Source organism: Pangasianodon hypophthalmus, chromosome 23, assembly GCF_027358585.1.
Source record: "Pangasianodon hypophthalmus isolate fPanHyp1 chromosome 23, fPanHyp1.pri, whole genome shotgun sequence".
Classification (NCBI taxonomy): domain Eukaryota; kingdom Metazoa; phylum Chordata; class Actinopteri; order Siluriformes; family Pangasiidae; genus Pangasianodon; species Pangasianodon hypophthalmus.
The window spans coordinates 16687321-16823289 of record NC_069732.1 but is presented as its reverse complement, the minus strand read 5'-3'; the positions used below and the strand labels follow the sequence as shown (position 1 = coordinate 16823289).

The 135969-nt window shown below is 39.7% G+C and overlaps 6 protein-coding genes across 17 annotated transcripts; 1 reads left to right on the top strand and 5 right to left on the bottom strand.

The window, feature by feature from the left end:
* Positions 1-15587: 15587 nt before the first annotated feature.
* Positions 15588-30176, bottom strand: micall2a (mical-like 2a). Its single transcript, XM_026929476.3, has 18 exons — positions 29863-30176; positions 28903-28951; positions 25391-25532; positions 24936-25237; positions 23672-23799; positions 23127-23585; positions 22636-22808; positions 22231-22294; positions 21022-21194; positions 19661-19750; positions 19471-19584; positions 19156-19214; positions 18931-19054; positions 17792-17894; positions 17493-17566; positions 17219-17333; positions 16882-16928; positions 15588-16773 (listed from the first exon to the last, which is right to left on the bottom strand). The coding sequence occupies exons 1-18, from the start codon at positions 30003-30005 to the stop codon at positions 16685-16687; spliced, it is 2448 nt and encodes an 815-aa protein (XP_026785277.3). The 5' UTR covers positions 30006-30176; the 3' UTR covers positions 15588-16684.
* Positions 30177-32395: 2219 nt separating this feature from the next.
* On the bottom strand, positions 32396-36005 carry si:dkey-43p13.5 (paired mesoderm homeobox protein 2). Its single transcript, XM_026930128.3, has 3 exons — positions 35336-36005; positions 34657-34814; positions 32396-33835 (listed from the first exon to the last, which is right to left on the bottom strand). Exons 1-3 carry the CDS (start codon positions 35565-35567, stop codon positions 33470-33472), a joined length of 756 nt encoding a protein of 251 aa, XP_026785929.1. The 5' UTR covers positions 35568-36005; the 3' UTR covers positions 32396-33469.
* Positions 36006-44174: 8169 nt separating this feature from the next.
* ints1 (integrator complex subunit 1) lies at positions 44175-79733 on the bottom strand. Of its 2 annotated transcripts, none has more exons than XM_034298598.2 (48): positions 79621-79733; positions 78237-78320; positions 77857-78144; positions 77469-77665; positions 77245-77382; positions 76974-77133; positions 76048-76153; positions 75729-75915; positions 75463-75608; positions 75216-75357; positions 72387-72563; positions 72041-72149; positions 70501-70621; positions 69984-70061; positions 69722-69879; positions 69532-69628; positions 68505-68596; positions 68357-68417; positions 67235-67432; positions 66939-67068; positions 66136-66315; positions 65429-65578; positions 64655-64834; positions 64336-64440; positions 64042-64209; positions 63819-63930; positions 62158-62316; positions 61924-62070; positions 60226-60324; positions 59973-60097; positions 56914-57168; positions 56134-56293; positions 55791-55922; positions 54944-55124; positions 54482-54608; positions 54229-54359; positions 54061-54148; positions 52985-53232; positions 50341-50470; positions 49841-49974; positions 49456-49648; positions 48009-48130; positions 47793-47902; positions 47587-47703; positions 47375-47445; positions 47198-47289; positions 44766-44875; positions 44175-44558 (listed from the first exon to the last, which is right to left on the bottom strand). In XM_034298598.2, the coding sequence occupies exons 2-48, from the start codon at positions 78289-78291 to the stop codon at positions 44443-44445; spliced, it is 6582 nt and encodes a 2193-aa protein (XP_034154489.2). In that variant the 5' UTR covers positions 78292-78320; positions 79621-79733; the 3' UTR covers positions 44175-44442. The 2 variants fall into 2 exon arrangements, with proteins under 2 accessions (XP_034154489.2, XP_034154490.1); XM_034298599.2 differs by having other exon boundaries at positions 56134-56290.
* Positions 79734-84945: 5212 nt separating this feature from the next.
* mafk (v-maf avian musculoaponeurotic fibrosarcoma oncogene homolog K) lies at positions 84946-100472 on the top strand. 5 transcript variants are annotated; one of them, XM_053228354.1, is made up of 5 exons: positions 84947-85141; positions 86056-86191; positions 91584-94194; positions 95433-95479; positions 96487-100472. In XM_053228354.1, the coding sequence occupies exons 4-5, from the start codon at positions 95444-95446 to the stop codon at positions 96919-96921; spliced, it is 471 nt and encodes a 156-aa protein (XP_053084329.1). In that variant the 5' UTR covers positions 84947-85141; positions 86056-86191; positions 91584-94194; positions 95433-95443; the 3' UTR covers positions 96922-100472. The 5 variants fall into 5 exon arrangements, with proteins under 5 accessions (XP_026785585.1, XP_053084329.1, XP_053084330.1 ...); XM_053228355.1 differs by lacking the exon at positions 86056-86191; XM_053228353.1 differs by lacking the exon at positions 91584-94194.
* Positions 100450-121159, bottom strand: tmem184a (transmembrane protein 184a). 2 transcript variants are annotated; one of them, XM_026930108.3, is made up of 10 exons: positions 120689-121159; positions 115916-116158; positions 110243-110408; positions 109374-109464; positions 107561-107636; positions 105472-105563; positions 105158-105327; positions 104310-104507; positions 102078-102325; positions 100450-101656 (listed from the first exon to the last, which is right to left on the bottom strand). In XM_026930108.3, exons 2-9 carry the CDS (start codon positions 116156-116158, stop codon positions 102093-102095), a joined length of 1269 nt encoding a protein of 422 aa, XP_026785909.1. In that variant the 5' UTR covers positions 120689-121159; the 3' UTR covers positions 100450-101656; positions 102078-102092. The 2 variants fall into 2 exon arrangements, with proteins under 2 accessions (XP_026785909.1, XP_026785908.1); XM_026930107.3 differs by having other exon boundaries at positions 100450-102325.
* A 1180-nt stretch (positions 121160-122339) lies between these two features.
* psmg3 (proteasome (prosome, macropain) assembly chaperone 3) lies at positions 122340-124302 on the bottom strand. Of its 6 annotated transcripts, none has more exons than XM_026929976.3 (3): positions 124195-124302; positions 122729-122950; positions 122340-122643 (listed from the first exon to the last, which is right to left on the bottom strand). In XM_026929976.3, exons 2-3 carry the CDS (start codon positions 122936-122938, stop codon positions 122491-122493), a joined length of 363 nt encoding a protein of 120 aa, XP_026785777.1. In that variant the 5' UTR covers positions 122939-122950; positions 124195-124302; the 3' UTR covers positions 122340-122490. The 6 variants fall into 6 exon arrangements, with proteins under 6 accessions (XP_026785777.1, XP_034154302.1, XP_026785778.1 ...); XM_034298411.2 differs by having other exon boundaries at positions 122729-122946; positions 124195-124299; XM_026929977.3 differs by having other exon boundaries at positions 124159-124210.
* Positions 124303-135969: the final 11667 nt, after the last annotated feature.

The following is a 135969-nucleotide window of genomic DNA, read 5'->3' as shown; positions in this document are numbered from 1 at the left end:
AGCCCCGAGGTTTCATAGCCATCTGAATTGGCTTTGTCTGGGATCAGCATGGCCTAATTGCCATTTTTCTGTGTTATCACATTGTTGCTTCCCATTTGGACACGACCGAGCGTAGACCGTCAGGGTTTCCCCCACCCTCTGCATTTCAATGGTCCATTCTAGGCCCGGGTGCAGCTCTGTTTATAGCCCATTCTCTGGCCGTATGAATTCAGTCCAAGCCAACAGGAAAGTCGCTGGGTTCTTTTCCTGCCGTAGCACTACTTTTTAGCCATCGCTGTGGCCAAGCGTGCCCCTTCTGCCCACTAAGTGTATTCGGTTATTTACCAGTCCAGAGAGTTTAGGGGGGGGGAGAGTGAGGGAGGAGGCTATGATTAACACCATGTGCTCAGCAGGGCCACTAAGGGAGGCTGGTGTGAGCAGCATCCTTTCAGCAAGCCTAGGCCATTGAGCGACATATGCCGTCGGACAGCGTGCAACGCTCTGCCGAGACCGTTCTCCCCTGTGCTTCCTGGGGCTCCGATCAACTGGGAACAAGCGTCACTCACAAACACCATCTGTCGGGTACAGCCTCACCTGCTAGCAACGTTTAACCAACAGAATAAGCTCAGACACAGAGATTACAAGCATAAAGAGTTATATTTATATCAAATGTGCTTTAATCTCTGAAATGTAAACATCAGTGAAAGGAGACAAAGAAAACATAGGAGCAGGACCATTGCTCTGGGACAGCTTTTCCCTTTTTTTTTTTTTTTTTTTTTCCTGTAACGAGGAGAGGAGACACCTGAAGTGTTTAATGCTAAATTAGGTTTTCAAAGACAATAATTAGACTTCCCTCCCTAAAGGTAAATTACCTGCTACCCAATTGATCTGCATTCTAATTATAGATTTTTGCCTCGAAGCCATTTCTAGAGCTTCCCTTTCCTCAGCTGGTAAATGTAAAACAAGTTAAAATACATGCAGATGTATGAGAACCGCTGTAATCAGGCTCACATGCGTTCTGAGCCATAATTGAAGATAGTAGGAATTAATCAACAGCTCGAAAAACAAAAAATAATATGTAGATACGTACAGTGGAGATTCCACGATCGGGGTGGCTTTGCTTACAATTTTTAGCATAGAATTAGCAAATACACAAAATATGGTTAATTAGCACATTAAGGTCATTAAGGACATTCTAATGACATACTTAAAATTCATGTCTTTATTTTGATTTTTTTAATTATTAATTTACTTTCTATCTATAATAATGCAGTATACTAAGTGCTCTACATATTGGTTTTAGTAATAAGTTACTTAGCTGAAACATGCACTTAGGTTGGTACCAACAGTATGTTTAAAATGTCTTTCACTTTTTCTTTAAATACATATTTATAAAGATAATAACAGTGGGACACAAACTGAATCCCAATCATGAAACCATCTATATCTATATATATATATATATATATATATATAGAGAGAGAGAGAGAGAGAGAGAGAGAGTGTATCAGTGTCATCCTGTCCTGTGTCATCGTGACGTTTGATTTGAAGTCCAGTATTATGGTTTACTGCTAACATGCTAAAACAGAACATGCTAACACTGCCAACTGCTAAAACAGAAAATTCCAGTTAGAGTGCATTACAAGTCTGATTAATATTAACATGCCATTACATACTATGGCTGCTAGGAATCAGTCATTTGAAAGAGAAACACTAACATACAGTGAGTTAATGACAGAACAACACAGAGTACCGTTCAGCTAAGTGGCTAAAGTGGTGGGAGATTTTGAAAGTGGTTGAGAGGAAGAATGTAAGTGACTACCATGGTGCTTTAAGTTGGTATTCATGTTCTCCATTAGCATTGTTCCTAGCTCCACATGGCGGCACTGTAGCTCCTCACAGCTAAGAATGGCCCGTCATTGAAATGCAGCCCGCAGTGCCCAGCGCTAATTAATATGGAAATTTCACATTGTTTGTTAGCTCCGATGTCAAATTTTGATGTAAGCTGCAGCTTCTAAGTTAACAGAGATTTATCATAGATTGAGCCCGGCCTCCTGGCAAATCCCAGTCTTTCCATAATCTAATATTTCTTAAGTAGATAGACTAATATATGTCCCTATTGCATATAACTTGGGAGACAGGATAATGATATTTTATTAAGCCAGAGTAATTGAAGAGTCCATTTAAATATGTAATTAAACTCTTAAGCATAAGTCTTTAGTGCAGCATAAATCCAAAATAATAAAAAGTCAAAATGTTTACTTATTACTATCATTTGATCCCTACTTTTGATGATTGAAACTCTATTTCAGCTTCAGTTGTGGTCAAAATTAATTGATCAGTGTGTATTAGCTTATATGTACCTTGTTCTTTTTAGAGACATGTATAAGTTATGGTGGAATAAGATAAGATGTACGTTTATTGATCCCCCCGTAGGGGAAGTTCAAGTTGACACAGCAGTACAAGTAGGACGAGTAACATCAAAGAAAAGAAAAGAATTTCCATATTCATAATTGTACAAACGTGTGGCATGAAGATGTGTGAAATTCTAACCAATGAGAACAAGACAGACAGGGACATGGAGAGTAACAGAGAGAGAGAGAGAGAGAGAGAGAGAGAGAGAGAGGCATCTGAGCTTAATGCACATCCTGAGAGCTGCTTAATTTCTCCGAGCTGCCACTCCATGGCACGCTTTGAGAGGGGTTCACAGATAAACACAGAGACACAGGCGCATCTTTGGCCCCAGTGGAGCCATTTACCTTTTTCCAAGTAGATTCAAGATATTAATTAAGATAAATTTACCTCAATTCTGCCATCCGGTTATTTATCAGAATTATGTTAATCATTTCTGCAGGGCAGGAGAATTATTACCCACTTTCTGTCTCATTTATATTAATATTCAGACTTAAATAATTTAGCAATATGGTCCATCTGGTTTGACCACGGTGCACCGCAGCAATTCCACACAGCTAAATACTGTAATAGTGTGTCTCACTTTTACAAACAATATTGCGGCATTAACCTTTGCCCTGTCTTTTAAATAATTAAACGGTTTAATAAAGGCAGCAAAACGGGTCTCAGAATAGAACGAACCTAACAAATTAGAAAAATCAAATTCACCTAAACATTCGTCAAAACGTGCCCATCATCTGATGGCCTTCTTCACTCATTAACACACTCCGTGGCCTTGGGATTGACTTTGAGCACCTGTTTGTTAGCCAGGCACATGGCAGGGGGGAGATGGGTGTTTTTGTGTGTATGTGTGTGAGGTGGGGAGAGGGGTCTGAGGCCCGCGCATGGCAGATCACACTCCTGCTCAGGCCAGCACTAATTAGGGTGAAGTGGAGGCCAGTGGACGCGCAGTATGATTAAATTTAGATCTGGAGGGAGATCTTGACCCGAGTGTGCCCCTCATCTAAGTGACATTTACCCAGGATAACCATGCCACAGCTGAGCCTTATTAACCTTCTGTAGACCTGAACACCGCTGACTAGATTAATTGGCAGATGGATTATTAAATAGATGATTGAACATCTCATATCTACAACACACAGGTTAGTTGGCAAAGTCTCATTATCGCACATGCTCCTGGATACGGTGGCCTAAATATGTCAAAAAGATCATCGGTAGGATTGTTGTATCATTGGGTGTGAGGAGACTGACATATTCTACATGACACTAATGCATTTAGTCTAAAACTCACAAGGACAAGGTTCATATATTTCCATTTGCTCTTTTTCCATTTTAAGGAAATCCATATCACTGTGGCAAAAAGATGGAACTTTATGTTTGTGGAAATTTTATTAATTTAATGTATTAATTCTCTTTTTGTCAGTAACACCTTACCTGAAGGTACCGATGTAGGGCTTTTATTACACATTCAGACACACCGCATTCATCTTTTACAATGCAATGCAGAAGAACTGATGAAATGTGTATTTTGAAACTCATTTTGTGACAGAGATTTAATATATTTACACAATATAGAGAAGAGACAGCAGACAGTTTTCATGGTGGACTGATAGAGGGTAGGAGTGGAACGCAATGTCACTATCTGGATCTGTAACTGTATTTGTTTAGTGCTCCAAATATTTGTATCTGTGTTTGGATGCATACCAGAAGTGGGCGTGGTGTAAACACTGGAAAAAAAACCTGAAAAAAAAAACAGGGTGCTGGAAAAAGCAGACATTTGTCATTCATACATTTAATAAACAGCAATTTAAAAAAATCACAATAGCCATCTAGTACTATTTATAATATATTTCTATATAAAGCTGGGATGCAGTGCTTCTGTCAGTCAAAATGGGGTCCTTTAATGCCCATGTGATTTTCCGGTAAGACTTTCTTTTAATAATGATAGAGAATGTCCATTAAAGTACAAAAAAACTACATGCAATGAATGTACAAGTTAATTTTTTTAAACGAATTAAATTATTATTTTCAGAGACGCATTGCACACGGTCTATGTGGACCAATCAAAAATGCGTGCGCACGACTGTTAACTTGTTTCCCATGCAAAGACTAAGAAAAAGAAGAAAAACAAGTCTCTCTTATCCAAAGTCCTAAAGTTTTTTAGTTGTTGCTGTGGTGGGATTTTTACTAAAATCTGGCAACCCTCCCCATGAGCTTCATAGTGCGCATGTGTTTTTTTGGTCTCGTCCTGCAGTATCGCATTCCCGATACACCTAGCTAGTCTCAATGTGACGGATTCTGGCAAGCTTTCAAAAAAAAAAAAAAGTAAATATATATATATATATATATATATATACATGGCACCACTAATTTGTATTTGCTTTTATATTCCTTTATACTTACATTATACATTCAATCGAAATAATGTATTCATATTCGGTTACATGTCTAATAGAGAGTGATCTGTTGTCACTATACTATTTTATCTTGAAGATTATTTGTGTGGTTTTACTAGCAGCACATTCATGTCACTTTGAGAAAGTCGCTGAAGGCGTACATAGTGCTGCATAACAGTGTTATAGATGCAAATTTGGTTAGCACTTTAGTTTAAGGGCATTCGTAAATAAGTAATGCTGTACTGCAATGGTACTCTGTAATAGTTCTGAATGCAAATGGTCCACCAACACTTCAGTTGAAGATCACTCCATTCCATGATCCTATAAGAACTTAATATGACAGGTGGACACTTCATTGAAGAGTTCTCCATACTTCCTAAAAACTGAAAAAAAAAAAAAACCTTCCAAGTTTAGTTTCAGAAAAGGAGACTTTGTCTCTCTTCTCTCTTTCATCAAAAGACAAAACCATGTATTTCATAAAAAGTCATGCATTATAAAACCATTTATGCAATGCTTAAGGAAATATTGACGTGACGTGCCGGTGTCGTTCCCCTTCAAATAACGTGTTACCATTTTTAAACCATTTTTAAGTCCATCATAGCAAAAATGATGTTAGTTTCCTTTCATGACTATAGAATAATTTAATCCATGCTACCCATTATAGCCATTTTTTTTGGAAATGCTAACTCAGAATAATCTGCATTTACCAAATTTAGCCTCTAGACGGGTGGCTAGGTGGCATGTGGCATGTCTAGTAACAATCATTCCTCCAACTGCAAAACGCTGCATGCTCATTTTCCTGTGTAGCCAAAAGCGCTTCCTGACGTGTGTTTAAGTGCAATCTACTCAGCCGCGGGATGCCCATGTCAAATCAGTGCTTTCGAGGCAAGTGCGCAGCAGCCATGTTGGATTCGGTTCTGCATTGGGGAATAAGTGGATCATATTGAACGCATTACCATACTTGTGTGGCTGAGTCTCCCTTTGCCCCCTCTCACTCTCTCTCTCATATTCAAAAAGAAGATTATTACACAGCGTGTGAGAAATGCCACCTCAGAGCAATGGTCCACATTATGCATGCGCTTTTCCACAGGAGCCTGTGGCGTCCCGCTTCACCTCAGGGGCTGTGGTCAGTCCTAGCAAACTGCCTTAGACTCCGATGAAGAATTATTCTAGCTAAGTCGCTGAAAGGAGGTGGGGGGATTAGAGAGGAGGAGAGTGTAATATACAGGAGGCGGGCTGTGTTTACTTTGGGAACTGGATGTCTAGGTTTGTTCTTTTCATGAGGACAAGCGTCATGTTGTGACTCAGCGTGGACAACGAGTCGACGCTTAAAACAGCCAGGAGCAGTCAGGATGCATGAGGCGACCGGTACGCCGGCCTCTGACAGACAAGTCATGTGATGTACATACTCTAACCTGGCAAATATAATCCTCCTAAATCAACAGTTTAAAGCGTTTTGTAATTAGCGCCGTCTCTAATGTATGCCAGATTGTAATGACCTTTGCACATGAGTAGGGCCGTGTTTGGCTTTACAACTAGCTACTTTCCATACTGACGCAAGCACAATGTACACTTTTAAAAATAAAGGTTCTCTAGACCAATGGCATACGAGAACTGCTTTTAGATTCCCTAAAGCAGTGGTTCTCAAAGTGGGGCCCGGAAACCCTTAAAGCTCTGTGAAGCAATGTCAAGGGGTGGTGATTTATTTATTTTATTTATTTTCCTTACTTTGGGAGAAATCACAAACCATTATTAAAGTTATTATACAGTCCAAAAAGTCAGGAAGCAATGAGAGTAAAACTACATATACTTAATTTTGTATGTAATATTTACAACATATGCTCTACATGTTCACCCTCACGCTCTACATATTTTCTCAGCTGATGTATCATGTTTTTTGTAGATTTTGCTCAACATTTTCGGATCAACATATTTCCCACTGGCTCTGGACTTTTTCTGACACCCGGTATTGATTGAATATTTATTGTTATTAACATATTTGACGTGTTATTTGAATTGTATGGCTCTAATCAAAACCTCAATAACTCAAAAATAAGCCTATAAATAATCAACAGATGTTCTGTCTGGAATAAAATGGCTCCATTTAATACCCAAAATATTATTTCACACAATTTATTGTGTATTACTGTAAATAATTCACTTAATATTTGAATAGTTGGGTTATGTTCATAATAAATATGTACTGAGGGTGTCCATGGAATTTATTTTACATTTAAAGAGGTCCATGTCTGCAGAAAAGTTTGAGATGCCCTGCCCTAAAGAAACATTTAGGTCAATAATTATTTATCTACGTTTTTCCACAAGAAACTGAATAATCATTTTTCACTAAAGACCCTTCCACACAGAGTTAACATGTTTACTGGTTTGTTGCACCCAACAGAATGGTTAAAGATCTGGTTCTGCAATAGCATCAGTATGAAAAGAACTTTCTTCTGGCACCTTTATTTTTTTTTAAAGTGTGTATTATGAGCCAAAGTGAATGTGTGCTGTGAAATTAGTATGACCAAAAACACCAACACAAAAAGAAAGGTCCAGTGTACAATCACGCAACCAAATCTCACATTAAAAAAATAAACTTCTGCGGCAGCCTACAGTTTTTATGTGGGTTTATGGAACGGTTTTGCAGGTTAGCATACTTTTAAACAGAACCTCTGGGGATCACAAGTGGGATGTTGCCATTTGCCTCTAGAAACTAATTTTTGCTGAATGAGATTGTATTGGAGAATTTACAGCTACAGTGAGTTTTTCCCTCAGGCCACAGTAGGAGGGGGAACAAGCTGGCACACAAGTACAAATCCTTAAAAATTCCCAAATATGTGTTTTGAAAGTGCAGCCTAATTCTCTTAGCAGCCTATAGCAATAAACATCTTCAGATAGAGCAGGATGCGAAATAATTGGCAAACATGACAGACAGTGACAGTCATTAGGCTATAGGCTTGCATCATTGCCTTCTACAGGAGCTTTATAACTTGGCATGCAGGAAAGTACTTGTAATGGATCCATCAGCTGAATTTCACTGTAAAAAAAAAAAAAAAAACACATATATTTCTTTGTATTGCAGCCTGCATGATCCAGTAACGGCATCCGAAACTGAGAGTCTGTTCGAGTTTTAAACCCTTCATTCAATGCATGTGAACCACTAAGACCTCATGGCTGTTATGTTAGTCATTAAACACAGTGTGCTCTTTGAATATTTTCTGAAATCATAACATTCATTAGGTGATTATTTCTAATTAAATTTAATTTCCAATAACAAAAACAGCACAAAAGGAGGTTGTATGACATTTGAGCAAAAACCCAACTCCGCTAATTTGCTTCGCTAATACTGCAACAGGTTGAGAAGACAGAAGCATTTCGAGGGATGATGCTGTAATTAGAACATCATTAATTTGTACTGTTTTGTGTTTAACCTTAGGAAGCCAAGAGTTATCACTGAGGATGCTCAAAATGGAGCTATGGCCCCTTCTGTTTTAGATCCCAGGCGTTAAACGCTGCCAAAATGCAGACACCCCAAAAACACCAAGCAAATGTCTTAATATGTTACCCGCCCAAATAAACAAGCCCTTCGCTTCAGCTGTAGGAATCTGCATTAGGAGTGAAAGCATTAGCAGAGGAAAAAGTGTGTGCATGCTTCCTTGGAAAGGTGGAATTGAGAAAAAAAGCTTTAAAAGCCATGTCTCTTTTTTCCAAAGAGGCCAATGGGAGACATGCTGTGGCATAAGAGCCCTGCCTCTGTGTTAGCATATCAGTGAACACACAATGCCCCAGATTAGTTCAGTGGCAGCACTGAGCCGAAATAAGCTAATTGCTTAATTAGCTAACCAAATTCGATAAGCCTCTTCTACCATATTACCACCAGCTATGTAACAAATAGCTCGGATTTCCAAAAGGGGGAAAATACTATGGGTTTAATTACAATCGTGATTGTAAAATAGTAAATTAGACGGCCAATGCGTCTGTATGAACGTTATTGTAAAAGAGACTTTCACGATCCATTTATGTGTGAGCTATTAATAATAATAATGATAATAATAATAATGGCTATTCTAGTGGCTTATCTTTCTTATTTAGATCCAAAAAATACAGGACTTTTTTAACCATATCACTTTTATGTTATGTTTTATAGATATACTATATAGCATGTATATATAAAACGACAGAATTAACAGGGAATCTGGATCTCGAGTTTACAACAACAGACAGAAATGCAGCCCAACAAACACTAAACAGAAGCAAACTATTAACATTTTACACTTCTATCAGTTATATACAGTACTGTGCAAAAGTCAGAGACCCCCTTTATGTTTTCAATCAAATGGCCATTCAGCACCTTATTGTTAATTATTTGAAAACAATATGAAATCTGTAAATATTTTATTTGTAATATTGAACTTTAATATTGACCTGCATGAATAAGTAAATAAGGCTGTTTAACTGAGAACTGCACATTTTCTCATCATTATTGTTTGCCACCAAATAATTAAGAATAAGTACCTAATGGCCTTTTGGTTAAAAACAAAAGAGTGGCTTCTGGCTTTTGTGCAGTACTGTAAATATATGAGAAATGTACTGCTATAGATTTCTAACACATTTTGAAAGTGTTTTAACCATTACAAAAATTCTTAATCATATGGCTAACCTTTTTAAAGCAAGGCACAGTTTCAGCTAATGGGATATTTGTTTTCTTTCCATAAACAGCCTCTACAGAATTATTCTTATCTTGTCACCTTGGGATATGTCCAGGATGCATGGGATTGACAATCTGACCAATTAAATATCCAGAAGTACCTTTTATCAAAAGGCACAATACTTTAGGACTATTTTGTTTACTGCATATGTGAGATATTAGGGGTAAAGTAGTACTGTTTAGCTGTGGTAACATTTTGTCTACTTAATAACATAAGGCAGTGTTTTCCAAAGAGGTGGCTGATCCAAACTGCTGCATTGCCTTGGAAATATAAAGCGTTACAGAGGCAGAAGTCCTGGAAAAAAAGTGTCCTCATGTGGATTTGGTCCTCAGACAGCCAAATGTTAAATCCTGAGTCAGATGATTAGGGCAAAAAAAAAAAGATTCCCAAAAAATTAAAATGCAAGATCTGTGGTGTTTCTGTAAAGCAGATAAGATCTAGAGCTTGTACTAAACTGCTGTTATTTATTGGTGTGTTTAATTAACTGTCTAATGGCTGCCAAGTCCAGATAAAGATTCAAAGACATTGAAATATGGATAAGGATTCCACCAGGAGTGATTTATTGATTTAGTTCTTTAGTCTGTTCGGCAACTTGTTTGTTTCGGCTTTGATTTCATGAATGAACCAGTGAGACTCCAAATGGTTTTGCTTCTAGTAAAAGGTGCCCTGTACTTGGCTGAAACAATTATGCTGCATATCTGCGAAAGTGATTTCGGGGAGCTGCTGGAAATAGAAAAGTAGGGTTAAAGGTAAAACCATTTTCTCATTAGACTGAGCGATGAGTTGGACAGATTAATTTACATTTTCCTCCTGACATATTTTACACACACAATCCTTTGCTTAGCGCTGGGAGTTGTGGGCAGTAGGGCGCTATTTGTATAAGATGAAGTCATTTATATGCTAATTCATTGGGAAGTAGACCTTCCAGATTCATTTCTTGCACACAGTCATGTTTACCTATTAGCACATATGGATGCAAAGGGACATTAGAATATTGTAACTAAAAAAAAAGAGAGAGAGACAGAGAGAGAGAGAGAGAGAGAGAGAGAATAAAAAAGCAGAGCTTGAGTAACAAAGCATTAGGGTTTTATTTTCTCCTAATAATCTGACATTATGAGCCATTTCCTTTTGTTATTTAAGCAGCAGTCAAGAGTCAAGCTTCAAGTCGTACAGTACTTGACCAGCTCTTTATATTGATTTTTCAGCAATTCATTTCCATAAAATAAACAGATATGTTGTGATAGAGAGAGAAAAAAAAAAAAACAGCTAGTGCTTGATTCTGATCTCTGGCTCCCTGCTGTTAAGTGTGTATTAGGATAAGGAAATTTGAGTTTCAGATTTAAACACCATTACAGTTATGCTGTACTAGGATAGAAAAATAAATTATATACAAAAACAACACCATATTAAGATCCAGCAGGTTCCCTAACATATAGAACAAGATTTTTAAAACGTATTTTATTATATGCATTAACAATAATTTCTAGCTTTGTTAAAATACACACACACAAGAAGTGAGTTTTTGAAAATGTTTTTCAGTAAAAAAAAAAATAAATAAATAAATAAAAAAATTCTCAAACCAAACAATTGAATCATTTGTTCTGCCACTCTAATGCCATCTTTCCTGAAAATTTCAAAGTTATAAGCAGATACAATATAATGCCAAAAACATTAATAATATTTAGTTCTATTTTTATCATTCGGTGAATATAATTTCACAGCCACAGCCCTAATTTAAATAGATTGTGACTATACACCTGGAATTACTCGAACAAACACAAACTACAAGGAATAGCTTTATAAAAAGAAACACTCTGGTACAGCAGTTCTGGCTGACTCGGAGGTGTGACAGATCATATTACAAGCAGGGCTGAAATGTTAATGTAATTCCACATGAGCCAAGTTAAAAGAGATCCAATCGACCAGTCCTGATACCTACTGCCGTTGTGTCTAAGAGGATGCCACCCCTCCTCTCATTGTCTCAGTAATTCACTAAAATTGCCACTTAGAGCTGCTCCGAGTTGTGCGTTTCATCTTCGAGCTTCCTCCGGTCTCGGCTAGTCAGCCCATTTTTACTTCCTGCAAGAGTGCTAGCACTTCATTAACCTTGCCAGGATTGAGATAAGAGAGGAAGAGTATCAAAGCTGCCAGCTTACAAAAAGAAGAGTGCGCAGTCTGTGCTGTACAGTGGCCATCAAACACACAAACACACACACACACACACTTCCATGCAAAACACTTAAAGGACCTGCCAAGGCCTCCTGTGTGTCTTTTATTACTGAATCAGCCAATCAACCCATTTCCTACTGAATGGTCATGTGGTAAATTCTGACTACAAGTACATTTTGCACTGGTAAAGTCAGAGTGTCATTCCTAACAGCTTTATTGTCACACTGAAATCTTTTTTTTTTGAGTAACAAATTGATTTTTAGATTAGAATTTAGGGGGATAAAAGATCCTTTCGGTTTTGTAAAAGACATTTCACCAATACAGACACTAATGCTCATTTCTGTGTCTGAATTTCATGCAGTGAGACTGCCTGAAACCATCTTTCAAATTTACACACACACACACACACACACACACAAACACACACACAAGGCAAAGTGTCTCACAGAATCCATCTGGAGGTTGTTTTACTTTAACACAGTGTACTTAATCATTCCCAACATTTTTCTATAGAGGGCAAAATTATTTTTCCTTCAGAACGAATGTGAAATCCCAGTGTGGGTTCTGTCTAAAAGGCTTAGAATGTCACTAAATGCCAAATCAAAAACTCCTGGCGGCTTGTAGGTCTTAAAGACAGGATGTTCAAGCATCCGAGAGCTACCTGAAAACCATGAGGTTAATATACTTATCGCAAATATATGGCGCAGGAAGAGGTGAATGGTGAACAGTCTGAAGCGCATGGCTTGACATTACACAGAATCACACAGCTCACGATGAGGTGCCAGTAGCAATTACTCCTTTGATTATTTATCAGCAAAGCGTTAAAAATGCTACAATAAATCCTGAAAGAAAAAATCAAATAACTTTAGTCAAGTCACTAGAAGTGTATAAACTCATGCCAGATATATGAAAATATTGTAACTACTGTACATTTTCAATTATACACACACAGTATCTGTAAATGTTGCTTTATATAGAAAGTTTAAAATATTTCTGCATACTATTTACATAACATTATTTTATTCATTCTTCCAAAAAAAAAAATAAACCAAATTTTCAAAAAAAAAAAAAATTGGACGGCAGGAACTCCATTTGTTAAACATCTAATAGTACAAGGGAGATAAAATTACACTTCTATTCAGTGGAGAGAGAATTTTGTCTCCAGAGTGATGTTGGTGCCAGTGTGAAGGAAGTCGCCCCAGACGGTTGGTGAAAAAGACACGCTGGCATTCGGGAAGCTCGTCCTCCTGTATCCCTGCTGTTGTGGGTCCGTCACACAGATCCACAAAAACCAGGGGGCTGAATTAAAGTGAGCTCTGGCGTAGCAGTGTGGGGAGCTGCTCGCTCTGGCAGACGGGTAAAGTGAAGGAGGAAAAAGTTGCTGCACGGCTGAGCCGAGCGGAGCCGATTCCTGCGTTGGCGCTGATAACATGGCTGGATTACGGATGTTTAAGGGAAGGGAAAATTATTCATTTGAGATGGATGAAAAGCTGCACTTGTCAAGACTCCCAAGCCGTGCCACTTTATCCATTACATCCCCACTAGCCATGTGCATATTTTTCCTCAATGCAATTTTTTTTTTTTTTTTTTTACACAGTGAAATGAGCACATTATCCTCTCTCTTTAACCACACTCTCGGACACAGAGCCAAACTAAAATCTTTATGAAAGTGAGAAAAGACTGGCTAGGAAAAAAAAAAAAAAAAAAAAAAAAAAATGGATGTTACAACGTAAGAATCACACACACACTCCAAAACAACCTTAGTGTCCAAAATGTAAGCGTCTGAAGTGCAAGCGAAAGTGGATTTGCATTTTCAGCTGCCATCCAGCATTTAGACACAGATCAAACAGCATGTCTAGTAACTGTAGTCATGCCTAATTATCAGAAGCAGCCTTCTGCCAGTCTATCATTTGGAATGCAATTAATGATTAAAGCAACAAAGTCTTTCCCTCCTGCCCATGCTGGCTCTGAAACGCTTATGATGCAGAGAATATGTCAGCCTTTCTGTACAAATATTATGATCGGGCTGATGAGGGCCCAGTCTCCAGTCTGGATGGCCGATAAATTAGAGGCACGCTTCTCGTTTACTCATCAGAGCTAATGAGCCTGATAAAATTACCTCAAGGATCATAATTACAGGCTAGTGGCAGAGACACTGGCACTCTCCGTGTGCCACACACACACACACACACACACAAAGACAAACAGAACGCCACATGGCATGTGGGCCCGTTTTAAACTGTGTGGGCAGGGATAGACCGTCCCAGTACACTTCAAATAACTACAATGTCACGAATCAGAAGCAGCACAGCAATTAAAAAGCACTGTAGCACCTAGGAAAGATCCAAAATGAATCACAACCAGCATGATTAAGGACCATCTTTTTCGCATCCTTAATCATAGCCATATTATAAGTACAGGTCAATTTGCAATTCTAAATTAATTATATGTGGTTACTTGCCCTGTTGATGAACAAAAGTGATTTTCAATTGCACTCACAGCTCACAATGTGCATTTGTACACAGAAATGCAGCAACTACATTTAAGTGAGCGCATGAATTTCCAAATGGCAAGAGCCTCTCTCCAAGTGACTCGAACCACTATAGTGCTTAATTCCTTCATTAGTGGTCATCCCTGTTATCAGCTTCCCCAATATACATTAAGCACTCCAGCCCTAATGACATCGTTTGATGGGCACAGGCGGAGCGAGTTGAGAGAGCTCACCTCGGAGGATTTTCATTTCGCCAGTCATTTGAATTGTTTTACTTATGAATATTAATGCCCCTCTAATTTGAGCCTGTTGTTAATGCTTGTCGCTAGGAGCCGGGCAAATCAGGTCCCCTTCCTGTTAAAGCCATGTATTAGACACCCTGTGACACTAAGCCCCCGCCTTTGATTCTTAATTGCAGAAGCATGAGCATTTGCGGGAGATGGGGCGCAAAGCTTTAATTAACTCTAATATTGCACGTATTCAGTCTCGACTGTCACCTGCATCAGCGCCTGGTGTTCTGCACCCCAACATCATATCCCGGCTCCTCTGAACTAGAAAGACCGTGTTCCAAGTTCATGAGCACAATTTCATGCGTCTTAAAAATTGGGGCTGGGTAGCTGATAAGTAGCAGAAGCAATATTAAATGTGAGTAAATTATCGTAATGCATTTCACCATAACTCATATTAAACTATGGCTATGTGAATGCTGTGGGTTTTTTTTTTTTTTTTTTAAATGTGACCAGTGGTACAGCAGCATGGGCCATCACCCATTTAATTTTAATTTGAATTTAGGAGGAAGGAAGGTAATCCTCAGGGATGTACAGAACAGATCACGAATTCAGTCAGTGGGATCCATGTGACTATTTTACAACATATAAATATTTAGGTAAAGGGAATTTATTATAAATGGTCACCAATCTATATTTTAAAAAAAGAGATCCCATGGAGGATAAAGATGATAAATAATCTGCGTAAAGCACAAAATTAACACAAATTAATCGGAGCCCAGTTTACGAAAATTAATTTTAAAAAATACTGCGGAAAGTTACATGCCTTTGCAAATGTAAAGTATTTTTTTTACATCTAGAGAAGAAAAACTTTTGGATAAGATTGGAGCAACTTTTAAACGCATACTTTGTTGTCCAAAATTGTGAGATATTGCAGTTGGAAAATAAAGCACTGCCAGTTCCACACATCCCCCAAGAAGACTCTATGGGAATACAGGCAACTTTCATACTGGAACCGTGTGCATGCACACACACACACACTTCTACAAAGAACACGATGTCTATATCCAAATCTCTATAGACTACTACGGTAGTTGAGACCCTCCTTGAGGACTGTCAACACCTCACCATCTCACAACAGAAATCTAGACGTGAAGGTCTGGTTAGAGCATAATGAAGTAGATAAAACAGCAATAACTCACAGATAGTAAACAACTGTTATGATGTGTCTTATAGTTTTATTATACCAAGTAATTAAAAAAAAAGAAAGAAATGTACTAAAAATTAAACAACAACAACATATTTACAGTAAGCAAGCAAAACACAAAGTTAAAATATTTTTAAAAAGCAGGCTTAATCACTAAAAAATATTCTTTCATAATTTATTCTACTATTCCTCATACACTTTAACTTCAACACAAGTCTTTCTGGAACCAAAGAAAATTCATCTGAACACGTTACCACAGTCCACACATAATTAAACTTGTTTAACGCATTTAAAAAGCAAAAACACAACTAATTATTTGTCTCTCTAGAATAAAAAAAAAAAAACTTTCAGTGATGTCAGATCTTTAGCTCAATTTAATATTTCTTACAAAATATGAGTTTATAGTTTGGGCAAGGGAGGAAGTGTTTGCGTGCAGGGTGCTTTCTTTCTTTTTTTTCTGTTTTTTAAATACTCTTCTGAGGGGCACGTGAGCCTATAGTGCCACCTTTAGGGCAAGAGGGAAAGTGAGGCTTCATAGAAATGCACGAGACATTTGGCCAGTTTTTTATGTAACAATAATGTTAAAAGTGACAGGGATTTTTGTAAAAAATATTTATATATAAATAATAATAATAATAATAATAATAATAATAATAATAATAATAATTTTTGTGTAAGTGTACATAGAACTAAAAAAAAAAAACGCTTTTTTTTTTAACTTTTAAAACACAACATCTCTCAAACCAGCTCACGTTCTCATGGAGTAAAACATGCATAAAGCAAAGAGCACATTAAGTAAAGAAAACAAAATACAAAGAAAAAAAAACACACAAATAAAAAAACAATCAAATATATGTTCTAGGTTGTGGATGAGTGCAGTCTGATGTGATGTAAACCTTGGAGTACAAACAAGGCACTTTGTGTTCTGTGTTATATTATTTAAGAATTTATTTATTTTATATTAAGAAATACCATAAAAATCTGACCTGCCACACTTCTGAGAGTTCTTGCGAAGAACTCGAGCGGTTGCATGACTGCTGCAGCGAGTCACCATCATTCATCCTCATCATCATCATCATCATCATCATCATGGATCATTCTTCCTTCCTTCCTTCATTTTTACTTCTGCGTCTGAACAACTTCGAGAAGGACGACTTCCTCCTGCTTTTCACTTTCCGTAGATCTAGGCCAAGAAAGAGAGAAACTGAAAAATATCTTCGATTCCTGTACATTTCTCTGTACATACATGTTCCTGTGTATTTCTGTTTAGTTTAATAAACTGGACCCTTACCAAGCCTGTGCATCATTTCATTCAGCTGCTGATCCTCTTCTTCTTCCCTTGAAATGCAAATACACAAAACGATGTTGTTTAATCCTACTTCAATAGCTTTTCAAATAATCTGGTAAATATGTAAATGTAGACTTTCTAATTAGACTTGAATCCCTGCTATAGTGAGAATCTAAAAGCAGTTTGTAAAACATGTTGTGCAGGAAACAGTACAACTCCTAAATGCTTCTTAAGTGTGTGAACACTCTTTATTCAACCACACACCTAATTATTAAATATTAGTGTCTTAAACAATAAGAAATCTGACACACAGAAAGAGGTGTGGTTAAGAACAGCTGACCTCCGTCTGTCTTCCTCCAAACCGTCCACAATGGCATTCCTGTCGTTGACGATCTCCACCAGCTTCTTCATAAGATCAGACTCTCTCTTCCTTTCTGAAGCGCTTTTCAGATGCTCTGAGACAGAAATACATACACATGGACACGTTTGGTTTGTGCTACACTATCAAAAATATTGTAGCTTTTCGCTGTAACTGCATTATGAACTAAATATCTTCAGTAACATCAACTGATCGGAGCAATACTACTGGGGGAACAATGTTTTTTGAGTCTTGCCTGGTTTAATAATCAGTCTCCTGAGCTCTCCTTCCACTCCTGGCTGCTGCTCCTCTAAATCTTGAGTTTTTGCTCTGTTAAAGAGTTGGAAGAGAAATTTAAAGCACATTAATCATAAATCATGGAAGTGTGACTGAATTTTATTCCTATTCAAATTTAAAGATCTGCAGTCTTTATACAGCTCTATAATGCAAACAGAACACCATTCTGGAGATTAAAATGTATTTAAATTTACTCAGACGTTATCACGTGGAAGTGATATCCCTTTAATCAGGGAACAATGTAACATAATCACCTACATGTACATGAGCTCAGATTCCTTCCGTATGTAACTTTGCTTCTTCCGAATCAGGTTGAACCAGTCCACCATCAACGGATCCACCAGAATGTCCCCGCTACCCTCTGCAAAACAAGCCAAGGTCACACAGGGGGGAAGACAGTGAAAGTCTCTTATGGCTGAAGATAGAACATACATGCCACCCCAAGCAAGAATCGTGATTACATATGCTCTGGAGGAAACAACCATTTTGCGGCGAAATGCTTGGTGTGTATCTGTTGGAAATACGAGTCGGGCTTTACGCCACAAGTAATATAGCACCATAATGCAGTCCAAAATGTCTGTTGTGCCACTGACATTGCCTTGAGGTCTGATACAGCTCACACACACATAGACATTTGTGTAATTCGATCAAGCACCGGGCTCGATTTGGTCCAGAATAGGTGAGTGCGACGGCACGCAGATGATATCACTGAGCTCAGGCCGTGGTGACCTTGAAATCAGCCAATCAGGTGTCCCTGTCCCCTCTTAGCCATCAGTCTGACTACAAAATGCTGTCTCTTTCCATTTCCTTCCCAGAATCCCGCAGGAGGACAGGGAGCTTCCCTCGTGCCTCGCCTCATTTGGCTCTGGCTGCTGGATATGTGCGCCTCTTTATTGTTCACCGCCCACCGCTCAAGGCTGCGACGGAATTCCACCTCCCAGGTGGACCGGCTCCACTAACAGGTTTGGAATGAGGCTGGAACCCTCCATACACACACACACACGGCTACTCCATCCTGTCTACAGCACATCTGAGTCGCACTGATCTCATTTATGTCAACTCGGTGTCAACACGCTTATGTAGTGCTACTCAACTCGACCACAAAGAATTTGCATGAGCTAACTGTTCTCAAAACAAGATTCCTTTCTCATTATAAAATCAATTAAAGCACATAGCTATCATAACCACCAGCATGAAGCGCCAATTCCCTGCTCCCTAAAAGGCTATTTTTTTTTTTTCTTTTCATTTTCTATTACTCTGAGCAAATCAATGAGGCTGGGTCACAGTGGCCCGCAGAAAGAAAAGCTCATAGTCTGGGTCAAATGTTCTAAAAAATCTGGTGAGTCAAGAAGGCAATAATATGAACAGCAGGAGGAATCTGCTCTTTCTTTTCCTACCTTCCTCACAGATGCGGAGTCTTCTCTCCAGGTCAATTCCCGCTTTCTCCAAATCACTCAGGCTGTTCTCAATTTCCTGCAGCTCCTTAGTGATCTGCTCAATCGGGATGTGGCGAGACTTGATCTGCACAAGCAGAAATATGGCGTGTGTGGTGATGTAGTTTTAAAACAATGACCTGAAGTTAAGCTGAACAGGTGAAGGTGAACTCTCATGTGTGCGCTTACTGTGAGTGGCTTAGTTTCAGGCTGTGAACTGTTCTCGAATGGCACACTTCCATTTTCAGCTAAGGAACAAGCGAAACAAAAGTGACAGACTGTAGAACCATCGCGTACTTAGTGATCTTTAAAAGAGTGTCAGTCAAACATTGCTAATCTCAAATTAGTATCTCAAAATATAATAATGAATCAGAGCTTCCAAGACCAGGTGAGGATTATACCAAATGATTACGCCCACTTATCCATCACACCAGCTTTATTTTATTGTTAGCCAAGAATTCATGGTCAATTTGGTATTTATTTATTTCTATATGAACAATTTACCTTGTTCTGCAAAGTCAGAGGATCTTGGCTGTATAGCAGAAGGTCTCAAGGAGATACTGTCATCCACTAGAGGCTGGTGGGATGGACAGGATTTGTAATTTCCTGATATACAACCTAAAAACCAGAGCAGACATCAGTTACCTGAAGGCTTCATGTGATTTTAATCACAGGGCAAAAGGTGACGCCTTACTAGATTCAGCCAGGCCTCCATGGTGTTGATCTGTACATGGCAGTGTACGTCTGGGTGATGAGCTCACTGAGGAACTCTCGGATTTAGAGCCTGTAAGCAAAAGAAAATGACACATTCACTAGAACCTAATCCAGGTATGTAGCTAGTGAAATAGCAGAAATTCTCTGTGAGCAGGGGTTACACTGGAGGGATTTCTGGGTTTATGAGAAATTTGAGAATGTGCTGGAAATGTAAATCATGGCATAATCATGAAAATAATAATGATTATTGCTTTACAGAGGAATGTAAAATAATATTCAGTCAATATTCAGGGTACTGTTCAGGATAATATTCAGGGTATTGTTAAGTACTGTGTGTATATGCTGTAGTCTCCTCCGAAAGTACTGGAACGGCAAGGCCAATTCTTTTGTTTTTGCCGTACACGAGACATTTGAGTTTGAGATCAAAAGATGAATATGAAATATGACGATAGAATTTCAGCTTTCATTTCCAGATATTTACAGCTAGATATGTTAAACAGCTTAGAACATTTATGAAGCTGAGAAAAGAGAGAAAACCTCTACACTACACTAAAGCCCCTTTTACATGTGTGTCCTCCATTACAATGGGAAAAACAAAGAACATTCAAAACAAAATAGACAGATGGTTGTTGAGCTGCACAAATCAGGCAATGGGCATAAAAACACACAAGCAGTTAAAACATCATTAATCACAATTAGAGACATAAAAACTTTTAAATGTCTGAAACAGTTGGAAATTTGCCAGGAATTGGACCTGTGAGCAAGTCTAGTGCTATATTAGTGTAGTGGTTTAAAACTATTAAGGCTATTAAGTTTTTTATTAAGCAGTGATCCAAAGCCAGTGAGGAAATGCAAATTATTGCGAAGGAACCATTATCAATCAATATACATTTCAAAATGATTTCAGGAACATCATAGTCTATTATCAATTTTTGTCTTCAGTAGGGTTAGACGATATCTAAAAAGAAATCTAAAAATAACTATCACAATATTTTCCTATTAAAATATCGTGACAATCGATAATATCACCCCACCGCCTCACTCAGCTGTCCTATTCAGCTAATTCAACATGCGTTGGTCACAAGGAGGTCAGAATTCAGCAGCTTTTAAATGCACTGCATCATCGCCGATATTTGATTATATCGCCCCATCGCCCAGATCTAGTATTCGATTACATTTTTAGCTAGCCTATTAATGACTTTAGTCATTCTGGTGATCCCATACTGACACATCTGAGGGAAATTCTTCCAATCTTCAGTAATGATACACTGATGTGATTAAAGTAGTGTTAAAAAGTACACCAGGACTTTAAGTCAGATGGCTGTGAAGCAGGGGGCATACCTGAGACAGCAGAGTCCGTGCCTGGAGATTTATGAGTGTACAATTCAGCAAGATGAACAATGTTTGTGGTCTGGAAGCCTGGCACAGATGAAGTGTACTGGTGACTCAGCTGGTTATCACGGCAGATGATTTTGTTTTCTTCAGGAGTCACGCCATTATCTTCAGCGAATGTTCTGGATAAAGAACAGCCATTTAGTAAGCAGCTATAAGAAACTTCACCTTTTTTCTCTAAATAAAACAAAGAAGTGTACAAAACATGGATACACACATCAAAGTAAACTTAAATGTAAGAGTAGAGATGCACTAGGAACATATTCAGACCCAGCACACTGGAGGTGAACAGCAGACTAGGAACAAAATAAAGGCTCTGCGGTCAGAACTTCTGGCATCAGTGCCACTCACACTGAGTGACAGCTGGTGGGAGGTTTAAAAATCTAACATCTATCATAATATCCATCATGGCATAATAAGAATGATGTGGAACAAGCTATCACACACACACACACAAAAGACAAATAGGCAGCTGCATTCAAGAGTTTCAAGTCCGTAATCCCCATCTGGATTCATGCTGAGTTTCCTAAGAATACCTCCAATAAATGTAACTTTTCCTGTGTACTTTTTTGTGTAATTTGTACTTTGATTGGACATTGTGTGCTTGACCAATCTATTTTTAATTTCTCATCCAAAGGCATTTTTCTGGATGAAAAAAGGAGGAAAGAGTAAATACCTCATTTATGTTCATTACACTCAAAACCATATTTCACACGTGCCTTCTCAGTCACTGCTGGTGTAGTCTTACAGATACATCAGCAACATGGGATGAAAAATATCAGCCCAAATGGAGATCAAATCTAGATTGCTTTTCATTCTGACACGACTGTCGCTGCTAGGCTGCATGAATCTACAGTCTGGGCTAGAAAGAAATCAGACTTCATCGTACCATTCTACGTATTTTTCTTGTTATTGATGGAGTCGTTGCAGTTGGTTATACAAAAGTTCTACACATAATTGACCTTATGACATTTGGTAACAGCTAATAATACTCTGATGTGGATGCCAAAAATGCCTATTAATGTCTTTTTTTTATAATTTGAAAGATCTGCTAGGCCATTTATACCAGCTGTCCCTGCTCACACCGCAAATGACGTGTCCCTTCTTCTATTCCACGCTTTAGAGATAAAAGAGATAAACCAGGAATGTCAAACTTACTTTAGTCCTGGTTCATTTGAAGCCGTCTTCAGCTTTGGGTCTTCACAGCTCCCCACATCTTTGGCTATGGCCATCAGAAAAAAAAATTATACCCAACAAACAAGCATGAGTCATACATAATCAAATTATATTATTTAAAGCAGTGCGGGGATGTAGAAAGAATAAAAATACAGAACGCTACAGGTCATGTTGAAAAAAAAAAAAAAAACATCACAAGTTATTCTGACGCATTGTGGTGGACTAAATGAAATACACGCTTTTTATATTGCTCGTTCCGTGCGTCTGCACTCGTCCTCTCTGCTTATATCCAATGTTTATAATAATATTTCCTCTGCAACCTTTAAAAAGCATTTTAAAACAGACCATAGTCTATATAAGCAAAGGTCACGGGCACGCGAACAGCACCTCTGGCGATGAAGAGGGAAGAGGAGGGAGGTCTAGTGTGCTCTTTGTTTATGTCACTCAGCCACAGGGACTCCATGCTGCTGGTGTTGGTGAGAGAAATACTGAAATGTTCAGCTTTGACTTCTGTGCCTGAACCACATGTCTCCTGCTCTGAGCTGAGGACTTCAACAGATCTGAGAAAAAAAATAGTCTCCTGAATTATTTACTGTTTACACTTGCATCACACTGTCTGCTCAGCTGAAAGCTCGATAATGGAATTAGTCACAAAATCCTACTTGGCATAATCTGATAGAGAACCTGAACCTGAAATTATTACTCAAATAGACACAGTTTCTCTCTTCACATTAATAAAAACCTTAGAGTAAAATCAATTCACTGCATGACCTATTAGAATGCATATAGCTAGATATACAAATATATAACTCAGTGAGATACAAGAAAGCATGAGTCGTATGAGATGAAATAACGCCTGAGCATCCACTTTTCCTTACTTGTTGTCTGGACTGAGCCCACAGCCATAAGCTTTGTTATTATTGTTGCAGTTTCCTTCGGCCAATTTCTGAGAGATCAATGCCTGCGCCCGCTCCTTCTCTACTTCACACTTTGGTACAATGATGTTCTGGGTAGTAGAAGCCTCTGAGGCAGAAAGGAAAAACCTGTGCCTGGCAGCTTGAGTCCTTAGTGCTGAAGCAGTCCATGGCTCTGGAGCCGGAGTTGGCTGAACTGATCTGGGAACAGTTTTAACAGCGCTGGTCAGAACTGAGGAATGCTGCTGAGGTGATGGCCCACTTCCACTCTCAGGTTCGAGTCCAATCGTATCCGACCCACAATGCTTAGCTGAAGACTTAAGGCTTTTCTGAGAACAGCCGTATGAAGAGCAGCGCAGTGTGCCAGGCTGTTGGCCAGAGGTATATGCCCCGGACTGTAAAGCAGCTGAACATTCACAGCACCTAATGGACAAGAATCAACAAGATTACATGTACAGTTTACTTACAAGAATCATAATATACACTGCTAAAAAAAAATGGAGTCTTACTTGAAGCAGCTCCTGTGGTACAGTTTCCCGTCCACTAGGTGTCTCTGAACCAAGTGAACGTGACTCCTGCACACTGCACACTTACTGTTCAGGGTGCCAGTTTTATTGGAGCTCTCGACTAAAACGGTCTTCGGGGAGAATAAACAAGCTTTATTAATATAGATTAAAACGTATGATTTAGCAAAAACAGAGCGTAAAATCTTTTTCAATTAATCTTTTGTCCTAGAGTGCCAGAACATTTTGGTTATTTCCCTGCGCTAAACACATCCACTAACCCTAGACATGGGCTTTTTGGTCTTTCAAAAGTCTGTGTTTTTAAACAAACAGTTATCCCAACTGTGACTGTTTCAAACTGACCTGGATGTCCAAATTAAAAAAAAAAAATGCTTATAGCCTACATAAAAATAGCAAATAGCACACAAGCACACAGAACTGTGCATTGTGTCTATAATATACGAAGGAGCTAATGTCGCTTATCTATAACGTATGGTCCTGGTAATCTCATACGACACTGTTTAAGAATGTACAATAAGCCTGTCTACATGACAGGAAGTGTATTTGGAGACTATGAACAACTAGTCGTGCTGTAGAAAAAAACTCTCTCCACTGGGACAGAAGTATAGCTGGTATTTCCACATATAGCTCCGCGTAGAAGCCGTTATTTCGCTTGGCATGAGGTGCTTGTGTCTAAACAATCTCTGCTGTTCGGCATTACACACTCAGTTAAAAATTGATAACGCATTATATTCATGATACATGATGATAATATATTTTACAATGGCATTTCTTTTCCAAATATCAGATCAAATAAATGCTAAGATGAGACTGGAGCTTGGTTATTTGAACAACCATGTACATCCCTTGTAAATAACTGGCTCGTTACACCAGCTGTCTTTAAGCAGAGAATTTATCAAACAAGATGTCACCAATATGTTCATACCCCCAACTGTGTGTACCAATGGGCTTTATTAGTGGGCTTAGTCTTGAGCATGCACACATCTTGTATTTGTCTTCAAATATATGACTTTTGGTTTTAAACTTGGGCCAACACACATGCATTATGTTAAGAGCCTGAAATGCATTTCACACACACAGCAGCTCCAGGACTGCTTATCGCTGCCAAGCACCAATTAGTCACAGCGCAAACCAGTGAGTCCTCCCTGAATGACTTACTGCCTTGGCTTATTCTTACTTGCTTTAAAAAAAACAGTTAGAGTTTCATTAGGAAAACAAAGATGAAAGTAAAGATGAGAGGCACTTGTACCTGCTCAGCGGTCCTGCCTGGGGTTTTCACTGTGGATGGTGAATCAGTGCCTGGAGAGGCCATTTTGATGTTTTTGGACAGGGCACACTGCTGTGTCGGAGTGGCTGAGACATGTTTGTTTGAGCTACTGGTCTGAATGAAATGTGACAGTGGACGGGTTTGAGCAGCTTTGGAGGAGACAGAAGAAGACACTGGATGTGTCTTTGGGCTGTACGTTTTGGCAGTGATGGGGAGATTCTTCTTTTCTGATGGCTCCTCTTTTGAGTCTTCTGCCGGCCGTTTGACACCTCCAACTCCTCCCACTATGAAGAAACAAACTTACTTAACACCCAGTCATTGTATATATCATGTCAAGGCCACACAAATACAATAGAAGTAGTAGTAGCAGCAGTATTAGTAGTAATAATAATAATAATAATAATAATAATAATTTTCATTATCAGTGATACTCTTACCGTGTGAGCGACCGGTGAAGTAGTTGTAGTACTGCGAGACGTAAGTGAGAATGCTGAGCCGGTCTGGGACGGGAAGAGCCACCATGTCCTCTGCATCCAGGAGAGCTGGAATCCCCAGATGATCCTCAGCCACACGAAATGCCTGAAACACACACAAGCATTCAGTGAATCTGCATTTAATCTCAAAGATCACTAGGTTTATAACAATCTGTAAGCAACAGAGTACTTTAGGTAACGCTGCGTGTGAAGTGTATTCATCCAGAGACTTTATAACACAATTATAAAACAAGAGACACTGGGAAAGGTTAAGGTCACGTGACTTTACACACATGAAACAGAGAAGAGAGAATAAACCTGAATCATCATTATGGGTCTTTTTTTAAATCCTTATCTTATTTATAAGTTTGTTCTTTTGTTAGTTTGTTAATAAACAACACATTCATGACACTCTGTAGAAATTGCACAAGGTGTACATTGTGCTTCATATCAGTGTTATAAAAGAAAATCTGATTACCACTTTAGTTTGACGGCATTAAAAGTGGGTTTCTTAAGTAAGTGAAATTTACAAACTACAACTACAACTACAATTACAGCCTCAAACAGTCGAGCCATAATGAGGCTTTTTTTCCTCTCTTCTCTCTTTCATCTAAAGTCAAAGCCATATACTTCATTAAAAAAAAAGTTTAAATCATATCAAGAATTTTGACATAAGCCTTACAAAAATCGTCTAGTATTGCTTTTTCAAAGATTTATGCAATGCTTATCAGTATGTCATGAAGGAATATGTGTTATGTTTGTAATTTTAGAGCCTTTAGATACTTGTGAGGCAAATTACATTGCAGTGAACACATTGACAGGCCTTCCCTTTCCCCTTCCCCTCAACAGAACCTCTCTGTTTAAACTACGTATACCCGGTGAGCTGCTTTTTAAAGAAAATGGCAGTGCTGAGCAGCTCTGTTCTGACTGATAGGCAGAAACTATTTCTGGGCCATATAAATAAGAAACAGAATCCTGAAATAAAAAAAAATTAAAAAAAACTTACCAGATTTATTGCATTTATGTATATATTATACAGTATAATTATTTTAGGTCTTGAGATATGCATACATTACAAGCTGCACCTTTAAAACCATCTATGTCAGGAATATAATAAGTGTGATGAGGCATGCTGTTACAGGAAAATAAATAATGACTGGTAATGATGTGATGCCAGCACATCCTAAATTGTTTATTCCTCTTATATTACACCAGTTTGCCAATGATTACATTTTTAATTTATTAATGAATAACATATCATACTTTTTATAATTACATTTTGAAATTATACATAAAATGTTGAGGAACGTCTGTGAGAAACATTTATCCGGTTCTGGTTATCTTCTACATTACAGCAGGCTCTTACCAGCTGCTCTTTACTCTCCCTCTCTCTCTCTCTCTCTCTCTCTCTCTCATGAAGCTAATGAGACAAATGTCATGTTACTGAGAAACCAGAAAGCATACACTCTTCTGAAGTAATACTGAAGACTATCCTGTGACAGAAAACTTACTGACCGTGTTACGAAGCGCTGATACCCGAGACTTCTTCCATAAATGTTAAATAAATATCTCTACACGGAAAACTTACCCATATCAAAGATTAGACATTTTTGTTTGTTAAATAACAGCACATTTTTAATCCATTTATATTAGATTATGTGGCGTGTCTGCCATAGAAATACCTGTGATTGAGCTGTTACTATAGAAACGATAAAATACCAGAACAATCACATTAATATAATCATTTGAATTACAGCCGGCACTACGGTCAGAGCCGTGCTGTTCTAGAAAATTAATCAACACCTTCTAGCCAATAACATTTGAGAATTCAACAGAATTCAACTATGTATATTATTACTGTTAACTATAAACACACCCCAAATGAGAAAGACTAGGAGAGTCTCTCTAAATAGAAAAAAAAGGTCACAGAGACGCTAACTTTGGTCTCGACACTGTTCGGGCTCTGGTCAGTGAGTGCATACTGAATAACACATTTCCTGTGCACACTTCAGGACTTGGAAAAGAGGACCGGGGAGGTGTATTGTTTGGGATTGACCTGGACAAGGCTCATTAAATTATACAGGGCTCCTCCCGCATGGCAGCTGCTCCTGTAAACGTAGCGAAGGACCAAAGCAGTTTTCCTGTTTCCATCACACACATACTCTACTGTTTAACACAGTTTACGTAGATAATAACATGGATAATAGATCAAAACAAATCGCCTGCCACCATTTCCAGTGCCTTGAGAGAACAGACTCTCTTTAGGACTGAACAGATATATTGTGAGCAAAACAGAGTTACAGCACAACAAACAGCCGGGCAATGTTTAGTATTTAAAATGTACAAAGGACCTAACATTTGTCATGACAGTAGTAGAACAGAAGTAAGCTCATCCTGACGGAAAGGATCAGATGTTTGGTAGCTACACTGCTTCATAATGGATGAGCTGGAGTTATTCCTCACAGCTCAGGTTCCTCCAGGAGCAACTAGTGTTTCATAACTGATCACTGAGTGTGTCTCACTGCAGGGGCCTGTAATCCAGGCCCTTTGAGAAAGCAGGAAGGAAATAAAGCTTTTTATAATGGAAATGTCCCAGCTGTGGTGATTGTGTTCACTCCGTCTCAAACACTCAGTACACACTTGCTCAGAAGGAAGGATAAAAAAACAATTAGATCACTGAGCCAAAGCAGACATTCACTGCCATATAAATGCTATCTGCTATCTTATTTTTAGATTTTTGTTTATAAAGGAAGTACAGCCACATCCTCCCATTTTAAGGAGTCGTATGTTTCACTTTGAAACCCATTAAGCAGGTCCGAGTTCAACACCAGTTCTCAAATGGTGACTCTGTAAAGTCTAACTGAACTTTACAATGTGGTCCGGATCGTAAAACTACCCACGGCTCGTATACACTGTAATTTACACATCATGACCTCCAACCCTGCTCATAAAACTGCATCATTTAAAAAATGAAATATTTAAAGATCGTCCAGAGAGAATTCTTTTCAGAAAGTGTGCCAAACTGAACTTGAATACATTTTGTAACTACAGGGAGCCTGAGCCATTCATTTTCAGTAACTGCTTTATCCTAGTCAGGATTGCAGTGAATCCTGAGGCTTTCCCAGGAACATTAGGTGTGAGGCGATAAGGGATGGGTGCACACTCACACACTCACACACTCACACACTTACACCTTGGGGCAGCTTAGACTAGCCAATCCATCTACCGGCATAATTATTTGGGGGAGGTGGGAGGAAACCGGAGAACCTAGAGGAAATCCATACGGACGTGGGGAGCACGTGCGACAGACAGTAACCTGAGCACGGGATCAAACCAGGTACCTCGGAGCTGTGAGACAGAAACGATACACGCTGCACCTCCGTGCTGCCCTAAAACATTACATTTAAAAAAACTGTAATAAGAAAACATTGTATATATTTGGCCATTTCCTTTAGTCAGGAAACAGGAAATCTTACCAAGCAGTTGTTGTCATACACATTGTCCTTACTCAAGGACTCGAAGTTTCTGAAAGGAAACAAACAGACTTGAGTCACATTAGGGAAGACAGGACTGCTTATAAATCTGATGTTTAGGAACCCATTCTGGTATGATTTCAGAGGATCGAGAAACACACGATGCTTTCTACGCTTTACATTAAAGTATCAACGTGTTCAGGTGTGAATCAACATCTACTGATAATATCCAAGATCACACTATGAGACATAATCCTAACCATATATAACCATATATTAGCTCCCAGGCTGTATTTTTCTAACATTACAGATTGTACACTGTTTCCAAAATGAAACACTTTGATCAATTTTGTTATTCTTTTGCATTTATTACAGTAATAAACAGCCTTACAGTATGCATTAATGAGCACTCAATCATTAATGTGCAGCTCATAATCAATGGTCAAAGGGCCTTAAATTAAGTTAAACAGATCTGCAATTCCATTCTCTAAAAAAATCTGTTATTTATCATCTTTTCAAGCATTAAAAACTTTAAAAACTAAAAAAAAATCCTTATAAAAATATCCTTATTATCCTTGTTATCCCTTGTTAACATCAACCCATGCAAATGCAGCTACTGTAGCTTATTTTTATTCAAAACTCATTCACAAGTGAATGAATTGCACTGTTTACACTGTAAATAAATATGTTACTAATAATTGTTTGGGGTCAAATCTCTTAGAGACAGGTTTGAAACTGTAAATAAATGTGAGTTAGAGTTACACTTGTACCTCAGTTACCTTTACAAGGACAAACACTTAGCTTTTAGCTAATTAACATCCCTGACAACAAAGCTGGGAACGCAAACAAACTTTTTAGCATTTTTAGCATCTTGTAATATAAGTATTTCAGAATGAAGACGCTGGCAAACAGGTTGCAAATGAAAGCACAACATGTTGAACATCATTTAAAAGTCGTTCTTACATGAGGTCAGGTCTGAATTTGTGGATAAGAGCGCAGAAAGCCAGTCCGTCTCTGAATGAGGTGGTCATGTTGATTATATCCACGTCTCTGTAGCCAGTGCACTGGATTTTACACCACTGCTGCAGCGCCTTGATGGCCGCCATCCTCCTGGAAACTACTGCTTCTGCTTCTCTTTCTCTCTGTGTGTCTCTCTCTGCTCTGAGGCGATGCTTAGAGTCAGCAAAAACCCCCCAAGTACTACAGGTTAGAGCTGAAATCTGTTCCCACCAGCACCTGGCACCCGTAGAGGTCACTGTTACACCAAAAAGTACAGTCTACCAAGTGGAGAGTTGTGAGGATGGATGAAAAAAGTTGTGAAGAAGCTCAAAACTGTACAAGTTTATCTTTTACTCCACCTTGACTGCCCTCTTTACTTTTAAAATTAAACTACAATCCAGCTCTTTAAAGAAAAGCTATATCTATAGCCTGTCTGTACATCCACCTACACGTCGCACTGTATCACACCACCCTGTTGTTGATTATTTTCCCATAACCGCACGACCCGTCATGTTTAATTTTTTAGCAATGTCGCGCAAGCAAGACTGCGGTTATACTGAATATCACTACGGCTGTGATTCGGCCGCAGATAATTGTTCAGTATAACCGCAATGACTGCGAATGCGATACTGCTTTTATACAACAGTTTTATAAATAAAAAATTAATATCGAGTAACTGATGGTTCAGACACAACATGGCCAAATGATGTGTTTATTTTTTGCTCAACGAACAGAAATAGATCCCGAAAATGCCACAATCACTGAGAACCCGTCAGCTAGCTGGCTAGCTAGCTCACAATGATTAGTTATTGAACATTCCAGTTAAACGTCTTCATCTGGCGAGCTTTCATATTTTATTTCAGAAGTCATGTTCATGAAAAATGTGTCGTTTGCCATGTCCGCTCATGATGTCACTAACTACTGGTTTCAGGTAACTGTAGCGAGTGGAGTGACATACAGTGAAACGTCCCAGTGCGGTTATACTGAATATGAGCACTCTTGGAACGCCGCTCGTCCAATCAGATTAGATTAGACCAGAACTAACTTTTGCATAATCCTTACTTTTATATATATTACTTATAAAGCTGTGGAAATCTCAAATCTGATTGATTAGTTTTCTATAACACCACGACTCTGACAATAGTGCTGGTATTCTTTATTTGTCCTACCTTATCAAACTGTCCTATCATATAGAGCGCATTTGTAGATCTTCATATACAACATCCCAAACAATTAGTGCTATGTTGTCTACTTCATTAATGTGTGATATATCCGAAAATGCTTCCAGCAGAAAACTATAGGTCACATATTTTAGTAAAGTGAAACACTTGGTAGTACGTATCAATATGTAGGACAATTTGTCCAAACACCAGTTAGAAGGATTATATTAATGCACTCGTTACATTATGTTATCTTTTTTTGTAGTAACAATTTGAACGGGAACTTTTTGGATGCTCTACATAAACAGATTAAAGAAAACAACAACAACAAAAAAAAGTGTGTTACTGTTTTAGTGAAGTTTTCAATGAGGAAATGTTTGGAAGGAGTCTCCAGTGTCAGCGCTTTGTAACAGCTGTTCCTTTAGGTTTTCCAACACAGGAGAGTCTTTGTGGTTTGACAGACAGACTGCATTTTTTTTGTCTTTGTTTCTTCTGAAAAAAGAGGTGAACTATATATAGCTGTTATAATGTAAGTGATAACAGGAACTAACCTGTTTCACAGACATTTCACAATATAAACTATAAACGGATAAAAAGTATGATGTCATACCAAAAAAATTGCAGTCTTTGGCATACTGCTGTAGTGTAGGAGGAATAAATCACTTAGGGCTGTAGTGTTATTGAATGCTTAGAGGTAGTAAGAGATCATGCCATCCTGTTATTGATTATTTTCTTAAAACAGCAAGACAGCAAAATCCATTTATGCTTTCAGAAAAGTTATTTTCATCTTAGGACTATTTCATAGCTTCATGGTTTTATTTTTTAAGTTTGTATTGATGTGATATTTCCATATGTCTTTTTTTTTAATGCATTTGAACTACTGAAACTTTTCTTCACCTGCCTGCAAATTTCAAGTCTTTCTTTTAATTTTCAATATGAAAACCTGCTAGTGAGCAGTCGTATTTAAATGGCTTATAAATATTCATATCTTTTGCTTTTATCACAGTACTAAATATGAATGCATTAACGAACGTTATTGCTGTTTATAATGAATACTCAGATTAAATTAAATACTTCTGCAGTTACATTTTCTGTAAAATCTGTGATTTATCATCTTTTCAGGCATTCAAAGCAACTTATATCCTTATTACAAATCCTTGTTAACACCAAAGCAAGCAAATAGAGCTATTGTAGTTTAAATCCATTCAAACGTTTGTCATAAGGAATATATATTATGATACTGTGAAACAAGCATGCCTTTTACCAATAAAAAAAAAAAAGAAAGAAAGAAAGAAAGCCTTTGCAGATGCATCCAAGACCCAGAAGAGGGTGTTCTCACATCACAGTGAGCAATACAGGATAAAAGCCTGATCTCTCAGTGGTGCACTTCCTAACCGTCACTCAAGCTGCACTGAGAAGTGGAAATGGTTGTTTAAATGATTTCTGTGGGTCCAGGGTTCTTATCCTCAAACAAGGCTGGGGCACTGTTAAAGTAATCCTCTTGATCTACTCATATTCATATGAATGACAAATACAAACAAACTAGGCTGCTGGATATATATCTGTACCAAGAAAGGCTTTTCTTAATCTACGAAATGTCTTGAGGATCAACTAAACTAAATAAGTGCCTGTAATTATTTTTAGAAGACGTTAAATAGTTTTGTAGTCAACACCTACACACGGCATGAAAGGGGAAGGAGGAAAGAAGCACGACAAGCACGTTTACAAATGTAATCTTCACAGAGCACCTCTGTCAGAGACGGCAGTCATTTTTCAACCGTCCCCATTGTGTTTGCAGCGAGCTTGTGGCAGCTTGCAGACATCCTGTGTCTCTCTCCAGCTAGTGAAACAGGATAGCTGACTGAAGGTGCGGTCATTGATGAGATCATCATTCGTTTTCTCATCGGTAAAACACTTGACATTTGTCTTTTATTTGCTCTAAATGTTTTGCCCAAAACAAATCGTATTTTTCCACCTATCCAGCCAGGAGAGACACAATTAGGATCATGATCCTGATTAATATTACAATGTTTAATAATACAATTACAGCATAAATGCTCACCATTAGTATGCTTTGCTCTTATGTCCATTTTAATTTGGTTTTAAAATAATAATGCTAGGAAAAATATAATGATAACTCTCGGGAAAGTAATCTGAAATGAATATTATTACAACAACAGAAACAGTTTAGTATTAATACTTTAGTGATCATAGAGAATGACAAGAGCTGTGGAAAATATTCACATACTGCATATTAATACAAACCACAGAAATATCAGGGTAAAATGAAGAAATATATAAAGTATCATCCCCAACTTGTGTAATAATAAGGTGAAAATAAATAAACTAGCATCATAGGAATTCAGATATTTCCATAGCACAGTGGTGTTTGGGAACTCAGATCACTTTCATCAGTCACGTTTGGACACGTGTGCTTTTAAGCACCACTTCCTATCGCCCTTGGCTGCAGTGCTGTGGATCTCGGCTTCGTAATCCCTGGCCTTGGCCCTCAGTTTGGCAATGCTGCAGAAGCGGAACTCCTCTGGACTGGTCTCTCCTGATCCTGCCTGCTGTCTGGCCCCCTGGTGCAGTCTGTGTCCAGCGCTCTTCTCCTGTTTGCTGTCCCAGCATGGCACCTGGTCGCTGTCTGACTCCGTGCTCCTCCTGGATGGTGCTGGCTTTCTGGCCTCACTGTCTTTCCCAGCACACAATTCTCCACTCTGGCCTTGAAGTTTCATCTGTCTGCGCATCTTCGCCCTGCGGTTCTGGAACCACACCTGTACCGTACAGACACATAGCGTGAGGCGCAGGAATCATCAGTTAATATCACTGATTAATATTTACCCCACATGTATAAACTAGAGACGGCACGATACCACTTTTTCTTTTTCTTTTCTGATGAAATCTTGAGTATCAGCGGATATCAATACTCATCCCATATGGTTTTCTTTTAAAATAATAAGCTTTAAAAGCTTTAACTGAAGAACTTCACAGTTCACATAAAGCACTCTTTCATACAAAAATTAAATAAAAATAAATAAATAAATAAATAGATAGATTTACAATATAAAGTGTACAATATACATATATAAGTATATAGGATATAAAACCAATCCTAACAAAAGAAAAAACAGTAAAGTCTCTTGATATGTAAATATTTTTCCAGTTCCATAAATAAATTTCTTTTCCAAATCTAATTTCAATCTTTGCCATTTCTTACAGGAGCTGATATCTGATATGTTTTCTCTGATGTCCGCCACCATTTTTTTTTTTTTCTGGTATTGTGCCATCTCTAGTATAAACAGATATGGATTCTCAGCTCCAGTCTTGAGGAGCCACTGGGCTGCACAGTTTAAAGTTTTTCCTAAAAAGCTATCAAACTGATCAGCTAATTACCAAGCCCTTGATTTGCTGGACAAGATATTATAAGAATAGAAGAAAGAAACTGTGCAGTAGTATCATATCAGTCATGGAGTAGCTCTCCATGACTGAAATGGAGAATATACACGAACATACACAATGCAGTTTGAAATGCCTGACACAAATCTTAAGGGTCAGTGATCATCAATAACATAAAGCCATTCTGAAGAGGTTGTACCTGAACTCTAGCCTCGATTAAGTCCAGTCGGAGTGCCAGGGCCTCGCGCATGAACACGTCAGGGTAGTGCGTGCTCTTGAAGGCCTTCTCCAGCTCCTCCAGCTGCCAGCTGCTGTAGTTGGCACGAGCTCGCCGCTGCTTGGCGGGCCGTGGCTCATCTGGAAGCATGTGGCCAATTAGGTGGATGCCAGCGGCTGACGGGGGGAACTAACAGCTCTGGATTGGCTAATTAGCGCAGCATTCATTAAGCTCTCTCTGGCGGAGCCGCGTAATTGATTGTTAGTTACAAGCTGTTAGCTGATCCTTTGTAAACATTCAAGTCCCATTAAATGCCAAGGATGGCTATTATCAGAGAATAGGCCATCATCCTCAAATTACCTCTCATACTGTGAATTACATGTACATTATTAAAAATATATTGCCTAAATAAGCAACACAAGACAATCTATTTTGCTGCTTCACTGGCCAAAAGACAACATATTGTACTTTAACATACATTTTCTTATAGAAGGATGTGTTTGTTTTGTTGTGACAGGCAATAATTAAAAGACATATCATCCCAGTAGTATGTGGGAATGTAGTACATTAATGCAGTCTTAATAAACATAACTGTAATTAAACTACAAATTGAGATTCCTGACATAACAGCGTGAGACCCAGCAAATTCGATGACTCTTACCAGTGTCACTGGAAAGTCGGACCATGGACGACGCCTGTGAGGCCAGCAGCAGGGCTTGTTTACAAGGCTCAGGCTGTAGGTAGGTGCGCAGCAACTCGTAGCTGAGCAGTGGAGCAGGGATCAGGAGCTGAGGATGGCCCAGTCTGCTGGGAAAGGCAGGGAAGAACTGAGTTGCTGGAGAGTGCAGAACGCCAGAGTTCAGAGAAGAGAGGAGCTGTCCAGAGCTGAACATGATGACCCACTAGGGAAGATCCACACTTTGAGTATACAGTCGTGAATCACAGTCCAGAACAGGCAGAAGAGCCAGCGCTGTAGATGTCTTGAGGTCAGGCGAGATAGGTGTAGGATGTGATGATGAGTTTATGGAATGCAGGTCTTCCTGGAGTACAAATAGCAAATTAAAATAAAAAATGAAGCTGTTGTATATTTCAAATGTTCAATTCAGTCTCGCGAAAAAAAAAAAGAAAAAAAAAAACATCATGAGAGCTGAGGAGGCTTCCAGTTGGATGGACGAAGAGAAGATCTGTGCTCTTCTCCAGGCTAAAGAAAAGTCACCCAAGTCACATGTTAACTACTTTCATAGGTGCCCCACCTTCTCGCCTGGTCACATGACTCACCTGTGACCACTAATGCATCTTGAACAGGGCTTGGTTTGAAGGAAAATATCCAGTCATGGAGACAGGAGTTCACCCTATGCTTCATTTAAGACCAGACTCTGAGAACATCACTCTTCATCAGTGGTTCATCATGACACCTAATTCCTTCATGTGTAATAGAGAGGCCCAGCAATATTCCATTTGCAGAGGTCTTGTTTTTATTATGCAGTCTTCTACAGACAAGTTCAGGCACTAGTCAGCTTCTGTGTTGTCTATTAACGTGACAAACCAGACACAAGGCACTGGAGTGTAACGAGAAAAGAAGGTAAAAAAGAAAAAGCACAGTTCCCGCTATGTGAACTCTTAGATAGGCATGTATGACGGTGAGTCAAATGAAAACTTTAAAAATGCGACATGAATTATTTTCTAGAGGAATTCGGACACTTGTTAAGCACTGGAACGCTGAACAAAATGGAGATTATGTAGAAAAAAAGGGGAAAAAGGAAACACTTTTGCGACACCTATTTGCAATAAACAATGAAAAAACAATACACCTTTTCAACTGACTCACCCTCATGTAGCCAATCAGTAGGCTTTTTGTCTGGTTCTGCATTTTGCACTTTCTCCCATATGAGTCTTAAAATGCACACTGCTAAAGCAAAGATTTTAAATCAGAAAAAAGGGATCTGGGGTTGGCAGCTGAGAAGCTTTCAGTAAGGACCCAGAGCTTTAGATAAAATCTTCTGCAGAAGCACAAACAGCTTCTGTTTACACAGTAAACACATCATCCTAATTGGCCCGCATAATTGACATTCATTTACTAGCCCATTTACGGCATATGGCTGTTTGCATCGCGCTCATTTACTCCTCTACACAACTGGAAAAAAGGGAGACTGCCCTCAGGGAAGGTGCTGATGAGTTTCTGTAATCGAATGTGACTCAAAAATGAAATTTACAAAGCGACACTGTCTGAAATGCAAGATTTGTCTGAGTGGCTGGGAATTCTGTCACTAAATGGAAATGATTTAAACCGACTGCTTTGATTCAGGAACTGTCTGAGTGGGCGATCTTAATCAAAGCAGAGTCTATAGGGAAAGAAAGATCACCTGTCCAAATGAGAGGAACTGTTCAGGGCTGGGCTGAGGATGCAAACGATACGTGTTTCACAGAAGAAAACGATCATTTTCACAGCCATGGCTAGATCAGCCATGCAAAGGAATTTCATTCACTGTCAAACAGGTGAGTAATTTGACTCAAAAGCTGCAAATTCTTCACTTACTTGATTATAATTCCACATTCTTCTATTACTGTATTTAAATTAAACGAATTGGGGATGGCAGGGTGGGGGGGGCACGGTGGCTTAGTGGTTAGCACTGTTGCCTCACACCTCCAAGATTGGGGGCTGAAATCCCACCTCCACCCCGTGTGCACAGAGCTTGCATGCTCTCCCCGTGCCTCCTCCAGGTACTCCAGCCTCCCCCTCCAGTCCAAAGATTGGCTGATTGGCATTTCCAAATTGTCCGTAGTGTGTGAATGTGTGTGCAGTTGTGCCCTGAGATGGGTTGGCACCCTGCCCAGGGTGTTCCCCGCCCTGTGCCCCGAGCCTCCTGGGATAGGCGCCAGGCTCCCCTACAACCCTGTGTAGGATAAGTGGTACAGAAAATGGATGGATGGATGATTTGGGGGGAAATGGTGCAAAATTCAGTCAGAAAACCTAATTTCTCAAATACAAGCGTACAAGATTCTTCAAGACTTTTCAATTTAAATGAAAATGTGGGCTTATTTGTTTATTATGCCATTAGCTTTATTAGCTGTTAGCTCTTGATAGGCAATCAGATTTCCAGCTGAATTAATAACTAATAGTTAAGAACTACTATTAATAATCCAGTTGTGCCTATTAGCTAGCTAATCAGGTAACATTCTGCATGCTTAGGTCGTCTTTTAAACACTTTAAACTTACTTTAATGCTAATAACTAGCAGCCGTATTGAGTAGATCAACACTACCATATACACTGCAAAAAAGACACCTTAGCAAACTGAACATATCTTGAATCTAATTAAATTCATTTAGCATTTCCTATTATAAGATTACAATAAATCAGATATAAGATTAACCTTATTTCTAGACATTTCAAGCTTGAAACGTTCTTTGCTAATTTTAGTTTTGTTACTTTTAGTATTTATTTTTAGAAAGAAGCAAAACTGTCTGCCAGTAAGGTTCAGGCTTAGGTTTAATGATCTTATATTTGATTTATTGTAAACTTATAATAGGAAATACTCTATAAATTTGACTATATTCAAGATATTTTCACTTGATGTTATTTTTTGCGGTGTCTATCATGCTGTATATGGATCTACTCACTATGTGTGCTAGTTATTGTCATTTCATTTTTTGCAGAGTAGACACATCAACTGCCTTAAAAAGTAAGTATTTTTCCATAGTCGAGCTATCAACCCCATATCTGGCTAGCACTAAGCTAAGCTCAACGCTAGCACAGATAAAAGTTTTAGTTTAGCATTTTTAGGTTAACTTAATGCCATCAAAAAGTGGTTAAAAATAATGGAGTATCCTGTAAAAAACAGGAAGCCTGCGCAGATATCTGAGTGTACATCTAGCTGTTATTCAAAGAGGAATTGCAATCCATTCGACACAGCTGCATGGCAGGCGTTGATGGACAGGCGATGAGTGCACTGTGATTGCTTGTTGGGGAACCAAACACAGGTGTGTCAATTAATCCACTGAAAATATATTACCTCACAGACACCTCTGCACAGCATGCTGGCTGATCAGATCAGAGCTCGGAGAATACGCAGAGCTGTCAACGGCCTCTGTGCTAACTGCTTTGGGCTTTGATCAGAGCACAGCTGGTCAGAACAACAAAAGTCACTGGGCCACAAACAGCAACGAGGGTGAGACATCTCTCCACACCTGGCCGGATTCTCTCCACACTGTCCGCACTGGCGTTAACAGCTGGAATTTAATAACGCTGCTGAGATGAAAATTTCAGTACTGTAGAATGTCATGACAATTCTTTGATCAGATGATTAAAGTGTACGTGTATAATGCAAACACAAACTCTCCAGCAGTATTTAGTAATATCAGGAACTACTAAATGTGGCTAATGGCATGGCCAGTCAGGTTATAGAAGCTGTAAGGGAGGTTAAATAAACAGTGTCTGTGTGTGTGTGTGTGTGTGTGTGTGTGTGTGTGAGAGAGAGAGAGACAGAAGGATCAGTTGTGTGTTAGTTCTCTGGTCACAGGTAAATGGTGGGATTTCAAGACTCCTTACATCTAATGTTTGTTCTTCAGCTCTCACCCTAAACACCCATTGAAGTGGGAGTGAAACCCATTTCCCAACAATGGAAGGCAAACAATACCAGAAGTCCAAGAAAGACTCTGAAGGTCTTCCTTCAGCACACACAATAATTCTGGCACAATTAGAATCCAGAGTGGAGCTTAAGAACAATTTGCGTATCAAAGTCACATTAAAACACACTGAGTAGCGCCTTGATGTTCTACAAGAATTTGAAGCTATGGGATAACTTCACCTCCTGAGCCCTGCTGTGATACCTGTGTGCAAACTGCTTTGAAACTGAGAACAAGCAAACATGTTTTGGTCTATATAAATTCTGCTCAGCTTCACAGGCTAATCTCACTTGTTTTAATACAAAATCACAATTAAAGCAAATCATCAAACTATAAGATGGTAAATAGCCCTGCTAAATGGTTCAGCAACAGCAAACCATGGCACGCTATTTGTTATGCTCTTCCATTCATGGCACCATTAACCGAACTCGAATGAGCTCGCGGCTGCATCGTAGTGTGGCACGGATTCTCTTGATTGATCTATTTGTGAAGCCGGATCGTAATTTAGGAGGGCTAATTGCTTTCTGCAGCGCTAGGAAATGATTCATGCATTATCGCCTGACTGTTTCGTGCAGGCTTACACAGCAGGGCTAAGATGCAATATGGAAGGAACGAATCCTCTCTGAAAGACAGAAGAGCCGAGGAAATCAGCTCTCCTCTGCTACTATAAAACAAACAGAACACTGCAGCTTTTATTTTCATTTATTACAAACTGTTCTGCTGAATCTGATCCAATTAAGTGCTTCATTATGATCGCCGTGTTCTTCCACTTGTGCTCTTGTACAGGCTATGGAGCTATCAGATTCCAGGCTAGATGTGCCAGCACAGGATAGAGATGACACAGGGTCTTAGCAATGCATAATACCATTAATACTCATCTACATGAGTGACATTTAAGCAAACAGTACGCCTGTACAGGCAGAAGATGACATGACCCCTACTTTGAGTCATGGGAAAGCGTGTTTTAAATTGTTGCAGGCAAAAGTGAAAGCTCAGATTAAATCAAAGTTTAAGGGACGTGAGAAAGTATGATTTATCATTTCTGTCCCTGATGAGAATTATAAATATTACCACAGGTCACATGACCATTTTGGATTTAGCTAAACTCTCTAGACTTGTTTGTCTTGGTTTACACCAAAATGAACATTACTGATGTCCACGTTAGTCTGAGGACATTGTAATGAAGCTGTTTAATGGATCACCCAACTGATTTTCAGTTACCACTGAGATAAAAACAGACTTCAAGCGAAAGAAGTAACACAATGTTGGCATTGTGATGGTGTTTAGCGGATTCTCTGCGTCTTCACTCTCTCCCTGTGGTAATTGTATCTCCTTATAGTCAGCAGGGCTGATTGCTTTAGTCCCGGATCATTGGCGCTGGGCTAAAGCAGAGAGCCCGGGCTGCTTTTTCATGTCAAAACCTTCAAGGAAAGCATTTGCGATCCAACGGCAATCACACTTTATACTTCAAAGCACCAGAGGAAAAGGGAAGAGGCAGTCGGCATTCTCCTTTTTCTATGCTATAGCCAGGCACCAGTCATGCATAAAGGAAGAGGAGATGATCTAAGGTGAAGGTGCCATTGAAGAGAAGACAGAGCCGACAGGTGTGCACCGGGCAGGTAGCAGCACATCACGGACTGTCCCAAACAAGGTGAAGAAGATACAAGCAGTCCAAACCTTTCATCCATTAAAATGAATGGTTCTGGGGGGAAAAAAAAAACTTGTTTACACAGATTTTCGACTTTCCACAAATGTGGAATTTTTTAGTTGTTGAGTTGTTTTTTTGACTTGTTTCAAATTTCATTACTTTGCAATTTCGGAAGGTTGATAACAGACACGTTAAGTGGTTTACTGACTCAAAAGGGGAAGGAAAAGGAGTCATTCCTTTTCATCCTCCTCAAATTGAGCCCAAGTTTTAAGATTGAAATACTGTTATTGTAGCTACACTAGTCATGTAACTACAGTGCAAAACCAAAAAAAACAAAGAAATTGCAGAATTTGGCCATCAGGTCCTGGCTGATTAACTACATAAAAAATACAAAAGAAGCAAAATGTTCCCCATTTTTCCCAAAACTCTGCTTTAATTATGGGGCTAGCTGTTAACTGTAATGACACACATTACTAATCCCACCAAATCAGTGATACTCTGCATATTACGAACACTAAATCTGAATATAAAGATGACATTCTGAACAAAATTAAGGCTCAGTTATCATTATGCCCTAAGACTCTTCGTGGCACACCGATGCCTGAGCAGCTGCTTTTACTGAGTAACCACAGATCTGTCAGGGGAAAAGCAGTGTGTCAGTGAATCATCACAAGACCTCAGTAACACCTCCCCGCCCCAGCAGAACTGTCACTCAGCTCCGTTCCGCCCCAGTGCCAGCCAGCCTGTGGAGAAAATGGCCCGGGCAAGAAAAGCCATCTGGGCCAAGCTGCTGAAACCCAGCTACTAAAAGCTGTTGAAAAAAAAACCAGACTTGCCACAAAACAACTTACAGGTGCAATTAATGCAGATCAAGCACTTCATCTGCTAGAGGAATGATTTAGAAGAACTAAAGCCATTATCTCTGAAGGAATTAGAAATAGGAATAATTGCAAAGAACCACTCAGATGGTCTGGTACAAATTATAATTAAAATTTCAGTGTAAGCTAACCTGGTGCAAATAAAGAAGCAAGAAATCTATTCTCACATCAGAATTATTCTATTCTCACATGTCACACAGTGCAAAGGTATGTTCAGTGGAATGCAACTAACTTTGGCAAAAAGAAGCAAGGAGCAGTATTGAAAAGCTGCGTACTGCTCCTGTTTCTGACAGCAGTGCTTTGCTTCCTCACAGCACCAGGGTCCGCAGTTCTATCCTGAGCTCGGGTTACTGTTTTTGTGGAGTTTTGCATGTTCTCCTTGTGTCTGTGTGGGTTTCCTCAACGTTCTACAGTTTCATCCCACCTCCAAAAAACATGCCAGTAGATGGACTGGACTATTCCAAATTGCCCCTAGATGTGAATGAGTGTGTGTGTGTGTGAGTGTGTGTTACACAAGCAATGACACATACACTCTATGGCTACAAGTATGTGGACACCTGACCATCACACCCATATGTGGTTCTTCTCCAAACTGTTACCACAAAGTTAGAAACACACAATTGTATAGAGTGTCTTTGTGTGCTGTAGCATTACAGTCTCCCTTCACTGGAACTAAGAGGCTCAAACCTGTTCCAGCATGACAATGGTGTGTGAAGGTTGGAGTGGAAGAACTCGAGTGTCCTGCACAGAGCCCTGACCTCAACCCCACTGAACACCTTTGGGATGAACTGGAACACCGACTGAACCCCAGACCTCCTCACCTAACATCAGCGCCTGATCTCACTAATGCTCTTGTAGCTGAATGAACACAAATCCCCACAGCCACACTCCAACATCTAGTGGAACGCCTTCCCAGAAGAGTGGAGCTTATTATAACAGTAAAGAGGGGGAATAAATCTGGAATGAGATGTTCAACAAGCACTTGTGGGTGTGATGGTCAGTTTTCCACAAACTTTTGGTAGTATGGTGTAGCGAAAAAAAAGAGCACACTACCACTAAAGGGTTTGCTTGCTAGGTAGATTGCTAGCTGAGTAGCAAATACAGACAGCGTAAAATCCTATTTAAAGAGTATTAGGCTTATCGACTACATCTCTACCATATGGGTGATTACCACTGACTTGAATTTGAGGGAATGTTGTTGTGATTCATGGTAATCATTATAGATGCGGCAGACAGAGATTTTGATTTGAAAAATATTCCTCCAGAAGTCAGCTAGTACCTAAATGCAATTTTACTGTCTATCTAAAGATCTAGCTAAAGATCTGATCCAATAGCTGTGCCTGAAATCATACACTTTTTATAATAAGAAAAAAATAATGAGTCCATAACATAGTACTCATCAAATAGTAGATTAAAAAGCATTTAAATGTTACACGTCTGATCAGAATCTAATGTGTGAACATTGGACACTACTGAACAGCATAACTCCACTGTTAGAGATGGACTTCTGGGAAATTATTCTGCATACTGCAGTGTACAGCATTCTGGTGTGCAGTAATAAAATAAGCGAAAGTGATACGATTAATTATGTTTTGTTTTGTTTGCCATTAAACTCTCAAAGATCAAAGGGGCAACTAGTGTACGCTCTACTGCTGGGAATGTGTGTGATTCATTTCTGACAAGGTTTTTATCAATTTCCTTAGTCACTTATGACAAGCTAAAAGGAAAGCTGAGAATATGCGCAAGATGGTGGAGGCGTGCGGAGCTCAGGGAGGGAGAGGGTTCAGCTTTCATCGGTATCCGCAGTCGCTGGTATGGTACGGGCCTGTCGCACTCTTCCATCCCGTTCGTGCTGCATTGCACATTAGAGTGCCCCATTATAAACAAACACCACCCTCAGCCACTCAGGCTTCCTGCTAAAAAGCCCCTATAAGTTCCTCTCATTTGCTGACGGGAGCATATATAGAGTGTATAATCAATTACAGACATGGTTCATAGAGCTGCGTATAACCTGAGCTCACCAGCATGATCTTCATCCAGTTCCCTTCAAACACACAAAGAGGTGTTTCAGATGAAGTGACACCAGTCGAAAACAACTCACACTTTCATGGCAAATTGGCTTCCATTAGAGCAGTGTAGCATAGCAGAAATTTCGTCAGGGACGCAAATATGGGGGAGAGCCAAGAAAACTTAGCGTGACTCATTTGTAAGCGTTCAGTAGGAGTTCATTGCCCTTCTCTTCTGTTCCACAAACAACAGACTGAAATAAACTGTGGTCCCATAAATGAGATGCTGAAAACATGAGCTCTGAAAACAATGGCGTGTCTGCAAACAAGCAGAACGACTCGGAACTTTTTCAGACATCTTTTTTTTCTTTATTATTCAAAGTACTCTACAAAGAAATGATGACAGATGACAGCAAAAAACATGAAAATAACACACTTCATAATCATTTATAATATATAAGAAAATGAAATTTTCGAATGCACTGATGTTAATTTGGTTTGAAAAAAAAAAAAGATTTAGCATGACCTTCAGGTTTAAGGCAGCTAAAATCACACAAATCTCCCACCAGAATGCGTTTAGAATAAAAAAAAAAAGAGGCTAAACTGAAGGCCTATGTTGTAGCCTCCATGTGCAGGACCTTCATGGACTCTGCGATCACAGAGCTGGTGTCTATCTGGCCATAGATCCCCACGAGGAAGGCTTTATGGAGAAGAATGTCAGCGTGCTCTACAGAAAAAAAAATACATGAGAATACCAAAGGTTTAGTTATCACGTTACTGAAGGAACATGGAGAATTTTTCATATGAACTCTGGCTAAGAAAGCAAGGAGCCTAAATATATATATTTTTTAAAAAACAGAACTCTTATAGACAACCACATAAAGCTGTTCATTTCTCACAGGTTTTTTGAGAAAAAAGGTTTAGAGTATATTACCTTGGCAGAGGAGCACATATTCTGGAAGGTTCCTCAGGGCTGTTTGGATAACGTCAAAGTTCCCACTGCCCATGCAGTACATGAAGGTGGGCAGGAAATCTGACGCCAGGCTACATGAAACCAAGGAACAAAACGCAGATGAATATTTTTAGAGATTAGTTTTTGAGTTGTAACAGAGTCTCGGATAGTCACGGTGTATGGTTGGGTTTTTAAAAAAAAATACTGATTAAAATGCATTTCTATATTTTATTTCTCAGCGTGCCTCTTTTCCTCGCAGCCTCTTTCTCTTTCAGCTTACAATGACAATGTGATAAATAATGACAATGGGCCTCATTTATAAAGCTGGATACGAATGGATTTATGCGTAAATCATTTGTGAGCACTTGCACAAGAAATTTGGTATTCATGAAAATCCAGTAAAAACGTTCATCTCTATTCCTGCTTCTGAGCGTGTGGAAATTTACGCATCAGAAGACTAACTACTGTAAACCTCGACTTCAAATCATATCATTTGCACAGATTACTGCACTTTTATTTATATAAGGTATATACTGTCGAGTTTAAATTGCTTATTTTTATTACATTTACAGCATTTAGCAGATGCCCTTATCCAGAGCAACTTATAGAAGTATTTTGGAATTTCTATAAAAAGCATCATCAAGAGCATTTTGTGAAAACTAGTCAATTGAAAACTAACCAATTTTACTGGCATTAATTGAAGAATATAAAAAATAAAGAAAGTGAGCTGACATAAACCCATAAATGAAGACAAATAAAACTAATCATTCAACAGTACCAAAAGAAATGGCGGTGTATAAACGGAGGACGGGTCGGTCTGTCTGCGCAGAGCCATAAGCCGTAAACAAACACCTCAGCTGACGGAGGATTTAGCGCTTGCTTATTATTATTATTATTATTATTATATATTATTAAATATTTTTATTGGCATAGAAGTGTATAAAACTTCCACTTCTGTCTTTCAGCCTTTACCCTCATTGTTCATTTCGTGCTCCCAGCTGTCTGTGCACTTGACCTTTTATGGTTTTGTGGGCGTCACTACATGCAAATGAGATGTGTCAGGAACGTATTTGCACTTTACGACTGATCAACATACACACTTGAGTACGAAGGAAATCAGCCTTTCCGAAACTTTTGTAAATCCGGTCGAAAATTTCAGTTCACTTTGCTTACACACATTTACACATAACTTAAAAGACTGATGAATGAGGCCCAGTGTAAGAGAATTTATGGAAAAGTCACACTTAATATTATCTTTCTAAAGTTCTATTCAGATTGAACTAATTTTACATGGGGATAATGTAATTATAACAGATATATATTTGGGATTTTAGTCCCGCCCAAATCAGTCATCATGTCAGTATTTGTTTTACAGACTGCGGGTGTACAACAGGTAACATATATATCCTGTCTGAACTGACACGTTGTTAAAGATTCCATTATATCCTGTGGGAAAAGAGGTTTCCTTCAGTATAAAGACATTCCACGAAGCGCTTGTTTCTGTCGTCTCGTGCCAAAAGTATTGGCCGAGTTTAAAAAGCAGAACAATAAGATACAGACAATGTTTAAAAAGACTTGCCAAATGAGCAAAGCTTCTCTGGGTTTTATGTAAAAATTTATCTCATAGAACAAACAACAATTCGGGGGTTCGATCTTTTTGCTTCGTTTTGGTTTTTGTTATAGATGCGAGGATGAGCGTAAACTATGTAATAAACATTTCGTTTAAGTTTCACCACCAGCTTGTGTGTGTTGTTTAAATGGTCAATTAATACTCATACCATGGAAAATTTAACCCATAACACCACAGGCAGAACATGGGTCCCTGGGTGGTGAATTAAAGTGACAGTTCAGAAAAAAGATATAAATAATATTTATTACTTCTAGGACATAACAAGTTTGTGTGTGAATTTTGCTTCTTTAGATTTGCACTGCAGCTTCTAGGCTAATGTAGCTAACAGGTAGAAGGAAGCGAGGTTAGCATTGTGTACACGCATGTCTAAATCATCCTACACTTACAAGTGTGTTGAGTTGTTAGATAATCTCAGATAGACTTGTTTCGTACTACACAAACAGACAAGTATAGATAGATAGACATGCAGTACACAAGTACGCTGCATAACTGAAAGCAGTAGAAGTAGCATTTTGAAGCCAGAATCTCTGTCTTCCATCTTGATTTGTTTATTTACATCTTATTCAGCTACTTTATGGAATATTTTAAGTATATATTTTATTACCGAGCCAAATAATGTCTTGAGGCAAACGTGTAACGGTTTAGACGTGTAGTTTGCATGACGCTAGACTGGTAGCTACAAGCTTCCCTTCACCTGTGCAAACCACGAACCCCTGACTGCATTTGAGGTAAGAGGAAATTAGTGTAAATTTCATTTTGCGTTACTTTAAGACTGCTGGCTCACCTGGGAGTGTTCTGAATGCAGCGCAGCGCGAGACTAAAGGCCATGTTGCGACACAGTTCCTCTGGCGAGCTCATCAATCTCTGTAGATCATTCTGAAAGAACACACGGTACATTAAGCGGCATTAAATTTAGCATAACACACGTCCTTTAGCGACGGACTTCGTTAAGCAGGCTTACCACAAAATACTGGATTATTTCTGGATTCCTCTTCGACTTCTCATCCAGCTCAGTCAAGACGTCCAACACATCTTAAAAAAAGCGAAAATCATTAATTTTCATATTATTTTATTATATTTTCGTCACTAATGAGTGTGGAGTTGAAGTAATGAGTGTGGAGTTGAAGTAATAAACGGAAGTTTAAATATGATGTGTTTTTTTTAGGGTCTCACCTTCAATGGCTTCCCCTCCGGAGATCTTCTTCAGGTACTTGGTCATATCCGCTGAGCTGAGTGCTGTGGAGGCGGAGATACTGACCAGAGGCAAGGAGCCCGAGGAGGAGTCCTCAGCTAGAAGGAAGAGGGGGATTTTTTTTTAAAACGGAAGCTAGAAACGGTAATTTGGTTTTCTTTATGCTTTGAAATGTCAGATAAGTTACCATCTCTGTCCTCGGCAGTGATGTCTGAGGAGCCGGTCTTTACAGGCAGAGTGAGACCAGCTAGCAGGGATTTCAGCTGCACCAGGTCGGGATTCTCCGAGGCAAGAGCCCTATAATAGAGAGAGAGAGAGAGAGAAATTTTGGCTCATATCTTTCTAAACATATATTTTAAAAAAAGCAATAATTAAAAAATAAATAAATAAATGCATATCTTACTGTAGAATATCAGAGTGCTTCTGAAGAAAAGGCACGGCAGCTGCTGCGTCATGAGTAATGTATTTCTGAATGAACTGCACAAACTTGTTAATGACCGGCATACGGGATAATCTTCTGAAGTTCTGGAAAGAATTTGTATTTTTGTCATTTGTAAGATTTATAAGCTCATTTGCAAAAGAATTACATTTCAGTAAGTGAAAAGATCTTGAATAGATTGTAATTCATCTAGTATTTCCTGTTATAATATTATACTAAACCAAATATGAGAGCATTAATCCTATTTCTAGCCGTTTTTTATTTCAGGCTTTATATTTTCTTATTCTATTGGCAGATAATTTTACTTCTTTCTAAAACTAAATGCTTCAAATGAGCAAAATCACCGTAAAGACTAATTCCAAGCTTGAAATAACTAATTTTAAAAAAAAGTCAGTAATTTTAATAATCTTATGTTTGGTTTATTGTAACCCTATAATAGGACATACTAGAGAAATATGACTATATTCAAGATATTTTGACTTACTGTCAGTTTCTGAGGTGCACATTAACTTAATAAATACCTCCATGTTGTTTAAAAAAGACTCTTTCAAAGGAATACTCCAGCTTTTGTGGCATCCAATCCCAATCAGACCGAAACTGAAGCACTTCAGTGTTTTACATGTCTACATTAGTAATGAATGAATACATATATTTTTCTTTGATTAACAATAAACCTCTTAAGAAAACGAATATTAGAGATTTGGGGCTTAATTTTACTAAAACTTTAAAACAACAACACCACCACTACGCATCTGTAGTGTGAGTTTCACCATAGACAAACATTTTGACTCTGTAATGAGAAAAGGAAGAGGAAACTTCATATTCCTGTGAATCCTGTGAATAAGTAGTCCCATCTCTTAAAAGACAAATATTACAGGTCTGGAGCTGAATTTCTAAAACGTCTTGACTGAAAAATTAATGAAAATTAATTTGACTGAAATATACATTCTACAAAAGGTCTTTTGCATAAATGCAATCATTTTTAACATTTAACATTTTTTGTTAATATTGTTTTTTTCTCAGTAAGAGGAACGTGTCAAAATCTGCGGTAAATTTCACCCACGCTGCAGATGCAGTAGATTAAGATTAGGTTGAAAAAAAGCACTCATATATTTACCTAAAACCTTTATTAATAAAAGCTTTATTAATAGAATGGCTTAAATCTAAGAACCAGCTACAGTGTTAACTATAAACTCAGGTTAATTATTAGGTCCTGGGGTTTACCGTAATACACAGTACTGTCATTTCCAGTTACTTCACTGATAAATTATTTTTCCGAACACTGAGGTCTATAACCACACAACTCTCAGTGATCTCTCAAAGATCTCAGAATAACTGATTCTGTTGACTCTTCCCTTGTGATCACACAGACACGAATTGTGAATAGTTTAACGAAATCCCCGCACAGTACCTGTAGGACTTTAATGAAGGACAGCAAGCAGTCCTGCAGCGCCCTCTGGTGGTCTGGGTGAAAGACTCGCGGCTGCAGTAACTCCAGTATAGCCAGTACATCACTGAAGAAGGTCAGATGGTGCTGCTGCCTGAACTCCTGCAGGTTCAGATGGATCCGGCCATGCAAGAGAGCAGCGACCATAGTCAGGTGTCTGGAGGGAGAGAGACAGGGAGAGAGACAGAGAGAGAGAGAGAGAGAGAGAGAGAGAGTTGTGGTTGACCCAGACTCCATTAATACAAATAACTACATACTTTTATTAAAACTAATCACTTGTATGGGTTGAAAAGAAGAAAAAAAGCTAATCCTGTTATGAATCTATGGCATGTGGAACAGTATAGCACACCTGAGCAGAAGTACAGGGTGGGACACAGCCAGCCTCCTGCAGGCCAGCGTAGCATCGGACACCCGACTCTCTGCCGATTTGGACTCTCCAGTGTCTGCCATAAGTGTGATGAGACGATGCACCAAGATGTCCAGCTGTGTAAGAAAACAAACGTGAAGTGTGCATTTATCTACACTTTACTTCTCATATGTGGTTCACTACTAAAATCAGTGGATGTCAATTGCGCTCCTTTGAATTGATAGCAATAGAACTGCAAAATTTGTTTCGAATTATCTAGCTGTGAGTGTGAGTAAGAGATGGAGGTCATGTGATGCAGACCAAAATCACAATTTTGTTTAATTTTTAAACACTTTAACTCGTCCGGTTACTCTTTAGTAAAAGAACATTATCTCTAACAGAAAAGTGCTTCAACACTGTTATCAAATTAAGTAACTTCGACTTCGGATTACAAAGCAATTCCATCTACGTGTCTAGCACCGTCTCAGCAGATGTGCCAGTACCTTGCAGGTGCTTCCGTCGGCGGCGGCCTCTCCGCTCAGTGTCGCCTCGGGCAGACGCACGTGCTGAATGACCTCGGGGAACTGGAGGTATATCTGCAGCAGCAGGTTCTCACACCTCCTGCTCATCACACTGCAGAAAGATGTTAAGATGTTTCACTTTCTAACAATCACTTCGAAAGCGCTGTGGCTTCCAGTCCCAGTCACACGACTTGTGAAAAGGAATGTAGCTTCTTCTGCATAATTTTATTATTTGGAAATCAGTTTGAGTTCATGAACAGATATTTGGTTAACCACTAGGAGAGAGGGGAAGCGTTTTTGTTTTTTTGTTTTTTTTTTAAATATGGTGTAATCAAGTATCATTTTCCACTGTAATTAAATTTTCCTCATGCTGGTGGCTGGCGTTGGTTAAAATTCAAACTTCAGAGACATAAAGAGACATAAAGGGCTACAGGCATTCTGATATTTGTGGGCAGAATGTTTGAAAATCTCATATTATATCATAATGTAAACAGCAATACATGTTTCTATGTATAAAAGCCAATGCTTATGTTTACAATAATCTAAAAGTCACTACAGTCCATGTTATAAAAACATGCCTCAGCAGTCAATCTGCTGTTTCTTATTATGTGGAGAAAAATCTTAAACAGTATTGATGTGATAGAATAAAATCTAAAATCATCATAACATTATTTAATCCCGCTATTCCTTTATTACAATGCTAAAATTGCATTCAAAAATATTATCTACTCTGCCATGAAGGCAATCCAGAATCAGGAGACTGGATCTAATCTAATTTACATGTAATGTTAGATCGCTCACAGAAAGTCTGAATATAAAGTACATCTGTGTTTACATGATTTTGGACTACTGCAGTAATGTTAAGCTATGCATGCTTATCTACTGAGCTGTCTATCTATATATTTTTGCATTTTTTCTCTGTAAATAAGTAATCTACATAATTTGCAAACCCTAACCCTTGACCCGTTTTGTATATCGTGGGCTATTTTGTGTAGATTTATGATTTTCTAGGTTGTAATGCTGCAAAATGTAGAAAGGTTGCATACGACAATAGCACTGCTCTCTACATCACAATATTGACAGATATTTTCTTTTTCATATTTCTCACTAACTTCATGTTGGTGAAACGAATACATGAATAGTGATTTCAGGATCTGAATAATTGTGCTTCAACAGTTAACCAGGTATTCAAATAGTCGTGCACACCACTAGTTGTGAATCAGGTCTCAACTGTGTACACAGTATAGAGTTATCAAGCCTTAAGCCGATAGAAAGCTGCTCTCTGTATAAGACGAAAGGCAGGAAAAACTACAACCTTGTTGCCTATGATAATAAACAATAATGGCAATAATTTGAACACACATTGCTGAGATAACCCCTGCACTAAAAAAAAAAAAAAAAAAGACAGAAGCAATAAATACTGACTAGACACTGTCCACCCAACAAAGCCTGTGTGTTATGACTTGACAAAAAAGAGCAGAGAATAATAACTGGTCACAGGTCTGACCGCTGGTTCTCTTCTATTCTTCGGAGAGTAATTGAGGCCTACACCAGGGCAATAATCGTGCTCTCAGGCAGCGAAACGCAGAGAGATTGCCAAACCAAGAAAATTGGTAATCCTACACAAAGCTAAAGATGGCAAACATGGTTTTTCTGTCCTCCCTCATTCTTACAGCGAGCTCCGTGACCAACACGGTGATGATTCCCAATTTGTAAGCACTCACAAGAATTCATTACTCATATGAAAACGCTTAGGGTTAGCAGTTTTAGCTGTTCTTATAACTTCACTTTATGTGGTCCAACACGAATTGCTTTGATTCTAATTGCTACTTTTATGTCAGATCAATGTGGTTAAAAAAAAAAAAAAAAAAAAATTGAGATTCTCGTTGTTAACTTCCCAAGCCTGACCTTGACCAAACCCTCACCCTCGTTATGGAGCTTTAATAACTAAAGACAGGATGATAAGAGGTGCTGGCCTTTGGCAAAAGGAAGTGCCCTGCAATCTCTGACAGTCACAGCATAAGGAAGAGGCAGGAGAATTAATCCTCTCTGCCTTCATCAGTCTGTGGCAAGCGAACTCCTTCATATCAAAGCACAAGGCAATTCCCATTCTTACTTCACTACGAGAACTAATTACGCTGTGAGCTCTGCTTCCAAACTACAGTTCATGACAGACAGGGTATTCGTGGCACATAGGGCAATAACATAAGCTCCGTGCATGAATAAACATGAATCGCTGTAAAAGTACGGAATGCAAAAGTTGGGGAATAATGAAGTCTGCATATCTCTGGGGACCTTTTTGTTTGAATCTATTTCAAATATTTTAGTGGTGTCTATAATGTTGACGTTATTTAAAATAATGTTAATAATGTTCGGTTTCCTTTATACAGTCGTTTGGGTTTTTTTTTTTTCCGGAAGGCACCAATATTTCTGGAGTTGACGCTACATTTTAAAACACTAAAAGACAGAACTTGAAACGTCACTGCAGGAGTGAAGTCTCCAATTCCTGCAGCGCTGAATAGCTAAGGAACGTCCCTGGTCATGTTCTGGTGGTTATGTTGGCAGAGGAAATGGCAGAGATACAAGCTAATCTCTGTGCTCGAGGAGGGGAATGTAGAAGCCGTACCTGTCCCCCCACTTCTTGATGCAGTTGAGGAGGTACTCGCAGACGGTGTGGACATTCTGGGGCTCGCTGTGGCAGCAGCTGTGCAGCAGGGGCAGGCGGGACTGGATGAGAGAACAGGAGGCCTGGTCCAGTGTTTCATCAGCTTTGCCTGTGTCTCGCCAGCTCAGCTCCGACTCCCACAGGATCAGATCTACCAGACTGATCAACTCTTCACTGGTCAGCTTCAAGACAAACTTCTCTGTGTGTTTCTGGAGGAGGAGAAGTGTTTATTATTGTTAATTTAAATAAAAATTCATTTGTCTTTAACCCACTAGGGCCATGTTGGATCCAGAGCCACAAGGCTCACCAGTTCAATAGGAGCAATTAAAAATAAAACAAAGGCAAAAACTGATATTGAAGATAAACTGTTCATGTTTTCATGAATCCAAATGCATACTGGAACGAAAACAAAACAAAAAGTAATCACTACCATCTCAAAGTGCTGAAGCGGGTGTTCTACTGGTGATGATTAGATTAGATTAGATGTGTGCGAACACTATCCAATTCGTGCCAAACCTTTCTGACAGAATGGGGAACAAAATAAACAGATTCCAAAATAAACAGAGAACGCATATGAAGTTAAAAAAAAAGCGCTAACGTTAGCTGCGTCTATCTGCCCCAGAGAGACACAGAACTTTGGGGAAACCCGTGTTCTGGTCCAAAGCAGCTTGGTGTGAGACTGCAGTGGGGTAACCCTTCCCTGCCACCCTCAGAGGGAGGAGGTAAGATACAAGAGAGGGAAGTAAGCAAAGGAGAACAGGAAGCGCAATTAAAACCGTTAGAAGCACACATAAAAACATTTTTATTGAACTTGCAATTTGCCATACAGTCAGCAGAGGGCTCCAGAACTGCTCCTTTAAATACATAATACATAATAACAGTAATACTTGTGTGTCCCTTCTGACATGGCTTTCATGCACTTACACTTCCATTGCTTATTCACCACATCTGTATTTTATAAACTAGCTTACTCTTAGCTGCTGATTTATGTGTTGCTGATAAGAATATTGTTTTCATTTTTGTGGCCTGAGTCTTACCTGTGGAGTTTTCTGGTCTCTGCCTTGCCAGATACGAGGGATGTGACTGCAGGCCCACAGGAAGTCCAGAGCCGAGGAGGGGTCCACACTGGAGGACATAAACCCGTCAAATGAGTCACTGGCTCTTATGAAGTATGTTTGTGCAGCTGGTAAAGTGTATGTTCTCACTTGTGCTCTTTAGGCTTGTTGAGAAGTGTGGTGATGCACTGGTGCAAAGTGCTCCAGTTAGACTGGTGAGTGAGCAGAGCCAGCAGGTAGGGCCTGTAGGAAGGGACTGTAGACACTCCAGAGCCTTTACCCTGTTTAAACACACACACACACACACACACACACACAGTGACTAAAATATTCAGATGAGTAAATGCAGTCAGATTTGCCCACACAGGCTGAATTATATATACAGATAGACAGATACGGGTACCTTGTTCACTGAGAAGAGTAATTTCTGCTGGAGGTCTGAGCACACAGAGGTCACCTCCGGGTCAAGCAACTCCAGCCAATCAATCAACAGCCCTGAGCTGGAGCTGGTTCTCTTCCCCTCAGATATCCTGGACCATACAGACACACACACACACACACAGACGTTATTAAAAGTCTTTATTAAAACCGACCACGCTGGCTCTTGTGAGTTCTGTCTTTCCAGTGGAGTAGAAAAAGAAAAGCACTAAAATAAAAAGCTAATGTGTGTATTTCTGTGCTACTCTATGCCGCATACTGTAATAAAAATGCTTCCTTAATAATAAACAAACAGCCATGAAATTTAAAAAAAAAAAAAGACCTCAACCTATATAATGCTATTTTCAGGTTTTAGCTTATATTTGTATTAATAACATAAAATAGCATGGGATCAAGGAGAAGTGTCTTAGGCATCAACCCTGCTTACGTTTTAGATTCTGCCTCCAGCTTCACCCCTCTCTCCTCCGTCTCCTGTAGCAGCAACAAGATCACCATGGCAACAGGGCCAGCTGTGTTACCGGGGGCTCCCGTCTCCATGCCAACAGTCATGAGTAGGGACAGCAGCTCCTCCAGGTACGGTGACTTCACCTCCATTAATCCCTGTAGAACTAGGACACACACACACACATACACACACACACACACAAACAGCATATATAACAATGTGGTTTCTATTCTGACTATTGCGAAATGCTCCCAGGCTGCTCAGAAAAACAACCCAGCAAAGCTCAAGGCCAATCCCACATGGTTAAACCCGAGATCCTCTGTAATTGCTTTCTCCAGTAAACTCCAACCACCCCCCAGTCTTACCAAAAACCTTTATAGCTTTCATACAATGCCACTGATGGCTAGCACTGCTCTCCCTGGACATAAACAAGTCTGAAGAGGCCTTGTGGGATTTTTTTCCCCCCTGTGTGTGGCTGTTTTAATCTTTGTGCTGGTTTGAATTTAGATGTCGGAGGCCAAAGTCATAAAGAGAAATAAACACAAAGCCACAACTCAGAACATAGAAGTTTTTGGAGAAAGTGAATAACATTGCTATCAGCTCCAACAGCAGCACAAGAATTTACAACAGTTATGAAGATAACTGCTGAAGAGGCTCAAATTCAGGCAGGTTCAAGGCTATCCTAGGCTATCTTACCTGAAATGTAAACATCAGATCAAGTAACCATGATAGTGCTCAGAAACAGTCCTTGTTTTGTCATCTTATGATTCTGAATGAATGGATTTGTTGAACAGTGTGTGGGCGGATGAACTAGGCCTAAGTGAGGTACCTTTTCTGATGAGTTCAGGCTCGGCGTTGCATTTCTCTCCAGCTCTTAGCGAGGCGATGACGCCCCTCACAGCCACCTCTGAGTCCCGCCTGTATGCGAGCGCCTCGGCCAGGTGCAGGAAACCTGTACGTACTGACACCAGGATCATTCACGCAAACATTACTAATGTGGCTACATGTGAATCAGAGCGTTGCTCATCAGCATAACTAAAACAAATACACTTCAAATTGTTAAACTTACTTGGTATATTAACCATATAACCATATAACACAGAATACTGCTTCCTACTGATAGACTGTACATGAACCAATTTGTTTAACAAAAAAGAGCAAAGTCCGCTCACCATCGGTGATGTGGTGCTTGTGAGAATATTGTGCGACTAAAGACTTCAGCAGGTTGCTAAGCGAGCCTGCCTCCAGTGCAGAGCTCTCCAGCCAGGTCAACATCTGCATGACCACCTTAAAGAAGAGCGAACTGAAAGCCACATCCTGGGATGCAACCTGCTGACAGACAGACAGATGGACAGGTCAGTTCAAGTAATGATGACAGTGCTCGGAAATGTGTTTTGTAACCGTATGATCAGCACGAAGACATTCCTTTCGTTTTTAGGAGATCATTTTCTGGGACTTTTCCAGGATGAGTTCCATGACTTAAATGGCTGTTTATGGAAAGTCATCTTAGAATGATATTGTACCACTGCCAGACGATGCTGCTAGACAAAACACTGCTAGAAGCTGGCGTGTGTTCAGGTTGCCTCACTCTACTAATCTGTCCACATGTGACAGGATATACTGTACAACTTTCAGGCCTATTTTAGCATATAGTATGTAAGTTAAACAACAGAATACTAAGAAGAAGCAGAAGAAGAAGAAGAAGCAGCCTTTATTTGTCACATATACATTACAGCACAGTGAAATTCTTTTCTTCGCATATCCCAGCTTTTTAGGAAGTTAGTTAAGGGCCCAACAGTGGCAGCTTGGTAGTGCTGGGGCTTGAACCCCTGACCTTCTGACCAGTAACCCAGAGCCTTAACCACTGAGCCACCACTTCCCATATGCCCACTAAGAACTCCAGGACTGAAAGGCTAGTCTATAAGTTAATAAATACTAAAAGATTTTCCTACCTGGTAGAGGTGCAGCTGGCGCAGCAGAGGGCACGAGAAGGCATGGCTATGATGCATCGCCACGACCAGTGGTCCAGCGTGGGCCGACCCAAGCAGGGCTGCTAGGGCCTGCAAGACACGCGCAGCTGTGCCACCCTGCTGACCCATTCCCTGCCGTGCCCGCAACACTTCCTGAGCGAGAACCTGCTGCAGGGCCAAAGCCAGAGGGCGGGATGGGGGCGTGGGCCAGCGCGGGTCCATCTTCACAGGAAACAGCTGTACACAAAAAAAAAAAAAAAAAAGTCTGATACCTGTTGGAGTACAGTAAACAGCTCCCAAGTCTAAGTCAGAGTCATCTCACCTTCACAATCAAGCCAAGTAACAATTCCCTACTATTTGTTTCCCTATTTACTACAAAATTCTGTAAGAATCAAATTCAAAGTCTGTGTCTAAAAAGCTAAAGTCCAAGTCAAGACCTGAGTCATAGATAAACAAGTTCAAGTCATCTTCCCAGCAGGTCTGGGCGATATGACAATATAATACGGATACAGTGATAAATTATGTCAAAATTTGCTTTTCTGAGATTTAAAGGATATTGTTTTTAGAATCTTTAAAAATAAGTCTAATTATAGATTGACTGAAAGCAGCTTATTTTGTGTTAAAGGTTTGCATTTAATCTTTAGAATTGTAAAAATTTTAGAATTTTTTAGATAGTTTTTCCTTCTCCTTTTTGAGCAATAAATATGTTTTTGTTTTACATTTACATTTATATTTATGGCATTTGGCAGACGCCCTTATCCAGAGCGACTTACAATAGTGCTTTGAAGTCAAAAATACATTCTGATATTGGCTCACTAGGTCACAATCTAGGAATACCATCAGTCCAAAACTCTGTTGGGGATTTTTTTGTTTTTGTTTTTGTGAAAGTGCTATGAAGAAGTAAGTCTTTAGACGTCGTTTGAAGACTGCCAGTGACTCAGCTGTTCGGACATCTAGGGGAAGTTCATTCCACCACCTTGGTGCCAGAACAGAGAAGAGTCTCGATGCAGGCCTTCCTTGTACCCTGAGAGATGGTGGGACCAGTCGAGCAGTGCTAAAGGATCAGAGGGAGTGTGGTGGCGCTCGAGGAGTGATAAATGCTTTGAGATAAGTGGGCGCTGGTCTGTTTTTGGCTTTGTAGGCAAGCATCAGTGTTTTAAATCTGATGTGGGCAGCTACAGGAAGCCAGTGGAGGGAGCGCAGCAATGGGGTGGTATGGGAAAATGTAGGAAGGTTGAAAAACAATCGTGCAGCTGCATTCTGGATCAGTTGCAGAGGACGAATGGCGCTCAGAGGCAGACCTGCCAGGAGTGAGTCGCAGTAGTCCAGTCTTGAAATGACAAGGGACTGAACAAGCACCTGTGTGGCCTGTGAGGAAAGAAATGGACGAAATCTTCTGATGTTATAAAGGAGAAATCGACATGAGCGTGTCAGATTAGCAATGTGAGAGGAGAAGGACAGCTGATTGTCCATGGTTACCCCAAGGTTGCGTGCAGTAACCGAAGGCGAGATCAGAGAATTGTCTAGGGAGATTGTAAGATCCTGAGATGGGGATGAGTCACCTGGGATGAACAGCAGTTCAGTTTTAGTGGGATTAAGTTTCAGCTGATAAGCGGTCATCCATGATGAGATGTCTGCCTACTTTCATGCTGATATCCGAGCAGAAACATGAGAGTCTGAGGGAGGGAAAGAGAGGATGAGTTGAGTGTCATCTGCATAGCAGTGGTATGAAAACCCATGTGAGGATATGACCGCACCAAGACATTGAGTGTAGAGGGAGAACAGGAGAAGACCAAGTACTGAGCCTTGTGGAACACCAGTGGAGAGTCTGCGAGGAGCAGATGTGGATCCCCTCCATGTTACCTGATATGACCGACCTTCCAGGTAGGAAGCAAACCATTGCCATGCTGCACCACGAATTCCTAGGCTCATGAGGATGGACAAGAGAGTCTTGTGGTTCACTGTGTGAAATGCTGCTGAAAGGTCAAGGAGGATGAGGACTGAAGACAGTTTGGCTGATCTAGCAGCATGTAGCTTCTCAGTGACGGCCAAAAGGGCAGTCTCTGTGGAGTGTGCCGGTTTGAAGCCAGACTGGTTGGGATCTTGGAGGAGATAGCAAGACAGCTGATTATAGACAGTTTGTTCAAGGGTTTTAGAAAGAAAAGAGAGAAGTGATACTGGTCAGTAGTTGCTGATGTCAGAGGGATCCAGAGTTGGTTTCTTCAGGATGGGAATAACCCTTGCTCTCTTGAATGAGGTTGGTACATGACCAGATGTTATGGAGCCATTGATGATAGTGGTGATGAAGGGAAGGAGGTCTTGAGAGATGGTCTGGACCATTGTGGAAGGGATTGGATCCAATGGGCAGGTGGTAGGATTGCAGGATAAGATGATTTGCAGGATCTCTTCTGTTGTTAGTTTAGAAAACTGTGTCAGCGAATGAGAAGGAGAATCCCCAGTGTGTAGTGTAGAAGTAGGAGAAGAAGTGAATGTCTGGCAGATTTTTCCAATCTTCTCATCATAAAAAGTGGCAAAGTCTTCAGCAGTCAGGGAGGATGGAGCAGGAGGAGCCGGAGGGTTGAGTAGTGAAGAAAAGATGTTGTGGAGCTTGCGAGGATCTTGTGCAGAGGATTCCAGCTTTTCTTTGTAGAAGGCAGTCTTAGCTGAAGTCACTTCAGATGAAAATTTGGACAGGAGAGCACGGTAGGAGACAAGATTTGTGTCGAGTTGCGATTTCTTCCACTTCCTCTCTGCTGTTCTTAATTCTCTCCGATTACTGCGTAATTCTTGTTTTTTATAAACAAGAATTTTTTTATATAAAAAAATAAAATAATTAAAATTTTGTAGACATTTAATAAATCACCAAACATTTTTTTAAATTCAAGACTTTGAGAATGGTGAAATAATAACCTCTACTTATCAGTCATGAAAACAGTGTGGACTAAACCATTACATCACTTCTTTGTTCAGATAACAAGTAATGTCACAGTAACAGTGCTATATATTTATTCATTAAAGATCAGCAAGGGCATGAACAGCACCTGCAGCAGGACAGTAGTGAGATCGTCTTCAGGGCTGATGACAGGCAACTGACTCACGGCTCTCATCTTCACCGAGCTGTGTGGAGGCTCCACTGTCACTTTCACCCTGCTCGCCTCTGCACTGTCTGCAACGCAGTAACCATCACAGCCATGTAAGTACATCACAGATCCATGCAGCCTCGTAGATAAATGCCTCATAACCAAACATTTGGTGGTGAAAAGGCGAGTAAATGTCACTGACTCCACAACTGACCTCTGCGTGGTGGAAGTGATGCACTGAGTAAACTGTGAAACGTGTGTCCGCCTGTCGCTCCTCTCTCATGCTGCACCTCCACCAGATGAGCCATGTAATCTGTCACAGTATGACAGCATTTAGTTAGTACAGTATGACAGCATTTAGCATTTAGTTAGACCTACAGGCCTTTCGCAGTAATGCAGTATAATTACATGTGTGAGTAGAGTTTTATATAGAAAATTGCCAATCACCTTTATACGTGAGTAAAAACACTCTTTTCTATATAATTTTCTTTCAATTTTATCTGTATCATGTGTGTTACCACTACTTTTGTTTTTTTGTGGATTTCTTTTATTGCTATTTCTATCAAATAGAGTCAAAATTGTTGTTTGCTGTCTACCACAGTATATTGGATTAGTGAAAAATAGTGCAGACTTTCCACTTTAATTTGAGAGTATTTACATCCAAATTGGATGAATGGCACCGGAATTACAGCACTTTTTACATTTGGTTCCCTCCTTTTTAAAGGACCAAAAGTAATTATATAATTGGCTGCTCAGCTGTTCCATGGCCAGGTTCCCTCATCATTTCACTTACAAGTAAGCAGATAAAATGTCTAGAGTTGATTTGAAGTGAGGCATTTGCATTTGAAATCTGTTGCTCTCAACTCTCATTATGAAGTCTAAAGAGCTGTCACTGCCAGTGAAGCACGACAACATTAGGCTGAAAAATCAAAACAAACCCATCAGAGAGATAGCGAAAACATTAGGTGTTGGCCAAATTAACGATTTGCTACATTCTTAAAAAGAAAGAACACACTGGAGAGCTCACAGGAACACCAAAAGTCCTGGAAGACCACGGAAAACAACTGTGGTGGATGACAAGGATTCTTTCCCTGTTGAAGAAAAACCCCATCATAACAGTTGGCCAGATGAAAAACACCCTCCAGGAGGGAGGAAGTATCTGTGTCAAAGTCAATAATCAATAGAAGACTTCACCTGAGTAAATACAGAGGGTTTATCACAATATGTATACTGTTAGTAAGTCTCAAAAACAGAAAGATCAGATTAGAGTTTGTCAAAAACATCTAAAAAGCCCATGCAGTTCAACATCCAACTTGTAGCAGAATGATGGGAAGAGAAGAACATTGAGAAGGGAATGAACTGCTCATGATCTGAAGTGTGCCGCCTCATCTTATGGCATGGGTGTGTACGGGTGTGCCAATGGAGCTGTTTTCCTTGTGCTTATTGATGAGGTCACTGCTGACAAAAGCCGAAGGATGAATCCTGAAGTGAACAGGGCTATATTATCTGTTCACATTCAGCCAAATGCTTCAAAACTCACTGGACGGTGCTTCACAGTGCAGATGGACAGTGACCTGAAGCATACTTCGAAAGAAACCTAAGACTTTTTTAAGGAAATGAAGTGGAATTTTCAACTCCAGTATACTGTGGTAGTAAACTTAAATAACAATAACTTTGTCAACTTTGTCAAATATTTATAGACCTGACTGTATTTTAAATAATTTATATTTTATTTATGTTTTCTTTCAATTTTTTGTTCTATTTTTCTTTCATTTTTTGAATTATTATGCATATTAAAGCATTCAGTAAAAGGTCCTTTATATGTGCTACACAGTAAATAGCGTATATATGAAGACAGAGTAGTTAAAACACAGTTGAATGAAGGGTGAGATGCATGCTGGGGTGTCCTCACTCTTGTCCATGATGTTCTGCTCCAGTGTCTGTGGGTCATGAGAGACGGCTTGGTCCAAGTACTGCAGCAGTTTGCTCATGCTGGACACGGGAATGCCGAACGACTGCACGAACAGCAGCAGCTGCTGCGGTTCCAAATCCTGCAGCGCTATAAGGAGAGAGAGAAAGATAACACGCATGCTCACAAAAGGTAAGAAAGGGAACTTCATGTGCTACATCTGAAGTAATTGCTTACCTGCGTCAACCAATCGGGATACCTCTGAGCGGATCATCCTCAGTTTTAGCCAATCGGGCAACAGAAGAGCTTCCTCTGAGGTGTCCACCAGGAAAGCAGTAGGAAGGGGTTTTTTATCGGGGAACCAGATTTCTAGCAGAGTGAAGAAGTCACTTTCACCTGTTAAAGAAATAAATGAAGTACACACTGTAATTCCATGCAATACAGAGCAAACTCATAAACACTAAATATTTTAACATGTAAATAACACTAATGTCTGAAAATAAATGATTTCAGTTTGCATCTCCTTCTCTCAATGAAATGCATATTCTCTAAAACACTGCTTAAGCACCTCTCGCCTTTATAACTGCCTTTAACCTTTCTGTGTATCCTCTGAGCAGTTTTTCTACTCTCTTCGTTGTAAAAATGATCTTACGTTCTTCTTACCATGTTGGTTAAAATTCTCCCAGTTGTTATATTAAAGCAGGTCTGGAGACTGAGAGGGTCAAAGGCAAATCTTCTTTCCTTAGACTTTTATGGGAAGTATTTTTCTGTCGATTGTGACCTATGTTTTCGTTTTTACGCTCTTAGAAACTTTTCATTTGTAGTTTGTAAATAAAAGTAGCCTTTTATTACCCAGAATCAATGGGAGATGAAAACTTTAACACTCAACAGTATAACATTATATTCATATTTTGACAATATATAAAAAGTAGCATTTCTCCACCTTCCAAGATCATGCTAAAACATAAATTATAAAAAAAAAACTTCTTAAAATTACAAATTGCTTTTATGTAACGTAACCTTTATGTAACGCTTTAGTGCCAGCTCATATTAGGTACAGAAAGTTCTAAACACGCACTTCTACTAGCAGCGGAGAGCTTCTTGCGAAGTTTGAAAACATTTAAACACCCAACCCTTCATGTGGATCTCTCCGTTTTGCGCTTGAGGAAAGGGTGAATTTCCCTGAAATTATGTGAAAGTCTGCTTTTTTTTGTTTTTTTTTTAAAACACCTCCAGAAAAAATATTACAAAATTGAGCAGGTGGGGGGTATGGGATTGGCGTTGGTGAGATGGAAATTACCAAAAAAACAAATATTAAATGACCATTTCAAACCCGCCACCCTTTTTTTTTTTTTTAACAAATTTTGTGTAGGAGCAGAACGCAAAAACATGCCAAAAGAGCTGTGTTCTTCTTTCTTCCCTAAAAAAACGAAAGATGAGCCAATCAACATATGAATCCGGAATGACTGACAGTCGTGTAGGTGTTTCGAGCTCTCATCTGATGCAGCGCCCTCGCTTTCTGTCATGCTGAATGGAAATTTTTTTTTTTGAGTTCATTTATATTTCGCAATTACAATATTTATTTGGGATGCCACTGAAATATTTCGGCTGAAAATAGTCAAAAAAGGGAAAAAAAAGCTGAAATTTTCACTAAGAACAACTAAAAAGGGGCGGGTTATGAAAAAAACTAGGATGGGGGGGTTCATGGGGGAAAAACAGTTGCTTTAGATACATCTGCTTCAGCTACATAAGACATTAATTTTTTTTTTAACAACATGGTTTAAATGTACACCTAAACTGTTTTGAACAAGTCATATGGGTAAAAATGTAGAAATGACAAATGGATATTTCGATCCACCAATTTTCAGAGGGAAATGAGGCAGGGAGAAGTAGCGTACCTTTGGGTGGTCCTAGCGTGAGCAGAATGACCATGGCATGGACCACCAGAATGTGCATTGTAGCCGTTTCTCCTGTCGTCCAGCGCAGAAACACCTGATCCTGAGACTCGGACTGTTAAAACCAACATGAAGAAATTAGTCAGCGCAAATAACATAAGACAAAAAGGACTAAAGTGCTATTTCCAGAGGAGTGCATGACTAGTTTGGGCTTCAGTGTGCTGACCCAGCTGTAAAGATCCTCTCCTTCCTTGGTCTTCCTCATACGACAAATGTAGGTGGAGAAGATGGATATGAGGGCAGTGAGCGTGGCGTCTGACTCCGGCCTGCACGAGTGCTTTGAGAACAGACTGTTCATGATGGTGGAGCGCTCCACAATCAGCCGGGCTACATCCTGACACACACACACACACACACATGGACAAACACCACATACATACACAAAAACACGTATCACATGTGCCTTAATCATCAACCAGTAAGTAAATTCCACAGCACTTATGATAAAATGAAATCTCACCAGCGCTAGATCATTGTGCAGGCCCTGCTCCCCCACTGGTGCATGCTGGGAGAGGTAAATCAGATAGGCACTTATGGTCTGAGGATCAGTCTCCATGTGAATGGCCTTTGGAAAAGACACGTACGTCAGCATTTCTACACACGTGCGAACTAGACAAACAGAAATGCTGACCAATGCACTACACACAACAGATTATTCTGCATTTTCGAGTTTAAAGCACTCGCATTACTTAAGCCTAATCTGGTCTATTTCAGCAAAGCTTATCCTGATAACACGTATATGGTAATGATAACTGTTATAAACCAGAGTGCAGACGGACCTGCTGCAGGGCGTTGGCCGTCATGCCCCTCACGCTGTCAAACAACGGCAGCTTGGGCAGGTCCTGCAGGAGCCACTGATACGTAGGAAGCAGCTCCGCATCCCTGGAGTCGTCTTCCATCAGCTGGTCCCGCTCCTCTCCATCCTTAATCCCTCCCTCAGACAGCACCAGAGACAGACCCTGCCAGCCCGGGTACCAGAATCACAAATTAGCAATTACAGCACTGACGCTATACTTAAGCAACATAAGCACATTAACCGCTAAATTACAGCACTCATCTATGTTAAAGTACACAAAAAATTATAATTTTTTTTCAATTTTTCAAGCACTGTAGGGGTCCAATATTTATCAGCAGGTTCTCCCTCATCTAACAGTGTATGATGCAAGTCACTACTGTGTTTATTAAGAAAAAACAACAGCTTGCTTAAGAGACAAAACAGTTGCAGACTAGGACAAATTAATATGCATTATTTTAATACTCAGTAAACTTCATAGAGAGTTTCATAGGGATATACAGCCAACACCAGAATTATTGGCACCCTTCATTCAAATGCGCAGGAGAAGATCTTTGTTAGAGTGATCTCTCTTTGTTAGAGCACCAGCACTTACAGGAACTAGTTTAGTGCTGATATTCTCCACAGATGAGAACCAAATATTCACTGTGAGGATGTCAGTCATTTTAAAACAAGTGTTTTTACTTTTTAACATTTTGACTATTTCCATAATTCTGGCGTTGACTGTACATGCCTGCGTTTGGGTTCCTTTATACACTACCTTCATGGCAAGCACTCTGGATGCCACCTGAGAGGAGCTGAGTCGGCGCAGGAAGTAGTCCAGCACCTCGCAGGTCGTATGCTCATCTGCCTTAGACCCTAGTAGCAGATCCTGTAGCCGGCCTAGGAGTTGTCTCTGCTTCTGCTGCCTCTGTACAGGTAGAGCAGCATTATTTTTAAAAAACACCTGACACCAGGGAATAGAAACTTTCAGGGGGAACACCTGGCTATGGTCTTTTTTGAAGATTTGAAGAAAAATCTGCAGAGAAACTATTTTTCTATTTTTTTTTAAGATACTGCAAGCAAGGAAAAAAAAAATCACACTGCGAAATAGAGGGATGCTCTGAAAATAAATACACAGGTTTCTTGGTAAATGCAGTGTTTGGTTTTATTTATATCCTAGGCTTCCTATAAGTATAGTAACCTATCATATGTTATTAACCATTATTCTATTTTGTTCTAACCAATTTTTAAATAAAGAGGGGGGTGTTGAACATTGGGACAGGAACGAAAAAATATTGTTTCTGTTCAGAATAGACCAAAATGAAAAATAAATCCTTTCTAAGCCCTGAGTGACCTAAAAACTAATTTAGCTAACAATAAACTAAATGCAGTGGTACTGGTTAGCATGACCTCATTAATGCTAACTGACACTAACAGCTTCTATTTAAAGTTAGGATTAAGTAAGAAGAGTACAGGATACAGCACCTGTCTTTTCTTCGCTTTCTGCTCTTTGCTCTCTCCTTCTTCTTCATCGTCAGCAGATGGAGTTTCGTCAGCTGCATCATGGAGGAGGAATTCACACAGGCATTGAACAGGCAGCACGTCCAACGACCCCTCACTGGACTGCACCAGGTCGGCCAGCCACGGCATGGACTGGGAAGATGCCTGGAAAAACAAAGGAAAACAGCAGGGATTCATTCAGGCTTGACAACAGAGGAGCGAAGTGAGGAGTACTGTACAGATTAACCAACATTCTTGTTTATCTTAGTGTTTTCGGGAGTAAAGGATGATTGATCAGGAAGAGAGAGATCTGTTTGTCATTAGAGGGAGGGTAAGGTGATATTTGCTGCAGAGATAGTTTTACTTCATAGTAAAATAGTTAGCGAAATAACATGACATGGAGGATCCGCTGCACTGCTGCTTGCTGAAGATGGACTGTATGAAGTCAAGTATATTAGTTCAGTCAGTTTTCAGGATAAATAAAAAAAAGAATGCTCTTAATGAAGCACAGACACAATAACACTGATGTAGTCAGTCTCCTAGTCAGTCTTCAAAGTGGCAGCAATTACACAGTCACGTGAAATTCAGAATAGATATTTTTTAAATCTGATTTTTGCTCAATTTTCTCCTATTTATTCACAGAGAATTCCAACATGCTTTCATAACTATCTACTACAGATGACAGAAGAGAGTTGCATCCCCCTAGATAATTTTTTAAGTCTCATCCTAATTAGAAATGAATACTGATATCACTTCTGCATTTAAACTTGCTCATCACGAGGGTTCACCTGTCTCTGGATGATGTTGAGTAGGAAGTCTGGGTTGCGGCTGCGGCACAGGAGATGTCCCAAGCGCAGTGACTGGTTCAGACTCTTCAGCTGTTCCTGGATGTGTGGTGGTGGTCTGCGTGGTGGACCCCTGACATGATGTACACGCAGACACATACACGTACGACGTTGAGTACAGAGATAGACAATGACAACTATCGCAATCAAGTCCTTTATTAGAACTCAACTGTAAATGAAATGATATCTTCCTAACTGATCATATCTACTATAAAATCATGTACATGCTGGACACCTACTTTGGCTCCAGGCTGGTGAGCTGGGACAGCAGCAGGCTGTTGCTCTCTGTGATGGTCTGCTTGGTGGACGCAGCTGCCAGGTGGCTCTCGAAGGCCAGGATCTCCTGACGCTCCTTCTGAGAGATCTGTAGCTCGCGGCTAATCATCTCCGTCTTTGTCTCCTCATCAGCCACCGTGCATGGTGGATAGGAGTAGTTGCTGAATGTAGCGTGAGAGAGTTTATTATTGAGTTTCATAGCTTGTGGTGTTTTCATTATGACTACTGTAATGAAAATGTTATTAAGTTTGCCTTATACGGACCAAAAAAAGCAGACTACATTTATATTGCTAAACATTTTGATTATGATATGCCTTTAAATATTTTAAAACAAACTGCTGAGCTTGTGATGTGTCCCATTTAAAGACAGCGCTGGCAGGAAAATGATGAACAATTTGATTTTTTTTGGTATCACTAAGGGCAAAATAGTCCGAACGATTAACAAATAATATATTAAATGCCTCTAGATGTTGCATTTACAGTTCCAAATATTTACCCCTTTTTTCCCCCCAGTGGAAACTTTTCATCAAGATGAAAAGACAAACTGCTATACTATCATGGAATTGAGCTTGCCCTGGACTCGTCTTCCACTTTCAACTCTGAATATGGAAAAATCCAAACTCCTAGGAATACTGACACAAAACACCACTAAATGTTGAGTTTCGAACGAATAAACTCAACATTAAATTCACCATCTTCGACCTGACCAAGAGACAGGGACGTGATAGAGGGATGTATCACAGTGTGATACAGCACACAGGGATTTTTGGTTTGTGTATGTCAGGAAGCTTCTCTGTTGATTTTGAAAATGCTCATACAGCTACAGAACAAATACCAGCTAATCAGCTATTCTCTTTGTTTATACATCATCTTTTTGTGTTTCAAGGATTGGAGTGCTTGACTGGAGTGTCAGAATATTAAATAGAAACTTAGCACGCTGGAATGCAGCATCAGGCCAAGTCATTTCTACTGTAGACTTGTACAGAGATAATAAGTAAGCAGAAGGAACAGAGGCTGATTTTTCTTTTTAAAAAAACATTAAACAATGACTTGGCATTCCTAGAGAAAAATAAATATTTTCTTACTTGGTCATGACCATCTCCATAAGCATTTTCAGAGTGGGGTAGCCATCCCAAGCTGCCAGACCTACAAAGAAAGAAAGAAAGAAGTCTATGAAGCAATGTTTCAAGGTTATTAAAAAGTCAGAGAACTGCAGAAGTCTGAAGGCCTCACCGATTTTCTGTGGGTTGAACGCTGCCACCACAAGCAGCAGGAGCCACGCTTTCCAGTAAAGCGTTGATATGGCCAGATTCGGAGGCTGATACCTGAAATATTTCAATACAGACTAAATCAACATTTAAAAACAACATGATGGTCATGAGTTCAAGCCCCAGCACTGCCAAGCTGCCACTGTTGGGCTCCTGAGCAAGGCCTTTATCCGTCTCTGCTCCAGGACGCCGTATCACGACACTGCACTCTGACTGCAGCTCGCTAACAAACTAGGACACGTGAAAAAAATAATTTCACTGTAATGTACTTATATACGTGACGGTGAAGGCTTTCTTTTTCGTTCTTTTTTCACCAGCCAGCTCACAAAAGATCTCCTGCTATACTGTGATCATGATCATAAACCAAATCAAAGCATTAATAATCCAGAATAATTTGCTGAACCTAAAGTGCACAGTTTATCATTTTTCCCTTCTCATTTCTAATCCGGAGTCCCCCATGGGTCCGATTTGAGAAACCTGCACCCATAAGGTTCAGTTCCACGGAGGTCTGGTATCTGCAAACATCTGCAAAAGCTGAATGATATAAGAAAAAAAAGCTGAATTATGCAAAATCTGTGATTCAAGCCCACAAACATGCAGCTACACTGACTCATTATGCTTGCTTATTTGTCAGGGACAAAACAGATAAACAGTGTTACATAAAATGCAACATATGTGTACAGGGCTTTGTGCCAAAAGTAATTTTCAGACCGTGTTTCTGAGCTTGATAAAACAAACAAGTAAAATATCACGTAGAATGTAAAACAAACAAAGACATACTTTCAGTTTTTGCGCACACCACAGCTGTTTTTTTGTTGTTATTTATTTGTAATTTTTACCCACATCCAAACTGCTCCTATTTCATTTTGCACATGTTTTACACCCCTACAAATATTCTTATACCCCTTACACACACTTTTTGCAGATCGCATGTCGGGTGCAGCACTACACCTGGAATTTGGTTATTAGTAGGAGTAAATAAAGACCATTACCCTGTAGGGAGCTGGATGTTCTCGGGGTGATGGTATGTACACAAATTCAGGACAGCATCGATGAGCTGAATCCTCTCCACATGCAAGACATCCAAATCTACAAAACGGACACACAGAGCCAGCTCGAGATCGCTCAAAGTCAGCAGAATAAAATAAAATACGCTAGAATGAATGAAGGGATAAGCGCTACCGTCTGACTGCACTCCGGCGGCTCGCTTCACTAAGTGATCAGCCAGCTCCATGGCGTCAGCCGGGCCCAAAGGCAGGTCTCGAGACAGGCCAATCACCAGGATGCGCATCAGCGTGTCCTCCAGCAAGGGAACCTCTGAACACAGCCGCAGGAAGAAACTGACCAAACAGAGAAGAGCGAGCATTAGAGAGAGACGCTATCAGTTTCATAAATAAATCCTGAACCCTAAAAAACCCTGTGCAGGAGAATGATGAGGTCTTACTTTCTGTCACTTTCAGGAGGCCAGTTATCCCACTTGTAATATGTCTCAGGCTGCTCTGTGAACAGCACTTTGTGGAGGCTGTGGATAGTAATCATGCACACACACACACACGCACACACACACACGCGCGCACACACACACGCGTGCACACACACACAACAATCCAAAACTTTATTTACAGCATATAGAGAATATACGGAACACGGTCATTGAGACAATCTAGTATAAGATAATCAATAAGACTTTCATTTCAATACATTATTATTAGAACAATATTATCTTTTCCTTCTTAAATAATGTTATAATTGATTTCAGTTACACTTTTAAATAATTACAGCTGTTTTACTGTACTTTTTTAACACAATGTGCTGCATTCTAGGTATAAAATGTGCAATATGAATATGTTTTTAAATCACTGATAAATGAACTTTATCAACCATATCAACACTAATTTAAGTTCACTAGTTTACAGTATAAGATTATATACTGGTACAAGTGATCGTCAGTCTCTCCATACCAGTGCACGTAGTCTTTAGGTCCCAGTTTGCTGATAGAAGGAACCACAGTGTGCAGCCACCACACAGCGTCTCTCTGGATGGCAGCAATCTGGTTCTGAAAAGCTCTGAGCACTTCCAGATCTGATACAAAAGCAAACAGACATCATAACAAGAACACTCCAATAATTATGATTATTCCTATAACAAGTAAGAGACAAAATCAATTAAATTTGTTAATTACATTTCATTATTGATTCGTTGGTCTACGTTATGAAGCACACTTTAGCATTCAGTATGTTATTTCATTTAGACCAAACAAGCATTTAATGGAAAATGGTGGAGAAATTTTGCAAACAGAGAACTTGGTATGTCCAAGTCCTCCAAAGTTTGGGAACGCTTTACACTTTGGTGTTGGCATCATGACATAAATTGTGTTTTGATGTGTTACTCAAGTAGCTCGAACAATTTAACCATTTTTTTTCAACCTCGCAGGGTTGATAAATGTTACACTGCTTCATTTCTCTAACATAGACAATATATTTACACTATATGACTGAAAGTTGTGGACACCTGGTCATAACATTCGTATGTGCTCCTGGAACATCTCATTCCAGATTTAGTCCCTCTTTGCTGTTATAATAAGCTCCACTCTCCTGGGAAGGCTTTCCACTAGATTTTGGAGCGTGGCTGTGGGGATTTGTGTTCATTCAGCTACAAGAGCATTAGTGAGATCAGGCATTGATATTACAGCAGGTGAGGAGGTCTGGGGTGCAGTCGATGTTCCAGTAAACCATGTCTTCATGGAGCTCGCTTTGTGCACAGGGGCATTGTCATGCTGGAACATTCCAGTAAAGGGAAATTGTAAAGCTACAGCATACAAAGAAATCCTATACAATTGTGTGTTTTCAACTTTGGGGCAACAGCTTGGGAAAGAACCACATATGGGTGTCATGGTCAGGTGTCCACAAACTTTTGGCCATATAGTGTATATTTTTAATATACATTCACCGTCCACTTTAATAGGAACACCTGTACACCTGCTCAGTTATGCAGTTATCCAATCAGTCAATCATGTAGCAGCAGCATAAAGTCATGCAGATACAGGTCAAGAGCTTCAGTTAATGTTCACATCAAACATCAGAATGGGGAAAAAGTGTGATCTCTGTGACTTTAACTGTGACACGGTTGTTGGTACCAGATGGGCTGGTTTGCGTATTTCAGAAACTGCTGATCTCCTGGGAATTTCACACACAACAGACTTGCTATGACTTGCTGACTGGATAACTGCATAACTGCAGGTGTACAGGTTCTCCTAATAAAGAGGACACTGAGTGTAGGTTGTGTTCCATGCTGGGAGTCAGTCCCTGGCACTGAAAACTAAGACTTTGGAGTCAATTCAGTGAACTGTTATTTAATTAATCCTATTTAAGACATCTGTAGTAGTATTTTAGTTAAAATGCCAGAAAGAAATATTTTTTTTTATTACATTTGAAGTTTAAAAAACCTAAAATAATCAAAGAAAAAAATAGTTAATTAGCACAAACACAAACGGCCACTTACTCTTCTTTTCTCCCTTGTCCCATGCAATGCCAGCTTCTTTGACTTGTGCTGTGATGCCCAGCATCATGGAGACTGTTAACAGATCCGTCACCTGGATAACAAAACGCTCCTGGGTGCAAGGAAAGAAAAAAGAAATTGAAATCTTATTTCACTTCAAACACGCTAATACTAATACAACTTCATGAAAGGCAGTAGTTGGGCGTTAGGCAAAGTGAGACCCTTCTACTCAGTGGGTTCTAGCTTTAAATTCATGTTAGATCCATGGTTTTTAGCCGTATTTGTGGATTAAAAACTGTATGCTCTTTATCTAGAAATCTGAGAGTCCCACGATGTGGAAGACGCTCACTTTAAACTCCATGTCAGCATAGGAGGCCTCCTTCCGCTCCTGCATGAGGCCCAGACAGAAAGACTGGAAGTTGATCTCATGCTTGGTCTGCTTGATGATCTCTCTGAGCAGGGCACGAGATGCCCGCAGGTAATCATCCTTGTTGGTCAGCAGGTCCTGGAATACCATGGCCAGGAACTGGATGGAGAAAAAGAAAAGTGTGGAGCTTTACATCAACACAAAATGATACTCACGTCATGTTTCTAATCAATAGGACAGTGATAGCTCAGACGTTAAAGTTGATGAGATAGAGAACGGATGCTTTAGAGCTGCTAGTGAGCCACTGAATGTGATTGTATATCCAAAATATTTGTTGGTAATTCAATCAACACAATTACACACTAATATCCAAGTAGTTTCAACAAATCTGTTAGGGAGTAGAGTTGATTAAACATTTTCTTAACGTCTGGGAAAAACCTTCATGTGGTTAAATCTTAACATTTTCTTCCAAGTGTGAAAACTACATGCTTTCCTGAACTCAAATACACTATATGGACAAAAGTTTGTGGACACCTGCCCCTCCCACCCCTATGCGGTTCTTCCCCAAACTGTTACCACAAAGTTGGAAGCACAGAGTTGTCTAGAATGTCTTTGTATGCTGTAGCATTACAATTTCCCTTCACTGGAACTAAGAGGCTCAAACCTGTTCCAGCATGACAATGCCCCTGTGCACAAAGCGAGCTCCATGAAGACATGGTGTGTGAAGGTTGGAGTGGAAGAACTCGAGTGTCCTGCACAGAGCCCTGACCTCAACCCCACTGAACACCTTTGGGATGAACTGGAACACAGATTGAACCCCAGACCTCCTCACCAACATCAGCGCCTGATCTCACTAATGCTCTTGTAGCTGAATGAACACAAATCCCCACAGCGACGCTCCAAAATCTAGTGGAAAGCCTTCCCAGAAGAGTGGAGCTTATTATAACAGCAATAGAGAGAATAAATCCAGAATGGGATGTTCAACAAACACATATGAGTGTGATGGTCAGATGTCCACTTTTGGTCATATAGTGTTATCCATCTTTACGCATGGTATCATATTTATCTTCATACCAGCCTTTATTCATAACCTACAGACTGACTGGCTATTCAGAAGTCCTGCCCATCTAAGTATCACGTTCTATGTTTATATTAAAAAGTGCAGACCACAAACTAATTAGAAACTAATTAGAAATCATTATATTTATTTATTCCACAGTCGGGTTGAATGCTCATATCTGATTGGTCAGAAGGTGCGCATTATTTCCGTATAACAGCACAGGTAGTTACAGCTGTAACATGAACGTTAATATTAGCGCGCTTGTTCTAATGTGTTATTGTTTCTATAGTAACAGCTCATACACAGGAACTCGTATAATCTAAGATTAACAAAAAACAGATTTAGAATCACTGATGTGGTGTTGTGTGAAGTTTTTTTTTTTGTTAGGAGACATGTATTGGAAGGAGTCCGGGTTGTAAGCACTCTCAGTCTCAGAACAGCTTTCCGTTTCCTCTGGTTTTTTCCGCGCTATGTTTGTGTGTGTGTGTGTGAGAGACACAGACAGAGAGAGAGGCTGATGAGAGAATGACTGTTTATCACAGCTATAACGCAAGTGAAAACAGGAACCAACTTGTCTTTCAGACTTTCCACAACTTTAAATCTAACCACAAACCATTAAAATGTGTGACGAGTCGTTCATTAATAAATTAAACATTGTAATTTCTGGCAAATTGCTGTGGTATAAGCAGAATAACACACTCCGGATCGTGTCGTTATACTAAAATAATGCACTTCGGGGTGGTAGCGCAGTGTTGTGTGTTATTCCTGACATAATAAACTTATTAATTATTCTTAATAACTCTGCTGACATCACAAACTGACAGATTGACTACACATTTTCCATCATAGTATGAAATGTTTATGATAGAAAATGTATAAGTGAGCTGATCATCAGGATCTTAAACGTTAGTGTGTCTAGTCTCATCTACGTAAATGTCACCTTCTGCATTGAGATAGTTCACTCTTCACACAACAGATCACTATCCGCTCTTACGTCGGTGCCAAAATAACCGCTGATTAAAACTCCAGCCGAGTCTAGAAGTGCTTTTCTTTCTGTTTTGATGATAATGTGATGCCGCAGGAGCACTGTGGACATTTTGACAGTCAGACAAATCTGATTAAAATCTGAATTGATTAGACTTATGTCTGTTTCACTACAGCATGGATTTATCCAACAGTGTGATCAATGCTTGACATTTACTGTGTGAGGAAATCACACCGAGTTACCCAACGTGAGATAGATAAGATTACAAAGTAAATAAAAACATTTCCTAATGTTTCCTAATGTCCTAATGGCGAAATATAATTATGGTTTCAAAAGTAGAGATGTCAGAGTATACTACTGGCAGAAAAACCTGAATTCTGGGTCAGAACCCAATGTTGCGTCATTTCTGGCTGTTTAAAGAATTCTGCCACAGCAACATCTGACATTTTCCCACACCGGCACACACACACACTCTCTCTCTCTCTCTCTCTCTCTCACACACACACACACACACACACACACACACACACACATTATACGTTTCTTGTTTCTTCTATTCTCCGTATGCTTGGATTTTCTCAGCTGTCACTAAAAGCATCTGCTAAATGAATAAATGTAAGCACAAACTATTTATTGATGCACTTTGATGAACCCAGATATTTTTTAAAACAGTACTCCAAAGAAAAAATCTAGAATGTCGTGCACAATCATACTGCGAACAGATGAAAACAAAAGAATTAACTTTAGTAAAGTGTACGAGGCTCACCTTCGGGGCCTGCTCTGGGCTGTGCTGCAGGACCGTATGAAGCACTTGCATGTTGTTAGGATTTCTGGCATTGGACAACTCATTAAAGATCACAAGTTTAATCATGGTGCCCAGGTTATCTCTGTGTGCATTCAGGAGCTCCCTGCAACACAGCCAAGTTCCACATAAACATCACAAACACAATAAACAGTGAAATCTTGCAATTGCGGAACCTAAAACAGTGAACAACTGGAACAGCATGGCTTACCGGACACACAGCATGTAATGATTGAGGAGGACTTTTGGCTTTAGACGGATCTTGATGAGGTTGGAGATCACGTCCATGTCGTCAGCTCCGTGAGTTCTACAGTTCATGCACAGAGACATGAGGAGGTCCTGCGCTGGTCTAGTCAGCTGTAATGTGACCACACAGAGTAAATAGCATTACAACATCTTTACTTCCTAAACGTAGTTGAAACTGGTGACAAACCGAAAGACTCTCAAAAACAAGAACCAGAGTCTCTTTTCTCTTGCCTTTGGATTCTGCAGCCACATCTCCAGCCTCTGCACGGCCATCAGTCGCACCTCCTTGTAGCCGCACGTGGCCGTTAGCAGACGCAGCAGGTTCCGCGACACGTTATCCATGGGTTGTCTGCGGTTCAGCTGGTCCCTTAATACATCCAGCACATAGTCCTCCACACTATCTGCCAACTCGTCGTACCTAAGAGTATGTGAGACAGTCATAAAACCCGCTGCACTGCAATACAGAGTCATGTCTGTAATATCATATCTACTACAGTCAACAATACTGAATCATATGGACGTAGTTGACACATCTGTAATAGTTCAGTACCTGGGCATGACCTGTCCTTCCTCCTCAGGACTAAGTTTCTCCTCTGCGATTAGAAGCTCAGTTTGATTGTCATCCTCATCTGGAGTGGAAGGATGAGGACTGTTTCCTGAGAAACAAACATGATCCTTTGTACATTTAATTATACATTACATTACATTTCATTCTTTAATCAGAGACCATCATTATTTTTTGCGTCTTCACTCTATAACAGCTGGTGGAGGAGAGGACCTTAATTTCATAACATTAGTTCAAATACTGTAAGTTTTCCCTTTCTGCACTTGTATAATGATGCAAAAAATCAGTGAATAATAATTAACTTTTCACATAGATAAGATTACAGGAAAAAAAAAAAACCTACGTGACTAATACAGATGAATAGTGCACGAAGTGTTCAGGGAAATGAAACAACAAGGTAAAAACAGGTCTGTTTAGATTTTTTTTTATTGAAATTGCTGGTAAATGCTATCAGTCATCTATCAGTAACACTAATGCAGGTTAGATGTGTTGTGTGGAATTCTTTTTTATGATAAACAAGTTGAACTCCCTCCACCATCAACCTTCTTTTCACTATGGTTGAAGTATATTTTAAGGAACTATCCTTAAAATATACTTCAACCATGAAGAAAAGCTATTTCAGACATTTGACCTTGCTGTAACCTTGACCCTGTTTGCTTTAATTTAAACAACTAATCAGTTCATATGCTGGTTACCATGATAATTCCACATAAATCTTACATTTAACCACTGGTTCTTGCGAAACATTTAAACATTTAACCACTGGTTCTTGTGATGTCTCGCTAACGAGAATCTCGGACGAAGAGACACACAGACACTCAGTAGCAGAGGCAAAAAAAGTCTCTTAAAAGGTCTATTATGTTACATAATATTACAGCCCATATGATTTTCGTTGCTAGTGAACAGCGTACCTGCGCTCAGATCTCCTCCGGAGCGGCCTGTTTCAGTCTGCAGCAGCATGGTCTTTGGGGGCATCTTAGTGTTGAATGCAGTCTGTATGTTGTCTACGAATGTTTTACAGTGTGAGCTATCCACCCAGATTCTCTCGCCAAGAGAGTCCTCAATGTACACCTGAGGGGAAAAAAAACACACACACACACACACACACACACAAATATAAAACATTTCTTCATCCACAATTATTATTAAGGTCACTGGACGAGCACGTCACTAGCTTCTTACTTTGACAAAGATCTCAGGCCAGTTCTCGTCCTCTTCGTACGCAGCCATCAGCAAATTGCAGGCCAGAACGGACACCAGGCTGTTCCCCTTAGCCTTAAAGTTAATAGAGGTATCACGCCGAAGGAGGCTGCACAAAGCCTGCACAAAGCCAGGACACACAACAAAATGAACAGGATGATTGACAGAAAAGCTAAACAGGAATAATGGAAACACACGGTGCCAACCTCTATGACTCCTTCAGTTGCAAATACGTTGGGTTTGATCTTGGCGAGGAACATGAGGCTGAGGTAGAGGGTGATGTCAGGCTTGGCCCGGTTCATCTTCAGCTGTTTGGCCGCACCACACAGCAGTCCTTCAATACGCTCGTCGTTGCCTTCAGCCTCTGCTGCCTCGATCTCGTCCAGTAATACAGCTGGGGGAACTGCAACACCACCACAGAGCTTAAGATTATCTAATCCAGGAACCCAAATGTTCAACGTTTTAAATATAAACCCCTCAATATGATTAAAAAAACAGAGCATATGTAAGATGTAGCAACTGTCAAGAGCAAACAACTAAAAATGTAATCAAATTCAAATTCTTTAGCACTAACTAAACCCCATACTGCCTCACCTTCAATAGGTACCACAGATGGCTCTTTGATAGAGGGTGAAATTGCTCTTTTGTCAACGGCAGCTACTTCAGCCAGGCGTGAGAGTGCACTGGGTGGATTGGGAGGGTGTTTGGGGCGTTTCGTCAGGTTGGACAGGCCTGAAGAGGAGGGTAGAGATGATGAAGCCTCTCTCTTGCGGTCTGGAGGCAAACCTGTGGATGCTGGTTTGAGCAGAGCTGGGTTTGCTTTGGTCTCGCTGGCTTGGCTTTTAGCTCCCAAAGCGATGAAGTCTCCTGGAGGAGGGTGACCTAAGAAGCAGCAAAGAAAGAGAATGTAAAACTCATACATTATTGTACCAACTGTCTCTTTCAGTACTTTCATAACTAACTGCAGCACATACCTGATGTTTTGGCACCACTAGGGCGCCTAATGCTGGTCGGCTTCGGCCGATTCATGGCGCAAGACGCTGATCAATAATCGTGATCTGCCAAGCACAGGAACAGTACAGAGAGAAATGTTATGATTGTGGACTTGTTTGGTTGCTTTTAATCACATTGGTCTTGGATTGGTTCATATAACCTGTGAGAAGGGCGCAATTACTAAACTTCTGCAGAAAGTGGAGACTCACTGGTTAAGGCTTTGTTTTACTGATCAGAAGGTTGTGAGAACAAATCCCAGCATTGTCAAGCTACTACTGTTGCGTTCTTGAGCAAGGCCCTTAAACCTCAACTGCACAGTTATATCCTGTTGCTTTGGTTTGCAAAAAAAAAAGCGCATCAAGCAAATGTAAATGTAAATGCTCTGGGATGGTTTACATTGAAATAAGATCAATCCAAACTGGTAGCTCATACACTATACAACCAAAAGTTCTTGGACACCTGATCATCACAGATATACGTGTTTGTTGAACATATCATTCTGGATTTATTCTCTCTATTGCTGTTATAATAAGCTCCACTCTTCTGGGAAGGCTTTCCACTAGATGTTGGAGCGTGGCTGTGGGGATTTGTGTTCATTCAGCTACAAGAGCATTAGTGAGATCAGGCGCTGATGTTGGTGAGGAGGTCTGGGGTTCAGTCAGTGTTCCAGTTCATCCCAAAGGTGTTCAGTGGGGTTGAGGTCAGGGCTCTGTGCAGGACACTCAAGTTCTTCCTTCTCACACCATGTCTTCATGGAGCTCGCTTTGTGCACACGGGCATTGAACAGGTTTGGGTCTCTTAGTTCCAGTGAAGGGAAACTGTAATATTACAGCATCCAAAGACATACTAAAACTTTGTGGAAACAGCTTGGGAAAGAACCACATATGGGTGTGATGGTCTGGGGTGCACATCCTTTTGGCCATATAGTGTATTTCAGTAATCATTGTCATGTTGTAAAAATTTCCACCACTAAGTTCTTTAGTAAATAAAGAGATATCATGAAAATGCAACTTTGCTCAGATATAATTAAGAGTCACTTCTAAAGCTGACATTAGTGAACTTGATGACCAGTTAATATCAAAATAATATTTAAAAAAAAACTACTGTATCTAACCAGCAATGGGATTAATACTACAATAGATATATATATTTGTATATTTATATTATATTTATATATATTTTTACATGATCCTTTCGGACAGGACTGTCTCAGTAGCAAACAATGCTAGGAAGCATTAAAATGTCAGCTAATTTATCTTAATAAACAGCAGAATTTCCTGAAGTGTATCAGCCATTAATGGTTTATTATGCTCACACTGGCGGCTGTATTTAAAAGGAATGATTATAATGTTTATAAAGACTCACTTTTGTTTTTCACTGCCGCTGCTCCATGCTAATATGCTCTTCTTCTCGGTAAGGCTGTGACCGAGAGGCGCGCGAGCTCAGCAGCGCCGCCTCGTGCACCGGAAGCAAAATGTCGCTAACGGAAATCAACAACACACACACACAAACATTTTACTGTTCATGTTTGCAATTTTTCAGTTTTGAACGTTATTTATGAAGTAAATGAGTTCACTCTTGTGTTTCAGCAGTAATTCAAACACCACTAGAAATATATTATATTACTTATTATTCTGAATAAACTTATTATTCTGTGTAAGGATAACTTAGAGCAAAATGCTAACCGAGTAGCTTCTGAGTCCATTTCACCAACATTTTAGGGCATAAAATGTGCAAAAGTGTTAGCCACTCTATTGTTTTAAGTACAGTTTATTAAAATATGTTATGTCTTCTGCATTATCGAGTCACTACAAAAACATTTTATATTTTAAAACCTTACTTTTCCAACAAAAATTTTAATATTACACAAAAATGTTTGTATGTCAGTAAAGAAAGCAATTGATACATAACAGACCACTTTTCAGACCAAAAAAAAAAAAAAAACCATCATGAAGGCTGCTGGGTTTTGCAGAAGAAGAAGAAGAAGAAGAAGAAGCAAGTGTGACAGTCTTCAGAAGAGCTGTGGCAGAAAACTTGCCAGCTAATTTCCTTGACCATGACACTCGTATGTGGTTCTTCCCCAAACTGTTGCCACAAAGTTAGAAGCACACAATCGTACAGAATGTCTTTGTGTGCTGTACCACTGCAATTTCCTTTCACTGGAACTCAAACCTGTTCCAGCATGACAATGCAACCGTGCACAAAGCGAGCTCCATGAAGACATGGTGTGTGAAGGTTGGAGTGGAAGAACTCGAGTGTCCTGCACAGAGCCCTGACCTCAACCCCACTGAACACCTTTGGGATGAACTGGAACACCGACTGCACCCCAGACCTCCTCACCAACATCAGTGCCTGATCTCACTAATGCTCTTGTAGCTGAATGAACACAAATCCCCACAGCCACGCTCCAACATCTAGTGGAAAGACTTCCCAGAAGAGCAAAGGAGACCAACACCATATTAATGCCCATGGTTTTGGAACCAGATGTTCAGCAAGCATGTGTGGGTGTGTTGGTCAGGTGTCCACATACTTTCTGCCATGTAGTGTAGATATGTGATGAAAAAGATGAATGTGTATAAAACTCTATAATGTGTGCAATCTGCAAAGTTCAGATAAGAATAAACTGATTTCTGAACTTTTCAGGATGTGTAAATGAAACTATATGTGCAACATTATGAATACTGTATTAAGAATTTGCACAAGCTGGTGAAGATACAGTGCAGTATTTCGGCAGTGCGTTGCTTTGCGTTAATGAAGTTTGTCCAGTCTGTTATAGAGCAGGACTACAGTGTGGGGGAAGAAACTGTCTCTACGTCTTGACGCCTTGACGTTTTTTTTTCTCTCTCTCTCCATGGTCTGGTATCTCACCCCTGAAGGAAGCGGTTGAAGTCATGGGTGTGCAGGGTGAGAGGGGTCAGAGACTGTCTTAACTGCTCACTTCTCAGCTCTGCTGTCATAAAGGTTGTAGATCGAATGACGCACTGGAACTTGGCTTTCTCCCATGAGGTGGTAGAGCCAAACCAGCCCGTGATGGAGGACATGAGTATGGACTCTATGATGGCAGTGTACAACTGTAACATTGGTGCCTGTGGTAGGTTGAATTTCTCTTCCTGAATGACAAGAATCCATACATTTATTGGCTATTTGATCAGGTATATCTACCACATTAGTGCAATTTTTAGGTGTATAATTACTGACTGTAACTCATCTGTAGACTACAGGATTGCTGTGAACTGGATATTTTTGATTGGTGGACTGTTTTCAACCCTGTATTGATGTTGAGGTGTTTAAAATCTCCTGCTATATCTGATATATACATACCAATTCAGCAGACACTACCATGCCACTACCTTGTCAATGTCACTGAGAAAGGTCCATCACCCAAATAATATACTTGGCCACACACACATACATACAAGTTATATGGTGGTATTAGATATACATGAAAAGCAACCAAGGTAAGGTAGGTGTACCTAATGTCAGCTGAGTGGTCTGTAGATCTTTATTTAATTCTTATAGAGCCAAAGTTTCTAGAGATCCTCTCCAAACCTGTAATTGTACGCTATCAATTGTCAAATTCATCTCATATGCTTTTGGGATATGCATTTCCACTCCATTAAACCATGTAAGAAAACAGGCCAGAGCAGAGAAACACTACCTTACTACTCTCTAACTGCTGCCCAAGCCTTAGTCAGCAGTCTCCCAGTGGGTCTCATTTACCTCGTACTGAAAAAACATGACATAAGAGCCTTATGAGCAAACAGATTACATTGGGTTAAGCATAAGCATAATGAAGCCTAATCAGATCAAATTTCAGCTTCAAATGAACAAAAGAAAATTACACATAGATTTCCCATACGTAACAGTTTATAGCAATTGGGATAAAAGTGGTGATATTCCCACAAAGGAACATCAAGGAGACTGCAAGGAATCGAACTATGGTTCCCAAGAATCCTCACATTACAAAATGATGTCAGGCGTAGAGACAGACATTACTCGTGCCTGCCAGACAAACTTTCACCCAGAAGAGAACAGCACACAGAGTAAGAGCCATACTGAAAACAACATGTGCCTGTAACCTGACCTCAGTGATGTAAACAAAAACAGGGTTTTAGCTACAGATGTGCATGCACTGTGTGTATTTCACTTATACTATATTGTCACTGTATGTATAAAATATTTTTCTCTTTCTTGAAAAATTCATATATATGTTCATATAAATTCATAGATTTAAAATGTATATCCTGGCTTTATATATTTCTGTAAAGCTGCTTTGTTACAATTGTCCATTGTTAAAAGTACTATACAGATAAAATTGAATTGAATTGAACTGAAAAATCGAACAGAATAGGACATGCATTTGGCTTTAATCTAGCGTTCCAAGTTTTGGAATAACTTCATACTTTTCCTTCCACTCACACATTACTATGAGCACAGCACGGTGGTTCAGGTATTTTTTTTTCCCTTACAGACTGATTCAGGGAAGAGTGATATTAAAAGCAAATGCAGCATGTGGCTCATATGTGATCATGCTTTTTAAATAGTCCTAAGGTGAGCCCTGTATAACACTCTTAATAACTGAGAATAATTAAAAGTGGCAAATGATTGCTTCACCATCTGTCTGTGCCACACCAGCTTGTTATTTAAACTGTTTTTCATATTAGGCATATTATATATATATTTTTTTGATGAAGTCAGTGGAATGCTTAGTCAAGACTCCAAATATAACGCTAGTCTCACAAGAGAGGTCTATAAACCTGCTCAAGCATTCTGCAAATAAGCTCTTTCTCCCAAAACCACTATGTGGTCATGAGGTTATGATTCACTGTTTTTGAGGTAAAATGTCCAAAACATTGGAATCTCTCCTTTTTTTAAATAAAAAAAAATGCATTTACTTTTTTTTTTTTTAACTACTATTCCCTGTGGCTAGAGTTCAGTTCTGTTATTGAAGCTGTGGATATAATTTGATGTCTGAACTTCTGAACCACACCTTCTGGCAATTCTGCTCGATTTAGTACAACAGTTTGATCATCAGCATAGTCTGATCATTGAATTAAATCATTTAAGCCAGTTTACATTTTAGGAATGTTTAAAAACCTGTTAGAGATGAAGCACTTGTTTTCAGAGTAAAATGAGCTTTCCTTGTCCTGGGTTAAGGCGATGGTTTCCGATCACTGTGCAGTAAAAGCCACCCAGAATGCAAACATGATTACTCATCAACTCGTGCGGCCAACTTGCACTCGACTTTATACCGTGCATGAAAGAACACAGCGCACTACTATGCAATTAGATCCATATGCCTCTTTGGAAAAAAATGCATGTGTGGTGAGTCACTCAGTGGCGGTGCTGCTCTACAGAAGAAAAGAATGAGCCAGCTTGGCTGGCACGCTGCCTGTAGGCCCAGTGGATACGGCCCGCACTTAGGCAGTTTCTTTGGAGGGAAATGATACGGCAATTTAGTATCTAGCTGTTAATTGTCTTTAGAGCCAATATTTGCTTAAACGGGGTCTTTGATTTACGCAGCAGATTATCCATGACATGCCAGACAGCTGAAGTAAAAACTGTAGCATATGTGACTTGGTGAGATTCAGGAGCACAGTGCTGCAAGGTAATATTTTCATCATCTCCAAGGTATCTCATGTATAAATGCATGAAAATTGAAAGTCTGTTAAACTTTTAATGCCAGCTGGTCTTTCCAGATTATAGTGCAGTCTGTTTGAAATGTGGTATGCAGAACTAAATTATTTCCAATATGCACCTGCTGGTGACTGCAGACAGAGGGCGCTGCTGATGCTTTGAGTGTCTCAGCAATACAAAATAACAACATGGGAAGGTTAGAAAGTTAATTAGATTGAGTAGGCTAATTGGAAATTATTAGTTATTTGTCCTTTTGATGATTCACAGCAGGCTGGTTGCATGGAGAGCAAAATATTTTAAAGAGAGAAAAGTTGTGTAGTTTAAAGGCAATGGGTGACCAAAATAATTAAAAAAAAAAAATACTTTGATTAGAAAAGTTGTCATTTAAAGGCAATACATGACCAAAATATTAATAAAAATGCTTTAGAGAGAAAAGTATTGTAGTTTAAACGCAATAAGTGACCAAAATAATAACAAAAAAAAAAATACTTTGATGAGAAAAGTAGTAATTTAAATGCAATAAATGACAAAAATATTAATAAAAAATACTTTGATTAGAAAAGAAGTGTAGTTTAAATACAATAAGTGACCAAAATATTAATAAAAATACTTTAGAGAGGAAAGGAGTGTGATTTAAAGGCAATAAATGACCAAAATAATTTTTAAAAATACTTTGATTAGAAAAGAAGTGTAGTTTAAAGGCAATAAATGACCAAAATATTAATTTTAAAAAATACTTTAGAGAGAAAATGGTGTCATTAAAATGCAAGTGATCAAATACATTTTAAAAATTAATTAATTTATAGATTTTTAAATATCTCATTCCTCTCTCTCTCTCTCTCTCTTTTATTTATTTATTTATTTAATAAACTGAGATATTTTACTCTGCTCAGATTAATTTAGCTAGCCTGGTGAAAGAATTTGCCAGCTGCGTCTATTTCTGGCCTCCTCTAGCTAGTTTCCCGCCTGGCTGACGTCAGCAGAAAGTTATTTTCATGAATGGAGGGGGCGGTCACGAGGAGCCGGTGACGCGCGTGCTTGCGGAAGCACAGAGTGGAATGTCGATACATTGTTGTTGTTTTCGTGGCTGGCTCACTTAGTTGACGGTGACCGCTTCGGCTGGACGGCGGGACGCGCATCCCAACAAGTGCGACGAGGAGCCCGCTGACTGTCCAAGGCTTCTGGCAGGATATTATTCCCCCCCCACAGGCTCGCGCGCAAATCCCGGCGGAAATTCCGCGTCCACAAGGTAAGGTGCTGAGGTAGTGTTGAGGTGGTGTTGGGATGGTGTTGAAGTAATGTTGAGGTAGTGTTGGGATGGTGTTGAAGTAATGTTGAGGTAGTGTTGGGATGGTGTTGAAGTAATGTTGAGGTGGTGTTGGGATGGTGTTGGGATGGTGTTGGTGGGGGGAGATGTTTTGAAATTCCTGAAGATATCGCTCCTGTTCTGCTGATCACGGATCTGAGCCTGGAGCAGAACCGAATCAGCCCGGTTCCGAAATCGGGGTTAATGTGCTAACCTGTGTTTGGAAGTTTGATTACTTTAGTTATTTATTTATTTTTGTATTTATTACCCCAAAAACAAAAAGTTTGCAAAATATTCGGGCACGTGTGAAATGCTAGGTAGACTTGACACCGGGGCTGTAAACAACAACAACAACAACAAAAACAACAACAACAACAAAAACAGCTCGTGCGCATTTTCCGATTTAGTACCTTCAAGCTGTAAACATTGCACGCGCGCGCGTTCCCTCTTTAATATAAAATTACAGGTTCTTCAGAAAGGAAAAGTGCTTCTTTTACAACTTTAGGTGCTTAACAGATAGTACACCATCCTATTCTTAGTGCAAGGAAGGAAGGAAGGACGGAAGAGTCGTATTAAATGTACAAATGTAACTTTTATACGTGGTGTTGACTTTTTTTGGGGTGATATTGCTCATGGCACGAGGAAACACGTGGTCTGCGCTTCAGAGTCGCAGCACAAAGGGCGCAACGGTCTAGTGGCGCGAGACTCAGGGGGGTCTTTCTAACCTAAATACCCCCCTACACACACACGCACACACACTCTACACCACTCCACACACACCCCCTACCCCTAACCTGCACGTCTGAGCCACGCACATCTGAGAAATTGTGATTAATCTGGGTGATTTCTCCGCGTAGTTCAAGTTCAAGGGACGAGGGCGACGTTACGTCACGTCGCATTTGCGAGTTCACGCGGTCGTAGGCGTGGACATTTTCACCTCCTCATGCACCACCACCACCATCCTGCTTTAACCTCATGCCAGGGACTGTACTTGTAAGCAATCTTGTTTTTGTTAATATTCTGCCTTCATAGACTCTCTCTCTCTCTCTCTCTCTCTCTCTCTCTCTCTCTCTGGAAAAAAAAGTGCAAAACTAACATCAATGTCTCATGTCTTGAACTTCAGTGAAATCTTTTACCCAGAAAGATGCACTGCACCTTAAAGCTGTACTCTAATTACAGTCGACTTTTACACCTTAGAGGTACACTTCACACTTCACCACAGTTCCAGGTGAAAGGTACATTTTAAAGGTACGAAAGACACCAGGGACAAGGACATGTTTTTACTTTTCTAGTAGTTTTCCAAAAAAAGATGCCTGCTGCCTGTTGTTCAGAACCGATTATGCCTCAAACTGAACTGAATTAGATCTATAGGAAAGCATTTAAAGTGATCCCGATCTGTCCACTTTGATGAAACATTTCGACAATAGGTCATTCTGTGGCTGGTGGTAGCCTACAGCTACGCCCTCACAGGGAAAGTGAGTCATAAGTGGATAATGTGATTCATTTCCACAATGGCTGATAAAGGAGCTGCCATTAGCCCATTCAGAGGCACCAAGCCATTCAAGGGCCCCTCATGGCAAAGCCGTGCACTTGATTTCTGATGAACATGCACTGTGCGCCTTTGGGTCGAAGCTTTACCATTTATGGGGAATAATTTAACAGGGTGTCCAGTTTATGTGTGTGATGGAGTGCTCTCTTTATCTTTGTTAGTGTTGAGACTGGCCTTTTGTTGCTTGAGTGTCAGCAATGGGATATCTGTTATACTCACGGCTTCCACATATGCATTTGTGGTTATAACCTTGATAACCTTGCTTGTAGTTGGATTTGCTGAAGTGGCTGTGATGGAAATGATTTTGAATGGAAGTTAAATGAAGCCATTACTGCTCTGAGATGAAATGTAAGCTATGTCTTGATTTAAGGTGCGCCAAAGCACAAAGAGACATCCTATATTGCTGCTGATTGCATGGCTCAGGGTTGGTAGCGTGTGCGCTTATTAATGACCTTTGCCTTCTGATGTGGAAAATCTTGGAGGAGTCCCACCTCAGCATGTCTCTTTATGTCACACTGTACGCAAGCAGCGTGACCTCATCTGTGGCATACTCTGACTCACAGTGGCTTAGGTGTCTGTGGCGTTGACCTCCCACACCTATTGCGTCGTCTGCCTGCCTCTTTTAGAATCCCAGAGGAAGTGCATACTCGGCTCTATCATAAGATCCGCACGTGGGCTGATCACCAGTGTGGGCCGGGTTGTTAGCACTGGCCTACAAGCATGTAGCTTCGATCATCAGTGGTAGCTGCGTGTCTCACTGGAGGTTAGTTAGTTGTGTGTGTGTGGAGTTTTGATGTTTCTCAGCAAAAACTTATTGTTTAAATATGACTGCGTGTGGCTTGACAAAAGGGTTGTGGTGAGGACTACATGCCTGGGTGAACAGAACAGGATGCTTACTGTACTCATTGTGGTTTTTCAAAGCAGACATTGAAAGTGAACAAAACTGAGGTGGCTGCTGAATTAATCACTAAGATTGCAACATGGGGAACTCCAAACTGCCTAAACCTTTCTATTTGAGTAGGAACTCTTGACTGAGGCTGCAATATTAGCCTTAGTCATCATGATACATACCATAGCTATTCTGACTAATTTCATCTCTAAGACCTCTAAGGGGTCACGTTTGTTGATGTAGAATCCTAGCAGCTGGTGATGAGCAGGAACGAAAGCAGATGACTGGCCAATATCTGATTATTTCAGGATATATGCAGTCAGATAGTTTCTTCAGGAGTTATTAGTGCTGCTGGATTTTGGTTGGGGTGTGTAGGACATGTCGTAGCTCTTTCTAGGCCCCAGTGAGAGAGCCCTGTGGGGGTGTTGAAGCCATAATGTGCCAACTTTACCCTGCCCTTTTCCTGCTACTCTCACCAATTCCTGGATCTGACAGGAGTGACCACACCACACTGTGGTTTTGGGCTGCGGGTGAGCCGTCTGGAACTAAGAACCCATTTGGGTGATTCGGTGTTTATGCTTGTAAGAAGCCTCCCTGTCTCATTAGCTGTTGTCTGAGAGCATAAGGGTACGAGATTTGATGCTCCCAGAAGTTCTCTGGTTATTTAGCAGGTCTGTTTTTCCGAACACACCTGCACCAATGGAGATTACGCTGGGTTTATTAACATAGCTTAAAATAGTGCACATGTACTTTCTGTGGGATCGGTGTTGGTTACTTTCTCCATGTTACCCATGGGCTTGTCTTTGTTTTGTGCATACTTTGCATTCCTTTGAATCCCTACGTCCCAAGTTGGGAAAAAAAAGTTGCCTTGCTTAGATATCCACCTCTCCTCCTTATCCGCAGAAAGTTCCGGCAGTCACGCCAGCCCTTTTCCCCGTACTTTTCCTTCCGCTCTGTGAAACGGCGGGATTTTCCAGGAAATGTCAGTTCGGGAGGGTGTGATTCCCTGCTGCTCGTCCTAGCTCTTACCAGTAAACAGCATGACTCACTGCTCGGCTATGTGCTCCGTTTCCTTTACATAAGATCCTGCCGATTGTGCCGCCGCTGCACTACAGGCCTTTTTTGCCTCCTTGTGAAAAACGGAGCAGGGAGGAGCTATTTCCCTCCAACTCCTCTCCTCTCAGCAGAGGGCCACAAAACAGAGGGCAGTAAATGTGCTCAGTGCTGAGTCTGACTAGTAGGTAGAGAGACAGGAAACCAAACAGCAAGGACACACACACCAGTGTTGTTTGGCTTCATATGTGAAATAGCCAACTCACATTTCCAGCTTCAGGGCAGCTTCACATTTCCCTACAAATCTGGATTCTGTAGCTGGGCTGAGACTTTGCTTGCCTGAGACAAGTCTCAAATTCTCAAAGCACTAAAACGGCAGCCACCCGACCATATCACTGTCTGGCCTCAGAGACGACCTTTGCGACAGTAAAATCTGAACCGTGTAATGCTTGGTAAATATTATTGCTTTTGGCTGGAGGTTTAAACATAAAAATATGCAGTTTGTTTTATTGGTATCAAAAACAACCACACCAGGAAAAAAAAAAAAACACGGCTTGCAGCACTTTACGTCACCATCTGAGGTTAATGGAAAGTGTTCAGGATTTGGCAGTGGACTTTTTCAGAGATGCACATTTTCCTTGTTGTGAAACCCAGGGCTACATACAAAAGTTAAACATGTCTTCACAATAATATTATTGTCTGTAACCACCTCATGGGCTTTGGTACAGTGACTAACATCCTCATGATACCACCTACATGCTTGCACACAGGGTGATGACCAACTTTCCCTTGTGATCCTCACAAACTTTTGGTTCTGTTTTGGCTACTTCCGCCTGAATATTTGCATAACTGTACTCTGTGTGCTTTACACAAGCGTAGTGATTCTCAGCTCATACAGCAATGCTAGGTGTGGAATTACATAACCATAATTACCTGATTGATCGAATTATCGGTGGTGATGTAATGGTCATTGGCCAGGAGTCTCTTGCTGACGATGCCTGCAGCCTTAGACTTGGACTATTAGAAGGTAGAAGGTTCTGTATACAGAGTAAGTTGATGATTTTCCTATAACAGCATGTCCTGAAGTGTTTTATTCCACTCACAACACAGCATTTGTTCAGTTTATTAAAAGATGGCCCGTCATACTTTTTAACCATTTGCTTTAGCTACATTTAATATTACATCCATGAAACAACTTCCTGTTATCATTTATGTTACATCAGCTATAGACAATCGCTCCTTCAACAGCCAACTGATTTTCTCCCTGATTTGAAGTTAATAATATAAAAATGCATTTTGTCATGTTACCAAGAAACAAAACACAGAGTGATCTCTCCTGAAGACTTTCCCATGGCACAAAACTTAAAGGAACAGCTTCACCTCTATTACACACCCCTGACACTGGAGACTCCTTCCATAAATAAAAAAAAAAAAAAAAATGCTAATGTTTTTGTTTGTTAAATAACAACATGGTTTGAAATGAGTTTTTTTTATTATAATATGTGTAAGATTTTTTGATTGTGTGAAGCATTTTCCATAAAAGTCCCTGTGAATTAGAACGAGCGCATTAGTATAGACCTGTGATTTGACTTGCAACTGATTTGACAACTGTCAGAGCCATGCTGTTTTAGAAAATTAATCAACACCTCCTGACCAATCAGAACTGAGAATACGGCAAAAATAAGTTGTAACACATTCAGTGTGACTGTTACTACCTGGATAAACATCTCTTCTAATACTAGGATCAACACTGTTATATGCTGACGCCTATTTCGTGTTTAATTGTTTATAATGACAAACACAGTAATGTCGAACATCCGATCACCCAAACTATCGAGGAAACACTTGATATCAGTGAGTGAGTCATTACTATGATAAGTGTGCAACTGAATGACTGTGGATTATGTACATTCTGAATGGAAAGTTGACAGAAAATAAATTAACATTGGTGGATTTTTTTTTTTTTTCGTCTGAGAAGCTGAACATTTTTGAAGCATTACCAAATTTCACAGTCACTAACCCTATCCAAAAAAAACACATGTAACCTGTAAAGTATTTCAAATGACAGCAGGTTTGGAACGCTGAAGCTCAGCCAGAATATACGCCAACTCCAAGAGAACAAGCATAACACACACACACACACACACACACACACACCCTTATCAACATACACATAGCAACGCGCATATAAAAATCTGTGCTTTGTAAAGCTATCAGACACTCTTAGAATTTGTAAATGAAATAATTAGAGGATGGTAAATTAACTCTGCCACGATCTTAGGCCTTGAGGGGAAGATTTATTCTCTGTCTGAGACTTTATTTAGATGATTTACAGCCATTCTGATTTGGCCTGAGTATAACAGTGCAGTCATTTCAACAAATCATCACAAATGAAATCACAAATTGTCTAAAGGAAACTGAAGTTGCTACAAATTTGGAATCTTTTTTCACAAAGCGGTTCTTTCTGAGACTTCTCATTTTCATATTTTCACTTATCCATTTAGCCATTAAGAACTGGACAACAATTTTGCCCTGCTTTCGTATAGCCTCGTATTACTATCTCCTTAATATATGGATTATTAGTTTAACTTTGGTCTGAATTTTGGTTGAATTTTGAATTTTGGCTGAAAATTGAATGTTGGTGTCATTTTGATTTCGCCTTGGTTTTTTTTTTTTTTTTTTTTTAATATATATAACTGAGTGTAGCAAATGATCGGGCTTTTCTGAAAGTAAGAAAGTATCTGTAAAGCTTTCCAACTGGAAAATAGGGCCCCTTCCACAGTACATGTGCGTGTATGGTGAGAAAAGTTACCCTGTTATCCCTGCTTTTGCACATTCTCTGTGGCCTCCTTCCCAGGGCCCTTCCCCTGTGACATGTTTTTCTGTTTTCCTAGCCTGGCTCTCGATAGCCTGAATAAGAGCTCCAATGTTTCGGCGGCCCGTTGAACGCACGTCGCCAAAGGCAGTGCTGAGTTGGGCGGAGGGAAAAATGCGCCCGTTGTTCTGAGAGAGCGATGATGAAAACACGGCCTTGGAATGCCAGGGCTTTTCCTTTTTAGCAGGACTGAGCAAGTGAAGTGGGGCCCCTCTCTCATCAAGTCCCCTCACTTCCCTGCGCACTGAGAAAAGTGGACGACCGCACGGCGAAGGAATGTGAAGGAAATTCGCTCTGTACGTGTGTGTGCTTGGGTGAAAGGAAGGACTTAAAGGCTAGAACCCTATGTATAAAGGGGGTGTTTTTTTTTTTTTCTTTAAAACTTGATTTGATGGTCTTCCCTGGAAAGAAAAGAAGGAGCCCCTTCTCTTACACAGCACTTATGAAAGCTTGCTGTCTAGGAAAGCTTCTTTAATTTCTGCTAGCCTTGCATCACTTGTGTAATATTTCTGGGACTTAACCCTTGGGGGCTGTGCTGTTTTTTTCCATAGAGAGAGAGAGAGAGAGAGAGAGAGAGAGAGAGAGAGAGAGAGAGAGAGCGCTTGAGATCGAGATCATTTCTGGATTGCAAGTGCAGAGCCAAAATACAAGGCATGTTGTCATCTCTTGTGCATACCACTGTTGTGTTCCCCAAACTTTAGCTATATATGGTTTCGAGTGCTGTCTTTTTTAGTTATATTTTCAGTATACGCTTCTTACCATAATTAGTTTTGTGCATTGCTATTTTGATCTGAATAAAACGCATGGTGGGGCCCATTCAGGGACCTATGCTAGAGGTCCAGATGGTATGAATCAGGACTTGAGCGTATTCTTATGTGGAGTTTTGTTTCAACTTTGCGGTTCATTATCTATGCTGAACCTGACCGAGGATGCCCAGGCTCCGTGTTTGATCCCGTCATGGCCAAAACATTTGGACTGCTGGTTAATGCGTGGCAGGTGTGCTTTACTCAAACTCAACCAAAGAGTGACTAAGAACTTACTATTATAGCCCTAACATCTGTGCTGGAATGGAATATCACTGGTGGCACAGGAAAATCTCAGTTTGGGCTTTTTTTTCCTAGCCATTTCATTTCGTACACATTATGTTCTTAAAACATTTCATACTTCAGTCCAATATGGTCAAAGGGTTTAAGGATGATGTGAACATGCCCTAGGAAAGCAAAGACATAAGCAGATAACATGCATTCCCAGCCAGGAAGTCATATGACACCAGACTAGAATAGATGTTGTTCCTTGGAATAAAGAATTAACGACTAAGGGGAATAATCACTCTTCTTTGATAATCACTGGATGAGAATGTTGCTGCCTTTGCTCTGCACCGAGAGCCCTTTCCTCACTAATGAGGTATCACTTATCACATTTCCACTTAAATCACATTGTTGGCAGAATTTTACGGTCAGCACACTGAGCTAAATATAACCGGGAGAGTTAAATAAGGGCATGAAGCGAGCCAGGAAAGCCCAGCGTAACAGAATCCTGTCAGCCTGTCAGCCGTGGCCCTAAACCTGATAAAGCACATTGTGTAAAAACAAAAATATAACAGTGACTGTGTAAGGGAAACTATTCGTAGTGACACAGTGCTTTCTGGAATGTTCAGCATATCTCCTAAAGAGACAAGTACAGTATAGTCTGTACAGCTTAGCAAAAGCATATCCCAACATGCTCCAAAAAAAATAAATTAATTAATTTAAAAAAAAAGCGTGACTGTTGTCTGGTGACATGTGTTGTTCTCTTTTCAGGGTGAGGTAATGTTTGTGCATTAACATAAGCTCATCAGGGACTTTTTCTTGTCATTTGACTTTTGAGTTCACGCTATACAAGGAACTAAGATGCCAAGTTAGAGAGAGTGTAGCTGTGACGAGCTTTATGTGTTAATATACTGTCTATAATATTACACGTTTCTGTCATGTATCATATACAGCATTTGGATGCGTCCATGACTGGGTTGCCATTTAGCCCTTGTAACTGTGTAAATCATTTTTCAACACTGAAATAAGAAAAAAATGCATTTAGCAATTCGAAAATGTGTGGTTTCTTTGCTGACAGGCTGCATTTTGTTCTTAAACGAGTAACAGGATTGAGTTTTTTTTTTTTTTTTTTCGCTTTGAGTTAGCAAATTCTTTTCTTCTTCCCACAATTACTTTTACTTTTACTTTACACACACATCTGTGAATATAAGATCAGTGGAACACAAATGACACCCCGATCATCTATACTCAGTGGCCTTTTCATTACTGTCTGTAGTTGGTGTTTGTTGCTATGCACTTTTTGTCAGCCCCCTTCTGCCCCTACCCCGTGTACCTATTAGTGGAAACTGTGTGTGTGTTTCTGGGTGTGTGCGTGTGTGTAGTGTTGGTGTACATGTATCAAGCACAGTACCGCTGAGCTGTTTAAAAACCCAAGCAATGTCACTCCTGGGTTAAGAATAGTTTGCCAACCAAATATATCCAGCCAACAGTGACCTAGTGGTCAGAGACTGACCGCTGATTAAGGACTATATGATGACTAAAGCAAATTGCGCAAGGAAAAAAGATGAGCTGGAACTGTACACCTACAAAGTGGAAAGTGTGGTAAGTGTGTCTAATAAAGGTTTTTACTAAAACCTAGGTGAACTGATGGCACTTTTGCTGAAGTGACTTGGCTAATGATGAGCTGAGTTACAGGTTGTGTATTAGGGGTTGCTCAGCATTCTCTGGCACGGTTATGAATGAACATTGTTTATCATGTGACCAGCGCGCACACACACACACCCTCTCATTAGGACGGAGTCTCTATAGCAGCCGATTTTATGGTGCATTCTGATGCTGGGTCACACGCTTCAGAAATGGAGACTGCCCGCTTTAGTACACAGTTTCACTTATTTTGGTTACGACCACAACGTCAAGACCGTTAACCCTTTACGCTGTAAAGAAAGCTCTTCTTAAAACCTCACGCTGTCAGAATAGAGCCCGACACGGATTGCTGACAAAGCTCAATGTTAAGGGCTGACTTGCTTCTATTCCTGCACTTGTAATGGTCCAGTAAACTATCTCGTGAGAACACTCCCTCAGCACGTAAACAGCGCTGCCCTTGTCTGGTACTCGATTTGTTGAGCATTGCTGACCCCTGCAGACCAAAGTGAGGAAATCCTTACTTAGTTCTCATTTTATCTCGAAGCAACCACTTCAGACTAGCACTCTCATTCCCTGTTCCTGTGCTTGCTCAATGCACTTGAGTCATAAGTTAATTATCAAACTCTTCATGTGCTGAGTCTGGAGGAGGGGAAATGAAAATATGGAGGCCTTGTGGGCCATAGAGCTGCGCCGGCTGGTGCTTATGAAGGCCTTTATTCCACTCAAGCATTTTATTAAATTGTAGTCTTGTCCAAATTCTCATTGGACAAATTATATTCCCTGGATAATGCACCTTAAATCCAGCGTACAGCTAATGCACACTACTTCCACATCAAGTACCACACAGCATAGCTGTTTATTCCAGGTTGAAATTTACCTGGACATTTACAGAGCAACTGAATTATTTCCATAAAAATAAATTGAAAAATGTTTCATATTGAATGCATTTTGTGTCTTCAGTTTGCCAGATGATTTATAACATTCAAATAGTTTACATGATGTCAAGTCACATTATTCTCTACACTCACTAGTGATGTCTCGCTTGATGTCCTGCTGCCCTGTATAGTTCTCTATAGTAGTGAGTGAGTGGGCAATTTCAGATAAAGCAAATGCCCTTCAACGGTTCATGTTCCAAATGCTATTAGTCATTTTTTCCTCCTGTTTATACAGTAATATGTCTGTTTTTCTCTCCACAGACTTTCAGGGTATGACGACTCATTTTAAACCAAGCAAAGCAGTAAAGGTAAGTCCTGGTTTTAAAGTTGCAGTTAGTAACATTTAAGTGTTTCTAGACCTGTAAAAGACATAATAGAAAATCTATCATTTTTAATAAGAGCCATGCAAGGGATCTGGATGAATTCTGCATTTTTCCAGCCTAGAAATTAGCTCCATACATACAACTTCTCAACTCTTCCACTTTAACAAAAAAAGGAAATTTCATGGCCATTTCATAGAGTTTCAGCTGGAAGGGTTTGCAGAGGCTGGAAACTCTGATCAATGTTTTTTTATTGCAAGAGCAGTAGCAGAGGGCTATAAATGTTACAAATGGCTCCTTTAAGATTGAGATGAAGCCCAGAGAAAATGAATGTAATTATAACAAACCAAGTCTAACATTACACCAGTATTACACCAAAACTGGACTTAATTCATCTGCCATGTTTACTGTCACACCTATGAAACAAGTAAGGAATAAAACACGATGGGGTTATTTATTTAAAAAAAAAAAAAAAAAAGACATTAACTTTTTTTTTTATCAGTTTATAGCTTAATGTTGAACATGGAACAGCTGTGAAACAAATTAGTTCTCGCTTGTTACCAAGAAATCGCAAAGTTACAAAGCGCTGACACTGGAGACTCCTTCTACAAATGCTAAATAAACATCTCCTCACAGAACGCTTTATCAACCATATCAACGATTAAAAGTGTTTTTGTAATCTGGCTGTGCGGAGCGTCCACCATTCAAATCTTTACTATAGAAACGATAACGTATCAGAACGAGTGGCATTAATATAAATCTGTTATTTGCCTTGGAGCCGTGCTGTTATAGAAAATTAATCAACACCGACCAATCAGATCTGGGCATTCAGCAGCACTCTTTGTAGGTGTTTTTTCACACTTCCAGACCAGAAACCTTCAAAGATTTTCAGAAAAAATGTGTCTTTTATACTATGAAACTTTACATACTGTACATCCAGGACTAGGCTTAATGTATAGCCATAGCTGTGAATTGTTCTGCTGCTCCTGATGCAGGTGAAGAAGGAGGCGGGTGAGAATGCGCCGGCGCTGAGTGATGATGAGCTGGTGGCCATGTCAGTGCGTGAGCTGAACCAGCACCTGCGCGGCCTCACCAAGGAGGACGTGGTGCGGCTGAAGCAGCGGCGGCGCACGCTGAAGAACCGCGGCTATGCCGCGAGCTGCCGCATCAAGCGCGTTACGCAGAAGGAGGAGCTCGAGCGCCAGAAGTCACAGCTGCAGCAGGAGGTGGAGAAGCTCGCCCGTGAGAATGCCAGCATGCGCCTGGAGCTGGACGCGCTGCGTGCCAAGTATGAGGCGCTGCAGTGCTTCGCTCGTACCGTGGCATGCGGCCCACTCACGCCTGCCAAGGTGGCCACCACCTCTGTCATCACCATTGTCAAGTCAGCCAATCACGGCCCCTCGTCTCCGCCGTGCTCCGCTCCGTCATAGAGGGAGGGAAGGAGTGAGGAATTCTTACGTCTGGTCCAAACTGGTTCCAAACCTTCCCAGCCTAATTCTCTACTGAGAGGACACTCAGTAATCAGACTGAAGGGGTGGGATGGGGAGGCAGACTGCCATTTTACCATAACTTCTCTTCCTCTCTCTCTCTCTCTCTCTCTTTTTTTTCTTTTAAATTTCTCTGTTTCTCCTGCACACTCAAACTCTCACTCTTATACAAACAAAACCGTCTACGCTGTCTGTGCACTGTGCTCTAAAGCTCCGGCACCGGCAGGGCACACTGGCCTTCTCGCCTTTTCTCTGACCCAGACTGACACTTAGCAGAGATGAGACTTGCAGACATGGGGATTAAGTACTTGATTGAACCTGCCATGGCAGTCTGTGAATGCGCTGATGCCTGTGGTATCTTACATTTTACATCAGAGAGTGAAAAAGTATATTATCAATGTAGAACACCATTTGCAGTATATTCTTGTTACTGTGCTTGTTTTTGTAGAAGTTTGATGTAAACAAAAATGTTGCTTATACTTGCAACAGTTGACGTACAGTATATTTTAACACCTTTGTCTTGAGCTTTTGTTAGCCGTACACAGATTATGCTTATGCATATAGGATTTCAGGACTAAAATGAAGGGCCTTGGTTAAACTCTGTTGCGTGCTTAAGGGGAATCAGACACTGGTGGTAGACCAGCGAAGTCCTAAAGCCATGCGATTTAGATTTAGAATAGTTATAAACTAGTTTTTCTTCACACACGTACACATTCTTGTGCATTCACAAACTGAGACAATGAGGAAACAAATGGAACAAGCTGTAGCAAAAAACAGCGAGTGACTCTTACTCAGCAACTTCAAAATATTTGAAAAGCACTTATACAATTACTGTTAAATTACAGTTTAATATTATAAAAGCACTTGCCAATTAGAATTACATATAGGACTATTCAGGACAAAGAAATCATAGGATTTTTTTTTTAAGAAGGCACTTGTCAGTTACATTGACTACTATAATAATAATAATAATAATAAGCCTGTCATAAGAATACCCTTCACTAACTTCCGTCCCCTGATAATATCTGCTAAAGGGCACATTTTATTGTCACTTATCTTATAAAAAAAAAAAAAAATAGATACGCACCTGCTTTCTCCTGTGTTTTTTTTATCTCGTCAGCGCCATAACGAATGGAAGGTAATCCATATTGGATAATAGAGACGTGAGCTGTCTTGGCAGAAGTAATGCAAGTCCATTATTACCTGTATATTACAGATTCGCTATCGCCTCACGAATGAAAAATGAGTGAACTGAAGATCTCGACTTCAAGTTCACGTCGAGAATTCCGTCCATTTAGAAAGCATTCCTACTGCTAGGTCACAAGAGGTGGCACTGCCGGTGTTGGTAACCCTGATTAAATGTTTATGAATCGCAAATAATTCGAGACAGGCTCTTGGGTAAAGACAATCCTGGTGTTTTATGACGTGACTCAACGTGCAGCGTCCTTTTAAAGCATGTCAGAAATAGGTAATGTGAAGCTTACGTGTAAATGCTTGTTGTGTTGATTGATTTCTTAGAGAAATGACCAGTTGTGAGTTACACGTGCAATCAGGATTATCTCTTACCCAAGTGACTATGACTGTTCCTTCTTCCCTGGCGAGGCAGTTAGGGAAAAACTGTGCTGCTGTGTAGGCCGCTGGGAGCCCTGGCTCTGCGGCCTACTGCTGTGCTTTTGGCATACTTATTATTTTGTATCTCTTCTCGATGTTTTATATGTCCTTTTCATATCTAAATGCTATTTAGGTTTGTTATTTTCTGTTGTTTCTGCTGATTTTCTTTGTATTTTATACAGATTAGGGCATGACCTGCATATCTTGGGAGTAGTATGAAATTCAGAGATTTACACATTCACACATTTTTTTTTTTTTTTCCCCCCGTTCTATGATCAGTTCTAATTTGTTTGACAATAGCCATTCTGCTTACAAACCCTCCTTGCAAATGAGCACATGTCTAATCAGTGAACATTTCAGTGTTTATAGTGATCCAATGCTCTTGCTTCTCAGATGCTTTTGTGGAATTAGTTAGTCATATGATTGTCTGTAAACTGCAGGTGTAATTTCAGTATTTTGCAAGGCATTGTCGTGATGATGGGCTGACAGCATTTCAAACTGGCTCTAGACATGTGGTTACATTGACTTACAATGTGCAGTTCTAAATAAAATGTCACACTTAAACAGACATTTTCAACCCCCACACCTTTACTTCTAGTTTTGGATCATAAATACATAACGGAAAAGAAAAAAAAAAAAGCCCAGAAATTCCCCAGCCCCATGCCTACTTTTTTTCTCACTTCCTATTCCATAGAAGGAGTTGATTTCCCCATTCACTCCTACTATCAGTTCCTCTTTATGAATTCCAGTTCAATTTGATCTTTTCCATTAAAAAAGGAAAAAAAAGAAAAAAAAACCCTTGTCTGTGACTTGTACTGACCTCTAGTGGTGAGCTCTCAAAATGCTGTGAACAAATGCTGGTGAATCCAAGACACTGCATATCTTCTTGGATGAACAAGGCATTGTTTCTTTTATGGACCAAGAAATTAAATTCATGTATTTTGTTTGTCAGAACATTAAACACATAGACATCTTATTGCAGGAAGATTAGAAGGCTGAGGTTATTCTACTTCACTTCACTTCGCTTCACTAATTAGGTCATATCACAGTCGGAACAGGGGACAGGAAACCCTCCACCTTTGGTCGCCAGTGTTTAGTTGGCCAGTTTGGATCGAGAGTGTAATTTAATGTTGGAGAAAGGACATTAACCACCAGTGAACTCCACTGACAGCTTAATTATCTGCTGGACAAAGGCGAATCCTTCCGTACCAGATTCTCCATATAGCCCCCTTTTCATTTCTCTCTTAGCATACTTGAGATGCTGTTCTCACTAAGTGGGTACTTTTTTTTAAAAAAAATTTTTTTGTCTTCATATTCTATGTATGCTGTATGTGGCCTTTTTCTGGCTGAACAGGTTAAATTATTCTATATTTTACATATGACTATATATCTATTTTTTTGAAAGTATATATTATATACACGCTCAGTCAGTCCTTAAAGCTATTTACCATGAACGCACATAAAATTTTAACCAGTGCTCTTGAACACACTTGCCTATAAACACAGAGAGAAACTCCATAAGGTATGCTGCTCCAAATGATTACCCTGTAGTTGTCCATGTTAAGGTTGAATGAAAAGGTAACAGAGGAAGAAGTTGATATTAGATAACAGTAGTGCTTAAAAGGAGCTTGAGCTTGATACCGTTTATGTACTGTAGGAAAGGATAACGTAGTGGTTTGTTTAAATGGCCAACCACAGATAAAAGTTTTGGAAAGTTTTATGAGGCGTAAATCTGAACAGCGATTGTAAATACAGACATGAAAGGCAGCAAACCTAGGCTTAGATTAATCATATCATGATTTACACCATTACAGAAATCTGTGTACATCTATTACACTTGAAAGTTGATATTTATTTTGATTTGTGTTTTTTTTTTTTTTTTTTTTTCAAACTCTAAATTATTGTATTTACATTCATTTATTTACTTTCTGTCAATGAACTACCCTCATGTACAAATAAACTCATGCTCTTTTTCCACTCTGGCTGAATATAAGAAAGTAAATTATTCCTGTACATAGTATGCAGTGTCCATTTTGTACTTTTAAATAAAGCTTCTTCAAATAACAGGTGTCACTGATTTATCATAAGGCAATAATAACGCAGACATCATGATGGAGGAAAAGGCTTAAAAAAAAAAAAAACACCCCTTTATGAACCTCTACTATCCTTCATTTTCATTTGTTTTATTTCATGTGAGTTTTTAAAGTTTTATTTGAATTCAGAAATGATCAACATAAACAGCAGTTTAAATTAATTTAAAGAATATTATGTGTATGTGACAAGCCCAGATAAAACATTACAAGAAGAATTCCAAATACTTTATGAACAGGGTGTACAAGAACTGACCGCCTTTATAAGGTAGTTCATGAGCTGCATGAACCTAATTAAAGAAGCATATTGATCGTTCATCCTGTTTAAAAAGCTGCAGCCATGAATAATAACAATTTAACAGACTCTTAAATCATTTCAAGATTTCTCTCTCAATATACTGCTCATTTAAAAAACAGATACAAACTGTTCATGATCTTAATGATCTTTGTAAAAGGATTTAAAAATGTTAGAGTGGAAAAAAAAAAAAAAAGTGAATGTGAAGCAACACCAGTGGATAGCATTAATACAACACGTTAACTAATAATTCCTTTACAATAACATTATATTAACCTTTACATTTCCCAACATCACCTGTGCAACTAATTAATTATATACAAATTATTTACAATTAAAAACACAGCTTCCTTCTATGTATAGCATAAGACTGCTGAATTGTTCAGATAGGATTAGAGAGTGTAAGGTAAGAAAAATTACAAAGCTTCCCCTGTCAGGCAAGAGAAGTTCTTAAGCCGTTCATTGTGTCCTTGATGCAGGAGATATGAAGTGTTTCAAAGAGCCTAGGCAAACAGTTTGAAGTGTGGCGCTCCAAAACCAGGGCATCTTTGAGAGATGATTCCGTTCATCAGGAGACCGAAGCCGAGGGCCGCTGAGCAAATACTTCAAAAGAGGCGCTCTGTGAAGTGACGGCTCCAGCCAGCGCGAGCTTTCTGAACACCTCCTTTACGCTTATGTCATGCTGTAACACAGCCAAGAGTCAGACGGGGATTCCAACAACAGCAGGATCATTGTCATCTCGAACAGAGCAGGACGACGGATGAGCAAATTGATTAAGCAGCGACGACATGCGATAACTGCAAAAAACTGCTGCTTTCCCTTGATAGTAATAGGAACGCTGTGTGTGTTAATTCTGCTAATCCTTTTCTTATCAACTAATGAATTTGCGGGAATTTGGTAGACATTCGTTATTAACGTGCATTCATAAGTGGGAGGCTTAAGATGACTCGGATCAGTGTGAGATTATTTAACCTTAAACGAAACACTGGAATATATCTGTCTGGGTTGGGAGGATGATCTCTGTATCTGTGGTTCCCCTTTCCCCTATACATACAGGCATACATACATACATACATACATACATACATACATACACACACCACACACACAGCTGCTCTTTAGAACTCATCGTCCGTGTCGATCAGGGTGATTTTGTCTGACTTCTTGGGGTTCTTGCTGATGGCAGGGCCCAGTTTGCCGTTCTGGCTCGGCTGCACCACCTCCTGCGTGGACTGCTGCGTGTACTGCTGGTAGGCTGGAGAGAAGTTGTGGATGGCGTCCTGCACCATGTCTCCAGGGTTGATGGTCTCTTTCAGTCCGCTGGAGATGCTGTGCATGGGGGCCACATTATCTATAAAGAAAAACAATAATCAATTATAATTAATGATTTAAAAAAAAAATAAAAAATTTTACATCACTCATCTCTGAGCATGATCAGTGATGTAGAATCAGCTCATCCTAGACCCTGCTCTACTATTGTAGGTATATATCTAATATAACTCTTGTCAATATATATCAATATAAATCTTGTGTAAATAAATTCTGATGACCCATGAGCCTAAAAACAAGTACAGACAGGTAAACTGCAACTGAAAGGCATATGCCGTTATAAACTTTTTTTTTTTTTTTTTTTACGATTATGAAACCTAAGATAGACTTGATTTACGTCTGCATTTTATATGACCTTTCTAAAAATATAGTTTGTCCTCACAGTCCCGTAAGATTCTGCCACGCCTGAGTTACTATGCATTGTTTTCACGTTTGTGAGCAAGTTCTGCCAGGGGCACTGCCGCACTATGACCTGGCTACTCTCAAAACAGAAGCTTGGATTAAAAAAAATATATATATTTTTGAACCCTGTCCCAGTGCTCCCTGATGTGGACTCTCTTGCTTCACTTCTCTAATGCTAGCGATGTTCAGTGAGTAGAGAAAGAAAGAAAGAAAAAAAAATCCCCAGCTCAGATATGGCTTTATAAAAGGATGTCACTCAGAGCAGCCTGGTGTGATCTTAAATGAAGAGCTCCATCCAAGTGCATTTTGCTTTTGCTGTTGATGAATGAGAGAATTCGGACCAAAAAAATAAAAAAAATTTAAAAAAAATCACTGCTACTACAGTGATCCTTGCCATCTCTTCTTCTGCCCTCTAGTGGACCACAGGGAGTCCTTACACTCCTGAGATTAGTGCAAAGGACTGCTCCGTTTCAGTGTAGTGTGTTTGAGGGTCAGAAGAAGGGGTGTGATGTGCCGTGGAGGGTCGGTAAGTCTGGGTCAGCACGCTCACTGAGCTTCAGATCGCAGTTTGCTTCAGGAGGAAAAAAAACAAACAAACAAAAAAAAAAAAAAGATAGACACACTCCTCCACTGAGACGTGCCTTCTTCTGACCTTTTCCCCAGCAGCAAAATGTCATTACATCAGTTGAAGCATTACCTTCAGGATCCAGTTTTAGCCAGATTTTAAGTTACTCATAGGTATGTGATGTCAATGGGCTGCTAATTGAGAAGTCTAAAGCAAAGGGCTGGTAAGTGAAGCTCTAATAATAACAATAATAATAATAATAATAATAATAATAATAATAATAATAATAATAATTAATAATTTACCAGCAGAATATTCCATCCCTTACTGTCTATAGTACACAAAGTGGCATCAGCTTCCCCACTGACATTTCATATTGGCATTCAAACCCACACAGGCAGTCCAATGAAATGGAGAATTTGAGCTGTATTTCATGCAGAATGCACTGAATCATAATACAGGTCTAATGAAGTGCTTAACATTCAGGGGCCACAATGTCATTAGCGCTGAGATTGGAGAATATTAAATAGAAATTTTCTGCATAACCCGAAACCTTGCACACTGCCAAACAGGACTGAGGTTTCAAACAAAGGTGCTTTTAAAACCCTTGGCAGGATGAAGAACAAAAAAAAAAAAAAAAGAGGCATAAAAAGACCCCACTCTCCAAAAGCTTTGAGCAATTTCTTTTTTTTCTGCTTCCTCACCCACATACTAAGACTGAATCTGAAAGCTAAAAAAAAAAATAAAAAACAACAACTCTGTCTAAAATGGTATGAATTTATCTTTAACCTCAACTGAAAATGTTCTTATGCCACGTGCTGTGCCACAGATGTGTGTTTTTTTTGAGCACTCCCCCAGGCTCAGAGGAGAGCTGATCTTTACAGAGTTCCTCTGAACCCTGACTCCTGCTGTCTTCAGCCGCCCCACTGAGAAACGTTACTCTGTGCCCATCTCCTCTGAAGTAGCCTGGCAAGCCTTCTTTACAACAGCAAAAGTGTAAACTCAGTAAGGTAGTCAGATTGCTAGGCAGCATGCCAACCTGGAGCTTGGCTCTTCTTCTCCTGGTATACGTTGTATGTGAAGGCGTAACGGAGTGCAATAGCAGCGAAGAACATTTCGATGCAAGTGATGAAATTCTGCCAGCCGGCCGCTACTGTCCCTGCGCCCACCTCGTGCCCGTCTATAACTAGTGCTTCTGGGATCACGCCACAGCGCTCCAGGATGGCCAGGATCATGCCTGGAAAAACGGGCAAGAAATGGTTTGTTAGTAATTCTTCATCATCCTCCTCTTCATCATCATGCCATATATCTGCTAAATCCAAGTTTAAACAAGGCATACAAGAGACTTAAATTTTATGCAAATCAGATTTGACTCAAGATCCCCCCCGAGTTCATCTTTATTTGTATAGTGACATACAAAACAAGTATTTTTTTGACCGTTTTACAATTTGACGGCTGCCTGTGGAAAGGCAACATAAATAAAATCAGTTCAAAGTTATGAACACAAGGTTTGTACTGAATATTAAATTCTCCATGATAAAGCCTGGATGGACTGACCAACAGCGCATTACAAAGAGAGCAATTATCCGAGATTGTTTAGTCTTCTCAGCCACCCTGCTGAGTGGCTTACAAATTAAGATTGCTGTGACTAATTACTTAACCAGCTGATAACGCTACTAGCATCCCACCACATAAGGACACTCAAGAGCGATCTCTAGGTGGAGTCAATCTGCTTGATCAGGTGCACATTTAGAGATGATTAATATAAAGGCTTTTCTGCGATTTAGAAACATTTCTAAAAAAAAAAAAAAATAATAATAATAATCCATGTTTCCCACCCCTCTTCCCCCATGTTTTTTTGGCCTCTGTTTTAAAACTGTTACTCACCTTGCCAGAAGGAGAGGAAAATGACCGATTTGATGGTCAGGAACTTAAGCACAGGTTCAAAGGGCCTCAGAAGGTCACTGGTGGCAGAGAAGAAGAGGAACAGAGCATAGAGGGCCAGACTCACAGAGACGTTGTAGATGATTGTAATGTAGAGGTAGCCTCCATTCACGCTATAGGAAGACACATGTTTTAGAAGAAGTGTTCATGTTTTGCTTTATTTAAATACAGCACTGATATGTTCACAAAAATAAAGCACATCATTAGCACTAGATCATGATATATAAAGTAAAACGTAAGAACGAATGAAAACTCACTTAAAATCTCCATCGTGATATTTTCCAAAGGCTTGTAGTAAGATAGTGATGATGGCCATGATGGGTTTCACCACACAGAACTGAAGCGTGGCCTAGATGACAATCAGAACTGAGCATTATCTTATGCAAACATTTTAAAGAATGTTCCAAGCCTAATCCTAGTCGTACACTGACATTAGGGGTGTAACGAGACATTGTGACACGATGCATCGTGATGCAACAAGTCAAGTGGCTTTACTGTCATTTCAACCATATATAGCTAGTACAGTACACAGTGAAATGAAACAACGTTCCTCCAGGAACATAGTGCTACATAAACCATGAGACTACACGTTACTACATAAAGTGCACATGCAAACTATGACTATGTGCATTGTGGAAATGTGCAATTCAGATTGCAGAAATCAGCATTCTATTATTTATGCATGTAATGCAGTTGCACACCAGAGGTCCCAATCTGCAAATCCCATAGAGTTAAAATATATAGAGAGCACACTGGTCACATGATTGCATTCTTTCATAGAAAGCCTGCAAGATCTGCACTTGTGAAGTCCAATAGCCCGATAGCTCCAGAGTTCAATGACAAACAATACGTTATACGGTTACATAACCATGACACAACAGCTAAAAAAAAAGTTCTTCAATAGCTTTCAAACAATGCTAAAGGCCGTGGAAATTGGGCATTTTAGCCGACTTTGGAGCTCTATTTCTGCTACACAGCTCATTATGCGTCAGTCGATTATTTTCCATCAAGAACCTAGGTCAGACACTTTGTTTATTCAAAATATTTATTTTTAAGATATGGTAGTACATGTAGTACATTTTGTTTACAATATTAAAGCTCTGTTCCTAGTGATTTCTGATTTATTTAGTTTTATACAGACAAAAATGCACATTGTTTTCCAATGTTTATGATTCAGTCATCATTTTTCTTAATTCGAATTTAGTTCAAAATATACTGAGAATCGGATCAGATCAGTATCGTGAATCGAATCGAATCAAGACCGGAGTGTATTGTTACACCCCTTATTGACACTACTAAAATGTTAAAGTGTTTGTGGGTATCGGTATCGTTTGGTGCGATTTGAAAATGCACCAAGGCAATAATTACGCATACATGCAGGCAGGTGTGCAATATCAAGTTAATTAAAAAGAACTCCCTAATCAAAGCAGTCTACTCAGTGAAAAACAGAAACTAAAAAAAGCCTCCTCACTCAGTATGCTCCGACTGAGCTCTAGTCTGAACACATCACAAGGAGCTGCTTTGAAAAACGGCCACGTAGCCGTCCAGTCAAAGAGAACCATGTGTTTAGCAGTTTCCATTTTTCTATCTAAAAAAAGTTCATTTCACAGACTATTCACTGTTTTGAAGCCGGAGCTCTCAAATCCAATTTCCATCAGCGTTATGCTCGGAGTGCTGGGAGCTTCTCCGCTCCCTTTGCAGACAGCATCACTCTGACAACTCCTATTATTTCTCTGTGTTTATTACCAAATTGATCACACCTAGTCCTCATTGTTTTTCTTCTTGAGCTTTTTCTGTTGGATGTTATTTGAAGGAAAGTGGACAAAAAAAAGTTGTGTGGATGCTGCTTTATGATTTAGAAAGAAAACAGGTTATATGATAGTTTATGTGACAGAACATCCCAAGGCAAACATTTCTGCACTGTTTTCATTTTTCGCTCTGAGGAAAAACAGAATGAATGTCGCTGGCTTCTGGCATTTGAATATATATATATATATCAAAAAAAAAAATATATATATATATATATATATATATATATATATATATATAAAATTGAATCCTTTTCAATTTTGCCAATGGCATTTTTCATAAACGGTTCCTCTGTGATATGGTGCACAGAGTGCTGGCAGACCACCTCTGAAGATTATATATTCGCATTTACACTCGGGCAGCCATTGAACAACGTGCAGAACTTAATTCAGCTCTTAGTGAATCATAATACATAACCTACAAGGTGCCTAACCTTCAGTGACTGTGATGTTATTACCGGTGATAGTGGTAGCAAATGAAATGTATATTCACATGCTACACTGTGCAGATGGTTGCTCATCAAGGAGAGAAACAAACCTGTTTGCAGAATCTTAAAAAGCCAATAGAGTAACTCATTCCAGCCAGACAGCAAGTGCCATACATGCAGCTTGACCTGTGGGAAAACATAGTAAGATGCAGCTGAAATAAGTGACATGTACAAAGGTGCTCTGTGGCAGATTTCTAGGAAACTTGGTTTAGATGATCAAAAGCCTGCTTCTTCTTTGCTTTGTTTATGTCATTAGTATGAACATGATACAACTGCATGCACATGAGCAGGTAAAGAATGGAAATGGTGTCTGAGAATGACGCACAGTTATATATTAACCTATTTCATTGCAGACAGACCCTTTTAGTCTTTTAGTTAATCACAGTGACAAAAGAACATCATTTTCCCTTACCTTTATGTGGGCAGATGGCAAAACAACATTAAAACCAAGTTTCCTTACTTCCCCACTTTTATATATAGTTGGAACCAACAACATTCAAACCAAATGAAAAAGCTAACATTATTATGCTAAATTTAAAAAGAAAAAAAAAATAAGCACAGGAACAAATAAGCTGGGATGTTGGTTTGGGACATTTAGCACATCCCTTAACTGTAAATGAGCACGGATGTACCCAATTTCCTTCCAAACAAAATGCTAATTAGTCCCCATCTGTGTATAACTGTAGTGATTCTGATTAGAGCAGAATAAATCCAGCTGTTCCTTTAGCACTCCTTTGCTGGGTATTGCTTCTTAAAGTAAAGAGGGCTACAGGGAGCTTTTAGAAGCCCTCAGTGTAATATTATTAGAAAGGCACAAAACTGGAGGGGGGAAAAACAACTACAAAAAAAAAACCCAACATTAAAAGCTTTAAAGCAGGCTTCCCTAGAAATCTACCACCCTCCAGAGTTAGAGTTTTAATCAGTGCCTTTCAGGAGCACCTGGATATTACAGCCAGGTGTGTTAGATTAGGCAGGTCAATTTCACGATGCTACAAGGAGATTACACTTGGTATGATTCTGAGCTGTGCGTGAGGCAAGAACCGAATCTGTATTTAAAACCCATGAGGTCCTGTTTAAAGTGTATAGAGTGATGCCAAAGAGATTTTTGAGACTCTGGAGAAAAAGAAAGAAGTTTGTGCTGTACAACAAGATAAAATGGTATGCTTACACAAACAGTGAAGAAGAAGAGGAGGTAATAAGCTACTAGCACTCTAGAAATAGTAGTAGTTAGACACTTTTTTTTTTTTTTTAAATGAAAACACCACTTAATATGTGTACTTTCTCTAAACAAAATGCCATTACATTAATCTAAAACTCACAGTGAATGTGTTTATTTGATCTGCTTATTTGTGTGGCTGTTTCTCATTAGTGAGAAGTGGGAAACCTTTGAAAATAGCTAGAATGTGCAAACCACAGGTAGATACTTGAAGAATTATACTGTAATCTTGCCAGAATCTGACCTTAAGCTCAGTGCTAAAACAGAGTGGAGGGGATAAAGAACAGAAAGACATGCTGGAAACAGCCCAGGACAATCCCAGACCTCGGTCTGACTGAAAACCTGAGGTGCTGCCTGAAGTGCGCCATCGACCCAAGGCCCTTTCTCAGTCTCACTGAGTTTGATTCATTTGCTAAGGGTGAAACAGAGGACTACTCTGTTACATACCAACAAAATGAGTCAGAACTCAGTTCAAACTAAGATAACTAAACTAGTCTAATGTTGATTTAATGTAGGCCAGAGCAATCACTGTAATTGCAACACTGGAGCAACATTCTTGACATTTGAAGCCATCAGAGTACAGTTATGCAATCAAACTACACTATAACGTGTTTCTATTTCTCTGGAAAGGACAGGAACACACTTACGGAATCGGTTTTCCCCGTATCTCGGCCATGATGGCACTCTCTCCTCCTAGATACTCAAAGGACAGGCTCAAGAAGTTGTAGATCACAAAAGCTGAGAACAACAAAATACAAAATGCAAAATATTGACATCAGCAGTTTCTCTGATGTATTTAGAGAAAGAGGCAAGAACCTATCCTCCTCTACATGCAATATAGATCACTTTAAAGAAAAGAAATTGTCCATCTTGATCTATTGTTTCTCTTTAAAGGAGGTCTAAACATAAGAAGTCTCTCTCTCTTTCTCTCCCTCTCTCTTTTGTGAAGTATTAAGTGAATCTAGAAGAAAGATCACTACATATGAAATTACAATTAAAGTAAATAATGTATTGAGTGCAAGTTATTTGCATGAAACCTTTCCAAATTTGTGCATAGTGCTTTTATGTAGTACAGACTACTTCTAAGAAATTCAGATTACATGAATATTTTATGCAGAGTCAAGAAGAATAATGAAAATGCCTGCCTGATATTACAAACTGCAACTCCCTTAAAAGACTGAACTCATTTAAATTCTACTGGTTTATTCAAAAAACTAAAATAACAACTAATTCCACTGACAGGCATATTTATAACTTGGAAAACACTTGCTCTCTGTTCTGCTGTCTAACAGAGGAGAGGAAGGTTTAAAAAAAAAAAAGATATCATGATAACACTGCATTGTAGGTTCGTTCTTTGTACTACAAAGAAAGATGAGAGGAACAAGTTTGGGCAGTTGGATGTCTGCAACCTATTTTAGCTCAGTGCAGGTGTCTCCATATGTAAAGCCCTGTCTACAGCCTGTTAGCAGACAGACAAAAAAAATAAAATAAATAAATAAATAAAAAAGGTTCCTACCTTCATAGCAGTCACGGACGGAGTCAAAGTAGACATAGTACTGGTCATTGCTGATGAAGAGGAGGCTAAGCCAGGAGTCAAAGGCGTAAATGGGAACGATAAAGAGGATGCGGATGATGTAACGCTGCTCGTTTGGCACTGTGTATGACCTCAGGTGTGAGTAGATCTAACACACACACACACACACACACACACACAAACAATATATTCATGAGCTTCACTAAACAAGATCCTACTGTGAATACGTCCCACTTCTCCTTAACCCACCCACCACAAATAACTGAAGCAGATCCAAATTGTTTTAAAGAACTAAATAAAACAGGCAATGAATACAAAAGGATTTCTTTCAGTTTTTTTTCCTTAGGCAAAATATGGCTCCTGAGGTAGGGATGATAGAGCTCTGTGATGAAAAGGCAATGGAAATTATTAATATGGAACTGAGATTGAGGAGTGGCAGAATGTGATATAATATCTCAAACAGGTCATTTATAAATGTGGAAGAGGAGGTCCATCAATAGAAAGGTAGGCAGGGTAAAGCAGAATAAAAAGCCACCTACAAGAAAAATCCACCTACATTTGTTCCAGCAAAACATCCTTACAGGAACCTGGGCATTAACCTTATCTCTTACCTGCTGTTTTATCACACCCTAGATAGATATCGTAGTTAATAATTACCACTAAGTAGACCTAAATAGAAATGACTTTCCGCTTATTTATTTAATTTTTTTTTGTGAGAAATAATCTTGTACATCATACTGGCCTTGGTAAATATTATTATAAAAATATAAAGCAAAACATTCGCTGAGATTTCAGGACACTTTTTGGCATTTGGAAAAGCTTGAGACTGTTTCATGTGAGATTTTGTACAGTCACAATTCCAGACCAGCTTCCTGTCTCTATATGCACAGATTGTGACTCACATGAAAGATTTTTTTTTTCAGCCTTGGCCATTACGTGGGCAGAGGACTAATGTATGAAGGTGCTCTAGAGAGCCAAGGTGAGTCAGGATCTAGATTGATCTGGTCCATTTCTCCTGTAGTGCAGGAAGAGAAATAGGCTCCACCAGGCACAGCTGAAAGTAAGAGAGGGTAATTATTCCCTCCACTAACTCCAACACATGTAGCTTTGTTATTATTCCTAATTGTTATTATTGTTATTGTTCTTGTTGTTGAAGAGTATTGATGTATTTGTTTATGATCAGAGATTTTGTCATTTCAAACCACGAGCAGTACGTTATACGATTTTATTGTCTATTTTTGTTCTCAAGGACATCTGGCCATGGATAGCACGACGAAATTCCATCCAAAGTGCAGGAGCAGATTTGGAAACAAGCAACAAGTTTATGATAAGGGCATAGTTTATACTACCTTAAGAGTGTACTTGAGTGGCACAACAGAAGAACTTTCACTCTATTGTCGGGAGATTGCGAGTCCGAATCCCGACGATGCCACAGCCATCTGTGGTCAGGAGCCAAAAGAGCAAAATTGGCTACGCTCTCAGAGTGGGAGGGGCATACTCTGTCTCCCATGACAATCAGAACGACACTAGCCAATCGCGGGCGTCTGTGAGCTCATGCATGCAGAATAGGGCAGACGGCGCTTTCCTCCGATTGTGTCATGAAAAGATGCAGAGGTTGGCTACACGCTTGTCGAAGAAAGCACGTGCTTGCCCCACCCTTCCCAGCTGGGATAGAGGATAGTTAGCAAACGGGTGGGAATTGGCAAGACCAAATTTGGGAGCAAAAACATTTGATTAAAGATCACTTCGAATCAATTAAGAGTCATCTTATTCATCATTAACACTAATCTAATTCATGCTATCTCTCCACAGCTACCACACTGAGAAAGGGAGGGCCAACATACTTCCTGTATCATGCGTGACAATCAGTGCTTGCTTTTGAACTGACACTCATGCAAAATCATAGGGCAGCTGAACACTCTTGGCCAATCGTCCCATTCTGCACATGTGAACCATCACAAGATGCTAATAGTTCTGTTAGTAAACCAGTTGAGGAACCCATGCTCATGGTTAGTGTCATGTTTAGTTTTGTTGATAATATATAGTACTCTGCAAAAGTCTTAGGCACCCTATTTCTTTTAGTACAAACGTTGTTATAGATTTTTATTTTATGTACAAAAACATTCTGTAGTTTTCCAGCAGAAAATTGAATGTTACAGAAAAATGTTTTTGTATGTCAGTTACATGAGATCACTTTTTAGACAAAAAGCATAATGAAGGCTGCTGGATTTTGCTGCAAAAAATAAGAAGCAAATGTGACAAAGTCTCCAGAAGAACTGTGGCTGCTTCTGCAAGATGCTCAGCAACACTTACAGCTCATTTCCTTAAAAACTGCACAAACTGTGCCTGAGACTACTCATTTTCTTTTTTAAAGCGAAAGGTCATCACACCAAATATTGACTTTTGTTTCATTTATTACTGTTTACTGCTCTTCATAGTATTTTTTAAAATGTAGAAACATTTAACTACATTATTTTCGAAGGCATCTTTGCTCTACAGCATTTCTTTGCATGTGCCTAAGACGTTTGCACAGTACTGTATACTGACAGGTCATTATTAGCCTTACATAAGTCAGACCTAGTAGGGTTTCCAACTTTATTCATTTCAAATATATACACAGTGCTCACACCACTACCGAGCCTACTGACAACTGGCATTAATAAGCTTTGCTTTTGTCCCGACGGATTACAATTTCCAGTGTCAGCAAAACTCCAGTTTTCATTAATGAAATGAATGGAATGGCTGCTGTTTAGACAAAGCAATATGGCTGCCAAATCTACTACACTACCTTTCAAACTGATTCCCAGCACACTGGTCTAAAGCACTAAAATCCAAACATGATGTTGGAATGCCTGTGAAAATGTTGGGAACATTTTTAGAAATGCCTGCATCAGCAGTTTTAGTTGAATAGTGCACCTGTGATGTCTGATATACTGGCCATCCAGCTCAGAGTATTTCCTTCCCATTTCTTTTAAGTGATTGAACACTGGATTTTTATCTCACTCCACACACCTCTTCAGCATTCATGAACAGGCATAAAGCAGAAAAATCATTTTTTTGGTTAATGTTTGCACACGAGCTTATGGAACTGAGAGCATATGAACTTATAGATCAGCCGAGCTATGTTAAAATACTTTGTGGGACTGTGGGGTTTGTTGAGCTAGTGTTCCTAACACGTCTTTCTGATTTGAGCTTTTTATAGACTGCAAACAGTAAGAAAATATTTTTTAAAAATTGATTTGAAGTCTGGTTTTCTCTGGTCTTCATGTGTGAAATCATATTTTTGACAAAAGGCGTATGAAATCAGAGTTTATGCAATATACATACTAAAAGTTAGTCATGTGGGATTTTTTTTTTTTTTACTACTTTCTTAAAAGGAGATTTGTGAAAAGATCAACACAGGCAGAGGAGAAGAGACTGTGTTCCTGAAGGGCAGTCAGCTTGTTGCTAATACTGGTCACTGAAGAGAATGCTGTTGAGCCAAATCAATAGTGCAAGAACAAAGCAATCTCAACATTACACTTTTAGTATGCATGAAGAAGTGACATCACTGTGGGGAAAAACTGCTTTAATCTCTTCAGGATTTACATACATTTTCCTTGCAAAACCTTTCCACCACTCCTGTCCAAGCTGCTGTTTGCTGCACCTCAGATGAGCTTGCAGTGTACAAATTGCTTGGCTGCTGGTCTATAGCGAAACGAAACTGCACGGACTTTTTTTTTTTTCCCCTGAATGGAGAGTGTTTCATGGAGATTCATTTTCCGGCTTAACACCAACATGTCATTGTATAAGGTGCCTGAAAACCTCCTGCTTCTCAAAAGGCATTATACTTTTTGGAGGGAGGACAAAAGACTTCGGAGGCAATCAAACATGTCCTCCAGGTGCCCTCCAGGCACTGCACAAAAGAAATTCATTCTCTGACCCCTTCTCCCATCACCACTGTTCTAGCAGTCTGATTACAGAATACATCATTTAAAAGCGGATTTGATATTACATTTTCATGGGTCATGTGGCGAACAAGAGAAGTGCACGTGGGTAGTGTCAGCAAAACTATGGAAATTCAATTTTAGAATTTTAGGCATCATTGTCACCTCCCTCTCGCCCCTACTATCTAACAAAAATCCATTATATAATATATTATATATAATATATTATACATACTACTGATATATCAGTTACATTCTGCATACTATATTGTTTGCTCACAATTGTAATACTGCCTTATAAAATGCTTATACAGCACAAGGCAGTAATGTGCAAATTAACAATACAGAAAATAAATGTATTTTAATCTATGTTGTGATCATCTTAATCCATCGCACTTTAATCAAAATAACGCAGGCCTCTGTTACACTCAAACGTCATAATGTTCTAAATGTAGTGCAAACATTAATATACAATAACAGTAATAGTTGAAACACAGTACTTTTGTTGATATATTTCAATTTGTGATTTACTTACAATTCAAACTGCAATAAGCTCTTGTAAAAAAGCTCTTAGATTTCATTTCAAAATGTATCTAGAAACAGATTAAGCCTAGCTCTAACCTAAAAATATTGCAGATGAAACAGTGATACTGTAACAGACTGTACATGTGGTTCACATAAAATCTACCAACAAGCATACAACATTATGTTATTAAATCCTCAAATGTCCAGTACACCAAAAGTCTACAGTGCACTATGCATTAATCAGCTCAAGATATCCGTCATGGACAGTGAAGCATATGGTAATGGATAATGCTGAATTATGTAAGTACACTAGATGGCCAAAAGTATGTGGACACATGACCATTACACTCGTATGTGGTTGCTTCCAGCTGTTGCCACAAAGTTGGAAGAATACAATTGTATAGAATGTCTCTTTATGCTGTAGCATTGCAATTTCCCTGCACTGGAACTAAGAGGCTCAAACCTGTTCCAGCATGACAATGCCCCTGTGCATAAAGCGAGCTCCATGAAGACATGGTGTGTGAAGGTTGGAGTGGAAGAACTCGAGTGTCCTGCACAGAGCCCTGACCTCAACCCCACTGAACACCTTTGGGATGAACTGGAACACCGACTGAACCCCAGACCTCCTCACTGTAGCTGAATGAACACAAATTCCCACAGCCACACTCCAAAATCTAGTGGAAAGCCTTCCCAGAAGAGTGGAGCTTATTATAACAGCAAAGACAGACTAAATCTGGAATGAGATGTTCAGCAATCACATGTGTGTGAGAGATGGTCAGGTGTCCACAAACTTTTGGCCATATAATGTAACAATAACTGTCTGGCAGTTGTTGGCAGGATTGTATTCATGTCTGCAATTCATTATCGGTCACCTGTGAGAAAAGACTCGGAGACAGATCAGACAGGTGTGCTCAAATTTCACTGGCTGTGATGTGAATAGTCAGTCATCTAAAGGCAAGGGTGGAGGGAGGGGACACCATGCAACTCCACACAATGCATCCTCCACCTAGTCCATTTGTTTTTTATTTTCCTGAACTCACTTTCAGCTACAACCCGCTCTTCCTCTTTCCTGTCTTGCAGGTCACATAACCATTCAAATCCTTCTTTAGACATCAGCATACTTCAGGGTTGTTTTTAAGCTTTCCTTACATTACATTTTGGGGGAAATACACAATACACAACACGACTCAAAAAGGCATCTTACCTGGTGACACGTGATGAGCAGCGCAGACCAGACGAATATCCCCGACAGAGCCTGAGCAGCAACTGTGTTAAGAAAGATCTCATCCTCCACCAGAGTCCCGTTCTCCGATATGACTACTGTCATGTTAGACCTGGTAGAAATGTTGGCCAGCAACAGTGAAGAACGAGAGGCTGGATCGCTCACGCTGCTGTCTGAATCCATTCTCAAAGTACTGTTCGCAGTGTCCTGCAACAATTCATCCATCTGAGGGGAAAAAAAAACAAAACACGCAATGAAATGCAGACAAACTAAAGTTCAGTGTTCAGCTCATTAGCTACAAATTATTGTGTTGGCAAGAGTGAAAAAGGCTGCCTACATACATAGCTCTGAACACTAATACAACAGAACCAGCAGCATCACAAAAAAAAAAAAAAAAAAAAAAAAAAAAAAAAAAGGGTTCGATTAAGGTCCTGGAGTCAGTTCTTTGTACATGGACTACTGAATTAGCTTTGGATTATTGAAGATTTTACATGATCCTGGATTTCTTCAAACAAGTCTGTAAGCACAAATCTGCTGAGAAGCAGACTTATTCAAATACAAACTAGATTAGTTTGCCAATTTAAAGCAATCACACACACACAATATATCTCAAGGAAGTCTTTGAATTAATTTAGAAAAAGCAAAAGCCCCCACCCTTTGAAAAAGCAGCTTACTTATATCTACGAAAAGACCTTTTTAATTAAGGTGTTCACATTTTTTTTATATTGGTCTATACTGAGATATTAAAGTGCACCTACTTCAATTAAATTGTCCTCATACAAGCAAAAATAAGAACTCAAAATAGCAAACTGAGTACAGATTTGTACAGTACAGATCTTATTCTATTTTTTGGTGGGACTGATGAAATGATTATGAACTTCAGTCTCTGCATGAAAAAATCTTTTTCGGTCATCACATTGCAACCATTCTCTTGTAGTGAGCAGCAGCATTTGAGTTAGTAATGACTGCATATTCATGATATTCTCTACCAGCATCACTAAATGATAAAGCGAGCCATCATGAAATCACAGAGTTGAACACATCCGCAATGTGCTGAAAAATACATACAGGGGATGTAACGATACACAAATTCAAATGTGATACAATGCGACACGATCGTGTCTTGATATGGTACATTTTCGATACAGAAATGTAAACATTGCCTAAATATGTGGCTTGGGTTTCCAATTGTATAAAACAAAAAAAGAACAAAAGCTGTGCTTTAGAATGCAACAAAATTAAACATGGCTAAACTGGTGTGACTCACAAGGGGGCGTGTCTGTTAGCTAGCTGTGCTCTCAGACTCATGCAGCTCTCTGTAGTGCTAGATGTTTTTGAATTCTGCATTCTCCACTACCTAATATGAACTTCCCAATCGCTCCGGTGAGTTCTTTAGCCTGGATTGAATCGACGAGGAAAAGCTGCCTGAATGCAGCAGTGAGTTTGCAGCATGTGCGCGTGTGCTGTATTAGTACATTGTACACATTTTCTGTAGTCTTTGCACACTCTAATATCTTGGTCCAACACCCAGTTTATTTCAACTCGAATAATATATTTGGTATTATGATGAGCCTACTTTATCATGCAGTGTTGAATGTATTGTTCAATAAGCAGGCATATCAAATTGAGAGCTTTCGTAACAAATGAAACTATACGCCGTATTGTTACACTCCTACAACATAAGTAACTAACGCTCTAACTCACCCCTCCTAACTACCATAGGCAGCCTGGATAACATGCCATGAGGAACTGGCCCTCACTGGAAAGGTGTTCGGAGAGGAACAGTGCACACAGGCGACAGGAAGGGGCAATGTTAAAGGTGTGTAGAGATGGCCAGGTAGCAGCAGTGTGCCTCTAAGTATTGCACATGAGAAGGAGATGCGCCATGTTGAGTGGCATGTCATGGTAGATGTCAGTAGGTCATGGTCATGTTATCCATCACCCACTGTGCCAGTGTCTGCTTAGAAAGTGGAGTTCCTCATGTCTTTCCTCCATGACAGATGACATGAAACACTCAGCAGGTTCTCTCTCATGTAACCTTGCAAGGTCAATCAAGTAGTTTTAACAAAAAAAGAAGAAAAAAAATCAGAGTCATGACTTTGGGCAGAAATCCCAGGTTCAAACACATGGCCACTCAGGCACAAAATGGCAGTCTTTGGGGAGGCCCATTTCAGTTCGCTATCCTGCATGGCTCATAAGATGAGATCATGAGGAACTGAGACAGCACACTGCCTCCCAGCCAGTAAGGGAGGTGTTTGCGATGACTATCTGTCTTCGATGGCTTCCAGGTAGACCCCCTGCTGTGAGAGCTAGAGCTCGTGCTCCTCTCACTGAGACGAGGATGCATCTGTCTGTGGCATTTGAGTTCACTCAGAGAGATAACCCACTTCTGAAAGTTCCTTAATTCCAAGGGAATTATCACTGCATTTGCTGTTAGTGATCCTAGAATCCTCGGAAAGAGCCGGCACCACACATAGCGACTTGCTTGAATTCAGCTGGCAAGTGTGATAATGTCTGCCAAACGTGGGGGTGACATGGTGTCTAGCATTCTCAGTGAATCTCATTTTACGTTATTTAATTGTGTAGCCTGCTTTGATTCTTTTTTTCAAATCATGACCTCGACTCATGAGCCCGAGTGCCATAATATGTGTGAGGATGGTGAACATGTCCCAGATGGCCTTCTCCTTGGGTGAGGGCACATAGGAGCCAGTCGTGCTGGCCATCAGAGGCAACAGGGCTGACTGCATACATCTCGTGAACACCCATGGCACTAGAGAGAGGCCAAATGCTAGGAACTGGAATGCATGTCCTTTGGAAGACAAACCACAGAGAATGCGTGTTCTGGGGCAATGGAGACATGAAAACAACGCATCATGCAGATCCACCAATGTGAATCAGAGTCCTAGTCGTTACGAACACAAGAAGTGCAGAATTAATTTGGTCTTTGGTGGGCCAGTTGCTCACTAGATATGTTTGAGCAAAAGATACTTGAAATTAATTGACCAAATCAAGAGTGGACGTTGAAATGAAAAATGAATGAATGCAAAGTAAAACGGGAAAACAAGGAAACAGCTGTTTGTTTTATTTTTGTTAAATATGCCATTTAGCTAACATTAACAACCCGGCCAGCCACTGACCCACTATACTACCTAACGTCAGCTAACATCACAAAGCGTTTAACAAATGCACTCTACATTTTGTGAGAATAAAATCCTGCTGATATTTTAGCCACCATTCTGCTCTCCTTTACCGTCCTCCTCCTGCTATTTTTAAAAAGCACACAGTGATGTATATTAGTGAATCAGGCACTAACAGCAATCTAGCTACATAGTAATTGCTGATATATATCCGGGCCATTCAAGATCGTTCATTCATTTAGGCCCTGTGAATCTGAAATGCTGAAAAACAAGCAAAGGCGAAATACGAGCAAGTCGTGAGAATACGATTCGGCGTTCCAGTTCATCCCAAAGTGTTCAGTTGGGCTGAAGTCAGGGCTCTGCGCAGGACACTGGGATTCTTCCACTCCAACCTTGGCAAAAGGTTTGGGCCTCTTAGGTCCAGTGAAGGGAAATTGTAATTCTACAGCACACAAAGACAATTGTGTGCTTCCAACTTTGTGGAAGTTTTTGGGTATGATGGTCAAGTGTCCACAAACTTTTGGCCATATAGATCATACAGATGTATATGAATATATAAAACACATATACATACATTATATATATATATATATATATATATATATATATATATATATATATATATATATATATATATATATATACTTTTTTTCCATTTAAATGGACCAGAGTGGAACACCAGCAAGGCTTGCAGTTTAATATGAGGTTACTGGGCCGCTAAGTTTCATACTATAGACTACATCTGACCATGACTGCCTGTGTCAATAATATTTGCAAGCAAATTCTGTTTCAGTTCAAATTCAGTTTTGCCATAAATACATTTTAAAATGGGTTTACTCAGCCACAGTACAGGGTACAAAGTCTATGGCCAGAACAATTGTCTTCGCCCAACCCTGGACATCTGGCCAACCAACTGGCAGACATTACCCGACAAAAATAATGAGATTTAGTTGATTATAAAAAGACAAAAAACCACAACATATGCCCAACACAAATTCTGCACAGAACTACTGCATGGCATTCACGATGACTTGTTTATTTTTCCGAATCTCAATCACCTGTGTAACAGTACATCAGTGTTTGTCATGTGGCGATTAATTATGTTTGAGTGGCATTCTTTCCTCTGGCACTGGCAACCTTCTGGATTGGATTTATTCATCAGTGGAGTTTCTCTAGGAAAGGAAAGTCTTGTCAATGTCCAGGAATTATATTCTGTAGACTATATGAAGGTTTCTCACTGCTCAGAGAGGGCTTTGAGAAAATGGGCAGGACAATACCCTTTACCAGGCCCAAGCAGCAAACCGGCTTTACCAGCCATTTTAACCAGCAGGTTATTGGGCTAGTTATAGTCAGAATACTAACTATAATCAATCAAAATACTGCTTCACAATCCAACAAAACGAAGCTGTGTGGCACTGTGACAGAAGCTAAAGCTGTGGAGTGTTTTTTCCTTTAAATATTCTCTCTGAAATTCAGTCATTCGCTTCAGCTGAATGGGTGATAAGATGTATTATGTCAAAATCACAGAGAAGGAAAACAGGAAACAGGAAAAGAAGGAAATCAACCAGCTTGTAAACAGGACAGTGTAAATAATAAACATATTGTTTACGCCACTTACCCTCACTGAAGTCTGACACCCGTCTGGTTCACTTCCCTCACTGCTGCTAATGTGTTCAAAACGTTCTCCTTTTCCCCAAAAATCCTCACTTTAAAACCTAAAATCACCAGTTTTACGGAATTAAACGCCTACACACTTTTTTGAACAAAACTGCAGCGTTAAAAGTTGCCATTGGCGGAAATGCTTTCTACTGAGAGGCGCACTTCCTCATTATAGTCGACAGGTGAGACAAAGCCACACACACACACACACACACACACACACACACACACACACACACGACTCAAATGTACAAAACACTCGCTGTATCCTAAACCACAGACTAAATTAAATAAAATGTTTTTTTTCTCCTTATGTAAAACGTCCCTAAACTTTCTCACGAGCGCTCTGAAACCAGGTGCAAACCCGTCACACAAGCGCACGTTACTGGATCACGTGACCTATTGACGGACGGCCGTGGGTCACGTGATGTAGGTGTGCTTTCATTGTACGTAGGATTAAACGCACCTGTTGGTCCTAATAGTTGATTTACACAATATACTCATTTCCTATCACAGTTTACATCATGAAGCATGAAGAGAATTATGCCATGTATATGTGTGTGTGTGTGTGTATATATATATATATATATATATATATGTGTGTGTGTGTGTGTATATGTGTGTATGTAGGGTTCTCAAATACACTATATGACCATTACACTCGTATGTGGTTCTTTGCCAAACTGTTATCACAAAGTTGGAAGCACACAATTATATAGATTGTCTTTGTATACTGTAACATTACAGTTTCCCTTCACTGGAACTCAAACCTGTTCCAGCATGACAATGCCCCTGTGCACAAAGTGAGCTCCATGAAGACATGGTGTGTGAAGGTTAGACTGGAAGAACTCGAGTGTCCTGCACAGATCCCTGACCTCAACCCCACTGAACACCTTTGGGATGAACTGGAACACCGACTGCACACCAGACCTCCTCACCAACATCAGCGCCTGATCTCACTAATGCTCTTGTAGCTGAATGAACACAAATCCCCACAGCCACGCTCCAACATCTAGTGGAACGCTTTCCCAGAAGAGTGGAGCTTATTATAACAGTAAAGACAGACTAAATCTGGAATGGGATGTTCAACAGGCACATGGGTGTGGTGGTCAGGTGTCCACAATCTTTTGGCCATATCGTGTACATTGGTGATTTGGGTAATATGTTCCTCTCTGTACTCTGAGTGTGTAATATTAGTGGCCAAAACATAAGAATAAATTTTTGTGAAGCTTTATCCCACAAGTTCTCAACCCTGTTCCTAGAGTACCCCCTGTCCTGTCCTACACACTTCAGTGTTTTCCCTTCTCCCAATACACCTGACATAGCTAATCAGCTAATTAACACCCCTTCCTGAGTTAAAGTGGGTGTGTTAGAGCAGGGAAAACACTAAACCCTGGAGGACAGGGGGTAATCCTGGACCAGGATCAGGGCTGGGCTAAAGCTATTAGGTTCAGCTCTGTTTCTACAGTAACTCTCTGTACTCTTTCTTTAGTTTTGTCATAGTGACATTTGTTATTGTGGCTTACCTGAAGTCATTTACTTACAGTACATTCTCTTTATGAAATAGGCTCAAGACAGAACTCTTTTTAATCCAGGCAATGCATTAGTAGTTAATGAAAAAAACATGAATTTATTCAAGTAATAATAAAAGGACTTGATCTTACATAGATGTCAGAAATCTATACATAAATAGAAAGGTAACAAAAACAGATTCACAACAGTGATCATTGTGTGTCACAACTGTGGCACAGATTCTCTTGGTCACCACACTTGGCAGCTTTTGATCATTTCTCTGAGCGTTTTCAGATTTTCAGCGCTGCAGTCTTTAAGTGCAAGCCCCAAAAGGACAGGTCGATTTCCTGCTTCCTGGCAAACAAATGCTGCAACGTTTTTTGCATAGACGTGCGTAAGAGCCTGTAAAAAAAGGGAAAAGTGGAAATCTGAATCACAAATGCTGCTGCTACTGAGCCATAGCCTACCAGATAAGACGTGTAAGTACCTCATCTTTTCCGAGCAGCACTTTCGTCGTGAGCATGGTTGTGCTGATGTCGCTGGATCTCGAGTCAGGTGTTACAGATACCAGCGTCCCAATCTTCCCATACTGTGTAAGCACGATGAAGATGTAGTTACTGAATTCCGTGCAAACGACCTGAGTCGAGATCCCATTGATCATTTTCTCGGTCTGTCGTGTTCTGATGAGCGGTGCCATGATGAAGCCTGTCTGTGAAAACATCAAGACATACAGGTTTACAAATTATAGGTATGACAGTTGCAGTATTTTCAGAAAACTCAGTCAACATTAGGACTATTTTAAATGATCAAATTCTAACACAACAAACAGGAAGGTAAACTACAGCAAACCTTCTGAAGGCCACAAATAAGGTAAACGTAGTCTTAAAGTCTGATACGTGAGCTATGAGATGAATGCGACAAGTCACAGCAGTCAAAAATCTTTCTTTTTTCCAACGCAAAGTGGCATCTGTATAGAAAATCACGAATGTGTATCTGGGACTAAAATTATCAGACGATCGCTGAGATTGGGGAAAAACAGCCAGTGATTTGGCCTGTAATTTTCTCAGAGGAGGATGGAGAAATACACAGACACGGCCAATCTGGATGGAAAAAAGTCACAGAGGAACTGGTGTAAAAAAGGAAATTACCCCAGAACCCTGTGTAAATGTAATCCTGTCCGGATAGGGCTACAGACCACATGACACTAAAGCTGTTTATGAGCCGCAACATGGGAATCTCACACACAGAACAAGAACAAGCATCGAGGAAGGCGGCGTTCCAACCCTAAACGTTTTCTCACTGTCCAGATGCCAGAGTTTCCTCACTTATAAGTGATGTATAAGTGATACATCTGATAAACTAATCCAGTCCGAATAGGGCTTAAGTCATGTTTTAACTATGTATTATTATTATTATTTTTTTTTTCTTCCATGGAGTGCTTCAGGTATTGATTTCGACCGATGCTCAAGGCTTTAGTCTCAGAAGAGATAAAGTGGTACCTCTAATTTAGTTCAAACTGTAATTACTTCAAATACTAATTACAGAATGCATCCTCTACTGTATCCTCCTAATTACTCAAGTACTTTATTACTATTATAGTTTTTTATATTACAGTTTATCTTAAACATGATGTAGTCTGACAAAGCAGGTGTTAGATTGCTGAGGCTATATGATGCACAACCTCAGTTTTCCAACACAAACCTCATCTGATACGAATTTTATTATGATTAGTAAGCATTAGACTTTTACACTACTGACTCCATCAGCTCTCTGCTCTGCTAACCGGAACAGGCCGCAGGTCCTCCCCGGGGAGGAGCCGCCGAAGCCCGGCTTACAGGAGCAGGAAAACCCGAGGATGTGCACTACCTAGCAGATTAACCAGTTCTGCTTTAAACACACAAAATATCCAAAACACACCACTGTACACGCTCTCTTTCCGCCATTTCACCTTACCGTGCTCTCGTTTTCTCTCGAACACGTGACGGGAAAAGCAAGCGCTGATTGGTCCAGGCAACGAACACATATCTGAGCTTAACCTCATTTACTTCTACAACTTCCGGGAAATTTAGTTTGTAGATCAGCAACAGACGTCACGTGCGCTACACAAACACGCCCCCTACAAAAAAAGTTGCGCATGCGCGCTTCTTTGTCGAACCCTGAAGGAAAAAAAGGGTCCTTTAATTTGGAGCGTATACTATAATATCTACATAAAAAGAAATAGAGCATCTTTAGTCAGTGTCCTGAGGTTTTAAATCAGTAACAGTCTTTATATTTAGTCCTTTAAGATTTCCTTTTCTCCAATGCTGCACATACACCATGTGTAAAAATACACATAATTTTAAAATCTCTCTCTATGTAGTTTTTCAAATGTTTATTTTTGTTTAAATTCAAACCCAGTAAAGAGAAACAAAATCTAAAATTATAGAAAAAATAGACTTTTTCTGTATTATTATGAAAGGAATAACACACTTGGGGGGCACGGTGGCCTCACACCTCCGGGGTTGGGGTTCGAATCCCGTCTCCACCCTGTGTGTGTGTGGAGTTTGCATGTTCTCTCTCTTCTCTGGGGGGTTTCCTCTTCCAGGTACTTCAGTTTCCTCCTCCAGTGTATTGTAGGCTGGTTGTGAGTGATTGTGCCATGCGATGAGTTGGTACCCCATCCAGGGTTTCCCCCCGGCCCGGTGCACGTGGGAGAGGCTCCAGGCTCCCTGCAACCCTGTGTAGGATAAGCGGTACAGAAAATGGATGGATGGATGGAATAACACGCAACAGACTGTCTGACTATACGAAAATAATCCACACCAGGGTGGTGTCATATGGCATGACACAAACCCCAAAGTCGATTACTGCATGGTCTGGAGTGTGTTTTACCACAGCGACTTGCCAACATTTACAGTGTTTAATTTATTAATGAACGACATGCCACACATTTTAACAGTTTATAGTTTATAGTTGTGGAACGTCTGAGAGACAAGTTAGTTTCTGTTATCACTTACATTATATAATCGATAAACAGTTGTTCCCTGAACAGCATCTCCCTCTCTCTCTCTCTCTCTCTCTCTCTCTCTGTCTCAAAAACCACAGCTTATCATTTTACCCAGAAACCGAAAAGAGTAAACTCCTCTGTCCTGAAGACATTCCCATGCTGTTAACCTTTACAAAGCGCCATGACTGTTATAAAGCACTGACACCTGTGACTCCTTCCATAAATGTTAAATAAATAAACTTCAACAATTATATGCTTTTCTTTGGTAAACAACATGTTTTTTTTTTAAAAAAATCAGTTTATTATTAGTCTTAGATTAGATGTATTGCATCTGCGTGCATGTACAAGCCCCTGTGTATGAGAGCTGTTACTTTAGAAACAATAACGTATTGGAACAAGCGCATTAATATTAACCTTATTAACCATATTAATGTTCGTGTTACAGCATGTGTCCAAGTCGTGCGGTTATACAAAAATAATGCACACCTTCTGACCAATCAGATTCGAGAACTCAGCCACGCTGTGGTATAAATGATATTATTCCACATTCTACTCAATAATATCACATGTATATTCCATACAAAAAAAAAAAGTTGATCTTCCTATAACCAGGGGCGGAGCTGAAGGGCCAACCCTGAAGTATCATTGGCCACTCCAGAACTGATTGGTCTTCAATTTGAATTTTGGTAAACAAGCACTATTCTGTCATGACACATTTTTCAACATTTTATGTACTTTGTTTCATATTTTTTATTTTCTATGAAAAATATATGTCAAAAACTCAAAGGGAAGGCAATAAGCCAATCTCATCACACAGTTTGGTTTAAAAAAAAAAGGTCAGCTACCTGCTGTTTACGCTGTATAATGTAGCCTATTGTATCGTATGATTGGCAGATTTCTAATAGAATCCTAGAAATAAATTCATAAGATGAGTTAATTAACTCATTTTGTGAGGTGTGACTTGGCCACAGCAGCACTGTGCACATATGAGAGAGAGTATTTTGTGTTATTTAGAACGTATCAGTAATATATGTCCATTTTCATGCAAGAAGAAAACCAAACATTACATTTAATGTAGTGGAACGTCAGAAAAACAAGTTCCTGTTATGTACCAGCTATAAGCAGTCATGCTCCTTACTGGCATCTCTCTCTTTTTATACTCTTTTTAATAAGACAAAAACAGAAGCACTTTATATTTGGCACATTATATTGCGCAATCCATGACTGAATTGTCCCGATACAATCACGGCAAAGTGTGTAAATTTTAAATATGGCTTGAATTAGAATAGATAATAGGATTTTAATAGGTTATGTGCTGTTTTTAATACAGTTTCTGAGTCTCGTGCGTCTCATCCATTTATTTAGAGAAACAAGACAGATAGATAATGAAGACTAGGGTGCACGGCAGTATTACTATACATCACATGGACTAAAAGCCTTTAAAAGAGTTCGTCAGTCATGTTCATGATTGCTGACTGAGTGACAACAATGACTACGGACTGACAGCTTGTGAGATTATCATGGCGTATGTCATAATAATGCGTTAGTGACCTAAACAAAAAGTCTAACTGGCATGCATTGTACCAAGCCTGTGTGATTGACCTGTGCTATTCCAACACACTCCTTCATTCGCTGGGGTTGGTACAGGTTTTGTTCTATACAAGCATTTACACACCCAGATCAAGAAACAATGCTACCCTGATTTAATTTGTTGAATTAGCTAGGAGTGCAAATGCCTGGTTGGATTAAGAGTCTGAACTTTTGTGAGGTACATCCAAGCAAACAACACCCTCAGCTAAACACTGGAAGACATCTAAGCGTTAGGTTTTTGTCTCTTAATTTAAGCCGTGTATATTGCATTGTTATCTTGGAGGGTAACAATTGTTTGGGAGGATAACAAATTACACCAGAGTCTACCAACAAAATATCTACCTGTCAAGCAGAAACAAAGCAAGCTTGACAACAGTTTTCAAGCCCTTCCACTCTCTCCAGCGCTGAAAAGTCTCACTAATGTTCACTTGTCTTCTTAATTCCGTTCTGGACACTTTATTATCTACTGCACTGTTTTTTCCCTCTAGGCTGTTTGGTACTGTGAAACCAGAATATTTGGCTAAACGTAAGCTTTGTATGCTAAAATAAATCAATGGCTACAAGGTAATCCTGAGCTTAACGCTTACTCCTTCAAGCTAGTACATAAAGCTTCCTGTTGTATAGCCGGACTTTCATCATTATTTCATCTACAATAACAGCGTTATCCTGATCAGGGTTGGGATGGATCCGGAGCTTATGCCAGGAACACTGGGGATGAGGCAGGAATACACTCTAGTTGGGACTCCAGTCCATCATCGGGCACCATTCACACACTCATTCACACCTAGAGTAGGAGGAAACCGGAGAACCCAGAGGAAGCCCACACGGGCATGGAGAGAACACACAAAAATCAGCACAGAAAGTTAGCTCAACTCAAGAGCTGTGCAGTGGAAATGCTACCTGCTGAGCCACAGTGCCACCCACGTAGCTGGACTGTGTTGACATTTTTAGTTCTTGATTGCATCAGAGCTCTGGGGAATTGGAGACAGAGTCAGAGCATTTATTTCATCTATCAGGATGTAAAGACAGACAGTTTAGCAGAAGTCAGAAGTAAAAAAAAAATCAATTGCAGCAAACTTAAAAGGGACATTCTGGTATAAAATTGTTTAATTTTTGTCCAAATAGTTTTAAAGATTAGTTTTCTGTAGTGCCTCAGGCAGATTTCTCAATGTTGTGTTTTTAAATTGGAAAAAAATTAGAAGAGTTTAATTGTTCTTGGTCTTCACTTTAGCTTGTAGGTGTGACATTTATTTATTTATTTATTCTTTTTTTCATTAAAAGTCTCTGAGAAATAAATATCCATCAAATATCCAAATATCCATCCATTTTCTGTACCGCTTATCCTATATATATATATATATATATATATATATATATATATATATATATATATATATATATATATATATGTGTGTGTGTGTGTGTGTGTGTGTGTGTATGTGTGTGTATGTGTGTGTACTCACCGATCAGCCATAACATTAAAACCACTGACAGGTGACCTGAATAACATTGATTATCTCATTCAGTGGCACCTGTCAAGGGGTTGGATATATTAAGCAGCAAGTGTTTTCTTTTACATCATGTGGACGGCCAGGTGCGTGTGGGAAGAAGGCAAGCCGGCGGAGGCAGTGTGACGCTCTGGGCAATATTCTGCTGGGAAACCTTGGGTTCATGTGGATGTTTTTTGACATGTACCACCTACCTAAACATTGTTGCAGACTAAGTACACCATAATCATGACAAAGAGTTTGAGGTGTTGACTTGGTCTCCAAATTCCCCAGATCTCAATCCAACTGAGTGTCTGTGGGATGTGCTGGACAAACAGGTCCGATGCATGGAGGCCCCACCTCAAAACTTACAGGACTTAAAGGATCTGCTGCTAAGGTCTTGGTGCCAGATACCACAGCACACCTTCAGAGGTCTTGTGGAGTCCATGCCTTGTGAAGTCTAAGCTGTTTTGGTGGCTCAACAAAGTCCTACACAATATTAGGCAGGTGGTTTTAATGTTATGGCTGATCGGTGTACACCCAGGTGCTGTGTCTAACCACGGCCGACGTGAGGAAGACTCTACACAGAGTCAACCCACGAAAGGCTGCTGGACCAGACAATATTCCTGGCAGGGTGCTCAGGGGATGTGCAGACCAGTTGGCAGATGTTTTCACGGACATCTTCAACACCTCCCTGTGCAGCACCGTTGTTCCGACGTGCTTCAAGGCCACCACCATCGTCCCCGTGCCAAAGAAGTCTTCAGTGTCCTGCCTCAATGACTACCGTCCCGTTGCACTTACACCCATCATCATGAAGTGCTTCGAGAGGCTCGTCATGAGGCACATCAAGACCCTGCTGCCTCCCTCACTGGACCCCCTGCAATTCGCTTACCGCCCGAACCGCTCAACAGATGACGCCATAACCACCGCCCTCCATCTGGCCCTCACCCACCTGGACAATAAAGACACTTATGTTAGAATGCTGTTCATAGACTTCAGTTCAGCATTCAATACAATCATTCCTCAGAACCTGATTGGAAAGCTGAACCTGCTGGGCCTGAACACCTCCCTCTGCAACTGGATCCTGGATTTCCTGACTGGGAGACCTCAGTCAGTCTGGATCGGGAACAGCATCTCCAGCACCACCATACTGAGCACTGGAGCCCCACAGGGCTGTGTGCTCAGTCCATTGCTGTTCACTCTGCTGACTCACGACTGTGTAGCAAAGCACAGCTCGAATCACATCATCAAGTTCACCGATGACACGACCGTGGTGGGTCTCATCAGCAAGAACGATGAGTCAGCATACAGAGAGGAGGTGCAGCGGCTAACGGACTGGTGCAGAGCCAACAACCTGACTCTGAACGTGGACAAAACTAAAGAGATGGTTGTTGACTTCAGAAGAGCACAGAATGACCACTCTCCTGTGCAGCTGCATCACTGCCTGGTTTGGGAATTGCACTGTCTCAGATCGCAAGACCCTGCAGCGGATAGTGAGGACAGCTGAGAAGATCATCGGGGTCTCTCTTCCCTCCATCTCGGACATTTACACTCGGACATTTACAAAGCCACCAGCATTGTGGATGACCCCACACACCCCTCTCACACACTTTTCACCCTCCTACCGTCTGGTAAACGGTACCGGAGCATTCGGGCCCTCACAACCAGACTGTGCAATAGTTTCTTCCCTCATGCCATCAGACTCCTCAACACCTAGAACTGGACTGAAGGAAGGAAGGAACACACACACATACATATACACACATACACACAACTGAACATCCTCCATGCACATGTTTTACACATGTTTTATGCTGCTGCTGCTACTACTATGTTTACATAATACAATATCATATGTTTACATTACTTCAGCTATTTATACCAAACTCTGTATTATTTGCACTATTATCACTTGGTCACTTTCAAACAGAACTGCGTACTGGTCGGTGTTGTAGTTATTGTACTGTCTTGTTCTGTCTTGTGCGTCCGCACGTTTGCACTTGTGCACTTTATGTTTAATTTATGTTTAATTTATGTAGTCCCCGTAGCTCTGTGTTGTTCTGTGTTGTCTTATGTAGCACCTTGGTCCTGGAGAAACGTTTTTTCGTTTCACTATGTACTTGTATATGGCTGAAATGACAATAAACTCCACTTGAACTTGAACACACACACACACACACACACATATATGTATACACACACATATATATATATATATATACTATTAGTTACCTGCGTAAGCTTGCTTAAGCTTAAGTTCATGCTTTCTTGCTAATTCTGGCATAGATCAAATTCAAACCACCACTTCAGCTAGGGCTGTTCCTAGTATTCAAACCAGGAAATCTTCCTCTAGAGCAGGAGTGTTAAAACTGTTGGAGCAACGCTATAGAGATGTGTGTTTTCCCTCCACTATAGCCCGTTCACAAGGGCCTTGGAAATTAGCTGATGAATTAAATCAAGTGTGTTAAATGAGGTACAACACTAAACTCTGCTCTAGGGAGTAGGCTAGTGCATCATAGCCGGGATGAGTAGGCGTGTTTACAACAGATCTCAGAGGTGAGGAATAACAAAGTACAATTGCTACTGTGGTTTTTAAGTATCTGTACTTCACCTGATTTATTCCTCCACCTAATACTGAATTCTGAATTTCTGAATTTTACTTTACTAGATTTCAAAAGAAAAATCTCTATTTTCTACTTACAACGTTTGAATTTTTAGTATCAGACAGCTTCACAAAGTTGATCTAAACTCCTAACAAATCTAAACTTTATCTAAACAAGAATTAATTTGAGAAATACCTATCAAAGTACTTTACATGTTAATTCATCAAGCAAGTTTTTTATCATTTTTTTTTTATCATCATCATATTTATCAAGGCACTTTGTATTGTGACTAGTTATTAGCATTCAGCTAGCTGGTATGGTCAGAATCATTACCATGTTAGCTAACATGTGAGAGATTATGAATAAAGCTGTTTTTAGTTAGACGTCCCAAGTCATTCCAAGTCAATAAAGGAACGGCTTCCGAAGAAGAAGATCAACGTTTTGGAACGGCCCAGTCAGAGTCCAGATCTAAATCCTATTGAAAACCTGTGGAATGACCTCAAGAGGGCTGTGTACAAGAGATCCCCTCTACAATTTGATAAATTTGGAGCATTTTTGCAAGGAAGAGTGGAATAAAATTGCCAAATCAGGATGTGCTAAATTGGTAGACTCTCACCCAAAAACACTGAGTGCTGCATTACAAGAAAAGGTGCTTTAACAAAGTATTAGTTAAGGGTTTGTGCAGACTTATGCAACCAGGTTACTGTACATTTTTTGTTTTTCTATTTTCCCCTAAAACATTTCTGTTTGTTTTTTTTTTCTTGAGTTTTGTTGCTTGCTATATCACATTAAAGGTGGAAAAAGAGGAGGAAAAAATTCTGACATGTTTCATCTTGGTTTCATTTTTTTTTACCTGAAAAAACCCTGCAATTTTAACAGGGGTGTGTAGACTTTTTAAATCCTCTCTGGCTAATGTTTTCCCACACTTCTTTTTCTTTTGTGAATCTTTCTTATAATTTTACTTTCATACTTTATGTAAATTTAAGAGTTTATACTTTTGCACTTGAGTCAAGAACTTAAAGCATATTTATTTTAATTCCACTTTCCCTTGAGTAAAGGATTATTAATGGCGAGACAGTTAGGAAAATGGCTTGGGCTGAGAACGGCAAATATATTATTTCAATCAGATTTTGCACTGAGCTTGAAGCTGAAGCCCTTGAAATTTAGAATAGGATTTTTTGAAGTTATTTAATATTACAGCACTGTAAGAGTTCCATAAATCTCTTCCATAAATCTTCCACAAGTCTCTGAGTCATTGTGGAGGCACACATTTCTAACTTCTCTAACAGACAGCAGTAGCTCAGCAGAAATGCATATTATACAGTATATCTCTTGTAAGACATGAGAACGTCTGCCATCATATCGGAAATCTGTAAAAGCTGCCACACCAAAATGGTACGTAGAAACGGGCCGCACCTCTGGCGTCAACTCTTTATGTGTGTCAGAAAAAAAGAAAAGGAAAGAACTGGGAGGAGGCAATTAAAGGACCAGCTAACATAAAGGGAGAGAAATTTCATTCAGATTAAAGAGACAGGAGAACCGGGCACACAGGATAATCTTCCGTCCTACTTCAGAACAATGTATATATTTTAAGAATCAAGTCAGAGAGACTTGATTTTCACCAATTATTCTTACACGCTGAATTCTGCCTCTGAGAAGAGATCCCACAGTCAGAGACTACACGCTGAGCATGATTTATGCCATATGTGCGGTTCGACTGCAGCACCTGAGCACATATTTCTGCCTCTGTGAGCAAAATCTTAGCAATTTGCAAATCTGACACTGCAAGCCACATTTTGGGGGATAGACTCCAAACTCAAATTCATTAAACACAGTAAATACAGTGCTAGAACACTTATAGTAGCTACTGTAGTATGTTAACTATACAAACTTCTATTATCAGTGATCACTCAGCCACATATTTTCCAAATGAACTCTTGGTGAATGCTGAACAACAGGACTGATGACATTTTTGAGCCACTTGCCAACTTTACCAGCCCTTTCAGTCTGCAGATTCTTCTAGAATTGGGAGTTTTATTTTAATCTGTTTCACAAGTCACTTCTGTTGCAGGGCACAATGAAAATGAAGGACTGAAACGACTATAGTTTTCAAAGCATAAGGTTTTATTGACTTTAAAACACATACATTAATAAACGATCATTAGTAGTGATCACTAAAGTGACTGAAGCTTTGTCAGCCCTGCCTGAGAAAGCTGTGCCTTTGAGGCTTGTTAAAGTAGCTTTGTTAGTGAACTTTTAATCTTTGAGTGACAGCATCGACCATTCCCAAGGCCGCAGGGTGTCCATAAAAATGTTAATATTTAATAAGATTGTAATTGAAGCATATTTAAGTAGATGGAACCTTTTTTTGAGTAGCGCTGCCTCTTAGCTACAGATGGTTGAAAACCCATTCTGTAACTGGAATATCTTTCACTGCTGCTCTCTTTATGTTTTTTTTTTTTTTTTGGTTTGTGTCTCAATTGAAGATGTGACTTAAGTGAAATGGAGAACTACAGAACAGATGATGGATAGAGGAGCGGATTATATAATCATCCCCTTCTGGTACACTGTGGCAGGTAGGTTTTCATGTATGTATGTACAGTATTTATGTATGTATATGTGGATGGATGGATGAATGGATGGATGAATAGATGTACTGTATGTATGTATGTATGTATGTATGTATGTAATAATTTTCTACAAGTGCTACAGGTTCAAAAAAAAAAAAAAAAGCATGTATATATACTCTCTCCACACACATGACTGTGTGTCTTCTCACAGCTCCACTTCTATCATCAAGTTTGCTGACGACACAGTGGTTATGATCCTCATCTCCAACAATGATGAGGCCGTCTACCTTGACAAGATGGAGAAACTTATAGCTTGATGCCAGGTGAACAGTCTGTCTCTGAACCTCAGTAACACCAAGGAGCCGGTTGTGGACTTCAGGAAGAAGCAGCAGCGGAACTACACCCCACTCGAGATCGGTGGAGCCCCCGTGGAGAGAGTGAGCAGCTTCAGGTACCTTGGAGTACATGTCTCTGAAGACCTGACCTGGACTCATCACATTCAAGCTCAGGTGAAAAAAACCAGACAACGGTGGTACCGTCTGAGACTGCTGAGGAAATTCAGGGTCTCCACAGCGATCGTGAAAACTTTCTATACTGTAGCCATTGAAAGTTTACTAACTCAGTGCATCTCAGCGTGGTCGGGTAACTGCTCAACCCAGGACCGCAAAACCCTGCAGAGAGTGGTGTGCTTAGCCGAGCCGTATCTCCGGGTCTGCTCTCCCCTCTCTGCAGGACATCTACACCAGACCATGCAGTACAAGATCATCAGGGACTCCACCCACCCTGGTAACTGCCTGTTCAGCCTGCTGCAGTCAGGCAGGCGCTTCTGTAGTCTAATGGCTAAAAGTGAGAGGCTCAGGAGGAGCTTCTTCCCTCAGTGCCATCAGACTCCTCAACACGGACATTCTCCGCACACTGCACTTTGCACTTTGTATTGTTACTACATGTAACATACTGCGTATTTTGTTATTCCCTTTTGCACATTCCTGTACATATATTTCATATTTCTTATCTTATTTCTTATTCATTTCTGATTTTTCAATTTTAAATTGAATTTAGTATTTAATGCACAGTCTAAAGAGGAGTAGGCCAAGTTTCCATTTCACTGCAAGTTATATACTGTATATAATTGTGTATGTGACAAATAAAATCTTGAATCTTGAATTTTTAATCATATATACGTAATGTATGTCTGTACAGTATATACTTTTTTTTTACCCCATTTTTTTCCCATCATGTGCCATTATGAAGAGATGTTTTGGCACCATTGTCACAAGCACTTTCCACTTCATTAAGACATATTAAAAAAGGACCTCTTATGTGGTTTCTGAATGAAAAAGGAAAGTGCGTGTATGTTTCGCTTATCCTAACAAGTCACCAATCCAAAGAACATACAACAAAAGCACCAAAAAAATAGTTTGAAAATAAAACAGAAGAAGGAAGTCTAAGTATTGCCATGACCATAGATACAGAAGACCTAATTAGATGCCTAATTAGCTGCTGTTGCTAAAGACTTTCCTACGTCAGCGCTTCCACCACATTAGCAGGAGAAAGAATCACTCATGATCCAGTGGAAGTCTATGGGGAGATGCTGGTCTCCCCTGAAAAGACTGAAACTCGCTTTATGTTCAACTAAATTTCACAAAATGAACTTTAATTTTTTCCACTGAGTCTTAGCATGCTTCTCATTTTTTAAAGTGTGCCTCCGTTTCCTTTCCTTGCTTCCCGTCTTCACTTCTTAGCTCGTCTCTGTGAGGAAGCAGATGAAGGATGCAGGAAAAGGAAATGAGGACGGGAGGAATCGAATACTAACATATTTATCAACTGAGACGTTCTTACTCACTGAAGCATCACTTTAAACTCTTAGTGAATTCACTTATTGATGATGTTTCCCAGCTGTATTAACTGTATAACATATCTGCATATACAGAACACACTAAATTATCCTTAATTAAAAGTGTACATTACACCTGTACATGACACGCTTAAAGGCTGATGTTTTAGATTCTACTCATGATCCAACTTCTGTGTTTTTAAAGCAAGGCATATTTATTATTAACTTTCACCCAAGGATTTTATTTGTACCCATTATTTATTTAATGAAGATTATTTGTGATTCTTATTATTACATATTTTATTGTAATTTGTTTTTTGGGGAAAAGGGGGAGGGAGCATTTGCTGTATACAGCAGGCTTATGTCAAACACTACAAAAAAAAATTACATCCAACTGTAAAGCACTTGTGTATCCTTGCTTGGTACATCGTTAAAGATGGTGTACTTCAATCGATTTCTGGGTCACGGACTGAAGGAGGTCGGATCAATTAGAGCTCTGGGAAGCATCCTGAATACAGAAAACTTGTGTAAAGCAGTGGGCTAATGTAAATAAACATTTGGATGGAAATGATCGTAAAATTTGCCAGTCTTGGGCAAGCATTTCACTGCTACTTTTAAAGAGATCACAATAATACATATAACAGAAATCAGCAATAAC

Excerpts from the sequence above, each read along its gene's own strand:
- ints1 (XM_034298598.2), bottom strand. The coding sequence starts at position 78,291 with ATGAATCGGCCGAAGCCGACCAGCATTAGGCGCCCTAGTGGTGCCAAA. Across the intron at positions 67,069-67,234 it reads CTCACCAGCCTGGAGCCAAA|GGGTCCACCACGCAGACCAC; the intron begins GTAGGTGTCCAG and ends ACATCATGTCAG. Across the intron at positions 47,704-47,792 it reads CACTGCCGAGGACAGAGATG|CTGAGGACTCCTCCTCGGGC; the intron begins GTAACTTATCTG and ends TCTTCCTTCTAG.
- si:dkey-43p13.5 (XM_026930128.3), bottom strand. The coding sequence starts at position 35,567 with ATGTTCAGCTCTGGACAGCTCCTCTCTTCTCTGAACTCTGGCGTTCTG. Across the intron at positions 34,815-35,335 it reads CCGACTTTCCAGTGACACTG|ATGAGCCACGGCCCGCCAAG; the intron begins GTAAGAGTCATC and ends ACATGCTTCCAG. Across the intron at positions 33,836-34,656 it reads TAATCGAGGCTAGAGTTCAG|GTGTGGTTCCAGAACCGCAG; the intron begins GTACAACCTCTT and ends TGTACGGTACAG.
- psmg3 (XM_034298411.2), bottom strand. The coding sequence starts at position 124,282 with ATGAGGTTAAGCTCAGATATGTGTTCGTTGCCTGGACCAATCAGCGCT. Across the intron at positions 122,947-124,194 it reads CGAGAGAAAACGAGAGCACG|GCTTCATCATGGCACCGCTC; the intron begins GTAAGGTGAAAT and ends TTTCACAGACAG. Across the intron at positions 122,644-122,728 it reads TGCTGCTCGGAAAAGATGAG|GCTCTTACGCACGTCTATGC; the intron begins GTACTTACACGT and ends CTTTTTTTACAG.
- micall2a (XM_026929476.3), bottom strand. The coding sequence starts at position 30,005 with ATGGCGGCCATCAAGGCGCTGCAGCAGTGGTGTAAAATCCAGTGCACT. Across the intron at positions 16,929-17,218 it reads TTGGAGGAAGACAGACGGAG|GGAAGAAGAAGAGGATCAGC; the intron begins GTCAGCTGTTCT and ends TTGCATTTCAAG. Across the intron at positions 16,774-16,881 it reads TGAAATGATGCACAGGCTTG|ATCTACGGAAAGTGAAAAGC; the intron begins GTAAGGGTCCAG and ends TTCTTGGCCTAG.
- tmem184a (XM_026930107.3), bottom strand. The coding sequence starts at position 116,158 with ATGGATGAATTGTTGCAGGACACTGCGAACAGTACTTTGAGAATGGAT. Across the intron at positions 109,465-110,242 it reads CGTCCGTGACTGCTATGAAG|CTTTTGTGATCTACAACTTC; the intron begins GTAGGAACCTTT and ends TGTTGTTCTCAG. Across the intron at positions 105,328-105,471 it reads TATCACGATGGAGATTTTAA|CGTGAATGGAGGCTACCTCT; the intron begins GTGAGTTTTCAT and ends GTCTTCCTATAG.
- mafk (XM_053228355.1), top strand. The coding sequence starts at position 95,444 with ATGACGACTCATTTTAAACCAAGCAAAGCAGTAAAG. Across the intron at positions 95,480-96,486 it reads AACCAAGCAAAGCAGTAAAG|GTGAAGAAGGAGGCGGGTGA; the intron begins GTAAGTCCTGGT and ends CTCCTGATGCAG.